The sequence below is a fragment of the Ascaphus truei genome, chromosome 5, assembly GCF_040206685.1.
Source record: "Ascaphus truei isolate aAscTru1 chromosome 5, aAscTru1.hap1, whole genome shotgun sequence".
In the NCBI taxonomy this organism is placed as follows: domain Eukaryota; kingdom Metazoa; phylum Chordata; class Amphibia; order Anura; family Ascaphidae; genus Ascaphus; species Ascaphus truei.
In genome coordinates, this window is record NC_134487.1 from 20,435,146 (window position 1) to 20,579,324 (window position 144,179).

The 144,179-nt window shown below is 45.5% G+C and overlaps 1 protein-coding gene across 1 annotated transcript; it reads left to right on the forward strand.

Moving 5' to 3' along the window:
- The first annotated feature begins 36,905 nt into the window (after window positions 1–36,905).
- Window positions 36,906–107,494, forward strand: LOC142494630 (uncharacterized). Its single transcript, XM_075599061.1, has 3 exons — window positions 36,906–37,587; window positions 105,975–106,052; window positions 106,416–107,494. The coding sequence occupies exons 1-3, from the start codon at window positions 36,906–36,908 to the stop codon at window positions 107,492–107,494; spliced, it is 1,839 nt and encodes a 612-aa protein (XP_075455176.1).
- Window positions 107,495–144,179: the final 36,685 nt, after the last annotated feature.

Below are 144,179 nucleotides of genomic sequence, written 5' to 3' on the forward strand. Positions count from 1 at the left end.
GTGATAGTGAGAAACACTGGCAGGGTTTCTGTCAGAGATAGTGAGACACACTGGCAGTGCTGCTGGCAGGGATCTTGAGACACACTGGCAGTGCGGCTGGCACGCATAGTGAGACACACTGGCAGTGCTGCTGGCATAGATAGTGAGACACACTGGCAGTGCTGCTGGCAGGGATAGAGAGACACACTGGCAGGGCTGCTGGCAGTGATAGTGAGACACACTGGCAGTGCTGCTTGTAGGGGTAGTGCAACAAATTGGCAGGCATAGGGAGACACTGGCAGTGCTGCTGGCATGGATGGGAGACACACTGCCAGTGCTGCTTGCAGGGATAGTGAGACACTGGCAGTGCTGCTGGCTGGGATAGAGAGACACACTGATAGTACTGCTGGCAGGGATAGTGAGACACTGGCAGTGCTGCTAGCAGGGATAGTGAGACACACTGGCAGTGTGCTGGCAGGGATAGTGAGACACACTGGCAGTGCTGCTGGCAGGGATAGTGAGACACACTGGCAGTGCTGCTTGTAGGGGTAGTGCAACAAACTGGCAGGCATAGGGAGACACTGGCAGTGCTGCTGGCATGGATGGGAGACACACTGCCAGTGCTGCTTGCAGGGATAGTGAGACACTGGCAGTGCTGCTGGCAGGGATAGAGAGACACACTGACAGTACTGCTGGCAGGGATAGTGAGACACTGGCAGTGCTGCTGGCAGGGATAATGAGACACACTGGCAGTGCTGCTGGCAGGGATAGTGTGACTCTGGTGAGCTGCTTGCAGTGATAGTGAGACAATGGCAGTGCTCCTGGCATGTATAATGAGACACACTGGCAGTGCTGCTTGCAGTTACTGTATATTGAGACACTGGCCATGCTGCTGGCAGGGATAGCGAGACACACTGGCAGAGCTGCTTGCAGGGATAGTGAGACACACTGGCAGGGCTGCTGGCAGGGACAGTAAGATACACTAGCAGTGCTGCTGGCATAGATAGTGAGACACACTGGCAGTGCTGCTGGCAGTGATAGAGAGACACACTGGCAGGGCTGCTGGCAGTGATAGTGAGACACACTGGCAGGGCTGCTGGCAGAGATAGTGAGACACACTGGCAGTTCTGCTGGCAGGGATCATGAGACACACTGGCAGTGCGGCTGGCACGCATAGTGAGACACACTGGCAGTGTTGCTGGCAGAGTTAGTGAGACACACTGGCAGTGCTGCTTTCAGGGATCTTGAGACACACTGGCAGTGCTGCTGGCAGGGATAGTGAGACACTGGCAGTGCTGCTGGCATGGATAGTTAAACACACAGGCAGTGCTGCTGGCAGTGATAGTGAGACACACTGGCAGTGCTGCTGGCAGGGATAGTGAGACAAACTTGCACTGCTGCTTGCATGGATAGTGAGACACACTGGCATTGCTGCTGGCATAGATAGTGAGACACACTGGCAGTGCTGCTGGCAGGGATAGAGAGACACAATAGCAGTGTTGCTGGCAGGGATAGTGAGACACACTGGCAGTGCTGCTGGCAGGGATAGTGCGACAAACTGGCAGGGATAGGGAGACACTGGCAGTGCTGCTGGCATGGATGGGAGACACACTGCCAGTGCTGCTTGCAGGGATAGTGAGACACTGGCAGTGCTGCTGGCAGGGATAGAGAGACACACTGACAGTACCGCTGGCAGGGATAGTGATACACTGGCAGTGCTGCTAGCAGGGATAGTGAGACACACTGGCAATGCTGCTGGCAGGGATAGTGAGACACCCTGGCAATGCTACTGGCAGGGATAGTGAGACACTGGCAGTGCTGCTGGCAGGGATAATGAGACACACTAGCAGTGCTGCTGGCAGGGATAGTGAGACACACTGGCATTGCTGCTGGCAGGGATAGTAAGACACACTGGCAGTCCTGCTGGCATAGATAGTGAGACACACTGGCAGTGCTGCTGGCAGGGATAGAGAGACACACTGGCAGGGCTGCTGGCAGTGATAGTGAGACACACTGGCAGGGCTGCTGGCACGCATAGTGAGACACACTGGCAGTGTTGCTGGCAGAGATAGTGAGACACACTGGCAGTGCTGCTTTCAGGGATCTTGAGACACACTGGCAGTGCTGCTGGCAGGGATAGTGAGACACTGGCAGTGCTGCTGGAATGGATAGTGAGACACACAGGCAGTGCTGCTGGCAGTGATAGTGAGACACACTGGCAGTGCTGCTGGCAGGGATAGTGAGACAAACTGGCAGTGCTGCTTGCATGGATAGTGAGACACACTGGCATTGCTGCTGGCATAGATAGTGAGACACACTGGCAGTGCTTCTGGCAGGGATAGAGAGACACAATAGCAGTGTTGCTGGCAGGGATAGTGAGACACACTGGCAGTGCTGCTGGCAGTGATAGTGAGACACACTGGCAGTGCTGCTTGTAGGGATAGTGCGACAAACTGGCAGGGATAGTGAGACACTGGCAGTGCTGCTGGCATGGATGGAGACACACTGCCAGTGCTGCTTGCAGGGATAGTGAGACACTGGCAGTGCTGCTGGCAGGGATAGAGAGACACACTGACAGTACTGCTGGCAGGGATAGTGAGACACTGGCAGTGCTGCTAGCAGGGATAGTGAGACACACTGGCAATGCTGCTGGCAGGGATAGTGTGACTCTGGCAGAGCTGCTGGCAGTGATAGTGAGACAATGGCAGTGCTGCTGGCACGTATAATGAGACACACTGGCAGTGCTGCTTGCAGTTAGAGTGAGACACTGGCCATGCTGCTGGCAGGGATAGTGAGACACACTGGCAGTGCTGCTGGCAGGGATAGTGAGACACACTGGCAGTGCTGCTGGCAGGGATAGCAAAACACACTAGCATTGATGCTGGCATAGATAGTGAGACACACTGGCAGTGCTGCTGGCAGGGATAGTGAGACAAACTTGCACTGCTGCTTGCATGGATAGTGAGACACACTGGCATTGCTGCTGGCATAGATAGTGAGACACACTGGCAGTGCTGCTGGCAGGGATAGAGAGACACAATAGCAGTGTTGCTGGCACACTGCCATTGCTGCTGGCACATATAATGAGACACACTGGCAGTGCTGCTTGCAGTTAGAGTGAGACACTGGCCATGCTGCTGGCAGGGATAGTGAGACACACTGGCAGTGCTGCTGGCAGGAATAGTGAGACACACTGGCAGTGCTGCTGGCAGGGATAGCAAAACACACTAGCATTGCTGCTTTCATAGATAGTGAGAAACACTGGCAGTGCTGCTGGCAGGGATAGAGAGACACACTGGCAGGGCTGCTGGCAGTGATAGTGAGACACATTGGCAGGGCTGCTGGCAGAGATAGTGAGACACACTGGTAGTTCTGCTGGCAGGGATCATGAGACACACTGGCAGTGTGGCTGGCACACATAGTGAGACACACTGGCAGTGTTGCTGGAAGAGATAGTGAGACACACTGGCAGGGCTGCTTTCAGGGATCTTGAGACACACTGGCAGTGCTGCTGGCAGGGATAGTGAGACACTGGCAGTGCTGATGGCATGGATAGTGAAACACACAAGCAGTGCTGCTGGCAGTGATAGTGAGACACACTGGCAGTGCTGCTGGCAGGGATAGTGAGACAAACTGGCAGTGCTGCTTGCATGGATAGTGAGACACACTGGCATTGCTGCTGGCATAGATAGTGAGACACACTGGTAGTGCGGCTGGCAGGGATAGAGAGACACAATAGCAGTGTTGCTGGCACACTGGCAGTGCTGCTGGCAGGGATAGTGAGACACACTGGCAGTGCTGTTTGTTGGGATAGTGCGACAAACTGGCAGGGATAGGGAGACACTGGCAGTGCTGCTGGCATGGATGGGAGACACACTGCCAGTGCTGTTTGCAGGTATAGTGAGACACTGGCAGTGCTGCTGGCAGGGATAGAGAGACACACTGACAGTACTGCTGGCAGGGATAATAAGACACACTGGCAGTGCTGCTGGCATAGATCGTGAGACACACTGGCAGTGCTGCTGGCAGTGATAGTGAGACACCCTGGCAGTACTGCTTGAATTTATTGTGAGACACTGGCATTGCTGCTTGCAGGGATAGTGAGACACACTGGCAGTGCTGCTGGAAGGGATAGTGAGACACACTGGCAGTGCTGCTGGCAGGGATAATAAGACACACTGGCAGTGCTGCTGGCATAGATCGTGAGACACACTGGCAGTGCTGCTGGCAGGGATAGAGAGACACACTGGCAGGGCTGCTGGCAGTGATAGTGAGAAACACTGGCAGTGCTGCTGGCATGGATCTTGAGACACACTGGCAGTGCGGCTGGCACGCATAGTGAGACACACTGGCAGTGTTGCTGGCAGAGATAGTGAGACACACTGGCAGTGCTGCTTTCAGGGATCTTGAGACACACTGGCAGTGCTGCTGGCAGGGATAGTGAGACATTGGCAGTGCTGCTGGCATGGATAGTGAGACACACAGGCAGTGCTGCTGGCAGTGATAGTGAGACATACTGGCAGTGCTGCCTGCTGGGATAGTGAGACAAACTGGCAGTGCTGCTTGCATGGATCGTGAGACACACTGGCAGTGCTGCTGGCAGGGATAGAGAGACACAATAGCAGTGCTGTTGGCAGGGATAGTGAGACACACTGGCAGTGCTGCTGGCAGGGTAGTGAGAAACACTCTCAGTGCTGCTGACACGCATAGTGAGACACACTGGCAGTGCTGCTTTTAGGGATAGTGAGACACACTGGCAGTGCTGCTTTTAGGGATAGTGAGACACACTGGCAGTGTTGCTGGAAGAGATAGTGAGACACACTGGCAGGGCTGCTTTCAGGGATCTTGAGACACACTGGCAGTGCTGCTGGCAGGGATAGTGAGACACACTGGCAGTGCTGCTGGCAGGGATAGTGAGACAAACTGGCAGTGCTGCTTGCATGGATAGTGAGACACACTGGCATTGCTGCTGGCATAGATAGTGAGACACACTGGTAGTGCTGCTGGCAGGGATAGAGAGACACAATAGCAGTGTTGCTGGCACACTGGCAGTGCTGCTGGCAGGGATAGTGAGACACACTGGCAGTGCTGTTTGTTGGGATAGTGCGACAAACTGGCAGGGATAGGGAGACACACTGCCAGTGCTGTTTGCAGGTATAGTGAGACACTGGCAGTGCTGCTGGCAGGGATAGAGAGACACACTGACAGTACTGCTGGCAGGGATAATAAGACACACTGGCAGTGCTGCTGGCATAGATCGTGAGACACACTGGCAGTTCTGCTGGCAGTGATAGTGAGACACCCTGGCAGTACTGCTTGAATTTATTGTGAGACACTGGCATTGCTGCTTGCAGGGATAGTGAGACACACTGGCAGTGCTGCTGGAAGGGATAGTGAGACACACTGGCAGTGCTGCTGGCAGGGATAATAAGACACACTGGCAGTGCTGCTGGCATAGATCGTGAGACACACTGGCAGTGCTGCTGGCAGGGATAGAGAGACACACTGGCAGGGCTGCTGGCAGTGATAGTGAGAAACACTGGCAGTGCTGCTGGCATGGATCTTGAGACACACTGGCAGTGCGGCTGGCACGCATAGTGAGACACACTGGCAGTGTTGCTGGCAGAGATAGTGAGACACACTGGCAGTGCTGCTTTCAGGGATCTTGAGACACACTGGCAGTGCTGCTGGCAGGGATAGTGAGACATTGGCAGTGCTGCTGGCATGGATAGTGAGACACACAGGCAGTGCTGCTGGCAGTGATAGTGAGACATACTGGCAGTGCTGCCTGCTGGGATAGTGAGACAAACTGGCAGTGCTGCTTGCATGGATCGTGAGACACACTGGCAGTGCTGCTGGCAGGGATAGAGAGACACAATAGCAGTGCTGTTGGCAGGGATAGTGAGACACACTGGCAGTGCTGCTGGCAGGGTAGTGAGAAACACTGGCAGTTGTGCTGGAAGGGATAGTGAAACACACAGGCAGTGCTGCTGGCAGGGATAGTGAGACACTGGCTGTGCTGCTGGCATAGATAGTGAGACACACTGGCAGTGCTGCTTTTAGGGATAGTGAGACACACTGGCAGTTGTGCTGGAAGGGATAGTGAAACACACAGGCAGTGCTGCTGGCAGGGATAGTGAGACACTGGCTGTGCTGCTGGCATAGATAGTGAGACACACTGGCAGTGCTGCTGGCAGGGATAGAGAGACACACTGGCAGGGCTGCTGGCAGTGATAGTGAGACACCCTGGCAGTGCTGCTTGCAGTTATTGTGAGACACTGGCATTGCTGCTTGCAGGGATAGTGAGACACACTGGCAGTGCTGCTGGCAGGGATAGTGAGACACACTAGCAGTGCTGCTGGCAGGGATAGTGAGACACACTGGCAGTGTTGCTGGCAGAGATAGTGAGACACACTGGCAGTTCTGCTTTCAGGGATCTTGAGACACACTGGCAGTGCTGCTGGCAGGGATAGTGAGACACTGGCAGTGCTGTTGTCATGGATAGTGTGACACACAGGCAGTGCTGCTGGCAGTGATAGTGAGACACACTGGCAGTGCTGCTGGCTGGGATAGTGAGACAAACTGGCAGTGCTGCTTGCATGGATAGTGAGACACACTGGCAGTGCTGCTGGCAGGGATAGAGAGACACAATAGCAGTGCTGCTGGCAGGGATAGTGAGACACACTGGCAGTGCTGCTGGCAGGGATAGTGAGAAACACTGTCAGTGCTGCTGGCAGGGATAGAGAGACACACTGGCAGGGCTGCTGGCAGTGATAGAGAGACACACTGGCAGGGCTGCTGGCAGTGATAGTGAGAAACACTGGCAGGGTTTCTGGCAGAGATAGTGAGACACACTGGCAGTGCTGCTGGCAGGGATCTTGAGACACACTGGCAGTGCGGCTGGCATAGATAGTGAGACACACTGGCAGTGCTGCTGGCAGGGATAGAGAGACACACTGGCAGGGCTGCTGGCAGTGATAGTGAGACACACTGGCAGTGCTGCTTGTAGGGGTAGTGCAACAAACTGGCAGGCATAGGGAGACACTGGCAGTGCTGCTGGCATGGATGGGAGACACACTGCCAGTGCTGCTTGCAGGGATAGTGAGACACTGGCAGTGCTGCTGGCTGGGATAGAGGGACACACTGACAGTACTGCTGGCAGGGATAGTGAGACACTGGCAGTGCTGCTAGCAGGGATAGTGAGACACACTGGCAGTGTGCTGGCAGGGATAGTGAGACACACTGGCAGTGCTGCTGGCAGGGATAGTGAGACACACTGGCAGTGCTGCTTGTAGGGGTAGTGCAACAAACTGGCAGGCATAGGGAGACACTGGCAGTGCTGCTGGCATGGATGGGAGACACACTGCCAGTGCTGCTTGCAGGGATAGTGAGACACTGGCAGTGCTGCTGGCAGGGATAGAGAGACACACTGACAGTACTGCTGGCAGGGATAGTGAGACACTGGCAGTGCTGCTGGCAGGGATAATGAGACACACTGGCAGTGCTGCTGGCAGGGATAGTGTGACTCTGGTGAGCTGCTTGCAGTGATAGTGAGACAATGGCAGTGCTCCTGGCATGTATAATGAGACACACTGGCAGTGCTGCTTGCAGTTACTGTATATTGAGACACTGGCCATGCTGCTGGCAGGGATAGCGAGACACACTGGCAGTACTGCTGGCAGTGATAGTGAGACACCCTGGCAGTACTGCTTGAATTTATTGTGAGACACTGGCATTGCTGCTTGCAGGGATAGTGAGACACACTGGCAGTGCTGCTGGAAGGGATAGTGAGACACACTGGCAGTGCTGCTGGCAGGGATAATAAGACACACTGGCAGTGCTGCTGGCATAGATCGTGAGACACACTGGCAGTGCTGCTGGCAGGGATAGAGAGACACACTGGCAGGGCTGCTGGCAGTGATAGTGAGAAACACTGGCAGTGCTGCTGGCATGGATCTTGAGACACACTGGCAGTGCGGCTGGCACGCATAGTGAGACACACTGGCAGTGTTGCTGGCAGAGATAGTGAGACACACTGGCAGTGCTGCTTTCAGGGATCTTGAGACACACTGGCAGTGCTGCTGGCAGGGATAGTGAGACATTGGCAGTGCTGCTGGCATGGATAGTGAGACACACAGGCAGTGCTGCTGGCAGTGATAGTGAGACATACTGGCAGTGCTGCCTGCTGGGATAGTGAGACAAACTGGCAGTGCTGCTTGCATGGATCGTGAGACACACTGGCAGTGCTGCTGGCAGGGATAGAGAGACACAATAGCAGTGCTGTTGGCAGGGATAGTGAGACACACTGGCAGTGCTGCTGGCAGGGTAGTGAGAAACACTCTCAGTGCTGCTGACACGCATAGTGAGACACACTGGCAGTGCTGCTTTTAGGGATAGTGAGACACACTGGCAGTTGTGCTGGAAGGGATAGTGAAACACACAGGCAGTGCTGCTGGCAGGGATAGTGAGACACTGGCTGTGCTGCTGGCATAGATAGTGAGACACACTGGCAGTGCTGCTGGCAGGGATAGAGAGACACACTGGCAGGGCTGCTGGCAGTGATAGTGAGACACCCTGGCAGTGCTGCTTGCAGTTATTGTGAGACACTGGCATTGCTGCTTGCAGGGATAGTGAGACACACTGGCAGTGCTGCTGGCAGGGATAGTGAGACACACTAGCAGTGCTGCTGGCAGGGATAGTGAGACACACTGGCAGTGTTGCTGGCAGAGATAGTGAGACACACTGGCAGTTCTGCTTTCAGGGATCTTGAGACACACTGGCAGTGCTGCTGGCAGGGATAGTGAGACACTGGCAGTGCTGTTGTCATGGATAGTGTGACACACAGGCAGTGCTGCTGGCAGTGATAGTGAGACACACTGGCAGTGCTGCTGGCTGGGATAGTGAGACAAACTGGCAGTGCTGCTTGCATGGATAGTGAGACACACTGGCAGTGCTGCTGGCAGGGATAGAGAGACACAATAGCAGTGCTGCTGGCAGGGATAGTGAGACACACTGGCAGTGCTGCTGGCAGGGATAGTGAGAAACACTGTCAGTGCTGCTGGCAGGGATAGAGAGACACACTGGCAGGGCTGCTGGCAGTGATAGAGAGACACACTGGCAGGGCTGCTGGCAGTGATAGTGAGAAACACTGGCAGGGTTTCTGGCAGAGATAGTGAGACACACTGGCAGTGCTGCTGGCAGGGATCTTGAGACACACTGGCAGTGCGGCTGGCACGCATAGTGAGACACACTGGCAGTGCTGCTGGCATAGATAGTGAGACACACTGGCAGTGCTGCTGGCAGGGATAGAGAGACACACTGGCAGGGCTGCTGGCAGTGATAGTGAGACACACTGGCAGTGCTGCTTGTAGGGGTAGTGCAACAAACTGGCAGGCATAGGGAGACACTGGCAGTGCTGCTGGCATGGATGGGAGACACACTGCCAGTGCTGCTTGCAGGGATAGTGAGACACTGGCAGTGCTGCTGGCTGGGATAGAGAGACACACTGACAGTACTGCTGGCAGGGATAGTGAGACACTGGCAGTGCTGCTAGCAGGGATAGTGAGACACACTGGCAGTGTGCTGGCAGGGATAGTGAGACACACTGGCAGTGCTGCTGGCAGGGATAGTGAGACACACTGGCAGTGCTGCTTGTAGGGGTAGTGCAACAAACTGGCAGGCATAGGGTGACACTGGCAGTGCTGCTGGCATGGATGGGAGACACACTGCCAGTGCTGCTTGCAGGGATAGTGAGACACTGGCAGTGCTGCTGGCAGGGATAGAGAGACACACTGACAGTACTGCTGGCAGGGATAGTGAGACACTGGCAGTGCTGCTGGCAGGGATAATGAGACACACTGGCAGTGCTGCTGGCAGGGATAGTGTGACTCTGGTGAGCTGCTTGCAGTGATAGTGAGACAATGGCAGTGCTCCTGGCATGTATAATGAGACACACTGGCAGTGCTGCTTGCAGTTACTGTATATTGAGACACTGGCCATGCTGCTGGCAGGGATAGCGAGACACACTGGCAGAGCTGCTTGCAGGGATAGTGAGACACACTGGCAGGGCTGCTGGCAGGGACAGTAAGATACACTAGCAGTGCTGCTGGCATAGATAGTGAGACAAGTGCAAAACGTGATATATCAAAAGTGGCGCTCTATTATAAGCTTTAAACACGTGTTAATCCAATATTAACATATAAACCATAAATTGAATAAATATAAGTGATACAAACAAATCCTTGAATGCTGCTGTGACCCAGTGCAGGACTGCTCTCTCAATCCCAGGTGAATATGGCGACGTGGTGATCAAAGGGAAGCGCAAACATGTGGAGATATAAAAAATAAAACTGATGGTGCAGTATTGTGACAAATAAATACGTATTCTTCTTTAAGTCTGCTGTTATTTATACTCACAAATGTGAGGATGATACTGTGTACGTAAAGGTATCTTTGGGTATATGTCTGCAGTGATGATAAGCTGGCTGGAACCTCGGTGTGGGAATATATTCCTTAAATGGTTAAACACAGAAAAGCCAACATAGCGCGATCTGTTTAAAAACTGTATTCAAGTGGTTAAAAATATAACATTACACTCACATGATGTATGCTATTTAAAAGCATTTAGATACGCAATGCATCTCGCCTCCGGTATCTTGGTGCAGTTTTTCCTTCCCTCTTCTCGGCGTGCGTCTCACTCCTGCGTTCCAGCAGGGCGGATGTGACGTCAGTGAGACTTCGGGAGTTCCGGTTTGGAGGGCTGGCTGTGAATCACCTTCACTCTTTAGAGTGAAGGTGATTCACAGCCAGCCCTCCAAACCGGAACTCCCGAAGTCTCACTGACGTCACATCCGCCCTGCTGGAACGCAGGAGTGAGACGCACGCCGAGAAGAGGGAAGGAAAAACTGCACCAAGATACCGGAGGCGAGATGCATTGCGTATCTAAATGCTTTTAAATAGCATACATCATGTGAGTGTAATGTTATATTTTTAACCACTTGAATACAGTTTTTAAACAGATCGCGCTATGTTGGCTTTTCTGTGTTTAACCATTTAAGGAATATATTCCCACACCGAGGTTCCAGCCAGCTTATCATCACTGCAGACATATACCCAAAGATACCTTTACGTACACAGTATCATCCTCACATTTGTGAGTATAAATAACAGCAGACTTAAAGAAGAATACGTATTTATTTGTCACAATACTGCACCATCAGTTTTATTTTTTATATCTCCACATGTTTGCGCTTCCCTTTGATCACCACGTCGCCATAGATAGTGAGACACACTGGCAGTGCTGCTGGCAGTAATAGAGAGACACACTGGCAGGGCTGCTGGCAGTGATAGTGAGACACACTGGCAGGGCTGCTGGCAGAGATAGTGAGACACACTGGCAGTTCTGCTGGCAGGGATCATGAGACACACTGGCAGTGCGGCTGGCACGCATAGTGAGACACACTGGCAGTGTTGCTGGCAGAGTTAGTGAGACACACTGGCAGTGCTGCTTTCAGGGATCTTGAGACACACTGGCAGTGCTGCTGGCAGGGATAGTGAGACACTGGCAGTGCTGCTGGCATGGATAGTTAAACACACAGGCAGTGCTGCTGGCAGTGATAGTGAGACACACTGGCAGTGCTGCTGGCAGGGATAGTGAGACAAACTTGCACTGCTGCTTGCATGGATAGTGAGACACACTGGCATTGCTGCTGGCATAGATAGTGAGACACACTGGCAGTGCTGCTGGCAGGGATAGAGAGACACAATAGCAGTGTTGCTGGCAGGGATAGTGAGACACACTGGCAGTGCTGCTGGCAGGGATAGTGCGACAAACTGGCAGGGATAGGGAGACACTGGCAGTGCTGCAGGCATGGATGGGAGACACACTGCCAGTGCTGCTTGCAGGGATAGTGAGACACTGGCAGTGCTGCTGGCAGGGATAGAGAGACACACTGACAGCACCGCTGGCAGGGATAGTGATACACTGGCAGTGCTGCTAGCAGGGATAGTGAGACACACTGGCAATGCTGCTGGCAGGGATAGTGAGACACCCTGGCAATGCTACTGGCAGGGATAGTGAGACACTGGCAGTGCTGCTGGCAGGGATAATGAGACACACTAGCAGTGCTGCTGGCAGGGATAGTGAGACACACTGGCATTGCTGCTGGCAGGGATAGTAAGACACACTGGCAGTCCTGCTGGCATAGATAGTGAGACACACTGGCAGTGCTGCTGGCAGGGATAGAGAGACACACTGGCAGGGCTGCTGGCAGTGATAGTGAGACACACTGGCAGGGCTGCTGGCACGCATAGTGAGACACACTGGCAGTGTTGCTGGCAGAGATAGTGAGACACACTGGCAGTGCTGCTTTCAGGGATCTTGAGACACACTGGCAGTGCTGCTGGCAGGGATAGTGAGACACTGGCAGTGCTGCTGGCAGTGATAGTGAGACACACTGGCAGTGCTGCTGGCAGGGATAGTGAGACAAACTGGCAGTGCTGCTTGCATGGATAGTGAGACACACTGGCATTGCTGCTGGCATAGATAGTGAGACACACTGGCAGTGCTTCTGGCAGGGATAGAGAGACACAATAGCAGTGTTGCTGGCAGGGATAGTGAGACACACTGGCAGTGCTGCTGGCAGTGATAGTGAGACACACTGGCAGTGCTGCTTGTAGGGATAGTGCGACAAACTGGCAGGGATAGTGAGACACTGGCAGTGCTGCTGGCATGGATGGAGACACACTGCCAGTGCTGCTTGCAGAGATAGTGAGACACTGGCAGTGCTGCTGGCAGGGATAGAGAGACACACTGACAGTACTGCTGGCAGGGATAGTGAGACACTGGCAGTGCTGCTAGCAGGGATAGTGAGACACACTGGCAATGCTGCTGGCAGGGATAGTGTGACTCTGGCAGAGCTGCTGGCAGTGATAGTGAGACACACTGGCAGTGCTGCTGGCAGGGATAGCAAAACACACTAGCATTGCTGCTGGCATAGATAGTGAGACACACTGGCAGTGCTGCTGGCAGGGATAGTGAGACAAACTTGCACTGCTGCTTGCATGGATAGTGAGACACACTGGCATTGCTGCTGGCATAGATAGTGAGACACACTGGCAGTGCTGCTGGCAGGGATAGAGAGACACAATAGCAGTGTTGCTGGCACACTGGCATTGCTGCTGGCACATATAATGAGACACACTGGCAGTGCTGCTTGCAGTTAGAGTGAGACACTGGCCATGCTGCTGGCAGGGATAGTGAGACACACTGGCAGTGCTGCTGGCAGGAATAGTGAGACACACTGGCAGTGCTGCTGGCAGGGATAGCAAAACACACTAGCATTGCTGCTGGCATAGATAGTGAGAAACACTGGCAGTGCTGCTGGCAGGGATAGAGAGACACACTGGCAGGGCTGCTGGCAGTGATAGTGAGACACACTGGCAGGGCTGCTGGCAGAGATAGTGAGACACACTGGTAGTTCTGCTGGCAGGGATCATGAGACACACTGGCAGTGTGGCTGGCACACATAGTGAGACACACTGGCAGTGTTGCTGGAAGAGATAGTGAGACACACTGGCAGGGCTGCTTTCAGGGATCTTGAGACACACTGGCAGTGCTGCTGGCAGGGATAGTGAGACACTGGCAGTGCTGATGGCATGGATAGTGAAACACACAAGCAGTGCTGCTGGCAGTGATAGTGAGACACACTGGCAGTGCTGCTGGCAGGGATAGTGAGACAAACTGGCAGTGCTGCTTGCATGGATAGTGAGACACACTGGCATTGCTGCTGGCATAGATAGTGAGACACACTGGTAGTGCGGCTGGCAGGGATAGAGAGACACAATAGCAGTGTTGCTGGCACACTGGCAGTGCTGCTGGCAGGGATAGTGAGACACACTGGCAGTGCTGTTTGTTGGGATAGTGCGACAAACTGGCAGGGATAGGGAGACACTGGCAGTGCTGCTGGCATGGATGGGAGACACACTGCCAGTGCTGTTTGCAGGTATAGTGAGACACTGGCAGTGCTGCTGGCAGGGATAGAGAGACACACTGACAGTACTGCTGGCAGGGATAATAAGACACACTGGCAGTGCTGCTGGCATAGATCGTGAGACACACTGGCAGTGCTGCTGGCAGTGATAGTGAGACACCCTGGCAGTACTGCTTGAATTTATTGTGAGACACTGGCATTGCTGCTTGCAGGGATAGTGAGACACACTGGCAGTGCTGCTGGAAGGGATAGTGAGACACACTGGCAGTGCTGCTGGCAGGGATAATAAGACACACTGGCAGTGCTGCTGGCATAGATCGTGAGACACACTGGCAGTGCTGCTGGCAGGGATAGAGAGACACACTGGCAGGGCTGCTGGCAGTGATAGTGAGAAACACTGGCAGTGCTGCTGGCATGGATCTTGAGACACACTGGCAGTGCGGCTGGCACGCATAGTGAGACACACTGGCAGTGTTGCTGGCAGAGATAGTGAGACACACTGGCAGTGCTGCTTTCAGGGATCTTGAGACACACTGGCAGTGCTGCTGGCAGGGATAGTGAGACATTGGCAGTGCTGCTGGCATGGATAGTGAGACACACAGGCAGTGCTGCTGGCAGTGATAGTGAGACATACTGGCAGTGCTGCCTGCTGGGATAGTGAGACAAACTGGCAGTGCTGCTTGCATGGATCGTGAGACACACTGGCAGTGCTGCTGGCAGGGATAGAGAGACACAATAGCAGTGCTGTTGGCAGGGATAGTGAGACACACTGGCAGTGCTGCTGGCAGGGTAGTGAGAAACACTCTCAGTGCTGCTGACACGCATAGTGAGACACACTGGCAGTGCTGCTTTTAGGGATAGTGAGACACACTGGCAGTTGTGCTGGAAGGGATAGTGAAACACACAGGCAGTGCTGCTGGCAGGGATAGTGAGACACTGGCTGTGCTGCTGGCATAGATAGTGAGACACACTGGCAGTGCTGCTGGCAGGGATAGAGAGACACACTGGCAGGGCTGCTGGCAGTGATAGTGAGACACCCTGGCAGTGCTGCTTGCAGTTATTGTGAGACACTGGCATTGCTGCTTGCAGGGATAGTGAGACACACTGGCAGTGCTGCTGGCAGGGATAGTGAGACACACTAGCAGTGCTGCTGGCAGGGATAGTGAGACACACTGGCAGTGTTGCTGGCAGAGATAGTGAGACACACTGGCAGTTCTGCTTTCAGGGATCTTGAGACACACTGGCAGTGCTGCTGGCAGGGATAGTGAGACACTGGCAGTGCTGTTGTCATGGATAGTGTGACACACAGGCAGTGCTGCTGGCAGTGATAGTGAGACACACTGGCAGTGCTGCTGGCTGGGATAGTGAGACAAACTGGCAGTGCTGCTTGCATGGATAGTGAGACACACTGGCAGTGCTGCTGGCAGGGATAGAGAGACACAATAGCAGTGCTGCTGGCAGGGATAGTGAGACACACTGGCAGTGCTGCTGGCAGGGATAGTGAGAAACACTGTCAGTGCTGCTGGCAGGGATAGAGAGACACACTGGCAGGGCTGCTGGCAGTGATAGAGAGACACACTGGCAGGGCTGCTGGCAGTGATAGTGAGAAACACTGGCAGGGTTTCTGGCAGAGATAGTGAGACACACTGGCAGTGCTGCTGGCAGGGATCTTGAGACACACTGGCAGTGCGGCTGGCACGCATAGTGAGACACACTGGCAGTGCTGCTGGCATAGATAGTGAGACACACTGGCAGTGCTGCTGGCAGGGATAGAGAGACACACTGCCGGGCTGCTGGCAGTGATAGTGAGACACACTGGCAATGCTGCTTGTAGGGGTAGTGCAACAAACTGGCAGGCATAGGGAGACACTGGCAGTGCTGCTGGCATGGATGGGAGACACACTGCCAGTGCTGCTTGCAGGGATAGTGAGACACTGGCAGTGCTGCTGGCTGGGATAGAGAGACACACTGACAGTACTGCTGGCAGGGATAGTGAGACACTGGCAGTGCTGCTGGCAGGGATAATGAGACACACTAGCAGTGCTGCTGGCAGGGATAGTGAGACACACTGGCATTGCTGCTGGCAGGGATAGTAAGACACACTGGCAGTCCTGCTGGCATAGATAGTGAGACACACTGGCAGTGCTGCTGGCAGGGATAGAGAGACACACTGGCAGGGCTGCTGGCAGTGATAGTGAGACACACTGGCAGGGCTGCTGGCACGCATAGTGAGACACACTGGCAGTGTTGCTGGCAGAGATAGTGAGACACACTGGCAGTGCTGCTTTCAGGGATCTTGAGACACACTGGCAGTGCTGCTGGCAGGGATAGTGAGACACTGGCAGTGCTGCTGGAATGGATAGTGAGACACACAGGCAGTGCTGCTGGCAGTGATAGTGAGACACACTGGCAGTGCTGCTGGCAGGGATAGTGAGACAAACTGGCAGTGCTGCTTGCATGGATAGTGAGACACACTGGCATTGCTGCTGGCATAGATAGTGAGACACACTGGCAGTGCTTCTGGCAGGGATAGAGAGACACAATAGCAGTGTTGCTGGCAGGGATAGTGAGACACACTGGCAGTGCTGCTGGCAGTGATAGTGAGACACACTGGCAGTGCTGCTTGTAGGGATAGTGCGACAAACTGGCAGGGATAGTGAGACACTGGCAGTGCTGCTGGCATGGATGGAGACACACTGCCAGTGCTGCTTGCAGGGATAGTGAGACACTGGCAGTGCTGCTGGCAGGGATAGAGAGACACACTGACAGTACTGCTGGCAGGGATAGTGAGACACTGGCAGTGCTGCTAGCAGGGATAGTGAGACACACTGGCAATGCTGCTGGCAGGGATAGTGTGACTCTGGCAGAGCTGCTGGCAGTGATAGTGAGACAATGGCAGTGCTGCTGGCACGTATAATGAGACACACTGGCAGTGCTGCTTGCAGTTAGAGTGAGACACTGGCCATGCTGCTGGCAGGGATAGTGAGACACACTGGCAGTGCTGCTGGCAGGGATAGTGAGACACACTGGCAGTGCTGCTGGCAGGGATAGTAAAACACACTAGCATTGCTGCTGGCATAGATAGTGAGACACACTGGCAGTGCTGCTGGCAGGGATAGTGAGACAAATTTGCACTGCTGCTTGCATGGATAGTGAGACACACTGGCATTGCTGCTGGCATAGATAGTGAGACACACTGGCAGTGCTGCTGGCAGGGATAGAGAGACACAATAGCAGTGTTGCTGGCACACTGGCATTGCTGCTGGCACATATAATGAGACACACTGGCAGTGCTGCTTGCAGTTAGAGTGAGACACTGGCCATGCTGCTGGCAGGGATAGTGAGAAACACTGGCAGTGCTGCTGGCAGGAATAGTGAGACACACTGGCAGTGCTGCTGGCAGGGATAGCAAAACACACTAGCATTGCTGCTGGCATAGATAGTGAGAAACACTGGCAGTGCTGCTGGCAGGGATAGAGAGACACACTGGCAGGGCTGCTGGCAGTGATAGTGAGACACACTGGCAGGGCTGCTGGCAGAGATAGTGAGACACACTGGTAGTTCTGCTGGCAGGGATCATGAGACACACTGGCAGTGTGGCTGGCACACATAGTGAGACACACTGGCAGTGTTGCTGGAAGAGATAGTGAGACACACTGGCAGGGCTGCTTTCAGGGATCTTGAGACACACTGGCAGTGCTGCTGGCAGGGATAGTGAGACACTGGCAGTGCTGATGGCATGGATAGTGAAACACACAAGCAGTGCTGCTGGCAGTGATAGTGAGACACACTGGCAGTGCTGCTGGCAGGGATAGTGAGACAAACTGGCAGTGCTGCTTGCATGGATAGTGAGACACACTGGCATTGCTGCTGGCATAGATAGTGAGACACACTGGTAGTGCGGCTGGCAGGGATAGAGAGACACAATAGCAGTGTTGCTGGCACACTGGCAGTGCTGCTGGCAGGGATAGTGAGACACACTGGCAGTGCTGTTTGTTGGGATAGTGCGACAAACTGGCAGGGATAGGGAGACACTGGCAGTGCTGCTGGCATGGATGGGAGACACACTGCCAGTGCTGTTTGCAGGTATAGTGAGACACTGGCAGTGCTGCTGGCAGGGATAGAGAGACACACTGACAGTACTGCTGGCAGGGATAATAAGACACACTGGCAGTGCTGCTGGCATAGATCGTGAGACACACTGGCAGTGCTGCTGGCAGTGATAGTGAGACACCCTGGCAGTACTGCTTGAATTTATTGTGAGACACTGGCATTGCTGCTTGCAGGGATAGTGAGACACACTGGCAGTGCTGCTGGAAGGGATAGTGAGACACACTGGCAGTGCTGCTGGCAGGGATAATAAGACACACTGGCAGTGCTGCTGGCATAGATCGTGAGACACACTGGCAGTGCTGCTGGCAGGGATAGAGAGACACACTGGCAGGGCTGCTGGCAGTGATAGTGAGAAACACTGGCAGTGCTGCTGGCATGGATCTTGAGACACACTGGCAGTGCGGCTGGCACGCATAGTGAGACACACTGGCAGTGTTGCTGGCAGAGATAGTGAGACACACTGGCAGTGCTGCTTTCAGGGATCTTGAGACACACTGGCAGTGCTGCTGGCAGGGATAGTGAGACATTGGCAGTGCTGCTGGCATGGATAGTGAGACACACAGGCAGTGCTGCTGGCAGTGATAGTGAGACATACTGGCAGTGCTGCCTGCTGGGATAGTGAGACAAACTGTCAGTGCTGCTTGCATGGATCGTGAGACACACTGGCAGTGCTGCTGGCAGGGATAGAGAGACACAATAGCAGTGCTGTTGGCAGGGATAGTGAGACACACTGGCAGTGCTGCTGGCAGGGTAGTGAGAAACACTCTCAGTGCTGCTGACACGCATAGTGAGACACACTGGCAGTGCTGCTTTTAGGGATAGTGAGACACACTGGCAGTTGTGCTGGAAGGGATAGTGAAACACACAGGCAGTGCTGCTGGCAGGGATAGTGAGACACTGGCTGTGCTGCTGGCATAGATAGTGAGACACACTGGCAGTGCTGCTGGCAGGGATAGAGAGACACACTGGCAGGGCTGCTGGCAGTGATAGTGAGACACCCTGGCAGTGCTGCTTGCAGTTATTGTGAGACACTGGCATTGCTGCTTGCAGGGATAGTGAGACACACTGGCAGTGCTGCTGGCAGGGATAGTGAGACACACTAGCAGTGCTGCTGGCAGGGATAGTGAGACACACTGGCAGTGTTGCTGGCAGAGATAGTGAGACACACTGGCAGTTCTGCTTTCAGGGATCTTGAGACACACTGGCAGTGCTGCTGGCAGGGATAGTGAGACACTGGCAGTGCTGTTGTCATGGATAGTGTGACACACAGGCAGTGCTGCTGGCAGTGATAGTGAGACACACTGGCAGTGCTGCTGGCTGGGATAGTGAGACAAACTGGCAGTTCTGCTTGCATGGATAGTGAGACACACTGGCAGTGCTGCTGGCAGGGATAGTGAGACACAATAGCAGTGCTGCTGGCAGGGATAGTGAGACACACTGGCAGTGCTGCTGGCAGGGATAGTGAGAAACACTGTCAGTGCTGCTGGCAGGGATAGAGAGACACACTGGCAGGGCTGCTGGCAGTGATAGAGAGACACACTGGCAGGGCTGCTGGCAGTGATAGTGAGAAACACTGGCAGGGTTTCTGGCAGAGATAGTGAGACACACTGGCAGTGCTGCTGGCAGGGATCTTGAGACACACTGGCAGTACGGCTGGCACGCATAGTGAGACACACTGGCAGTGCTGCTGGCATAGATAGTGAGACACACTGGCAGTGCTGCTGGCAGGGATAGAGAGACACACTGGCAGGGCTGCTGGCAGTGATAGTGAGACACACTGGCAATGCTGCTTGTAGGGGTAGTGCAACAAACTGGCAGGCATAGGGAGACACTGGCAGTGCTGCTGGCATGGATGGGAGACACACTGCCAGTGCTGCTTGCAGGGATAGTGAGACACTGGCAGTGCTGCTGGCTGGGATAGAGAGACACACTGACAGTACTGCTGGCAGGGATAGTGAGACACTGGCAGTGCTGCTAGCAGGGACAGTGAGACACACTGGCAGTGTGCTGGCAGGGATAGTGAGACACACTGGCAGTGCTGCTGGCAGGGATAGTGAGACACACTGGCAGTGCTGCTTGTAGGGGTAGTGCAACAAACTGGCAGGCATAGGGAGACACTGGCAGTGCTGCTGGCATGGATGGGAGACACACTGCCAGTGCTGCTTGCAGGGATAGTGAGACACTGGCAGTGCTGCTGGCAGGGATAGAGAGACACACTGACAGTACTGCTGGCAGGGATAGTGAGACAAACTGGCAGTGCTGCTTGCATGGATCGTGAGACACACTGGCAGTGCTGCTGGCAGGGATAGAGAGACACAATAGCAGTGCTGTTGGCAGGGATAGTGAGACACACTGGCAGTGCTGCTGGCAGGGATAGTGAGAAACACTGTCAGTGCTGCTGACAGGGATAGTGAGACACACTGGCAGTGCTGCTTTTAGGGATAGTGAGACACACTGGCAGTTGTGCTGGAAGGGATAGTGAAACACACAGGCAGTGCTGCTGGCAGGGATAGTGAGACACTGGTAGTGCTGCTGGCATAGATAGTGAGACACACTGGCAGTGCTGCTGGCAGGGATAGAGAGACACACTAGCAGGGCTGCTGGCAGTGATAGTGAGACACCCTGGCAGTGCTGCTTGCAGTTATTGTGAGACACTGGCATTGCTGCTTGCAGGGATAGTGAGACACACTAGCAGTGCTGCTGGCAGGGATAGTGAGACACACTAGCAGTGCTGCTGGCAGGGATAGTGAGACACACTGGCAGTGCTGCTGGCATAGATAGTGAGACACATTGGCAGTGCTGCTGGCAGGGATAGAGAGACACACTGGCAATGCTGTTGGCAGGGATAGTGTGACTCTGGCAGAGCTGCTGGCAGTGATAGTGAGACAATGGCAGTGCTGCTGGCACGTATAATGAGACACACTGGCAGTGCAGCTTGCAGTTAGAGTGAGACACTGGCCATGCTGCTGGCAGGGATAGTGAGACACACTGGCAGTGCTGCTGGCAAGGATAGTGAGACACACTGGCAGTGCTGCTGGCAGGGATAGCAAAACACACTAGCATTGCTGCTGGCATAGATAGTGAGACACACTGGCAGTGCTGCTGGCAGGGATAGTGAGACACACTGGCAGTGCTGTTTGTAGGGATAGTGCGACAAACTGGCAGGGATAGGGAGACACTGGCAGTCCTGCTGGCATGGATGGTAGACACACTGCCAGTGCTGTTTGCAGGTATAGTGAGACACTGGCAGTGCTGCTGGCAGGGATAGAGAGACACACTGACAGTACTGCTGGCAGGGATAATAAGACACACTGGCAGTACTGCTGGCATAGATCGTGAGACACACTGGCAGTGCTGCTGGCAGTGATAGTGAGACACCCTGGCATTACTGCTTGCATTTATTGTGAGACACTGGCATTGCTGCTTGCAGGGATACTGAGACACACTGGCAGTGCTGCTGGAAGAGATAGTGAGACACACTGGCAGTGCTGCTGGCAGGGATTGTAAGACACACTGGCAGTGCTGCTGGCATAGATCGTGAGACACACTGGCAGTGCTGCTGGCAGGGATAGAGAGACACACTGGCAGGGCTGCTGGCAGTGATAGTGAGACACACTGGCAGGGCTGCTGGCAGAGATAGTGAAACACACTGGTAGTTCTGCTGGCAGGGATCATGAGACACACTGGCAGTGCAGCTGGCACGCATAGTGAGACACACTGGCAGTGTTGCTGGAAGAGATAGTGAGACACACTGGCAGGGCTGCTTTCAGGGATCTTGAGACACACTGGCAGTGCTGCTGGCAGGGATAGTGAGACACTGGCAGTGCTGATGGCATGGATAGTGAAACACACAAGCAGTGCTGCTGGCAGTGATAGTGAGACACACTGGCAGTGCTGCTGGCAGGGATAGTGAGACAAACTGGCAGTGCTTCTTGCATGGATAGTGAGACACACTGGCATTGCTGCTGGCATAGATAGTGAGACACACTGGCAGTGCTGCTGGCAGGGATCGAGAGACACAATAGCAGTGTTGCTGGCAGGGATAATGAGACACACTGGCAGTGCTGTTTGTAGGGATAGTGCGACAAACTGGCAGGGATAGGGAGACACTGGCAGTGCTGCTGGCATGGATGGGAGACACACTGCCAGTGCTGTTTGCAGGTTTAGTGAGACACTGGCAGTGCTGCTGGCAGGGATAGAGAGACACACTGACAGTACTGCTTGCAGGGATAATAAGACACACTGGCAGTGCTGCTGGCATAGATCGTGAGACACACTGGCAGTGCTGCTGGCAGTGATAGTGAGACACCCTGGCAGTACTGCTTGCATTTATTGTGAGACACTGGCATTGCTGCTTGCAGGGATAGTGATACACACTGGCAGTGCTGCTGGAAGGGATAGTGAGACACACTGGCAGTGCTGCTGGCAGGGATAGTAAGACACACTGGCAGTGCTGCTGGCATAGATCGTGAGACACACTGGCAGTGCTGCTGGCAGGGATAGAGAGACACACTGGCAGGGCTGCTGGCAGTGATAGTGAGAAACACTGGCAGTGCTGCTGGCATGGATCTTGAGACACACTGGCAGTGCGGCTGGCACGCATAGTGAGAAACACTGGCAGTGTTGCTGGCAGAGATAGTGAGACACTCTGGCAGTGCTGCTTTCAGGGATCTTGAGACACACTGGCAGTGCTGCTGGCAGGGATAGTGAGACATTGGCAGTGCTGCTGGCATGGATAGTGAGACACACAGGCAGTTCTGCTGGCAGTGATAGTGAGACATAATGGCAGTGCTGCCTGCTGGGATAGTGAGACAAACTGTCAGTGCTGCTTGCATGGATCGTGAGACACACTGGCAGTGCTGCTGGCAGGGATAGAGAGACACAATAGCAGTGCTGTTGGCAGGGATAGTGAGACACACTGGCAGTGCTGCTGGCAGGGATAGTGAGAAACACTGTCAGTGCTGCTGACACGCATAGTGAGACACACTGGCAGTGCTGCTTTTAGGGATAGTGAGACACACTGGCAGTTGTGCTGGAAGGGATAGTGAAACACACAGGCAGTGCTGCTGGCAGGGATAGTGAGACACTGGCAGTGCTGCTGGCATAGATAGTGAGACACACTGGCAGTGCTGCTGGCAGGGATAGAGAGACACACTGGCAGGGCTGCTGGCAGTGATAGTGAGACACCCTGGCAGTGCTGCTTGCAGTTATTGTGAGACACTGGCATTGCTGCTTGCAGGGATAGTGAGACACACTAGCAGTGCTGCTGGCAGGGATAGTGAGACACACTAGCAGTGCTGCTGGCAGGGATAGTGAGACACACTGGCAGTGCTGCTGGCATAGATAGTGAGACACACTGGCAGTGCTGCTGGCAGGGATAGAGAGACACACTGGCAGTTGTGCTGGAAGGGATAGTGAAACACACAGGCAGTGCTGCTGGCAGGGATAGTGAGACACTGGCAGTGCTGCTGGCATAGATAGTGAGACACACTGGCAGTGCTGCTGGCAGGGATAGAGAGACACACTGGCAGGGCTGCTGGCAGTGATAGTGAGACACCCTGGCAGTGCTGCTTGCAGTTATTGTGAGACACTGGCATTGCTGCTTGCAGGGATAGTGAGACACACTAGCAGTGCTGCTGGCAGGGATAGTGAGACACACTAGCAGTGCTGCTGGCAGGGATAGTGAGACACACTGGCAGTGCTGCTGGCATAGATAGTGAGACACACTGGCAGTGCTGCTGGCAGGGATAGAGAGACACACTGGCAGGGCTGCTGGCAGTGATAGTGAGAAACACTGGCAGGGTTTCTGGCAGAGATAGTGAGACACACTGGCAGTGCTGCTGGCAGGGATAGAGAGACACAATAGCAGTGCTGCTGGCAGGGATAGTGAGACACACTGGCAGTGCTGCTGGCAGGGATAGTGAGAAACACTGTCAGTGCTGCTGACACGCATAGTGAGACACACTGGCAGTGCTGCTTGTAGGGATAGTGAGACAAACTGGCAGTTGTGCTGGAAGGGATAGTGAGACACACTGGCAGTGCTGCTGGCAGGGATAGTGAGACACTGGCAGTGCTGCTGGCAGGGATAGTGAGACACGCTGGCAGTGCTGCTGGCAGGGATAGTGAAACACTGTTAGTGCTGCTGGCAGGGATAGTGAGACACTGGCAGTGCTGATGGCATGGATAGTGAAACACACAAGCAGTGCTGCTGGCAGTGATAGTGAGACACACTGGCAGTGCTGCTGGCAGGGATAGTGAGACAAACTGGCAGTGCTTCTTGCATGGATAGTGAGACACACTGGCATTGCTGCTGGCATAGATAGTGAGACACACTGGCAGTGCTGCTGGCAGGGATCGAGAGACACAATAGCAGTGTTGCTGGCAGGGATAGTGAGACACACTGGCAGTGCTGCTGGCAGGGATAATGAGACACACTGGCAGTGCTGTTTGTAGGGATAGTGCGACAAACTGGCAGGGATAGGGAGACACTGGCAGTGCTGCTGGCATGGATGGGAGACACACTGCCAGTGCTGTTTGCAGGTTTAGTGAGACACTGGCAGTGCTGCTGGCAGGGATAGAGAGACACACTGACAGTACTGCTTGCAGGGATAATAAGACACACTGGCAGTGCTGCTGGCATAGATCGTGAGACACACTGGCAGTGCTGCTGGCAGTGATAGTGAGACACCCTGGCAGTACTGCTTGCATTTATTGTGAGACACTGGCATTGCTGCTTGCAGGGATAGTGATACACACTGGCAGTGCTGCTGGAAGGGATAGTGAGACACACTGGCAGTGCTGCTGGCAGGGATAGTAAGACACACTGGCAGTGCTGCTGGCATAGATCGTGAGACACACTGGCAGTGCTGCTGGCAGGGATAGAGAGACACACTGGCAGGGCTGCTGGCAGTGATAGTGAGAAACACTGGCAGTGCTGCTGGCATGGATCTTGAGACACACTGGCAGTGCGGCTGGCACACATAGTGAGAAACACTGGCAGTGTTGCTGGCAGAGATAGTGAGACACTCTGGCAGTGCTGCTTTCAGGGATCTTGAGACACACTGGCAGTGCTGCTGGCAGGGATAGTGAGACATTGGCAGTGCTGCTGGCATGGATAGTGAGACACACAGGCAGTGCTGCTGGCAGTGATAGTGAGACATAATGGCAGTGCTGCCTGCTGGGATAGTGAGACAAACTGTCAGTGCTGCTTGCATGGATCGTGAGACACACTGGCAGTGCTGCTGGCAGGGATAGAGAGACACAATAGCAGTGCTGTTGGCAGGGATAGTGAGACACACTGGCAGTGCTGCTGGCAGGGATAGTGAGAAACACTGTCAGTGCTGCTGACACGCATAGTGAGACACACTGGCAGTGCTGCTTTTAGGGATAGTGAGACACACTGGCAGTTGTGCTGGAAGGGATAGTGAAACACACAGGCAGTGCTGCTGGCAGGGATAGTGAGACACTGGCAGTGCTGCTGGCATAGATAGTGAGACACACTGGCAGTGCTGCTGGCAGGGATAGAGAGACACACTGGCAGGGCTGCTGGCAGTGATAGTGAGACACCCTGGCAGTGCTGCTTGCAGTTATTGTGAGACACTGGCATTGCTGCTTGCAGGGATAGTGAGACACACTAGCAGTGCTGCTGGCAGGGATAGTGAGACACACTGGCAGTGCTGCTGGCAGGGATAGTGAGAAACACTGTCAGTGCTGCTGACACGCATAGTGAGACACACTGGCAGTGCTGCTGGCAGGGATAGTGAGAAACACTGTCAGTGCTGCTGACACGCATAGTGAGACACAATGGCAGTGCTGCTTTTAGGGATAGTGAGACACACTGGCAGTTGTGCTGGAAGGGATAGTGAAACACACAGGCAGTGCTGCTGGCAGGGATAGTGAGACACTGGCAGTGCTGCTGGCATAGATAGTGAGACACACTGGCAGTGCTGCTGGCAGGGATAGAGAGACACACTGGCAGGGCTGCTGGCAGTGATAGTGAGACACCCTGGCAGTGCTGCTTGCAGTTATTGTGAGACACTGGCATTGCTGCTTGCAGGGATAGTGAGACACACTAGCAGTGCTGCTGGCAGGGATAGTGAGACACACTAGCAGTGCTGCTGGCAGGGATAGTGAGACACACTGGCAGTGCTGCTGGCATAGATAGTGAGACACACTGGCAGTGCTGCTGGCAGGGATAGAGAGACACACTGGCAGTTGTGCTGGAAGGGATAGTGAAACACACAGGCAGTGCTGCTGGCAGGGATAGTGAGACACTGGCAGTGCTGCTGGCATAGATAGTGAGACACACTGGCAGTGCTGCTGGCAGGGATAGAGAGACACACTGGCAGGGCTGCTGGCAGTGATAGTGAGACACCCTGGCAGTGCTGCTTGCAGTTATTGTGAGACACTGGCATTGCTGCTTGCAGGGATAGTGAGACACACTAGCAGTGCTGCTGGCAGGGATAGTGAGACACACTAGCAGTGCTGCTGGCAGGGATAGTGAGACACACTGGCAGTGCTGCTGGCATAGATAGTGAGACACACTGGCAGTGCTGCTGGCAGGGATAGAGAGACACACTGGCAGGGCTGCTGGCAGTGATAGTGAGAAACACTGGCAGGGTTTCTGGCAGAGATAGTGAGACACACTGGCAGTGCTGCTGGCAGGGATAGAGAGACACAATAGCAGTGCTGCTGGCAGGGATAGTGAGACACACTGGCAGTGCTGCTGGCAGGGATAGTGAGAAACACTGTCAGTGCTGCTGACACGCATAGTGAGACACACTGGCAGTGCTGCTTGTAGGGATAGTGAGACAAACTGGCAGTTGTGCTGGAAGGGATAGTGAGACACACTGGCAGTGCTGCTGGCAGGGATAGTGAGACACTGGCAGTGCTGCTGGCAGGGATAGTGAGACACGCTGGCAGTGCTGCTGGCAGGGATAGTGAAACACTGTTAGTGCTGCTGGCAGGGATAGTGAGACACTGGCAGTGCTGATGGCATGGATAGTGAAACACACAAGCAGTGCTGCTGGCAGTGATAGTGAGACACACTGGCAGTGCTGCTGGCAGTGATAGTGAGACAAACTGGCAGTGCTTCTTGCATGGATAGTGAGACACACTGGCATTGCTGCTGGCATAGATAGTGAGACACACTGGCAGTGCTGCTGGCAGGGATCGAGAGACACAATAGCAGTGTTGCTGGCAGGGATAGTGAGACACACTGGCAGTGCTGCTGGCAGGGATAATGAGACACACTGGCAGTGCTGTTTGTAGGGATAGTGCGACAAACTGGCAGGGATAGGGAGACACTGGCAGTGCTGCTGGCATGGATGGGAGACACACTGCCAGTGCTGTTTGCAGGTTTAGTGAGACACTGGCAGTGCTGCTGGCAGGGATAGAGAGACACACTGACAGTACTGCTTGCAGGGATAATAAGACACACTGGCAGTGCTGCTGGCATAGATCGTGAGACACACTGGCAGTGCTGCTGGCAGTGATAGTGAGACACCCTGGCAGTACTGCTTGCATTTATTGTGAGACACTGGCATTGCTGCTTGCAGGGATAGTGATACACACTGGCAGTGCTGCTGGAAGGGATAGTGAGACACACTGGCAGTGCTGCTGGCAGGGATAGTAAGACACACTGGCAGTGCTGCTGGCATAGATCGTGAGACACACTGGCAGTGCTGCTGGCAGGGATAGAGAGACACACTGGCAGTGCTGCTGGCAGTGATAGTGAGAAACACTGGCAGTGCTGCTGGCATGGATCTTGAGACACACTGGCAGTGCGGCTGGCACGCATAGTGAGAAACACTGGCAGTGTTGCTGGCAGAGATAGTGAGACACTCTGGCAGTGCTGCTTTCAGGGATCTTGAGACACACTGGCAGTGCTGCTGGCAGGGATAGTGAGACATTGGCAGTGCTGCTGGCATGGATAGTGAGACACACAGGCAGTGCTGCTGGCAGTGATAGTGAGACATAATGGCAGTGCTGCCTGCTGGGATAGTGAGACAAACTGTCAGTGCTGCTTGCATGGATCGTGAGACACACTGGCAGTGCTGCTGGCAGGGATAGAGAGACACAATAGCAGTGCTGTTGGCAGGGATAGTGAGACACACTGGCAGTGCTGCTGGCAGGGATAGTGAGAAACACTGTCAGTGCTGCTGACACGCATAGTGAGACACACTGGCAGTGCTGCTTTTAGGGATAGTGAGACACACTGGCAGTTGTGCTGGAAGGGATAGTGAAACACACAGGCAGTGCTGCTGGCAGGGATAGTGAGACACTGGCAGTGCTGCTGGCATAGATAGTGAGACACACTGGCAGTGCTGCTGGCAGGGATAGAGAGACACACTGGCAGGGCTGCTGGCAGTGATAGTGAGACACCCTGGCAGTGCTGCTTGCAGTTATTGTGAGACACTGGCATTGCTGCTTGCAGGGATAGTGAGACACACTAGCAGTGCTGCTGGCAGGGATAGTGAGACACACTAGCAGTGCTGCTGGCAGGGATAGTGAGACACACTGGCAGTGCTGCTGGCATAGATAGTGAGACACACTGGCAGTGCTGCTGGCAGGGATAGAGAGACACACTGGCAGGGCTGCTGGCAGTGATAGTGAGAAACACTGGCAGGGTTTCTGGCAGAGATAGTGAGACACACTGGCAGTGCTGCTGGCAGGGATAGAGAGACACAATAGCAGTGCTGCTGGCAGGGATAGTGAGACACACTGGCAGTGCTGCTGGCAGGGATAGTGAGAAACACTGTCAGTGCTGCTGACACGCATAGTGAGACACACTGGCAGTGCTGCTGGCAGGGATAGTGAGACACGCTGGCAGTGCTGCTGGCAGGGATAGTGAAACACTGTTAGTGCTGCTGGCAGGGATAGTGAGACACACTGGCTTTACTCCATGCAGGGATAGTGAGACACTGGCAGTGCTGCTGGCAGGTATAGTGAGACACATTGGCAGTGCAGCTGGCAGGGATAGTGAGATACACTGACAGTGCTACTGGCAGGGATACTAAGACACACTAGCAGTGCTGCTGGCAGGGATAGTGAGACACACGGGCAGTGCTGCTGGCAGGGATAGTGAGACACACTGGCAGTGCTGCTTGTATGGATAGTGAGACAAACTGGCAGTGCTTCTGGCATAGATAGTGAGACACACTGGCAGTGCTGCTGGCAGGGATAGAGAGACACAATAGCAGTGCTGCTGGCAGGTATAGTGTGACACACTGTCAGTGCTGCTGACACGCACAGTGAGACACACTAGCAGTGCTGCTTGTAGGGATAGTGAGACACACTGGCAGTTGTGCTGGCAGGGATATGAGACACACTGGCAGTGCTGCTGGCAGGGATAGTGAGACACACTGGCAGTGCTGCTGGCAGGGATAGTGAGACACACTGGCAGTGCTGCTGGCAGAGATAGTGAGACACACTGGCTTTACTCCATGCAGGGATAGTGAGACACTGGCTGTGCTGCTGGCAGGGATAGTTAGACACATTGGCAGTGCTGCTGGCAGGGATAGTGAGAAACATTGGCAGTGCTACTGGCAGGGGTACTAAGACACACAAGCAGTGCTGCTGGCAGGGATAGTGAGACACCCGGACAGTGCTTCTGGCAGGGATAGTGAGACACACTGGCAGTGCTGCTTGTAGGGATAGTGAGACACACTGGCAGTCGTGCTGGTAGGGATAGTGAGACACACTGGCAGTGCTGCTTGTAGGGATAGTGAGACACACTGGCAGTCGTGCTGGTAGGGATAGTGAGGCACTGGCAGTGCTGCTGGCAGGGATAGTGAGACACACTGGCAGTGTTGCTGGCAGGGATAGTGAGAAACACTGGCAGTGCTGCTGGCAAGGATAGTGAGACACACTGGCAATGCTGCTGGCAGGGATACTGAGACACACTGGCAGTGCTGCTGGCAGGGTTAGTGAGACACACTGGCAGTGCTGCTGGCAGGGATAGTGAAACAGTGTCAGTGCTGCTGGCAGGGATAGTGAGACACACTGACAGTGCTGCTGACAGGGATAGTGCTGCAGTGCTGCTTTCAGGGATCTTGAGACACACTGGTAGTTCTGCTGGCAGGGATCGTGAGACACACTGGCAGTGCTGCTGACATGGATAATGAGAGACACTGGTAATGCTGCTGGCATGGATAATGAGACACACTGGCAGTGCTGCTGGCAGTGATAGTGAGACACACTGGCAGTGCTGCTGTCAGGGATAGTGAGATACACAGGCAGTGCTGCTGGCAGGGATAGTGAAAGACACTGGCAGTGCTGCTGGCAGGGATAGTAAGACACACTGGCAGTGCTTCTGGCATAGATAGTGAGACACACTGGCAATGCTGCTGGCATGGATAGAGAGACAAAATAGCAGTGCTGCTGGCAGGGATAGTGAGACATACTGGCAGTGCTGCTGGCAGGGATAGTGAGACACACTGTCAGTGCTGCTGACACACATAGTGAGACACACTGGCAGTGCTGCTTGTAGGGATAGTGAGACACACTGGCAGTCGTGCTGGCAGGGATAGTGAGACACACTGGCAGTGCTGCTGGCAGGGATAGTGAGACACACTAGCAGTGCTGTTGGCAGGGATACAGAGGCTCATTAGCAATGCTGCTGCCATGGATACTGAGACACACTGGCAGTGCTGCTGGATTTGATAGTGAGACACACTGGCAGGGCTGCTGGCAGGGATCTTGAGACACACTGGCAGTGCTGCTGAAACGCATAGTGTGACACACTGGCAGTGCGGCTGGCAGAGATAGTGAGACACACTGACAGTGCTGCTGGCAGAGATAGTGAGACACACTGGCAGTGCTGCTGGCAGGGATCTTGAGACACACTGGCAGTGCTGCTGACACGCATAGTGAGACACACTGGCAGTGTTGCTGGCAGAGATAGTGAGACACACTGGCAGTGCTGCTTTCAGGGATGTTTTATTTAATCTGAGTTAATTTTAGAGGTACATTGGCAGTTTAACAAATCTTTCATGTATGGAATCTCTATTTTTCCTGCTAATATTATTTATTATTTATGTATAAAAATATTTTACCAGGAAGTAATACATTGAGAGTTACCTCTCATTTTCAAGTATGAGATCTAGGTTTAGTCTGATTAATCAAACACTGCAGCTAAAGTATTAATATTATAGAATGCTATTACAGATTTTAGATATTTATACATACAGGCATACCCGCATTAACGTACGCATTGGGACCGGAGCATGTATGTAAAGCGAAAATGTACTTAAAGTGAAGCACTGACTTTTTCCCCTCTTATCGATGCATGTACTGTACGGAAATCATCATATACGTGCATAACTGATGTAAATAAGGCATTTGTAACAGGCTTTATTGTCTCTCCGTTTGCGCACAGCTTCGGTATAGGTAGGGAGCTGGTATTGCTGTTCAGGACGTGCTGATAGGTGCATGCGCGAGCTGCCATTTGCCTATTGGGTGATATGTCCTTACTCGCTAGTGTACTTAAAGTGAGTGTCCTTAAAGCGAAGGAAAGAGAGATATTTTATATATATATATATACACACACACATATATATATATATATATATATATATATATATATATATATATATATATATATATATATATATTTATATATATATATATATATATATATATATATATATATATATATATATATATATATATATATATATATATATACTGTATATACACACACACACTGTGTATATGAAGAGAGAGAGAAAGTAGAGATCAAACAATACTGATAAAAGAGACCAGTGTGCTCCTGGGTGATGTGTGTATTCAACGTCAGGCTGATTCCTCTTATGCTAATACAGTCAATTTCCTCTTTTATTTCATTTCTGGAGCCTGAATCTGTGATCACTGATAAGGTTCCCAAGGATACCGCCTTTACTCACAAATGGGAATGCAGGGGGAGAACGGTGATGGAGATGTGTAACTTGTAGAGAGCACTGGTAGATGAATAATTTAAAACTCTGCCCGGAGATTTGAGGCTAAAATGAGAGATAAGAGACACCACAGGGTTGTTTATTCAAAGCTTCATCTTCCAATGACAGGTGACCTTCAAGGTCAAGGGCATGATGGGAAATGTAACCAACAGTGGAAAGAAGTATTGCATCCCACAAGGAAGTAATGAATCATTCTCTGTCACAGGAAAATTTGATCTTTTTTTATTTCTTCTCAGTCGTACAATTGTCACAGTTAAAAATATATATTTATACTGATATCTAAACATATTTATGTGTGTATATAAAATATTATAAAAATGTAAAGGGATAATAAAATATCACCTACTGATTCCAGATATGAGCTATGAAATGTAAAAACAGAGAGAGAGAGAAGTGTCATATATACTGTGTGTGTATATGTATATATGTATAATACTTGGATATCCAAAATTTTGGGGATCGCTTGCAAATCAGATAAAACATATGTGAAAGATAAAAAACAAAAATATAGTGTAACCAGTAACAGACAATGAATGAATTAAGTGAAAATCTGTGTAAGTCCCACTCACAAATGAGGATGTTAAATTCCCGTAGATCAGAGATACACCTCTCTATGATAAGAGCTCAATGGCAAATGCACCTCCATGTGTTGTCTGCTTATGTATTGTGTTCTTCCAATATTGTCCGTCAGTGGAAGTTTAGTCATCAATAAAAAAGAGTTATACGAACATAGGGTAGTTTGTCCAAATTTGTATTGTACAAGCAGTAATAAAAATAAGGTTCACTCACATTTTACATATGTGTAACATTCAATTGAGAGGACTCTGTGATCCCTGGCATTCTCCCGATCTCCATCGTGTCTCCCTTGCTTCCGCAGTTGTCACTTCCGGTGACGTCAGTGGTTAGGGCTGATGGAGTTTCTGCAATGATGCGGCTGCCAGTATTTGGATCTATCGGCCCTCCAGGAACACAATTCAATGCGTTTCGCCGAGGCTTTCTCAAGAACAGTTCTTGAGAAAGGCTCGGCAAAACGCGTTGAAGATATATATATATATATATACATATATATATATATATATATATATAAATATATATATATATATATATATATATATATATATATATATATATATATATATATATATATACTGTTATATATATATATATATATATATATATATATATATATATATATATATATATATATATATATATATATATATATATATATATATACACACAAACACACCATACACATAAAGACATCATTTACCACTGCCAACACACTGTAGAGGAGAGGAGCCAGCCTGGAAGAGGAGGAGCTGCGAAGTGAGCTCTGCAGCGCCACCTAATGGCCGGAGTAATTGAGATCCACAGAGATCTTTTTCCTCTCCTCTCTATGCTACCGGCTTAAATTGTTTCCTTCTGGCAAATTCCCCCTTGCCCACCTGGCCAGCCCTCCCCTTTGCTCGCCACACCTGTATACTACAGTACCACTTCTCCACGTATCCTTGCCTTTTCCATCTCTTAGAGTAACCAAATACTGTAATAGCACTTGCGCTAATACAGGTTCACCTACAGTATTTATCACACACACACACACACAAACACACAAACAGGCAATTGGAAAATACATTAGAACATGGAAACACACACAGAAATCACAAATATATAACTAAAAAAACACAAACTATCCTCTAACTCCTTGGGCACAGTCTATCTCACTATCCCTGCCAGCAGCACTGCCAGTGTGTCTCACTATCCCTGAAGAAAAAAAGAGAGATCCAGCGCTACATGGATTTCAAGATAATGAATTTATTGTGCCACAATAAATTCATTATCTTGAAATCCGTGTAGCGCTGGATCTCTCTTTTTTCCTCAGTGTACTTTGGAAATTCCTGGCAGGTACTTCCTTGAACCAGCAGCACCGGTAAACTGTATGTATTTGTTTATATATTGTGGTGTGCAGCCTTAACCCCCCTTTACATCACTATCCCTGAAAGCAGCACTGCCAGTGTGTCTCACTATGCATGCCAGCCGCACTGCCAGTGTGTCTCACTATGCGTGTCAGCAGCACTGCCAGTGTGTCTCAAGATCCCTGCCAGCAGCACTGCCAGTGTGTCTAACTATCTCTGCCAGCAGCACTGCCAGTGTGTCTCACTATCTCTGCCAGCCGCACTGCCAGTGTGTCTCACTATGCGTGTCAGCAGCACTGCCAGTGTGTCTCAAGATCCCTGCCAGCAGCACTGCCAGTGTGTCTCACTATCTCTGCCAGCAGCACTGCCAGTGTGTCTCACTATCTCTGCCAGCCGCACTGCCAGTGTGTCTCACTATGCGTGTCAGCAGCACTGCCAGTGTGTCTCAAGATCCCTGCCAGCAGCCTTGCTAGTGTGTCTCACTATCCCTGCCAGCAGCACTGCCAGTGTGTCTCACTATCCCTGCCAGCACGACTGCCAGTGTGTCTCACTATCCCTACAAGCAGCACTGCCAGTGTGTCTCACTATGTGTGTCAGCAGCACTGACAGTGTGTCTCACTATCCCTGCCAGCAGCACTGCCAGTGTGTCTCACTAACCCTGCCAGCAGCACTGCCAGTGTGTCTCAGTATCCCTGCCAGCAGCATTGCCAGTGTGTCTCACTATCCTTGCCATCAGCACTGCCAGTGTTTCTCACTATCCCTGCCAGCAGCACTGCCAGTGTGTCTCACTATCCCTGCCAGCAGCACTGCCAGTGCCTCACTATCCCTACCAGCACGACTGCCAGTGTGTCTCACTATCCCTAAAAGCAGCACTGCCAGTGTGTCTCACTATCCCTACCAGCACGACTGCCAGTGTGTCTCACTATCCCTACAAGCAGCACTGCCAGTGTGTGTCACTATCCCTGCCAGAAGCACTGTCCGGGTGTCTCACTATCCCTGCCAGCAGCACTGCTTGTGTGTCTTAGTATCCCTGCCAGTAGCAGTCACACATATCATTCTTACTGAGGAGGTGAAGGAGGAGGTGGAGGTAGCATCTTGCATGACGCCGTGTATACTGCACCGACACACTTTATTCGAGCAAATACCCAGTATGTACCTGGCAGATACCTGGAATGCGCCGCTCCTCACCTCTGACAAGCCCCGTTGCGTTTGCCTTCCCAGCCTGGGTTCATGCCTGGCTGACGGGCGGCTGATCTGTTAAATGATAATGATTAGGATTTAATAGGCTGCAATGCTTCGCGTGTCTACCAGATGGCATAAATTCATGAATTGTAATGCAGTATATATATATATACTGTGCAGTATTGCAGCCAGTGGGAATAAAATGCTTCAATCCCTGCTTGGAAAATAACCCAATGCACTCGGGCAGAAAACAGTCACAAACCTCAATACACCCGGGTATACCCGAATTCGTGGGACTAGCCGAGCTCGAATAAAGTGTGTCGCCAGTGTAGTGTCGCCTCTAGGGAGGGACACCGGTTAATATATGTACATGTGTATGAGATTGCCTGCCAGTAAAGTCATTGATTGTTTTACCTACGTGTGGAGTGATATATATATATTTCCTGCGAGGAACCACTCCCCCTCTGGTGGGAGCCATCGCAGGTGGAGGCGCTGCACCCAATATAGTATTGCGCAAGTAACCCCAGGCTCTATGTGGCAGAGACTTAGGCCCTGTGCACCTACAGGTAACACAGCACATGGTAGCCGCTTGCTAGCAATAGGAAGCAGGGTTACATTTGGAGGCGCTGCTGAGATCAGACCTGGGGTGCTCTATTTCATTTTTTTCAAATTGATCCATCATGGTTGTAAAGTCCGGACACGAGGTCCTTGCCTGGGCTTTGAGGCAATATATGGAACCCGGCCAGGTTGTGGCGGAAGGAGGCCTTCCCGCAACTATACCTGCGGTCGGGTTCGAGTATTATGTGCGTAAAATTCCTAGGTGGCCGTCTGCCTGTGTCTTAGCGGAAGAACATGACCCCACGTCCCCCTGGAAAACGATACTTTTTGTGGCAACCCACACTGAGGATATATGCTTCTCAGAAGCACCCTCCACACTGTTTTTGCCAGGGGCCCTGTCTGAGGGGTACCCCTTAGTCTACGCCGACCTAGCAAAATGGCATCTCCCGCCAAAACAGGAGAGTGCACGTGTTGCTTGTCTTCAGCAGGAACCGAAATGTGTCGCAACAACCTGTTCAGGTTTGGCGCGAAAACCCGAGCCCTGCCCCCGCAACGTGAGTGACGCAGCGCCAAGACAGAACCGCTCCTGGAAAGAGTGTGCCCCTCCTCTAGATTCCACCAGGGGGAGCAAGCACTGTGAGTTTCAACCCGACCCTGTTGCCGTAACAGATTTTTTTCCCTCTGAGGATGAGATAGACTGTCAGGGGGTACACCCCAATGTGTACGTGCCCTGGCGAGCGCCAGGAATAGGTGTCCTTACGCTACTGTGCCCGTGCCTGCAAGAAGCCTATTTCCAGGGAGCCGACCTGTCCCAGTTACCGCTAAACGTCCATATCACCGAGGTGGATGGAGAGCCGGTTGTACAGTATTTTAGCCCTACCTGTGATTTTTCTAGAGGTGCACTGGTGTGGGGACCCGAAGGTGATTGCTGTGGTGCAGGGTTCGTGAAGCCTGTTATACCCCAGCCTACGGAGCCAGCCAAGGAAGAAGAGGAGGAGGCCGACCTCGATATTACCATGAGTTATGCGGATATTCGTTTTTTTCTTATGTCAAAGGCCTCCGGGGACCCGTGTGTCCAAAACCATGTTGCAGACACGGTTCCAGACCCTCTCAAAGGGGACGTCCTAGTGGTAGGGCAGGAACCACAGAGCCCAGACTAGCAGAGTCTGGAAACCACAGAGGAAGATGCCGTTAACCTCTCTACCTCAACCATGGAGGTGGCGGAGATGAAAGACGGGGCTGCCCTAATTCCCCGTTGCAACCGAGCAGGAAGGACCAAGGCCCAGCCAGCGGCGGAGAAGAGCGCGACCACAGTGGATGTACCGGAGCACACCAGCTTCATACCTATACCCACTGGTTGTATCGCAGAAGAACCCGGTGACTCCTGTGCGGAGGAGCCGATTGTGATATCCTCAGAGGAAGGGGTTGGCGTAACATTGGTGGTGAAGCGCCTACCGGCAAACCAACCCAGCGGTGATACAGAGGAGCGGATGAGTCCGGACACCGTCCGACAGCACGTGCTGGTGCGGCTGGTGCTGCAGAAGAGTCCATTGGCCGTGGCGGCTCCCAGTTTGTCGAAGGGACATCCGGAAGAAGAAGAACACGGCGCAAGCCCGCGGAGGGGTGAGAAACCTCCTTTCTTCCCGCAGGCCCCGATGGAGGTGGCCGTAGAAAAGGCCCATGATCTGAGTGTGAGCCTGTGCGCTCCAACCCAAATGGTCCCAGGACTGGGATCCCACACTCCCGAAGCCATCACTTCAGAAGTGGCTAATGGAGTCAACAGAGACTATGCCGTGCCAGCTAGGGAAATCGTTGCCTTCTTCATGCGCAACATGGAGAGGTTTGTTCAGCATGTCATGGACAGAGGAAAAGGTCAGGACCTCCCAGTATACCGTAAGTGCAAGGTGGGTGGCTGGGTAAAGGTCTGGCCAAGAGACATTGCACTATTCCTTCCACCAGGGGGAGGAAGTATAGAGGAGCTAGTGACTGTTACCCCTGAGCACGATCATCAAGAGATTTTTCTGGGGGAGGCTCACGGACGCAAAAGTGCGGTACCCCCACCTGATCAGTTAGGGGCACCCCACAAATGGTCTCAGCTGGCCTCGGGTATTACTGGGTGTGATATGCCATGTATCAGTGATGTTATAGTCAACCTGGTAAGTGTTTTTTTATTGTGTAAACTTATGTCAAGTACTGTCGTTCCCCAAGTGGGGACGTTGGATTTTTCACCAGGGGGAGGATGTAGCCAGGTCCCCCGTGGGTGTCTGCTGTCCCGCGACCCCTCACCTGTTTCCTCCGCTGCCGCGGGTCACTCGCTGGACCCACCGGCACTTCTGGAGGATGGGGGCCAGTGCAGGGAGTGCTTTGCCGTTCCAGCGGTCCCCGGTGATTCCCGAGCAGGGCGCCGCCATCTTGATGCAGGTCGCGCATGCGCAGTAGGTCCCCGGCAGCCCTGCAGAGATCGCGCATGTGCAGGACAGCGCGAGGAGAGCCCGCGAAACCCTAGCCTACCAGGGAAGGCTCTAGGCAGGGAGTACGAGTCCCCTGAGCCTCTGCGCGCCCCACGTGATGCCAGGGAGCCAATAGGGCTTAGGATCTCCCTAGAGGGGGAGAATAGATACTTTTCACGCGCTGCAGAACGGCAGTTGGAGCTGGGAGCTAGGAGGGCGCAGGAAGGGTGTAGGGAGCAAGTGAAGCTCCTGCACATGGTAGGTTTCCCAATCTCAGATAGGCCCCAACTCACCATCAGGCTAGTGGGTAATTGATAAGGGACGGCCCTAGGTTAGGGACGCTGCCCTTAGGTTCGGAAGGTGCCTTATTGTCCGGTCACAACGGTCAGTGCTGTGAGGGCGGACAAGCGGGCATCGTGTCAGGTTGTAGTGAGTTGCTGCAGGGATTAGGAGAGGCAGGTAGCGTGAGGCAACTGGGGGGGTCATAGCGGTTATCAATCCGGGGACCATGGCCCAGGGCCCGCGTTACGAGTAGTGTGGGTGCAGGGGGTCAGGGACCTACCTGCATAGGATAGGCGACCCCGTAGGCCCTAGGAGTTTTCCCCTAAAGTCATGCAAGATTGCTGTGCTGTAGGGACGGCCTATAATACAGCGAGTGTCACGTTGGTTCACAGAGTCAGTTAAGGACTTTTTTTGGTTACGCTGTGTATCCGTGCAGAAGGTTGGGCGCCGTTCTTCATTGCAGCTGCAGAGGCTATCCTGGTGGTTTCGTCCTGGAGAGGGGTTCCGGTGTTCTTCGGCCGCCGGAGCCTTTGTGAAACCAGTTGCAGATCCGGGCACGGGAGTACTCGGCAGGTACTCTAAATCTACAAGTGCACCAACAAGGCCTATCACACTCACAAGGGACATAGTGGCTGCGCAGTCACACATATCATTCTTAGTGTGGAGGTGAAGGAGGAGGTGGAGGTAGCGCCTTGCATGACGCCGTGTATAGTGTCGCCTCTAGGGAGGGACACCGGTTAATATATGTACATGTGTATGAGATTGCCTGCCAGTAAAGTCATTGATTGTTTTACCTACGTGTGGAGTGATATATATATATTTTTCCTGCGAGGAACCACTCCCCCTCTGGTAGGAGCCATCTCAGGTGGAGGCGCTGCACCCAATATAGTATTGCGCGAGTAACCCCAGGCTCTCCGTGGCAGAGACTTAGGCCCTGTGAGCCTACAGGTAACACAGCACATGGTAGCCGCTTGCTAGCGATAGGAAGCAGGGTTACATTTATAAAAGCCTGTACATCTTGGAGTTTTAGATGCATCATTTGGCCAAAGTATTATAATCTTGATCACCACTCCAAGGCAACCGCAAATGAGGCAAGTCTTAACTTCCACTTATATTTGTTTCCATGTTCTTTGAGCTTAATATATCCTGATTTTCTCTTTAGTTCTCATGAAGGAAAACGCCCTGACTATGAAACTTATATAAAGTACAGTACTATGAACCTGGATTTGTAATTTTGGAAAAACGGTGACCACTTTCTATAGCCTTAGGCGTCCTACTGATTTATTCCCAGGAGATCTGCTAATGGCAAGGTACAGTATATAAAATACAGTATTTAAGTTTGCAAGACAGAGAGTCTTCCTCCATGAATACTAATAAGAAAAGCAGCATGAATTCAGCTCAAACAACATGGTAAAAATAATTCAATTAGAAGTTAGGAATTGCCTTATCTTGGGTTGCCTCCTCATGGTGGGCAAGCTTATAATATTTTGGTCAAATGAATTAACTAAAATCACAATTTACAGGCTATATTACAAAGTGTTAAGGATGTTCAAGACTTTATGCAGCATAGTATAAGTAAGAAGTCAGCACCCTTCTCCCCATTGACACCTTTTGAGCAGCTCTGTTTGTTGGGAACGGACACTAATGGACTAACTTCCAAAATGTATAAGGAAATAGTCTGTTCTGGACGGGAGTACTCACGCCTGCCGGGGTTTGCCACACAATGGGAAGAAGGTTTAGGAGAAACTTTAGAAGCGGCGGATTGGGAAGAGATATTCACGCTGCCGCAAAGAGCTCCATTTGTTCATCACAGAAGGAGAACGCATATAATGCAATGATGAGGTGGTACCTCACCCTCTTAAAATTAACCAAATTCATTAAAGGATACTCCCCATTGTGCCCCAAACAATGCGAAGTACAAGCAGACTTGTTGCACATGCTGTGGTCTTGCCCTCGTATTCATGAGAAGAAGAAAACAAACTTATTGTGCACGTAGCAACGGCAATGAGTTGTGAGATCGCAGCATTGTGGCAACAAAGAGACTCTCCAGAGATTGCAAAAATCAGGAATAAAATGTGGTTTATCTGCCGAAATGAGATACTCACAAGCCTGGTAAATAACACAAGCCCCAAATTCCAAAAGGAACACACCAAAAGAGAGAGACACCAGCACTCCTATAATATACAAATATGTGATTGGTGTGAACGGTGCATTAGGGAAAGGTAACAGAGGCTATACTATTAGAAACTGGTAGACCAAATTGTCCAAAAATGGGCCGGTTGGACCTGTAAAAAATACCCTACTTAACAGCACTCATTCTCACTGTCAATATATGAATGTAATCAGTGATATCTAAAGAATGAACAGATCTACAACATCCATAGTGTGATATGATAACAAATAAAAAAAACTTTTATTAGTTCAAAATTTAAAACATAGGGTGTTAAAAAAACTCCCAAATGAGAACTCAAGCTTCATGCAATAGAAGCATAGTATATAATAAAAATTACCAACCCTAAAATGGATAGTGTGATAACTTAGGCTAGATAGCCTGGCAAAAATAGGAGTTGAGCCTACTGGGAGAAAGGGAATTCCTAGACGAACTCCCCCCTCCCACGACCACGCAACAATTGAGAACTATATTAAGACAGTATGTATACTTAAAAACAATCTATAGGAACATGGTCACTATAGGTCACTGCAGATAGGTACACAGCATGTGCTATTCATGTTCAGATGAGTCCACTAGGTATAATAGGAGGAGCAGACGAGAGCTAACACTATTAGTCAGCTTTCATAACAATCTGTATACATGTAGGGCAAAGATGAACAAGGTACAGTTAACAGTAAACACCCAAAGGCAGCAATCTTGCCAATGTGTAACACCTGACTGAATAGCCAAAGAAAAAGATACATATACTGTCAGTAACGAAGTGTAATACTTGCGATACTGATGGTGTCAGAATTGAGCTCCTACATATGCTGTCACTGCAGTGCCTGTAAGGAAACACCAAAATCGGAAAGGCTCAGCCAGTAATTTAGAGCGTGCTTATTATAGCACGCTAGTGCCCATAGGAGTCCAAATAGCAGCCCCGACGCCCGTTTCGCATAGGCGTTTCTTCAAGGGAATGTCAAAAATAACAAAGGTTGATAAAAACAATGTGGATATGATGTGTTGGATATTATTGAATGGTGTCAGGGTCTCCTAGGGTCTCCTAGACCTCCTGCCTAGCCATAGTTCTTCTTTGTCCACTGGGTGTGCTGCTTCCTTCTGTTTCCTCTGGGTTCCTCTTGTTGCTCCTCTCTGCTTATTGCTCTGCTTCCTGTTTGTTTCCTTGCCTTTGTTTCAAATCAGACTCCTATGCACATGCCTCTGTCTTTGATCCTGATCTGTTCCTGTACCTTTACCTGTATTTGAGTCTGTTCGCAGTAAAGGCCCTTGCTGGTAATCTGTCTTGTCCCTGTTTGTTCCCGTTCTCAGTCCCTGCTCCCCTGTCCTGTTCCAGTCTCCTCGTTGCTGACCTCTGCTTGTTGCCCGACTTCGCAATCTGCCGCCTGCCTCGGACCCCTGCTTGTTGCCCGACTTCGCTATCTGCCACCTGCCTCGGACCTCTGATTGTGACCCCTACTACGCTTGTGCTGTTCCGGCCACCGAGATCCTACCCGCCACAGGAGTCTCCCGTGACAGAAAACAAAGGCCACTTCTGGACCTCGCTGGAACAGATTCTTTTTCTGCCTGCACCCTTTCCTGCCTGCTGCAGCAGACCACATCCGCATGGTTGAAGATAAGTACTTTTGTTTCTTTTTTGGAAATCCCAGTTGGGATCTTGAAGGTTTTTTTGTTGTTGCTGCTAAGTGTTCTGCAAGAATTATTGCGTTCATAATGAAAAAACATTTCTGCTGAGACTAGAACTGTTGTTGCAGAGACTAGTGCACCTTTCTTTGAAGTATTTTCTTTTGTGCAGTGCCTGGGTTAACCCTTGCAGTACCTGTTGCCACCTTTTTAGACTTTGACTTTTCATTCCCTGGACAAGGCTTGTCTCTGCATCCCTGGTTGGACCACTGCTGTTCACAGGGTTCCCATTTCAAAGGACAAGAGTGCTTCCATTATTTTGTTACTGCATGCTGGGATTTTTCCTGCAATCTGTAGTTCTTCCTATGATTGGTTCTAAGGTTTCAGGTTTACCTGCAAGTTCCCCTAAAGTTTGTTTCTTTGCAACCTGTGATATCCCTACGCCTGATATCAAAAGTTTCAGATTTAACTGCAGGGTTCCCTGTCTGATATCCCTACGCCTGATATCTAAAGTTTCAGATTTAACTACAGGTTTCTCTGTCTGATATTCCTATGTCTGATGTCAAAAGTTTCAGATCTAACTGCAAGTTTTCTCTTTATTAGTTTCCTGCTGTCTATGATATTTCTATGCCTGATTTCTAAAGATTCAGATTTAACTGCAGGTTTCTCTGTATGATATCCCTACGCCTGATGTCTAAAGTTTCAGATTTAACTGCAGGTTTTCTTTGTCTATATGATATCCCTACGCCTGATGTCAAGAGATTCAGATTTAACTGCAGGTTTCTCTGTTTATGTTTTTTCCTTGCATTTATGATATCTCCGTGACTGATGCTAAGGTCTCTAAAGGGTCAGCTCTCCTATCTTGTCTCTCTGTGTCTAATATTTCTGTTGTTCATTCTTATGCTTCTGCTTTAAAGACACATTTCCTTTTTACTGGTTTCTTGGGAAGTGTGGTTTCCCCATGTCTGAAATTATGGCTCCCACTCAAACAGTCTTGAGCAGTAAATGTGAACACAGTACCACTGATTCTTCAGAACTTCTCAAAGCAAGGAAGAAGAAGGAAAAGTAAGAAGTATTTAATCAAGGAAAAGATGCCCTAACTCAGACACTTCAATCTGCACAAAAAGAGATTGATTGTCTTCATGGACGTTTAGATAAAGCGCAAGAAGCCAAGGCTGCACTACAGAGCTGCCTATCCTCAGCAATTGCTAAGTGTGTTCTCCAGAAAAAAGAAAAGCACCAGTTGGAGAGTGACCTGGATGTCATTTCAGGTGAGCTGGAGAGGGCATATGCTGATGCTGCTGAGGATCAGTGCCTCGCTTCTAAAAGTAACGAATTCCTGGAAATCTCTATGAAGGAAATTGACAGGCTTAATACAGAGCTTGAAACCTCTCAAAAGGAATTTCACAAGCTAAGCACAGCATTGGAAGCCTCTAAGGAGAAGAGTTGCCACTTAAACACAGAACTATGCTCATTGAGAGAGATCTTCGAATGGTTAAATAGCAGTTTTGAAACTGTAACCCAAGAGTGCAAGAATCTCTATGTCCAAGTCAGTAAAGGAGATAAGAAACTCCATGAATTAGGAGAGGAGAAGAAACAGTTAGCCCAGGAAAAGTTAGACGTGCAGACTGCACTGCAGAATGCAGAGAGAGTGCTGCAAGAAGAACGTGTCTCGCTGGAGCAGCGCACACAAGCAGAAAATATGCTGCAGAGTCAGCTGCAAGAATTGCGTACACATCTGCAGGACACCAAGGAGAGATGGGTGAATGCTGAGAAAAAGCAGCGAGTTCTGCAGGAAGAAAGTTTACAGACTGCCTACAAAGTAAAGATGCTGCAAGAGTATTTGAGTACCCAGTGTGTCCCCAAAGAGCTGCATGACGAGCTGAAGGCCACACTGAGCATAACCAGAGCCTCGCTGGAGGAGGAGCTTAGAGCCCAGGTAACCCTTTATGATAGAGAACACAAGGCGGTCCAGAAACTGAAGCAAGACTTAGAGGAGCAGAGACACTGCTCCATCCCTAACAGCCAGTACACCCAAGAGAAAGAGACCTGGAAAAGGCAAGCTGCTGAGACCTTAGCAAAGGAATTTGCAGAGCTCCAAGACGTGATGCAGGATGCACTCAACCAGGGGTCTCTCGCTGAGGAGTGGAAATTGCAGCAACGCCTAAAAATGGAAGAGCTAAAGCTAGCAGCTGAACACACATCTCAGCAACTCACAGTGCTGCAGGCAAAGATCGCTGAGCTCAAGACACAGCTTGCCAAAAAGGAGGAGAGAGAGGAGGTGTCCATCTGTCAAGTGGCTGGCCTGACACTGCGCTATGAGGTCAAGTTGGCCGATGCCTGCAAATTATTGGACCATTTGTCACAGCCCGTGATAAGGTCTGGCTGCAGCTGGAGCTGGACAAGGTCCGGGAGGAGTACCGGCAGCTGCAGATCAGAAATGAAGAAAATGAAACACATTTAAGCTTTACTCTGAGTCAGCTCGGAGATATGGAGTCACGACTCGACTCCAAAGAAGCTGAACTGACAACTGCTTTGAGAGGGAAAAGAAGTGCAGAAGGACAGCTTCAAGAGCTGAAAACTCAAATAGCTAGTCTTAATGAGAATTTAGATGATACCACAAGATGGCAGTCACGAAAAGAGACCACGAAGACTGAGCTTAATGTCCCCATTGACTTGTATGGAGAGTCTGATGCACCCGTTCCTAAGGCCCATGTTCCTGATGTCCATGCCCCTGTGATTGAGTTGTATGTACCCATTGGGAAGTTCTAAGAAAGATATGTTGGTCACAAAAAGAGACCACGGAAAGTGAACTATATGTCCCCACTGATGCATGTGAAGAGCCTGATGTATCTGTTTCCGATGCCCCTGCTATGACTTTAGATGGATCCCTTGTGAAGTTCCTTGCTATGCCTAATGTACATGATGTTGATGCCTACGCTCCTGTGATAAGGATAAATGCACCTCTCACAGATTTCCCATCAGCACTTGACGTACACACTAAGTTGGCCTTCCATCAAGGTTTCCCTGAAGAGCCTGGAGGATCGTCCGGAGAACGCTCTCGAGAGGGGGGAGTAATGTCAGGGTCTCATAGACCTCCTGCCTAGCCATAGTTCTTCTTTGTTCACTGGGTGTGCTGCTGCCTTCTGTTTCCTCTGGGTTCCTCTGTGTGTCTGTCTGTCCTCTTGTTGCTCCTCTCTGCTTATAGCTCTGCTTCCTGTTTGTTTCCTTGCCTTTGTTTCAAGTCAGACTCCTATGCACATGCCTCTGTCTTTGTTCCTGATCTGTTCCTGTACCTGTACCTGTATTTGAGTCTGTTTGCAGTAAAGGCCCTTGCTGGTAATCTGGCTTGTCCCTGTTTGTCCCGTTCTCAGTCCCTGCTCCCCATTCTCAGTCCCTGCTCCCAGACCTGTCCCTGCTCCCCTGGCCTGTTCCAGTCTCCTTGTTGCCAACCTCTGCTTGTTGCCCAACTTCGCTATCTGCCGCCTGCCTCGGACCCCTGCTTGTTGCCCGACTTCACTATCTGCCACCTGCCTCGGACCTCTGATTGTGACCCCTACTACTCTCATGCTGTTCCGGCCACCGAGATCCTACCCGCCACAGGAGTCTCCCGTGACAAATTGACTGTACTGTTTGGAAATTACAGGGTATCGGGGGCGTAGCCTAGCGCTCTGTTGTGACTCCTGATCTCAATTTTCTTGAGAGCCGGAGTTTCTGTCAGCGCAGCGTGGCGGCCCCCCCTCGTAGCGGGCCCGGCCCAAATGTGGGGCAGCACTTGTCCCTGCAGCATCCGTCACAGCGGGCACTGCAGTAGCCAGCGGGGACCTGGCCTTATATTGCCAAGCAATGTACAGTAGGAAGCCAAAATGAATACCCTGCACAAGGCCAAAATGTACCCAAGATCTGGGTATGTATTACTAATCTAACAAAGGGGATAATAGAAATAGCCTAACTAGCCTACTTAACCTCCTTTCCCTTGGCACCTACCCTCATAACCCCAAACCCACCAACCCCAATAAACCTAGCCCCCCCCCCCTTTATAGCGATTGCGATTAGCCCTACTAGCCAAATGTGTTGAAAAAGGCCAATACACAACTTCAACAAAATATACCACACCCCAGGCAATAAATAAAAATAAACAAATACAATGACACATGTCTGTATGTATACACACACACACACACACACACACCATCCTCTAGGTGCTGGAATAGGGCAGCTATGGGACTTTGCAGTGTACATGGAGTTAATTTCCCCTGAATAAACTACCCTCAGGTGCAGCTAATCAGTCTGGTCTGAATGAACAAGGAAGTGTTTTAAGGCAGACACAGGATGCTGCCAAGCTGAGTGAGAGAGGTTGATTTGTCCCCAGAGATGTGTCCCCGTCTTATAGACGTCATAGTAGAAGAGCCAATAGTGAGGCTATATCCTGAGGACGCCTTCCCCCACAGAAGAGGGCAGTGCTGGCAGATCTAACCCACTAATGCAAGAAGGTGTCCTCAGGATATAGCCTCACTATTGGTTCTTCTACTATGACGTCTATAAGACTCACACAGTAAGTTTACTATGCATACACCTGCTTGCCCTTTGCATATCGTGTTATTGATAGACTTTACCAGGTGATGATACTCATTGGCCCAATTAGATTCCCTTTTTAAGCAAGCATGTCACCCTGCCTACATCACCACTCCCAGTAGAAGGCTCTTGGCCGAAACGCGTAGGAGCAGGTGTAGTAGGCAAGACCCCCTGGTTTGTCCCCCCTTAGGGACACGTAATTATGCTCTGAGCGGTTGCTCCTTGTCTCCTCCATGATTTTGCAGTGTGCCTGACATTAGGTGATGTATGACAATTAGCATATGTGGTTTTAAGGTGTGCTTTTCTTAGCTTTACATTGTGTGTCTCTATCATACATTTTACACACTGTGTCACTTTAGACATATCCTAGAGACTTATGGGAATAAGAGTGTGTTGTTACTATGTGATTTGACCACCTTGCCATAGCCACTATAGTTTGGCTTGTTGTCTGTATTACTATGTCAACCTTGTCAGGCACTTTAGAGTATTATTCTTGTCAATTTTGATATTGGTTTTGCTCCCATAGGGATTTAACTGCTGGAGGATTTATGTCAAGTTTTGTTACGTACAGGGGATCCATGCCTCTTTTTAAATATTTTCTGTGCTTTTTTTAACTTCTGTTCTGTGACATTAAATTAATATTATGTGATATTAAATAAAGATTATGTGAATTTGTACTTTATAGGTATACTAGAGTGCTTTTGTTTGGGGCTTTTCCTTCTCTTACTATATATATATATATATATATATATATATATATATATATATATATATATATATATATATATATACATACAGATAAAAATAAACTTTAAATGGCTCAAATTTACTAATTGAGTGTCACTGGGGAACCTAGGCTCTCTCAAGGAGTCTAAGTAGCCACAATGGCACTTAATGAGTAGCTAAAATAAATATTTTACTTACCTCATTCTACTTGCCTCCCAGGTCAGGGCAATGAGGCCTCTGCTAGCAGTCCGACCTAAATGGCCAATACCCAACCATCAATAAAACATTCCAAAGGCCTGACGGCAAAAAAAACATAAAAATATAAACAATCACAAAACCAGACCAAAAAACAAAAATCCACTATTATGATTGCAAAAATAAACCAAAAAAATAATTTGTTCTGATTTTTCATCTGTAAGAATGTGATATATAACCACTTAAAGCAGCAATGCGCATTAACTTTTATACAAAATAATAAATATTTATTTTTTACTATAGGTTTGAAGCAGGGGTCTCTGGCACTTAACCCTGTTAATTTCAGCTCCGGTCCCCCTGCTTCCAGAGAAACTTACCTCCATAGTGGTGCCGGTATCTCTGCAGGCAGAGAAACTGTGATCTTCAAATCTAATGGCAGCATTAGGACAATAGAAAGCCATGACATCATCCGGCGCAGCTTCCTATTGGCCCGCGTGATCAGACCCTTTAAACTCTGCAGAGATGCCAGAACCCCATACGGAGGTAAGTATCTCTGGAAGCAGAGGGTCCCGGAGCTTAAATTCATGGGGTTCAGCTCCAGAGACACCCTTCCTGAAACCTGTATTTAAAATATATATATATTTTTAAAGTAAACCCATATTGCTGCTTTAACCAAAACTGGTTCAATTCTGGGGCAATATAAATGCACCAGATGTACCAAAGAGAAACATTTATTGATATATTCATCTCTATCGAACTGTTTTCTTTCATTCCTCTGATTCCTCCGTTCTACTGTACTGTATGTTGCTTACAGTGGTAGGACTGCACATTTTACCTATATCAAACTTCAGACGAGCAGGATGTCTGTATATTGTTAGACATCATAGTATACTTACAAATCAACCTTCCATACTATATTTATATATATATATGCTATATTTATATCTCCAAATAGTGTATCCATTTCCCTTGTGTTATCTCAAATGATGCATCTGATTATTGTCATGTTACACCCTGCAAAATCAATTTATTAATCAATGATCTTCCTATTTTTTTTGAATAAGCAAAGTAAGTAGTTATCTGTATATATATATATATATATATATATATATATATATATATATATATATATATATATACACAGTGGTTGACAAATCACCAAAAAATCTACTCGCCACACAATAAAATCTACTCGCCACCTAGTACCAAACGTGTGCTGCTTGGGCCAATATTTACTAGCCCGGGGGTTAAATCCACTCGCCCGGGGCGAGCAAATGTATAGGTTTGTCGAACACTGTATATATATATATACATACACACGCACACACGTTTTAAGTTATGGTGGTTGAAAAAGGCAACAAGAAATCTCTACTGTATTGCATATAGCAAATTAAAAGATCACTTGTGAGCACATTCACATGTCTTAGGCAGGTCTGCAACCCTGCCTTTCACCATTATCACCTAGCATACAGTGTTTCCACTGCAGCAAGGAATTCTGGGAAATGAGATACAAATGAGCACACCGTGTCACATTTTGCCTGAAAAACCAATGTTACATGGAGCCCATACTGTATAAGCTAATGCTCGCTGTTAATACAGCTTTAAAGCACAGCATCGGAATCAGATGCAAAGCCAGAGAAACCATTCACAGACATGTTTCAACCTTAATGGGTATCAGTGTGAAGTTGGTTGCACTGCTGGCTTTGCAATTTTCCAGATTGTAGGGTTTACCATCATGTTTTAAGTTATGGTGGGTGAAAAAAGCAACAAGAAACCTCCACTGTATTGCATATAGCAAATAAAAAGGTCACTTGTGAGCACATTCACATGGCTAATGCCCCGGTCACGCCGCTGTAACGCGCGCCCGCGATATTGGCGGCACGTTCAGCCGATTCCCCGGTCTGCAGCTCACTGCAGGAGGAGAGACTGGGGGGGGGCGTGGCGGGGGAGGGATGGGGGCGTGGCCATGATGTCACCCGGCAGGTTCGCCCTCATTGGCTGAATCGCCGGGGGGCGTGCCTAATCGCTCGACGCGAGTCCTGCTCTCAATTCTATTGAGAGCAGGAGCAGCTCTCGCCCGAGCGCTGCGGCCCCCCCTCGCAGCGGGCCCGGCGCCATTGAGGGGAGGGCTCTCGTCCGTGCAGCGTCCGCCACAGCGGACGCTGTAGTAGGCAGCGGGGGCAAAGCCCTAGGCAGGTCAACAACCCTGCATTTCACCATTATCACCCAGCATACAGTGTTTCCACTGCAGCAAGGGATTCTGGGAAATGACATGCACCTTTGCCTGATTTTATACATATATACATATATACATATATATATATACATACACACACAGTATTTATAACCAATAAAGAATTGTGAGCACAATTCACACACAGTACAGTATAGGACCTTTTTTGGTGTGTGAACACTTAAAAAAAGCATCAGACAATGTGTGTGATCAAAGAGCTTCAAGATCACTGAAATGTACATCATGATATAATGGGTGTACCAGCTACTGAGCGCTTTAACTATTGACAAAAAAAAAAAGCATGAGTCTGAAGATAAGAAGCAGACCACCCAGAATAAATACACTGAAAACTGTGCTTTGGAACTAGTACAAAGGGAAAAGAAAGGGAAGCATATTTCTTTGCCCCCGCAATGTTGAAGTCAGAGGTTGTTGTAGCTTTCACACCAGTACATAATGCCTGCAAATGCTTATCATAATAGCTCTCTTGGCATTTGAATATTGTTACTGCACCAGCTTTGGAGTTTGAACAAAGGAAGATAGAAAGTTTCCCACCCACAAAATTAAACTTTTCCTATTCACAGACACCAGACCATGTACTGATATTCAAACAAGTCTAAGCACTTGGGAACAATTTATTTGACCCGAGAGAGAGAGGATGAAACAATACATAACACTACAATCTCTGCACTCTCTAATTTGTTCAACATTGTAACATTTCTATCAAAAGCAAACAAAGCTACATAATCTTTACCCTTGGGTACAATTCAAGTTACAAATGTGTTTTCCCTTTCTCTATTGTGTAATGACATCAGACTTTGGGAACAAGAGAAGAAATCATGCAGGAAAAACATTTATTTCCTGTACAACTGCTCAGTGAGGCGGAATATGTTAAAACATATGAGAGAAACACATGCATAGTATACAGTGGAAGCATATACAGTAGTTTTAAACGACAATGGAATTTAGTCAAATAAATGTACACATATTGTATGAATAATGCTAAGTAATTTTTGATCAAATGAGGAGAATGCCGAGTGCTTAGGCAAGTGATCATATCCACTAAGCAGTTTTTTGCCATAAGACACCTCTCAGTGCAGGAAGGTGTGTTATGACAGAATACAGCTTTGTAAATATGGGCCTGAATCTTCTTCAAACTAAGCAAATATTCTTTTCAGTGGAGGCTCTGCTATTTGTTGTAAGCTCTTCAGGCACAGACTACGTTTCCTAATGTTACTTTTATCTCTGAAGCGCTTATTCTCATTATGTGTTATATTATTATGTCACGTGAATTACTGCTGTGAAGTGCTATATCAATAAATAATAACTTTATTTATATAGCACTATCTCCCAATGAGACTCAAAGCACAGTTACATAAAGGAAAAAGAAGAAAACATTTAGGGCCTTATGCAGAGAGCAGCGCTAACAGGGAAAGCGGCATGTTTTGGCGAATTCTGCCTTGAGAAAGGCAGATAATGGCAAGTTTTTAAAAAAAGCACCATTTTTTTTTTTTCCTTGAAACTCGCCGCACGGCTGGAGAGATCCTAATCTCTCCAGTGTTTAAAACGGCCGTATGCAGAGAGCCGCAAACGCAATCTAGTGGCTGTTCGTGCCAAAAAAATGGCGCGATTTTCAACATTTTTCCTCTCCACCATGAAGCTGGCGCTCCGCGGCCGGTGGAGGAGAAAAAAAAAAAAACGATTTCTTTCCCACTAGTTTCAACAGCGCTCATAGCGCTGGTTGAAACTCTCCATATGCAGAAAGGATTGTAAATGCAGTTTTATGCCCTTTCTGCATATGGAGAAAAAAACTCTCCAATAAAGCTACATTTTATTCCCCTCTCCAATTCTAAATAGCGCTGCTCTCTGCATGAGGCCCTGAATATTATTAAAGAGACCAAACAAGAAAATAATTAATCAGGATGGGATGGTACTCACTGTAGTTTTTAAATGCCGGACAGGCATAGGGCTGGGATATTGGATTCACCTTGTCACAGGGACTTAAAGCGCACAGTTACAAAAAGGTAAAAGGAAGAAAACTTTTAGGGTTATAAAAGAGACCAAACACAAATAAAGGTACAATACAGGATGGGACAGTATTATAATTATTAAATGCTGGACAGAAAGTGGTTCATTAATTAAAATCCTGGGTAAACAGGTAGGTGTTGCTCCTGTTTAGAGATTTCCAGAGAGGGGGCTTCTCGAACTGTACGAGGCAGACTGTTACAAAGAGTGGGAGCAGCATGGCTAAAAGTTTGGCCCCTAAAGCCAGTCAAGGAGATTCTGTGAACTGTTAGGAGTCCTTCATCTGCAGATCGAAGTGAGCGAATGGGAGTGGAGGCTACTAGAATCTCTTTCAGATTAGCTGGGACTCTGGTCATTTAGAGTTTTGAATGTCAACAAACCAAACATGAAATAAATTTGCCATTTTACAGACAGTCAGTGCAGAGAACAAAGAACAGGTTTCATGTGGCAAGAGCGGGTCTGGTTAGTTAACAACCTGGCCACAGCATTCTGTACCAGTTGCAGGCGGTGCAGCTCTTTTTTTGAAAAACCCATGTAGAGTGCATTGCAGTAGTTCAGGCGTGAGAACACAATGGCATGAACAAGTATAGTAAGATTAATTGGGGTGATCAAGTGCTTAATCCTGGCTATGTTTTTTAGGTTATAATAGTGTGGAGAACAGTGACTGGGTGTTAAAACGACTTACAAAACACACAGTGGATCCAATGCTGAGGTAAGTATGTACTCAGGATCCTAGCAATAATAGTGGGTGACTATTGTAATTATGATCAGCCACTCATAGCGGTCCCTAAATATGCAGAAGGCGCTGTGCGTTTGAATGTCGTTTTAACACCCAGTATTTTATTATGTTGTATCTAATAAAATGTATTTTAATACTATAACTTATCAATCAGAGGGTGAGCCTGAGTGCTACATTTGGGTCACTGTTCTCCACATTATTTTAACCATTACTCACCCAAAGCACCGCCCACATATTCATATTAGCAGTAGTGGGGGCTCCCCTTAAATTTCGATGCTCTTTAGGTTGAAGAATGAACATTTGATCATGGCTGACATCTGATGTTTAAGGGTAAATTCACAGTTAAGGATAACACCAAGATTTCTCACATGGACAGAGTTTAGCAACTGGGAACCATCAAGTTTAAGGCCAGTTGGTTGACCTACAGTAGGTGCAGTCTTGGGGTCTTCCGTGTAATGTTGCTGACTGCAGGACAGGATATGGACCCGCAGTACATAGGTAGGGAGTAGTACACCAACCTTGGCCTAGGATCAGAGGCCTGGGATGCAGGGGTAGTCGGGTTCAGTTCCGGGGTCGAGGCAGGCAAAGGGAGGGCAGGTCCTGTTCCCAGGTCGAGGCAGGCAAAGGGTAGTCATGTCTGGTTCCGAGGTCGCGGCAAGCAAGGGGTAGTCAGGTCCAGTTCCGAGGTCAAGGCAGGCAAGGGGTAGTCAGGTCCAGTTCTGAGGTCAAGGCAGGCATCAGGCAAGGGTTAGTCAGATCCAAATGAGATCCAAGCACCGACAGGCAAAACAAAGGCAAAGGCAGAGCTCAGACATAACAAGGTACCAACTACTTTGCACGAGCAAAGTTGGATAGCAACTGCTACTTAGAGGCCAGATGCAGTTGCTGGCAAAGATGTCCAAAGCAAGGCTTACGTCCTGTGAGGGCTGGGATTGCAGGACGCAAGATGGCCGTGGTAGCTTCGGAGAAGATGATGTCACTTCCTGTCAGCAGTCATCCTGGATGTTTGGACAGATCTCTTATATTCCGATGGTGAGAAACCACCAGAAGCACTTTGGTCTTATCAGGATTCAACCTCAATCAACTGGCACTCATCCATTCTAGGAGCTCAGATAAATATATATTGATGACTGATAATGGGGCCTTAGTACCTGGTACAAAGGACAAGTAGAGTTGAGTGTATAGCAGTGATAACCCAGGCAATGCCGTATGATTATGTCACCTAGTTGCAGCATGTACACTGCGTACAACATAGGAGATAGGATAGAACTCTGTGGCACTCTACATGACAGGGGCAGGGGTGCAGTGGAGTACACTCCTGAAGATACTCTTTGTGACCTGCCAGTGAGAAAATAACTAAATCAGCTGAAAACTGTGCCAATGAGTAAAGATATACATACAAACATTCCGTTTATTGTACCATAATGGTTACATGTGAATTTTTGTTGAACAAATCTGTACTATAATTCTAAGTTGAATTCCGCTTTATATATCAGAAGCATCATAATCTCACAAACGGCACCACGTAGCACCACGAAACTTTCACTGCACGTTCTGCGGGGGATTTATAGGTCAACACAACTATTTTGAGCTTCACATGTCACTCACCTGCCAAGTTATGGACATTTTAAGTTTCACTCGGCTGGACAGCAGTAAAAGCAAGGGGCGGGCAGCGTGGCTACCAAGGGAGGAGGCGTGGCTACCAAGGGAGGGGCGTGTCCTCTCTAGGAACGGAGCTCTGTTTCATGTGCAGTTATTTTCAACCGAGGCTCCGCAGTCCCATGGCCGCCCACACTCACTGCTCCCCCCCCCACCGCTCTCCCCCTTGGAGCCACTCTAGCAGCCCTGCACTTTGGGGGAGGAGGCTGCTGCTTCTCCTTACATGTGAGCTAAGGGAGGGAGGGACAGAGGTGCTTTTGCTGCAAAGTGTGTGTGTGTGTGTGTACCTGTGTGTACCTGTGTGTGTGTCCCTGTGTGTGTGTGTCCCTGTGTCTGTGTGTGTGTGTACCTGTTTGTGTGTGTGTGTCCCTGTGTGTGTGTCCCTGTGTGTACCTGTGTGTGTGTCCGTGTGTGTGTGTCCCTGTGTGTATCTGTGTGTGTGTCCCTGTGTGTCCCTGTGTGTGTGTGTGTCCCTGTGTGTCCATGTGTGTGTGTCCCTGGCTCTCCCCCCTCCGCTCTCCTCCTCCCTCCTGATCTAGCAGCCCGGCACTTGGGGGGGGGGGAGGTTGCTGCTGCTTCTGCTTGTCATGTGAGCTACGGGAGTGAGTGAGAGAGAGGCTTTCTTTGCTGCAAACTTTGCTTCTGTGTGAGTGTGACTGTGTGAGGGTGTGACTGTGTGTGAGTGTGACTGTGTGTGACAGTGTGTGAGTGTGACAGTGTGACAGTGTGTGAGTGTATGAGTGTGAGTGTATGAGTGTGACTGTGTGTTTAAGTGTGACTTTGTGTGTGTGTGAGTGTGACTGTGTGTGAGTGTGACAGTGTGTGACTGTGAGTGTGACACTGTGTGACTGTGTGTGTGTGACTGTGTGTGAGTGACGGTGTGTGTGTGTGTGTGTGTGTGTGTGTGTGTGTGTGTGTGTGTGTGTGTGTGTGTGTGTGTGTGTGTGTGTGTGTGTGTGTGTGTCTGACTGACTGTGACACTGTGTGTGTGAGAGAGAGGAGAGAAGGAGGGAGAGAAGAGGAGGGAGGGGAGAGAGAAGGAGGGAGTGGAGAGGGAAAGAGGAGAGGGCGATAGAGATCGATCGATCCATGGGGGGTGATGTGAGATGTAGGGGAGGTGATGTTTAAACAAAAATCATTACAAAATATATACGCATTGTTTATTCAAAAGTATGAGTTAATTATTATTTATTACCCTACTGCTTTACACGTCTATTTTGTGATTTACCCCTGTCAAACATGTGTCATCCAGATAGGGTTTCCCCAAAATGTTACTAAATGCTTTAAGGGTTCCTCCAAACAAAAAAGGTTGGGGATCACTGGTCAGGTGAGATGTGCGGGGGAGATGTGGCAGGGGGGGGGAGGGGAGAGGTGCCAGTGGGGGGAGGGGGGAGTGATGTGCCAACTGGCGGGGGGAGATGTTCCAATGGGGAAGGAGGCAGGAAAATGTGCCGCCAGTGGGTTGAGATGTACCAAAGGGGGGAGGGGGAGCAAGAAAAGATGGAGAGGAAAAAGCACAGGACTGGGATACACGCCGGAGCAGCAGCCGCCACCGGTCTGACCTACCCTCGAGTATCTGCTTTGTTAGAGCAGAAGCCGCCACCATGAGCGACGTGTATGAGAAGCAGTTCCAGGGCAGAGTGAGTATACAGAGCAAGGACCCTCCTGTACAGCAGCACGTATTTCATGTGTATATGTTCGCTTTGGCCAGTCCCCGGGGCGGTGACTGGCGCAGCCCTGTCCCAGTAATAAATATGACTGGAAAGTAGTGCGAATCCGGATTAAACATTCTTTAACAGGTGGCAGGGGTGTTTGCTTTGAGGCGATGGTCGGTGGCGATGAGGTGATGGCGTGTGTGTCTGTCACAAGATGGCTCCTGTCTGCCACACAGAGGAGTGGAGGCTCAGATATATATCCTTATACACCCGATAAATATACCGCAAAACAAACCACCACATGTCGAACATAATTCGTTTAGTGCTATCACTATTGTGTATATATTCATCTCTACAAATAAACTTTCCCTATAAATGCTGCCAACAGGTCCTCTATCCCAGAAATATATATATCCCTGAGTGTTTGATTTATATACACACACATGTACACGAGACTTGCTTCCCCTGGAAAAGTGTGTATGTGCCAGCTAGCGGCATATATATATATATATATATATATATATATATATATATATATATACAGGCATACCCCGGTTTAAGGACACTCACTTTAAGTACACTCGCGAGTAAGTACATATCACTCAATAGGCAAACGGCAGCTCGCGCATGCGCCTGTCAGCACGTCCTGAACAGCAATACCGGCTCCCTACCTGTACCGAAGCTGTGCGCAAGCGGGGAGACTATAAAGCCTGATACAAATGCGTTATTTACATCAGTTATGCACGTATATAACGATTGCAGTACAGTACATGCATCGATAAGTGGGATAAAGGGAGTGCTTCACTTTAAGTACATTTTCGCTTTACATACATGCTCCGGTCCCATTGCGTACGTTAATGCGGGGTATGCCTATACTGAGGTATGCCTGTATGTATGTATATATATATATATATATGTGTGTATATGTATATATATATATATATATATATATATATATTATTTATATATATATAAATATATATACTATAATTCTACGTTGGATTCCGTCTGTTTGCATCGAAATCTTAGAACCGGCACCACGGAACACAACTTTCACTGTACATTTTGCTGTGGATTTGGCAGTGAGGTGACATGCCGCAGCAGTGCGGGGAGATGTTCCGCCAGTGGGGGGGAGGAGGGGGACATGTACCGGCAGCCGGGGGAAACACAGACTGAGACAGAGACAAATCTCACCACTACATCCAGCAGCATGGGGGAGGGGAGGGGTAGGGAGATGTGCCGCGAGGGGGGGGGGCAGGGTGATATGCCTCTAGCGGTGGGGGGGAGGGTGGAGAGTGGGGGCCGGGACATCTATTCAATATTACATTCCCCGGGCAAAGCCAGGTACAGAAGCTAGTACTTTATAAAAGTATGGTTGTCAATAACAAGAAGGAAACATCAAACATCATAGGGAGGCCATAAGTATGCATGTCACTCAGATTTTTGTACTAAGGGACAGATGCTTTATTTAAGAGAGAATAAAACATGGGGTGTTCTATACTCTACAAAGTAGCATCCCATGATTTAGAGATTGTAAGTAAAATAAGCTGAGTGATTAGAACAGGTGTGGACAACTCCAGTCCTCAAGGGCCACCAACAGGTAAGGTTTTCAGGATATCCCTGCTTCAGCACCAGTGACTCAATCAGTGTCTCATTTGTAGGCTATGAGCCACTGATTGAGCCACCTGTGCTGAAGCATGGATATCCTGAAAACCTGACCTGTTGGTGGCCCTTGAGGACTGGAATTGCCCACCCTTAGATAAAATTGTATGTACGTTAGTTAGATAAATGCAAGGAAATGTATGTACTGTATATCATTGTATTTATATAGTGCAAACAGTGTGCACAGAGCTTTACAATATAGCATAATCAATGCGTATAACAGCAGTAAGTAAATAATTACATAAGCAAAGAGGAACCTTGCCCCAAGAAGCTTACAATCTAAATGGTATAATGGGGAACATACAGACACATTTGAAGTAAAAGTGCATTAATTGAAGTTGCAAGTCATGTTCTTAAAGTGCATCTGGAGTCCGTTTTGTACGGGTAAATAATTTAAAGAGAGGTGATTTTTTTAGCTGGGCTTTAAAAATGAAACAAGATACTTGACAAATATTGAATTGAAGAGAGTTACATAGGTAGCGAGAGATTATTAGTATCAATATTATTACAATTTATTTGTAAAGCGTCAACATTTTGCGCAGCGCGGTATAATGGGTTACAGAGTTATGTAAAGGACATACAGAATGACAAACAAAATAAGGACAAACAAGCATAAAGAGACACAAAAGGTAATGAGGGCCCCGCTCGTGAGAATTTACAATCTAGAGAGAATAAGCGGCAATGTTAAAAAAAAAGGTAAAGTCGCTGCTCATTGTGGGGCGAAAGAATGCCTCTGTAGAGTATAGTCTAGCTGCACGGCTGATCCCATTGAAGTTTGGAGGTGTGGGTGTTAGCGTGTGTTAGCGTGGAGTTTGATCCAACCACACACCTGTTCTGAATAGAGTTGGATGTTAGGAGCATGCCAGTTAGGCTTCTTTTAAAAGGTGAGTTTTCATGAAGTTTTTAAATGTCCCAGGGAGAGTCTGGTGGTGCGTGATTGGGAATTCCAGAGAGGTGGGGCAGCACCGGAGAAGTCTTGTAGGTGGGAGTGAGAAGAGATAATACGGCAGAAGAAAATAGATGAGTGAAAAAGTTGTAAGACATGAGTGGGCTGTACAAGTAAAACGTGTAAAGATAAGACATCTTTAGGTTGAGCGTAAAAGGCAAGAAGGGGTGCAGCGAGATATCAAAGCAGAAATATATGGCGGAGCAAAGAAATGTAGAGCCTAAAAGGAAAGAAGAAGTTTGTCATTTATACAGCGATTAATAGGAAGCAAGCAAAGAGAATGCAGGTGGTTAGAAGAGCAGAAGAGGTTTCTATTCTGAATACTATAGATTGTAAGGGAGAAAAGTGTTCTGCAGGGAGGCCAGATAAGAGAATGTTGCAAAAATAAAAGAGAGAGAATAAGGTCATGCATTAGTGATTAAGTAATCAAAAGACAGAGGAAGCAGTGTATCATTGCAATGCAGTGATAGAAGAAACAGCGAGCTTTAATAATAGCATTTACATGAAGGGAGGAGTAAAAATTTAAGCTCTAGGCAAAGTACTTGGAAGACGTGGTGTTATTTACTCTAATGCAACATTTAATGATGGGGCCTGGTTTGGGAGGGAGTGTAAGGAGCTCCATTTTAGACCTAATAAGTTTGAGGTGACAAATTTTTAGATTGCTGATCAGTGATTTCTGAATGGACTGAAGGTGTAAAGTCAGTTGCAGATAAATATAATTGTGTCATGAGCATAGAGACGATAGTCAGAGGCGTTAATGAGGTCACCCAGCGAGAGTGTAGACATAGAGCAGAAGACCTAAAACAGAACCTTGAGGAACACCAGCAGAGAGATGCAAAGATGTAGAGGAGGAGCTAGCAAAATAGTCACTGAATGAGCCACGTGAGAGGTAGGAGGAAAACTAGGAGAGGGTAATGTCAAGAATGCCAAAAGAGGGAAGAATATGCAGAAGAAGAGGGTGATCCATAGTACTGAAAGCAAACGAGAGGTAAAGAAAAAACACAATGGAGTCGTTTCCATGAGATTTGGTAATGTGTGGAGGTCATTAGCTATAGTACTTTGGTGAGTGCTGTTTCAGTTGAGTGTGCTGTGCGCATGTCCAATTGGAGAACGTCTAGTAGTTTATCAGAGATGAAAAATGTAAGTATGTGTAAAACAAACAATGTGCTCCATAAATTTGGAGACAAAGGTCATGAGGGACAGGGTGATAGAAGTGCAGCTATGGTCAACGTTGTTATTCCATAGAATAGGTCTGACAATAGCATGCTTAAAGAAACTGGACAACGGAAATAAAAGGTAATAGGAGGATTAAAGGAGAGGCGGGAAAGACACAGAAGGAAACTCTATGCAAATAGCTTCCACCTTGCACTTGGAATAATGGGCATAGTGTTGTTGTGTAGTACAAGGCGCAGAGCATGTTGTAGAGTTAGGCTGTAGATGATTGTCAATGATATAGAATAAGAGGCATGGATTAGATTTGGCACATTTATTAGGGAGGTAAATTAGCTCTGTTTGACAAGAAATGAGCAGGGATTAAGCAGGATAGGTGATATTTGTAGTGGTGGAAAAGTTCTAGAAAGTGAGAAGACCTCCAGAAGCGTGGGGGTTGAAGCAGCGTAAGTGTCAAAGTACAGGAGGAGCATAATGGCCTAGTAAGGCAAGATCTGAGTTCTTATTTGTGACAGGGCTGCTTTGGTCAGAAGAGGGTGATAATAAAGAACGTTTATATTTAAAATGGAATCCAAAGACTGAAAGTCAATGGAGCACAGGTTGCGAGCACAGCGAGGAGAGATCAGAGGCTCAGTGTGAGGAATGTCAAAAAAGCAAAATGAGATGAGGCTATGGTTCAAGAGTGTGAAAGGAGAGATTAACCTAAAATTGCACAATTATCACCTAAAAATGTGCTTTATTGTTACCGTGTACACTACAGTAATACATCAACATGGGGCCGTCAAATATATTGCAGTGTTTTTTGGTCGCATCAAAAATATCGATTTCGGAAAAATCAGTCATAATACCGCACTTTTTAGTAAAATTATGGTATACATCAAATTTCGATATTTTTAGAAATGGTGTTAATGCTTGAAATTACTCAATTGTTTATCACTTATTCCAGGCTGGTGCTAGGCATGTCTTTCCTATGTACTATATATAATGGAGAATCAATTTGAAGATGTATACATAGGCAATATAAGTAAAAGCAACATAGAGTAGGTGGCAAATTAAATATTTTGACACATTTCAATATACTGTATATTAATCCCTTTACATCTCAAGTGGTCAACTAATCATAATTATTATTAATAATAATAACAATAATATGTTCTTGTATGGTGCTGCTAGTTTTACATACAGTAGCGCTTTACAGAGACATTTTGCAGGCTCAGGTCCCTGCCACATGGAGCTTGCAATCTATGTTTTTGGTGCCTGAGGCACAGTGAGATAAAGTGACTTGTCCAAGGTCACAAGGAGCCAACACCAGGAATTGAACCAGCTTCCCCTGCTTCACACTCAGTGCCGGTCAGTGTCTTTACTCACTGAACAACTTATTAACTCCCTAATAAGAACCATGTAGTGTTTTAAATGTGTCTACAGTACTTAAATGGACTTTGAGATGCTGTTGTTTAATCACATGTACTGTAAGGAATGCTTTATATCTCAATGTCCATGTAGCAATTCTGTAAGCATTAGAAAAACATGCATTCCTGAAATGTATCATGTAGTATAACCAAACATTTTGTTTGCTAAAAACACAAATGCTTCTGGGGAGGGCATCTTCTGTTACTTATACTGCTGCAGTTTGAGCTCGTACAAATTGATACAAAAAAAAAACAGTTTTTGAATTAGTGTGTTAAGCATTAAAATGTATAAATGTATCATAAATACTATTAACATTACACACTAACCTATTCTATTCCAAACAGTTGCTTGAACATTATGTAAATCAGTTGACAATAGTGAATAGTGTACAAAAGTTTGACTATGTCATGAACATTTAATTACCCAATTCTTCATCAGGTGTTGCTCGGCCTATATCGCTGAGCTCTGCGATTCTCACTATTATGTCGGGGGTGCATGAATGCCTTGAGGGCATTTTCTCAGGGTGTGTAGATGATGTTGACAGCAGCTCCTTCACTGGTTGTTCTGGCATGTTTGCTTCCCAGTGCCACTTTTTCTTTTAATTTGTGCTTAATGTCTGCGTAATGTTTTTTGCACTTCTGAACGAAACGCGGGAAGCTGCCAACGCTGTGAACTGCAGCTGTTATGTGCTTCCATTTGGTATTTTTCAATGGACATGGATTTTTAGAGGCCATTTTTCCAAAAATGACATCATTGCACTCAACAATGTTTTCTATTACGACCAAATTCCGTACTGGGGCTTGTATCTCAGGAAGCAGGGGGTCTCCCGACCTGAAATTAATGTGATTCAGCTCTGGACATCCCCTGTTTCAATACTATGTAATTAAAATAATAATAAAATTACCTTCATTATCTTAGGGGCTAGCCGCTTAGGTAATGAAGGGGTTAAACAGAATTACTCAGTTTGTTGGGGTAGAGAGGGTGAGTGAAGGTTGTAGTCACGCCAGGGTGGGTGGTTAGGCATCCCAGGGGGGTTGTGGGAGGGGTTAATCACATAATTAATTTAGCGGCAACTATCCCCTTCACTAGCTATTTAATCCATTTAACCCCCCTCAATACAATCAAATACAAGACAATAAAAGAAAACACTAGCCATTTAATCCATTGATTGCCACTGTGGTTATCTATGCCCTCAATGGGGGCACAGAGGGCTACATTGGCAATCAATCGGCACCCTACTATCCACCCTAAAATCTCCGGGAAACTAATTTGGACTGTTCCACCCATCTCTAGTTTTTGGCATAGACTTATCAAACTCCAATATGCCAAAAAATGCGGTATTGTAAGCCAAAAAAAGGGTTAGTTTTATGCTGAAATTGATCAATGTTATAAATTTGAAGCCAGTTATTAAGACCCGATATTTATCGGAACCTGGCTAATGACAAAAAATACAGCATTTTTTATCACCTACACAATGCTGGCCTTAGTCCTATCTTTCCTATGTATATAATGACCCTTTTAATGCCCACTATATACAGAGGCAAGATAAGTTAAACCAACATGGAATAGGTGATCAAATATAACATATAACATATTTAACTACATATTAACCCTTTTGTAACCAAAGAAATGACACTATCTACCCCACTTGGCTACCTATGTTATATAAAATGCCATATTAAATGCAAACAAGGGGTCAACTCCAAACACCCCCCTCCTCCTAAGGGTCCTAACCACCCTCCTCGTGGCAACTACCCACAAACACCCAACACCCTCGCCCTCACCCGCGAGATTAAATAGCACATTACCCTTCCCTATTTGATCACGATGACATAATTAACTTAATATTGGATCTATTAATTTGCATTTACCAAATGGGAAATATAAAGAACACATAAGTGCATGTATAAATCTATAACACGTCTACACAACCTGCTTTACCACCATTGTAAAATGTTAAACAGTAGTTAAGCTGCTGAAAAGGATTCTGGCTGGGTAAGGATAGTTATTTACAGTATGTGATAGTGATGTACAGTATGTATTCCTATTCTCCACCTTTTTTTGCATTGTGCGCTTCGTCTATAATATATGGGGCAACATTTAAAAACATTTATATTATATTAATGGGGTATTAGGTTATGCTTGTGTAGAGGTCCCCAACTCCAGTCCTAAAGGGCCATCAACAGGTCAGGTTTTAAGGATATCCCTTCTTCAGCACAGGTGGCTCTATCAGTGGATCAGTCATTCTGACTGAGCCACCTATGCTGAAGCAAGGATATCACTTATACCTAGCCGGTTGGTGGCCCTTGAAGACTGGAGTTGACCACCCCTGCAGTAGTGCTTTGACGTGAGCCTATAGTACATCTCCTTACTTATTTAGCTTGTTAAATGTACAGTACTACTTTTTAAAGAACAGTACAGGGCTCTAATGCTCAGTTAGCATCATTACAAAGCAATAGTTTAAACAAATCTCCTTTACATGTTTACTAAGCATGTGGCTAAGAGGAAGTTACATTTTATGCCATTTCTGATGAGAAAAAAAAATAAGTATCTTTTTGGGAGGTCTGATCAAACATAAGTTTTTTTTTTGCTTTTTACATCATTATTTCTGCGGGTCCCATAAGAAAAATACTAGATAGAAACTGTCTCTCTCACACCTACACAGTGTCCTTGGAGAGAAATTCTTACTCATTATATTCCCCTTTGTGCTTCTGGCTACTATGCTGTTCACAATTGAAACCCATTTTTCATTACAGCTTTCTTTTAATCCCAGGGAATTTAGGGACTCAGTCAACTTCTCCATGAGATCAAACAAGTATTCAATATATAGAGATAAGATAGGACTCCCATACATTTTACTAAAATTATTACAAATGTCCACACAGCAATTTATTGCAAGTATTTAACATTCATGAAGGATACTGAACTGTTACATTAATACATTCCTACTGTATATAATATACAAATTAAATATGTCTAAAATGGAGTGAAAACCACAAAATTCAGTACAGCAGGGCCTCGTTCATACGGCGGGTTCCGTTCCAGGCCGCCGCCGCCGCTGTAAAGCGGAAATCGCCGTAATGCGGGGCCCTACTGTATTGTACCTTTTGAAAACAGAGATGCAGAGCTGTAAACCGACTGTTTCACTGACAAATGGCATCTGATGAGGAGTTGTGCAGGCACTAAAACTGTTGTTTAGTGACAGCCGGATATTTTGCTGTTGTGCACGACATGCCGAAAATCGCCGGAAAAACAGAACAGGCGCCAAACCTAATGATCATGAGTACACTGGCGACACACTTTATTCGAGCTTGGCTAGTCCCACGAATTCGGGTATACCCGGGTGTATTGAGGTTTGTGACTGTTTTCTGCCCGAGTGCATTGAGTTATTTTCCAAGCAGGGATTGAAGCATTTTATTCCCGCTGGCTGCAATACTGCACAGTATATATATATATACTGCATTACAATTCATGAATTTATGCCATCTGGTAGACACGCGAAGCATTGCAGCCTATTAAATCCTAATCATTATCATTTAACAGATCAGCCGCCCATCAGCCAGGCATGAACCCAGGCTGGGAAGGCAAATGCAACGGGGCTTGTCAGAGGTGAGGAGTGGCGCATTCCAGGTATCTGCCAGGTACATACCGGGTATTTGCTCAAATAAAGTGTGTCGGTGCAGTATGACTTGGGAAATGCTGTATGAGCGGAATGCTGTAAAGCGGAGCACCGCAAAGCGGGGCCCTACTGAATGTAAAGAAACACTTATTTTAAAATATTTCGTTTTGAGAGCAAAGTTACACTGATTCATATTAAAATGTGGGAGTTTATGGTCTTCACAAAACGAAATTGGAATCAAAATAATTTGACTAGTGAATTCTGGATTACGAAAGACCCCCAATCCTCCAGCAAGTAATTTGTGAAATGCACTGTATTTTTTTATTTTCATCGGCATGAGAACATCAGTTGATACAATATCTTCCTGTGAGCTCCCTTCTCCATCACTGGTAGGACTTTGAAAACCTTATTTCTCATTAATTCTCTTTAGAATCTCACACACATCTTATTTTCTTTTTCCTGATGACCACCCTCTCTTCACCTACCTTTCTTTCTTCTTGCTGCTGCATCTATCCTCTTAAACTTTCCCTTCCTTTAACCTACCTCACAGCCCTCTCTACTATATATACCCGTATGCTTATTTCTCTCATCTTTCCTCTCCCTTTTTTACACTCATGAACTCCACTGCTTCCTGCATTCACTTATGCCCTCTACATTCGCTCTCACATGTCTTCCTTTCACCTCCTTTTGGTTGCACAAGACATTTCTAAAAACCTACCATTTCCCTGCTTGCTATCACCCTTGACTACCATCTCTTGCCTCTCTCATTTCCAAAAGCTCTAGCCCTTTCAACCTAATAGCCACCCTCTACTTACTCCCAGGTCTTCTGACTTTTTCACATGCTCCCTTGGAATGCTCACGGGTTTGAACAAAATACTGCCTGTGCTGACCTATTTTTCTCTCACTCTCTTCCCCTCTTTGCCCTAACTGAAACTTGGCTCTAATTCTCAGCTCTGCCCCAGTGGCAGCTCCATCCTATGTCAACCTCTCTTGCTCATACACACTTTGCAACATGAGATGCGGTGGTGAAGTGGGAATTCTTGATTCTTCTAACTGCAAGTTTCAGCTTCTGCCTTCACCTACATCCCTGAAATTGTCAACCTTTGAGGTCCGCACTGTTCGCCTTTTCTCTCCACTCCCTCTGCACTTTGCTAACATTTATAGGCCACCTCACTCTATATCCTCCAGCTCAATTTTAATTTCTGACTTTTAAGCCTAATTATGCTTCTTTCTGTTTTCAGACTCATCCACTCTAATCTCTGATGACCCCTCTTTTTCCTGGGCATCTTGCCGTCTTTCTCTCACTTCCTCCTTTGGTTACCCAATGGATTGCTTGCAGCACCCACAAGGATGGTTACTTTCTTGACTTCGTCTTTACTAAAACCAATATTGTTCTTTGTCTGATTTCTCAATCTCTTCTTTTTCACTCTCAGACCATAAACTCATATCATTTGGAATCCAGCTTAAACTTTCTCTACTACTACCTTCCTCTGACCTAAATAGCCTTGGCACACTTTACAACTTAGTCCATCCCTCCTCACTAGATTAGTATACTCCTCCAGTATGCCGATACGCATGGCACCCGAACTACAAGCCTGGCTAAAAACGCATACACATTTTATGATCCTTCACTCTTTACCCTGAACACAGGAAGAAGAGACATTCTCTTCCAGATTTCTTTCACTACAAATTTCTCCTGTCCTGTTTTAACTCTCTTCAGCTTTTTTTTCTTGACAAATATTCTTGTTATGCGGTATATAAACATGCACACCCCATGCAACCTCCTCTCCGTCTTTGACTCCCTTCTCAGGCCTCCCTCTACAACATGTTCAACTATTTTTCATGCACAACAATTGTTGCTGATTATTTTAAGGGCAAAGGTATCTGCAGAAAAGTCTGCTTTGTCCATTCCACACTTTTCTCCATTTACAGAGGAAGACGTCTGTCATCTGCTCTTCTTCTCCACTTCACCACATGCAGCCTTGAGCCCTTTCCCTCCCATCTCAATAAACCTATAATTTCAAACCCTGGTCCCTACTCATTTCTTTAACTCATCCCTTTGCTATTGACCAACCTATTATCAAGAATCATATCCCTGACCCTATCTCCACTACTAATTATTGTTCAGTCTCTCTGCTGCCTTTTGCCTCTAAACGTCTGTAATGCATTGTTTCCTATGACTTACTTGTACCTCCCCAATTGGGTTTGAGCACTGCATACTGAAGTCGAATTTTTCACGACCTTTCCTCTGCTTTCGGTACTGTTGACCACCCTTATCTCCTGATCATTCTTCACTCTCTTGGCATACTTGTCGGTTTAGATGAGATCATTACTTTCTCCTATTTAATTTCATATATGAGAGCAATGCAGGTTAGAGGCTTCTGAAGCATATCTGCCAACTAACCTGTGGAATCAGAATCCAGGCCTGTCTTTCTTCATATCCACTTTAGTTATCCTAAATTACCACTACATCACCAACTGGAAATGTAAAAATGGAGACTGTATCACTACCACTTCAACCACCTGGACCTTTCTTAAAGAATCAATGAATAGTTATAAGGATATAGGTAAATCCTTCCTTATGCTAGATCACTCCGTCACACTGGAGCAATTTGTTTTTAGTCTATAATGAATGTAATTTGGTAAATGTATGACAAAGAAAATTCCTTTATGTAACATTGATTTAATATCCAAAGGACCATATTTTCTTTTCTGTGAATTCATTTTTTTTCCTGTCTTTCTTCTTATGTTTCCCACGTTTTGTATTTCGTCAAGATACAAGATTCAAGATCTTGTTTAGATTTGGACTGAATGAACTGTTTCCAATGTTTTAATCATAGCGAAGGAATTATATTTCCATCAATAGATAACAATCACTTCTTGCCATGTCATGATGCTGGCTTGTTATCTTTTGTCAGCATTTTATTCCCATATAAAGTTAAAAAAAACATGACAGTCAGCGAGAAGCCAATAACTAAAAGTGTGTGCTGCAGTCTAAAAACTAAATGTTGCATCGTATCCGGTAGTACATGGAAAATGTGAAACTTTCCCGGGAAAAAGTGTTTGCAAAAGGGTGTATATTGAAGGCACAGTCTTTGTTACTTTGCAAAAATAATAAAAAATTTGCAAACAACTTTACAAAATAATTATCTCTGTTGAACAATTGTACATGTTTGAAGTCAATATTTGATTGTTTTGGTTTCTTTGGAAATTAAGAAGTATTGTATTTTCTTTGTGGCCTCTGAAAGGCGGAGTGCAAATACCTTGAGAGTAGAGCTCATTGAACCCAGTCCCCTATAGAGTCCAATAAAGGTGAAGGGACAGAGGGAGAAACTCCTATTCAGCACTTTAGAAGTTATTCATTAAACTGTAACTTTGCCAACTGAGGCACTATCACATGAAAACTCCCATTGAAGTCAACAAGAGTTTCCATGCGATTCTACACCATTCCTGATCGTCATTAAATGATTAACTCCAATGGCACGACATTTACTAATACCTCTGAGATGGGCTATTGTATCGAAATCCTGCATTGTCTGCCATCCTGTCAATGGCAGATAATGCAGGAAAGAATAACCCATATTGGAGTTTAGTAAGTCCCGGGATAGTAAGATTATACAAAAAGGAGTAACTAGAGGAAATTAAAGCCCTAACTTTACGGCGCTTAAGTACTAAAACACAAGGGTATCTGTTTTTTATTTTTTATAAAATATGTCAATTGCTTAGATTTTACATTAAACATGCCACTGCTATTGTTTCAATATGGACTGCACGTTTAAAGAAATCTTTGAATATCTCTTATAAATGATCTTGCACACAGCTGCAAATAATTGCTAATGCATAATGTTTACCATTCTGGTTACATACTGTATGAAGAAATAAATGCAGAAGCATAATGCTTCTCAAATGTCACATGTGCTATAACTTCATAGTTCTTTTGAGTGATTCAGTAGGCATTAAAGAGGAAGATGCCATAAGACACCAGCACCACGTTCAAACAAGATTAAGGTGGAGAGCATTGGGAAGACTACAGTCCTTCTACTAATGCTTATGTCTGGAAACCATTACAACATTCAGAGTGTTCTCTTCTTCTGGGGAGAAATCTGTAGATGAAATTGTACAACATGTGTCATAAAAGGATGGTATAAGTGTAACGCATCAAGTGTAATTTAGAAATAACACTAGATCCCTATCACAACTGCACTCAGGGTGTATGATAATTAATATCTTCAGATTTAATGAGTCATAGAATCCGAATATTCTTAATGTAGCAACTTTATATATAGTTATAGCAGTTTTACAGGATATGCCAACAGACATAAGTACCAAAACATCTATAACGTGCTATGAAAATAATACAATTTTATTAATGATGCTATTAAACAACAATGTATGTGATATTAATATACAGTGAATCATAAAAAGCCCCAGGATAAGCGACACAATACAGGACACTATTGGATAACCTGAACTTAGGTAAGTGTAATGACAATAGATGTCTCTGGATATTATCACTGATGAAGTAATCAGAGGTATCCACACAAAAGCTGAATTAGTGGTTTGATGCAATCAGTTAGTTTCATAAGGCTGTTAGTATAATCAAATAGCCAGCCACAAAAATTGCACCTTTGTCGCAGAGAGATAATACATCAACATTTGTCTGACAATGTCATTGCTGCAGAATATTATTATAGCTATCTCTGTTGGAAATGCATCCACATACAAAGTAAATGTTTAAAAAGGCTAGCTAAGGCTACAATGTATCAGTCAAGGTGAAGGAATAGGAGCCAGTGCTCCTATGCAATGCTCACAGGAAACGTCCATGCAATATAAACAATGAAATTATTCCAAAACACACAGCTTTGTATTGTTATGTCCTTATCACTAATAACCCTTAAAGCCACTCTTTGTGGACTCCCACTAACCTCTATATAGGGTATATTTTGTATGGGTGTCACAGGCCATGGGTACAGTGAAAACATGAAAAGAGGAAACTCACAAGTCTCTTGAGATCCAGGTGCTGTGGGGCGTGCTCTTACCGGGTTGGTATTCAATGCAAACGTTTCTTGGGTGGCGGTGCAGCTGCCACCGCCACCCAAGAAAATTTTGCATACAATGTATCAGTGATAGTGTAGTAAAGTAGCTTGCTTAGCTATAATGTGCAGCAAATGAATTATAAGAAATAACCTGGTAAGTTGACCACATGGATATATACATTTAATACTATAGACACTCGTGTGGCTAGATACAATAAATATATACAGCGTAGGCACAACAGTACAGTAGCACTGAGTGCTTTATGAGGAACTATGTCATTTCTGCCATAAATCATCGCCATACAACCGTATCGGTGTCTGCTGCAGTATACTCAAAACCGCTTCCATGTATGCGTCGCCTTCCACGCTGACACCACCGTAGTGGCTTCTATGACTTATTAAGTTTGAAGATATTAATTATTATAGGCTAAAGCAGTAAAATTCAGGGCATTATTGAAAACCCTGCTCTCTGATTGGTTAAAATTCCGGGCTTTATCCACAGTAATGCCCTGAATTTCAGCAGCTTGCAAAATGCAGTTTTCAATCTGTTTATTTCCAGCCAATCAGCTTTCAGAACAGCTGAGACAGGGTAGGGGATTGGTTTGAATTAAGTAAAAGCTCTGAGACATGGCAGGGGATTGGTCAAAAAGTATCAGCCACGCTTTGACTCCTCCCCCTCCCGAGCTGACTCAGATTTTCTGAGCAGATTCAGTTGAATTGGGGGGGGGGGGAGAGTCTGCATAGAAGTAAGTGTGTTGTGTATAGAGGTGTAGTGTTGTGTGTTTGTGGGGGGGGGGGCGTTGGGAGGGGGATTGTAGAGATGCTGTGTTGTGTGTAGAGCGGGGAGGGAGAGTGCAAAGTTTAGTAAGTGGCTGCATTTTTGATTGTGGCTGCAATGTATGTGTGTGGTGTGCTGTTGTATGTCTAGCAGCAGTTAGTGTGAGTGAAGAGCTGATGTTTGTGTGTGTGTGTGTATGTGTGTGTCAGTAGCAGTGTTTATGGGTGTAGCATGTGTGTGTAGCAGCAGAGTTTGTGTGTGTGTGTAGAGCTGCTGTTGTGTAGTGAGTGTAGAGGAGGTGCTGTGTTGTGTGTCTAGAGCTCCAGTGTGTGTGTGTGTGTGTGTAGAGGCACTGTGTTGTGTGTGGTGTGCTGTTTTGTGTGTGTGTGTGTAGCAGCAGTTTGTGTGTGTTGAGCTGCTGTGTGTGTGTGTGTGTGTGTGTGTGTGTGTGTGTGTGTGTGTGTGTGTGTGTGTGTGTGTGTGTGTGTGTGTGTGTGTGTGTGTGTGTGTGTGTGTGTGTGTGTGTGTGTGTACACAGAGGGGGCGGCAGTGTGTGGATATAGATATCTGCAGTGTAAGAGTATATAGAGGTGGTTTCATGTATTTACCATTTTATTTGAATAAAAAAATCTATTTAACTATCCAAAAGTGTCTATTTATGAAATAAGCCTACATTTAGCCTATAATAGTAATAATCCCCTCAGAACAGGGCATTACTGGCCAATAATGCCCTGGCTGTGTTAAAGTCCCTTGGCTTCGCCTCCGGCCTTCAACTCTTCCAGCCAGGGGATTATTGGCCAGTAATGCCCTGTTCTTCGGGGATTATTACTTAATTATACACCCTGAATGCAGTTTGATAGGGATCTAGTGTTATTTCTAAATTACACTTGATGCTTTACAGGTATATTGATTAGTTGTTCTATTAGGCTGAGCGGTTTGTCATCTATAGTGCTACTATAGGAACCCCTGAAGAAGTGCGCATGCGCATGAAACGCGTTGGGCCGTTTGTCAGAAGTTTTATTGTGCAGTGTGGCAGAGGACTTGCTGAACGTTTGTCACAGAAATAGCTTGGAGAGGAGATTCGCGGTGCTTCCACCCGCCCCCAGTGAGGTGTTTCCGGTGGGAGGTAGATTGGCAGCCCCTGGAGAGCTCCAGAGTTGCTTGGAGTGACGAACTTCCGGTCACAGAGTGAGAGAGATCCTGGGAGGTCACGTGCTCGGACGGAGCTGCAACCGGACAACATACATCCTATCCTCTGCCTATGATCTGTGGCAGTCCTGTAAGTAGGATTCTGGTTTTAAAACACCGGATCCCACATCTGCCTCATCTATATTTGTGTAATAAACTACCATTTTAATATAGTCAGCCTTACTTGTTTTATGTAGTGTTTGTCTTGTTTTGTTTGTCCTGCATGTTAACATCTATATTGTTGCACTATGATGTGTTTTCTTTGTCTCTTTTTCTGAATATGTACATGGAGTAACGTCTTGAAGAAGGCTGGAATATCCCATCATATCAACAGATACCCATCACTTGAGACATTTACACCATTGGACTATATTGTTCCCTTTGGACTATTGCGGCGCCGGTCTGTATTGTTTATTTTTTGTTTTTTTCACTAACTGTGTCTTGGAGTTAGTATTACCTGGCAGCCTATGTTTATATATATATTGTAGTGTAGAATCACTCTATATCACCACACTATATGGTTAATTGCATTCACTTTTAGCGCTATATACACCGTATTTTTTTCCTATAGTGGTTACTGGTATAAGTGAAGCCATGCCATCTGTGGCTACTAGTTTGCTCCCCTCCTGGCAGTAAGTCCTGGTATAAGCAGGCCTTGCCAGTAGTTGTTATGGGGTTTTCCTCCTTCCCTTTGGTATTACACTTGAGTGACAGCAGGGGGTGGTACATCCTGTTGTAGCTGGGACAACGGGGTGCCCGCCTTCTGGCTGTACTTAAGGGCAAGACCGCCCTAAAGTTAGAGTGTTCTTTCCCTCTGAGGAAAGCAGGTCACACAAATGGGAAGATCGGGGCATTCTCATGTTCTCTTCCATCTGGGGGAGAGTGAGTGTGTACCTTACCTGAGTGTGTACCTTACCTCTGCCTCCGCTAGGGAGGTGGGGAAGAGCTAGGATGGCTGCGGGTGACCTTGGCCTGTAGTGACGGTCCAGGGACCATCTTCAGTGATAGCTGACCTCTCAGACTGTATCCGGCAGAAGACTGCTGTGTAACTGTTACTACAGAGTGTAGTAATAAGCCTGTTCCTGTTTTGCAATATACTTCCTGCCTGGTGCGTGACCTTACAGGGGGGAGAGGTAATAAGTTCTAGCGTGGAAGATCACCTTCAGTTCCTGGAGCCTACGGCAGATGGAGGCGCTGCACTGCTAAGGAGATATGTGGGGTATGAACCCCAGAAGCCTGTTCCTGTGTCCCTACTACAACTGGCAGATGACTCAGCCCTGCTGTTGCCAGCAGGTATATGCACCACACACCCTTTAATTGCCCCTATCTGCGATCAGGTGCGGGAAACACTGCTACATAAATGAAACCACTTTTATATCATGGTGTACATATATACTTTGCACTATTTCATTGGCACACAAGTGCTAGCTGTGTTTAATTGGTACCGCATTGTATAACATGGTGGTTGTGCACATTTGTTTCTTTTAATACGGTTTACTTTGCCCATTCAAGGGACCATTATATTACCTGACTTAAACAAACCTCAAACTGAGATTCTATGTCACTTGATCATGAAGAAAGTATGTCTTTTGTGAATTTTTGTACCACATGTTTTAATCTAGAAGACCTTGTCTTCTTCTGCATGAGCATCATAGAAAAGTCTGATGAGAGGATATATACAGTACTGTAAATCACATACTGTACAATGTTTACTTGAGAAAGTGACCAAAAGATCACAAATAGTCATTAGACATACAGTAGGGATAATAAATCAGAAATGAGATGTGAATATCCCAATAAGATGCCAATATCCCTATTGATCAACATGTGTGGTAGTTATCCCACAGAGTAATAACTGAGGGGAGCTGATCAACATACTCCAAATCACTGATAAAACAAAATAATACAATTTTATTAAATAACAAGAATGACGAACGTGATCTTTTGGTCACTGTCTCAAGTTACATACAGTACTGTATGAAGAAAAACATGACAGTTACTATCCTATTTACTTCTCTAGGCTAAAGTATTTTACTGTAACAAATTACACTTAGAAAACAAAGGGTGGATTGGGGAGTGATCACAGGGCCACACTAATTGAGTAAAGTGAAAAAGTATATTATAATAATGGTAATTGTAAATGTGGGTGCAAACTGTGAACTGATAAGTGAATCAGGCAAAAAGAGGGGGAAGGGGAACACAAAATGAATGAGTCCCCTAAAGAATTCACTAACTGCAAACCTACATAATGTAAAATCTAACTTTTAATAAATTTACTTAAAACATATATTACCAAACGTAGTGTACTATGTGTTTAAAAAATGAATTAAATGTACAATAACGTGCAACCCTGTCAATAAATGTATGATTGTACAAACCCAAATGCAATATTTCTTGGGTTTGACAGGACAGTGGATGCTGAAAGTCAGGGTATTAACCCCTCTGGAGTTTATATGCAGACTGTAGGTAACCGTATCCTACACAGTGAGCCTTTAACTGGTCAAAGACACAGCAATCCTGCAATGATATATATAGCAGCGAACACCTATGATTGTATTAAATGCATATGCTTGAGAAGTGACGCTGACACAGGCGCAATCAATCGACAATAACCCTCAGTATAGTTGAGCTGGGACTCACAGTACCATTGACATAGGGTTACCCAGCAGAGAGGCTCAGATTGTGCATATATCATGCATTGTATGTAGCAGGGAAGCAGACTCACTGCCTGTTTTTATCCAGCTATTGCCGTCTGCATAAATAAAGCCATGAGACTTAAAGGCACTACATTAAAACAGCTCCAAGTAGGAGACTGACACAACTGCGCGTCCAACACGCGTTTCCCTCCAGCACTGTCCTGTCAAACCCAAGAAATATTGCATTTGGGTTTGTACAATCATACATTTATTGACAGGGTTGCACGTTATTGTACATTTAATTCATTTTTTAAACACATAGTACACTACGTTTGGTAATATATGTTTTAAGTAAATTAATTAAAAGTTAGATTTTACATTATGTAGGTGTGCAGTTAGTGAATTCTTTAGGGGACTCATTCATTTTGTGTTCCCCTTCCCCCTCTTTTTGCCTGAACAAATTACACTTGCTTATTCTTTACTGTGAGTCTCTAAGAATGACAGAGAAAATATTGTTAAGCCTATTTTCAAAAAAATTCAAAACACTTCAAACACTTCTGACTATGGGCTGCAATCACAATGAGAAAGTCAACCGTGCCTGATCTTACCCATAGAAATGTTGGTACAAGCAGAGCTCTGCGGTCCAACAGTTAAGGATCCTAGAAATAGTCCACTAATACTGTTGCGGCAGACTTTATTCTAACAAATCACCGGTTTGTCCCTGGCTTGTTCCTGGAATACGACGCTGTTCACCCGAAGCATGCTGAGTTCCCAGCCAGGGGTCATGCCCGGCTGACGAGCGGTTGATGTGTTAATTGATAATGGTTCAGGATTTAATAGGCTGCAACGCTTCGCGTGTCCGCCAGATGGCATAAATTCATGAATTGTAATGCAGTATATATATATATATCCCTCTGCATTTAAAGGTCCCGATCACGTGACCGCGGGATGTAAACCAAGCAGAGGGATACCGGCACCCCATAAAGGGGCCTGTATCTCAGGAAGCAGGGGATCCCCGGACCTAAAACCACAGCGGTTCAGCTCCGGATACCCCCTGCACATCTACAGTATGAATAAAACACATATATAAATAAACACTCATTCCTTACCTTTGCAGCTATGTGCTATGGTAACGAAGCAGCATGACTGTATTTTTAATAATATTGTACAGTGAGCAGGGGGTTCCCTGAGCCACAAATCAAAGCTCCTGCACAATATTATTAAAATACAGAAATGCTGCTTCATTACCATAGCTGATAGCCGCTAAGGCAATGAAGGGGTTAACCCACCGTGCCCACTTTATTGTGGGTAGCGGGGGTGGGTGAAGGGGGTATTTAGCCCTTGGTGTGAGTTTAGGACTTGCGGGGGGTTGCGGGTGCACTTAACCCCTTCACGACCGTAGCAGTTAATACAGCTACTGTCATGAAGGGGTTTACCCCTCCCGCTACCCCCCCACAAACCCTAAACAACCATCGTTGGGGCTAATACCCCTTCACCCACCCCCGCTACCCACAATAAAAAAAATTCACACACAGCAGCCGCCCAAAAAATAAATAAATAAATCTAAATAAATAAATAAATACATGAATATAAATAAATAAATTTAAAATACATTTTTCCCGAGATACAGGCCCCTTTATGAGGTGCCGGTATCCCTCTGCATTTCAAGGTCCCGATCACATGACCGCGGAATGTAAACAAAGCAGAGGGATACCGGCACCCCATAAAGGGGCCTGTATCTCGGGAAGCAGGGGGTCCCCAGACCTAAAACCAAAGCGGTTCAGCTCCGGAGACCCCCTGCACATCTACACTATGAATAAAAATGTATTTTAAATTTATTATTTATATTCATGTATTTATTTATTTATTTAGATTTATTTATTAATTGTGCTGCTGCTGTGTGTGAATTTTTTTTATTGTGGGTAGCGGGGGTGGGTGAAGGGGGTATTAGCCCCAACGGTGGTTGTTTAGGGCTTGCGGGGGGGTAGCGGGTGCACTTAACCCCTTCACGACCGTAGCGGTATTAACTGCTACGGTCGTGAAGGGGTTAAGTGCACCCGCAACCCCCCCGTAAGACCTAAACTCACACCAAGGGCCAAATACCCCCTTCACCCACCCCAGCTACCCACAATAAAAAAAATTCACGCACAGCAGCCCCACAATTAATAAATAAATCTAAATAAATAAATAAATACATGAATATAAATAAATATATATATATGTATATATATATATATATATATATATATATATATATATATATATATATATATATATATATATATACATATATATATATTTATTTATATTCATGTATTTATTTATTTATTTAGATTTATATCACAGTACAGTACACAGTATATACACACACATGATGAACCAATATACAAATAAATGTAGAAGGGTTATCAAAACCATACTGTACTACAAATAACACTTCTCCATACAGACACACTACATTACAACGAATTTCCTTTAATAATCCTAACTGATCTTACAATCTACAGTAAATCATCAAATGGCAATGAAAAACCTCACATTCCAATCAATACATTGCATTTACATTGTATAAATGATGCATAAAATCTATGCACCATATACATTCTGCAAATGAATGTTAACAATATCATTGCAAGCAAAATATAAATACCTCCAAACAAGTAAACTATTTTAACCAATCAAGTAAACAAAAATCAATTAGCAATCATTATTTACATCCCTAAACAATTGACAGTCAATCCGAACAATGAAACAATTAACTAATTCACGCCTGGAGCAGAACAATTTAGCATGCGAAAAAATATAAGTACCAACCAGAATACAAACGTTAAAACCAAGGCTAACCCTGAACACAAGCACACAATACAATATCGACAATTACATCTATCTAATTTTAAAATACTTTAAACACACAATAAAGCATAGCAGCATAGACAAATTATTTTAAAACACATGAAAGAAAGCTTTTAAAACAACATAATTTCTTACCCTGTATGTATATATCTCTCTAGACATATATACATACATACATACAGTTGCAAGAAATGATATACCACAAAAAAAAATACACATGTTAAAAAAGCTTTTAAAAAAATTAACAAGTTAAATAAAATACATCTCTTACCATTACTTGGCCCCACCGACTCCCATTGCGCACCTTACTCACGAACCAATCCACCAGGCACAGGAACCAATAAAATAATAAACCATAAAAAAATAAACATTACACTAAAAATCCAAATCAATCCACGGGTCTTCTACTTGTAATCCATCTTCATCTGTATTCTTCTTTCTTCTATCTTCTTCCGGGCGGGGTCTTCTTCCCGTCTTCGGCCACGCCCTGGCCTTCTTCTTCTGTGGGAGGTCCTTCCTCCTCGGGGTCTGACTTCAAAATGAGACGACATAGACTTTTAAAGGCCTATGACGTCACATTTTCGTCATATGGTTCCCACGGCCCTGATTGGGCCGTGAAAACCATGTGTTTTGGCCGATAAAAATAAAAATGATGACGTCACTTAAAGGCAATGAAAGCACAGCCAATCAGAATGGCTTTGCTTCAATTGCCTTTAAGATGACGTCATTAAAAGAAACATGGCCAGCCTCACATGGTATGGTAGCCAATCAGAGCATGGGAACTCCATCCCTACTCTGATTGGCTCTAGTATACCATGTGACAGAGGCTTGGGGGGAGAAAGGATGACCGTCACTAGGATTGTGAACAGTTTAGAGACTTCAGCAATTAATAAATCTTTTTTTAAATAATAATAGAAAAACACTGTACCTATTGCCTATTCATGCTCCATAGCTTATGTAACCCTTGTTTCCCCCCCCCCCCAGACTCATCTGTGGTGTCTAGGGTGCGTGAGGGCAGATTACATGCGTTTTGGTAGTGCATACATGCGTGGAACAGGAGGGCCTGAGCTTCCCGCGTTGTTATTGGGGAGACAGGACCAGGCTTCTGGGGTAGTAGCCTCCATGCTTTCTTAGTGGTGCAGCGCCTCCATCTTCTATACTCCCAGGGATATGGGATAGGACCCGTACAGAAGAGTGAACCCTGGTCCCAGGGTGAATGCTCCAGACTCACACAACAGTCTTTGTATAAAAGTATTGTCTCTTTATTTGTCAGATCAGCAACTCCAAATGTAGTGGCGACCAGCAGCCACAACAACAACAGCAAAGTCCGTTATTCACTCTCCTCCTCTCCTTCCCTCCAAGTCTCTCCTCCGACAGGATGGTCTGGGCTGGGGCATCAATACCCCGCAGCCCACCTCCGAGGTTATCCTCGGGGTGGGGAATGGATTCTCCCCATCACCCCAACCTGGGAGTGAGGTACAAGGTCCACCGGGTCTAAGATACTATCAGTTCTACTCAAAGTGGCTAAGTCTCGCCTCTCCTCTCTCTGCTCCTGTACGACTGCACAGGTGTGACCAAACTGTCTCCTCCAACTCCTCGGACAGAACAGGAACTCTTACTTACGGGAGCTGGCTGCTAAATATAGCAGTCAGCCCCACCCCTCATGATGTCAGCAGAACCTCCCCTCTGTCTCGTGCCTGCAGCAGAGTCAGGGGCCTGCATATACCACTCAGGGCAGGGCTAGGAAGGGGGAAAACCCATGATGACTACTGGTGCCTGCCCTTAACAGGACTTACCACAGTAGGAGGAAGATAGGTATAGCCTGTGCTGTTTAGTTTGCTGCTCCAACATTTTAGACACAAGCAAAGACTGGCATCACTAGGTCTTCAAATGAATGGCTGTGAGTGTGAGCCTTACTGCTTAGCACCACATTTATTTATTTATAAAAAAAAATACCAGGAAGTAATACATTGAGAGTTACCGCTCGTTTTCAAGTATGTCCTGGGCATAGAGTTAAGATGACATGGTTACAAATACAGTTACATAAGTGAACAGGGTATACATTATATACAAGATATTGCATGCACATGTAGCCCTGGTAAGATTAGGGGCTATATTTCTATCCACCTCCTGTGTTTAATCCCTGCTAAGGGCAGGTTGCCAGGAGTAATCATGGATTTTCCCTACTTCTGACACTGTGCTGAGTAAGTGAAGGTAGGTCACGTGACCCTGTGTCCAAACAAGAGACACAGGGGCGGTGCCTACTGGAAGCTACAAAGAGCAGTGTTACTTCCAATTTAGTGAGACAGTTGGACAGAGTGTCTAGTCTAGTGATTAGTGAGGAGAGAAGAGTGAGTTAGGTTCCTGATGAGTGGAGCTGATAGTGAGCTATAGGTGGACCAAATACCTCTTACCCTGCTTAGGGGGCAAGGGAAGATCTAGCCCCACTCTGGATGGCCCTGGGTCCAGAGTGGAGACAGGGACCATTCTAACGGAGAACAGCTAGTGTGCTGTGTATTTTAAATGTACCTTGCTGCTGCTGATGCTGATGCTGGAGACTGAATAAAGAGTCTGCTGTTAAAAAGGATCTATTGTGTGAGACTGGAATCTCTCATCCCTGGGAGAGGATTTCTGTGGTAGGGATTCCACCCCGTATCCCTGGGGCTTACTACAGATGGGGGCGCTGTACCATTGAAGAAGAATGAAGGCATCCACCCCAGAAACCTGTCCTGTTGTTCCCCCATGTCAGCGCGGGAGACTCAGGCCAGCAGTTGCCAGCAGGTATGCACCACACTAAGACATGTAGCCAGACCACAGAACACCTTAGGGTGCCCGATCTGCAATTGGATGGGGGTCGATGGGTTACACACAGTTAAAGATAATATATATTCTAGACATGTGTAGCAGCTACAGACCAGATTAAAATATGAGACAGCTTTAGTTTTGAAAGAACTTAGACTGGTTGTGGCTGTGAGAGTCTCCGGTAGACTGTTCCAGTTTTGGGGTGCACGGTTAGAGAATGAGGAGCGGTTGGATACTTTTTGTGCCTTGGGACCATGAACAGTCTTTTGGAGTCAGATCTCAGATGATAAGTGCTGCATGTGGTAGGGGTGAGGAGCTTGTTCAGATAGATGGGTAGCTTGACCAGAAAGTATTTGAGGGCAAGACAGGAAAGATGAACTTTGCGCCTAGACTCAAGTGATGATCAATCTAACTTTGAGCATTTCACAGTGATGCATGTTGCATTGGAGAATAACACTGTATATTGAATTGCACAGGATGTCAAGTTTGCTAAGGTGGGTTTGGGGTGCCGAGTCGTATACTATGTCCCCATAGTAGATAATTGGCATTAGCATCTGCTGTGCAATACGCTTTCTGGCCAGCAGACTTATGGAGGATTTGTTCCTATAAAGTACACCTAGTTTTGCATAGGTTTTGGATGTCAGGGTATAAATGTGAATCCCGAATGTTAAGTGGGAGTCAAACCATAGGCCCAAGTATTTAAAACTAGTAACAGGAGTTAGGGTGCTGTTAGCGTTGGTTCTGATCTGGAGCTCAGTCATTGGAAGCTTTAAAAATTTAGTCTTGGTTCCAAATACCATTGTTACAGTCTTGTCATTGTTAAAAACAGTTTGCTTTGGGAAATCCAGTTTTTGAATCTCAAAAAGTCAGATTTAAATATTGGTTCAAGGTCGGAGAGGCTATGTCTGTGTGCATATAGGATTGTGTTATCTGCATACATGTTTATTGAAGCTCCCTTACAAGCTGTGGAAAGATCATTGATGAACACTGAGAAGAGTAGGGGCCCCAGAACAGAGCCTTGCGGGACACCACAGGAGATATCCAAGGGGATAGAGTTAGAGCTTGAGATGGATGCATGTTGGGATCTACCTGATGGGTAGGAATGAAACCAGTTTAAAGCATGTTTCCTTATTTCAGAGCACTGGAGATTGTTAAGCAGGATAGCATGATCAACAGTATCAAAAGCCTTTGCAAAATCTAGGAATATTGCACCATGAGTTGTCCCCATTCCATTCCACACTGGATTTCATTGCAAACTTTTAGCAGGGTAGTTATGGTGGAGTGTTTGTGGCAAGAGCCAGATTAGAATTGGCTAGGGAAATTTGTCTTGGTTTACTGTAGTAATCGCTTAATTGGGAGTGAACACATTTTTCCATGACTTTGTATAGTATTGGGAGAAGAGAGATTGGCCTGTAGTATGAGACATTGTTTTTGTCCCCACTTTTGAACATTGGGACAACTCTGGCAGTTTTCCAGGTCTTAGGGATGTGGCCTGCATACAGAATATAGTTGACTATGGAATCAATTGGTTTGGCAATGGAGGGGGCACCAAGTCTTAGGAACTTAGATTGTAGTAAGTCAGGTCCACATTGGCTGCTTAGTTTTAATTTGAGGAGCGCTTGTGTAAACTCCTCTTCGGATACTGGGACAAATTGAAAATTGTGGGCAGTGTTGGGAGGAGGTGGGGCTATAGGGATACTCCCAGGATGAGATTCATGTTTTTGGTTTGTGTTGCGTTTTGCTAATAAGTTAGTGGCACACCCCACAGAGTAATCATTGAATGCATTTGCAATGTCAGTGGGGTTTGTCAGAGTAATATCCTCCTTAGTGATATTACTTGGTTATTTATGGTTAGAAGGCTAAAATATATTGTTGATAACCTTCCAGAAGTTAGCTGGGTTTGATGTATTCTGGGGAAGATTGTGGATGATAGTGAATATCACCCTAATAAACTAATATCAGGAGAATCTTTGTAATCAATTTCACTAATTGTGTTTACAGTTTTCAAATCATCCACAAGCTTAGCTATCATAGGACAATCATACTTCTGATAACTATGGAACTTGTGCAATTGTTTTATTTCTCTCAATTACATTTAATGGGTATAGTACAGTTGTAACACAATGTAGTGTCTTCGGGGCCGCTGCCATGTGCTGTCACGTGACCACAGTGGTTGCGTCACAGAAGGATTTATGCTGTGGGGGTTCCATTCAGATACATGGATCCCCTGCAGCACCATCACGGCAGATACTGTCCCCGAGACGGTGGACTTCTGTTTGTATAACGCGTGCCGGGGACAATAAGTCTTGCTGCATCTTGTATATCATCGTAAAAGAAAAAAACTGCAGCCTTTTTACTACCACACAAAAGACATGTATATTTACTGGTCTCAAACCATCTTTAATCCACTACTTGCTTGCATGTTCTAGGGTCAGTTTTTCGGTTCTAACTAAGTTTTAATGTGTAGCTTAGTGTACAGAGTGTCAGAACTGTTTGATATATACAGTAAATGAGGAGGGTAATTTATTCTGCTGAACTAGAAATGCAGTTGACAGAAATACTATTTTTTGGTGTGGAATTATTTGCAGTGATTTTATAGCAAATGTGGGACATTAATCTTAATCACCAATCGTCATGAGCCTATACCCAAAGCACCTATTATTTTCAGAATGTATATTCTGTGTAAAAGATTTTGTTGCACTGAAGGTATCAAAATATCATAATCTTTTTTACGGAGGTTGATATTCATGGAGATACAATTAAGCCTTCACGTCATGAACCTGCTTTTGTCAAGTTGGACTTTTCTGATTGGCTGGTGGTAGGTGACGATAAAATGGCATTAAATTGAATAAGATTTTAAAAACATTTCACTATGAATGTTTTTTTTAGTGGGTTCAGTGCCTCATGTATGAAGTCTTCTGACATCTACCAGCACTGGAAGACACCTTATAGCACATTCAAGGTGTCTTCCCGCACTGTAAGTTGTCTTGTGGCAGAAAATACACCTTTTGTGTATTTTTCAACATGATAATTGTCATTATTATTTATATTTTATTTATATTCTATTGTCCTGATAATATGCTCAATGACTTCTAATATAAGTATACCAATAATCACAACTGTGGTAATATTAAATAGCAATATAGTAGCTACTGTAACTGTAGCGTGAAAAAAAGATTAATGGTCATAATAGAAAGCAATATTTGCCATAAGGTACTTTCCAAAGATGGGATACATCTTCAAGCCCATTCAAGTCAATTGACTATAAGGTGTCTTCCGGAGCTGGAAAGTGTCTCCTGGCAGAAGACTCCTTAAGAAATATGGGCCTATACAGTATGTCTATTGAGTAAAACCTTTTTTAAATTCTAACTGGATGAGATATAGTACTCCTGCAGAACAAAAGGGGTAGTGCAGTAGTGCATAGTGCAGTATTTGTCAGTTACTGTATATTCAGAGGGTGGGGATAGTTGCCCAGGGGTGGGTGGTTTTGCTGGCTGGGTGGGAAGAGGGTGGTTTCCTTAATTACTTTAGCGGTTACTAAACACTAAGGTGATTAAGTGGTTAGGGGCCATTAGATTGTATTCTTTATTGTTGTGTTCCTACCAACAGAGGACATGAACGCGGAGGATGGTGAGGAGGATGGCCTTCACCCAGGCAGGGCTAACTAGAAATTGTATGTACTTTATGCTGGCTGGATAAAGTTTTATTTTGAATGGGCAAATTCACAATCATCCAGATCTGGATAATAGTAATTTTGCCAATGATTGTACTGTAATGGTTATTGGGGTTAGAGGGGTACCCATTCCTTGCCATTGGGATTATCTTTGCTCTCATTGACGGCATAGGTAACCACACTGGCAATGAATGGGTGTACTGTTTAGTATTGTGTTTGTATTTTGTTGTAATGTCTATTGTGGGTAGCGGGGATGGGTGAAGATGGTATTTTGCCTGTGGTGGGTGTTTATATCTGCCGGTCGGCTAGTGAGGGGTTAGCCCCTTCATTTCATTAGCGATATTAACCGCTAAGGTAATGAAGGGTTAACTCCTCCAACAAACCCCCAGCAAGGCCTAAAAACCCACCATAGGCAAAATACCACCTTCACCCACCCCCGCCACCCACAAAAAACATTGCACTGGTAGTTAACCCCTGCATTGCCTTACTGGTTAGCTGCTAAGGTAATGAAGCTGAGTTGAAAATATAGCAAATTACCTTGATAAAGTGAAATACTTACGAAACGCGTAGGAGGTCTGTTATACCTCAGTTTTATACCAATTTTTGACCCACTCTCCTGGCTGTGCGCTATAATTTCAAATCTGCTGATTTGTACTGTTACATTAGCAGCATGCTTCACCAAGGGCACAGGAAGGAGGTACTTTGAGATATGTGAGTACATTTATATCTTAACAACTCATGTGGTTTAATAGCGGTGCTGGGACTATCCCAATGAGGTTTTGATGAGTGGGCTCATACCCAACTACTCTTTTCCTTCAGGGTCACATTGTCTCTTTTAAGGACTTCATATCACCTGGGAGTTGGTTTTCATTTGCGTTCATTACTAGCAGTCTCATATCCTGTGCTTTTGATTATGCATTAATTCTGAATATATATATATATATATATATATATATATATACTATATGAATCCGGCGCTAAAGCGCATATACCACTCAAGCTTTTTTCTATAAGGTAATGAAGCTGCCTGTTAATGTATTTTTATTGCATCGGATTGATGCCGAGGGTCTTCGGAGCTGATATTAATGTATAGCCAGAAATCGCGAGAAAATGCCTTCCCCGCACAATTTAACCAACTCATCGAGGCTTTCTGAATAGCTACCTTGCAAAATTTTGTTGGACTACAGTACTTCTGTGTACCGGACCTCTTATACTGTATAAATGTAAATGCAGGTACAGATGCGTCAATCAATTTCGACCTGCGCTTTCTAAACATTCGTTTTGTTTTCCGCATTTTAAATGTTAAACCCTAAATGTTACTGTTAGTAAAAATAAATTGACTTTTATTTTTTACAATGATTCTTGGTGGTTAAAATGCTTTTTTAATGACATAATTTTCTATAATAGTCAATTTAACACTGCCTCAGTCACATGGAACATATACTGTATTAAAAGGCTGATATAACACAACAAATTAGGAATACAGTGATGTTGAATCTGTTCTCTTTTTAACAAATGTCCAGGAGGATTAATATTCATTTGATTTTTTTTTTCCTGCTGGTAATCTTAGATGTGGAGTAAAAAGAGTGAAGTCTGTTATCAATCCACAACATCTGCTGCAGTGTCAAGTGATGAAATGGGTGACTCTAGGGCTCAGGACAGCTGGGATGGCTTTCTTAATGCAGTGGGGTATTGTGCAAACAAACAGCCACTGATACGGTCTATGGTTGTCACAATTATTCAGTCTGGTGATACATCTTCCTGTATTAGGCGCTTAAGCAGCCCTATTTCTTTTCAAAGTGAACAGCTGAAATGCCCATCAGAGGCATATGCATACAAGCAAAAACACCTACTGCCTTCCTGATTAAAATATATATTAAAAAATAACTGAATTCAAAATGAAACCACACAACAATAAAATATTAACAATACATTTCCATTTGAAAGGCAACAATAGGAAACATACTCCACTAAAAAAATAACAATAATAATTGTAATAGAAATGTTGGAAGAAGCAAATAAAAATTCAATTGTTAAGTGCTGCTCAACATATGCATGTAATATTCAGCATCTTGTAATCCCTTGTTTCTAACAGTATAATTTACTGTACAGTACATGTACTTCTTACACTGTTGGTAAATGTTGCCACCATCATATGCAGATGAATAGAAATTGATGCTAAATTGACCCACTTACTCTGTCCATTTATGTTAATCTGTTATGAAACTTCACAGCAAATTGGATCCTTGCCTTTCCTTATATTTAGAATAGCTTGGTGTCTACAGCAAGCACTTCCTCCACTGGGCGGCTATTCCAGAAATACTGTACTTCCTATTTTTGTCTCTGCTTAGTCTCCAACTTCCCAGTCTTCTCACTGCAAGTCATAGTCTTAGTCTAGTACACTTAAAACACACCTAAAATAAAGTACCAAGAATTATAACACAGATTCAAACCTTACGTTGACTCTTATAAGTGTAAGAAGTACATGTACAGTAAATTATACTGGTAGGCTACAAAAATGTCCCACATTATGATGAGTAAAAATGTACATTTGTTTAAAAATAATAATGTCAATTTATTAATATATAATACTGAAAGTTGCAATAATATAAAATAATAGAATAGACTAAAATAGGAACTATAGAATATGATAATATTAGAGTACCATGTTCAGTAGAAATAACCCCATCTTAAAAAAAAAAAATCAGATTGCAACTAATAGCCATCCACCCTTTAATAAATAAAAGTAATGTTTACCCCTGCCAGAATGAAGGTCGTCCTCGTCCATGTCTTCATTAGCTACCAATATTTAAATGTAAATACTAGCTACTGTACTAGCCAGTAACCCTTAATTACTACACTGCTATGGTAATTAAGGGGCTAAACCCTTCTACTACCCACCTAGGAGGCCTAACCACCCTGCCCGGGAAGCTACCCCAATCACCTCTACCACCATCACCACATACAAATGGGCAATAGCTCTATTAGCAAAATATGGTTATTAGCTTTTTTTCCCCACTTATGTAGCAAAATAAGATAGACACAATAAAAAAAATATGCATTGTAATACAATAAAAACAAATACTAGGCAATAAATCTATTGATTGTCACTGTGGTTACCGATGCCCTCAACGGGACACAAATAACCACATTGGCAATAAATGGGCACCCTATAGTGAATCAATGTGTTTCTTACCCTTGCCGGTATGAAGGCTCATCCTCCTCATCCAACTGCGGCACCAACAACTCTTGACCCACAAAGCAATGATCCTCAGCTTGAAGAACAGCATGATGTGAAGAAATCCACAATCCTCCATTCTGATTGGCTGGCATCATTCCCTTTAAGTGACGTCATGTAAAAAAAAAAATTCAAGTCGGAACATGGTTTGAACAGCCAATCAGGTGGCTGTTAACCATTGTGAGGCTACATGTGACGTCACAAGCCCTATTTAAGGCAGTGATGCCTCATTTGAGCCCAAGAAGATGACGAGACAACATCGGTTGGATTTACCATGGGGTTTTTTGGATTGACAGATGAAGATAGACGATAAGAAGATCAAGAAATGGTGACAGATGAAGAAAGAAGAAGGTGATTAAAGAAAGAAAAAAGAAGATTTGGGTACCTGATCCGGATCTTCATGGCGGATGCATCGGATGCTGTTGGAGGCCTTCAAGGTACATGAGCTTCCTCTTACCCCGGGAGTTGGAGGGCCACCGCTTCTAATGGTAAGTAATATATTGAATGTTTGTAAATGTCTCTTTTTACAGGTTTCTTCATTGGATGTGTTTTTTGATTTTTTTGGGGGAGGCACATTGACTGATAATATATTAATCTGTACCACTTTAGGGTACAGATTAATACATTATTATGACAATATTTGAGGGGCATGTGTGGCTAGTTTTTGCTGTTGGTTTTTGTAATTTCAATTTCTTATGTGGATGTGATTGTTTGTTTTTTTCCTGCTTAATGGTAGTAACATGTTTGCGATTGGTGTTCGTTTGTAGTTAATGTTGTATTATGTTAGCTAATGTATTTTATGGTTATTTCAGATATTGTTTGAATTTATTTCTTTGTCTTTTAATGTTTACATTCATTAATGTTGTAGTAATTCATTGGTTTGATTGGTTAGTGTTACTATTCATTTTGAGTTGGTTTAGGAATTAATTGGTTTCATTAATTCATTGTTGATGTTGTTACTGCTTGTATTCATTGGATTAGCTGGCTACTGTTTTTATTTACTTTATTTAGGTATGCTAATGCAGTGTTTAATAATGGGCAAATAATCTATTATCCATGCCTGGATAATAGTTATTTTGCACATTATTGTACTGTATGTGTTAGGGGGGTGTATTTAGTTAGACATAATGTTTAGTGTTTTTGTAGGCACACCATTGGTACCGCAGGCCCGCGGGGACCCCGGGTCTGCCGCAGGGTCAGCTGGGGACACCCGCGCGACCCCCGGCCTCCCTCGGGGACCCCCGCGGGGTCAGCCGGGGATACCCGCCGGCCTGATGTATGGGTTTTGCGCCTGCAAAAAAGTAAACAAATAATTTTTTATAAGTCCTGCTTTTTTTATCACCTGCCTTTAGCTGGTGAGCTTTATTCAGCGCAACTTTCACGTACGATAAGTTTGCGTTGCTAAGTGAATCCCGCAGAAGGGCAGGATTCAGCGCAAACAGCTCATCGTACGAGCAAAGTTGGACTTTGAAAAATTTCCAGGAAAAAGTCAGTTTTAGAGCGCAAAGTGCCTGTTTGTGCGGCTTAGTGAATAGCACTCGGCGGAACTTAACGTTCTAAGAGCACTTTGTGCTCTTAAAACGACTTATCACTGCTTAGTGCATAGCCCCCATAGACTTTTCCACACAGCTCCAATCATGAACTTTGATGTCCAATCAGCTGGGAATAGACCAATAAAAAAGGAAATAAAGTTTGAGGGAGGAATAACATCCCCGTTCATGTAATGAGTATACATCAACTCAGCCACTAGGAGGACATGAATATATTTATAAAATAAGACTGGAGTCCCCCATCTCAGTGTGAGTTTAAATTTAGCTTTGATAAGAAAGGTAATAAATACATACATTCCTAATATAACCCCCCATCTTATTTGCCCTAGACTAACATCTACCACTGAGGTGGAGACCTGAGTCAATATTCTTATATTATTCCATATCTGGCCTTTGGTCAGACAAAGGGAGGCAAACTACATTAATGCTTATACAGTAGTACAACAGTATTTCTAAAGTTATTAGCAAGGGATAGTCAGGTACTCTATGATCCTTAACAAAAGGATTATTACATGTATTCACATTACATAGGAATATAACACACCCCACTAAACGCTGCGCAGGTGTATGCCAGTTTTTTTTCTCTATGGCCACCCAACCCTGGGTATCAAGACCTGTGTAATGGTGCCGGAACATCATTGAAGCTCTTACCTACGTATTAGTGTAGCAGCCCTGTACTTCGCAAAACGCTTCGGTACCCCTTTATCTGGCTCCAGCCAGCGTCCGTTGGGCGGAACATAGACTGGCTGTTCACTCAGTCTGATGTAGCTCTGCCCTCTTCTGCTCTGTCCGGTCCCTCTTAAAAGTTCCTCTCTTCTTAGTAATTGGCTGCTGCCCTGTCCATCACGAATCACATGCTCAGTGCACACTGGAGAGGAGTTTGACAGGGGGCAGTTTGTGTGTGTTGCATACATCTTACCAAAGGTTACCCTTATTAATGTACATCTATTTACATGTGATTAAGTTTGATCAGGCCTACAACTAATAAAAATGTGCTTTACAGTACATAATGGGAAATCTACATTGTGATTCTATATGAGAACAGAAATGAGTTCTCATTTTGTGCAGTCTTCAAAACAGTGTCAGATAAGCACACTTATCACTGAATACCCTTGGGTAAGAAATATAAAAGAAACAAATCAAAACAAATGTGGCTAAATAAACAGGTAGGGGGGGAATGGAAAGGAAAAGGCAAGCATTTAGATTCTTAAAGTCAGAAGGGACAGAGGCATCATGAGGATATGTAACAAAAGTTGTAAAAGGGCAATCAGATAAGCAAACATTGAAAATGAAAAAGGATTGCGATAGAAAGTAAGATCACACATATAAAATTCCTCAAGTACCTTAACAAAAATATTAGAATCAAAATAGGACTCTTTAAGTGTGAGGTGGGCATGCAAATTATTGAGGAAAAGCAAAAGGTGATGATACATTATTTACTATTTAGTTACGAAGGAGGAGTCATTTGCAGAGATATTGCAACAGGAGGAAGCCACAACCTCTATAGCAATGAACAATTGGTTAATTGAGGATGAAGTACATAGGCGGCTTGATAAAATGAAAGTACATAAAGCACCAGGCCCTAATAGCGTGCACCCACGGGTTGTTAAGAAGCTAAGTTCAGTAATAGCCAAACCGTTATATTTAATATTCAAGGACTCCATTTCAACAGGCTCAGTGGTTGGTGCACAGCAGAAGTTGTGCTTATATTTATAAATGGAGCTTGATCGCAACCAGGGAATTACAGACTTGTAAGCCCGACTTCAATAGTAGGGAAGCTACTTGAAGGTTTAGTATGGGATAATATTCAGGAATATTTAATGTATAAGAAAATGATTAGTAATAGTCAGCATGTATTTATGAAGGATGCTGTAGCTCGTGCCAAACTAACCATATTCATATCTTTGAGGAGGTAAGTAGGAATTTAGACCATTTTTTATTATTATTATTACTATTATTATTATTATTATTACATTTTGCAAAGGCTTTTGATATGTTGCCACACAAGAGGTTAGTGCACAAAAATAAGGAAAGTGGTCTATGTAAAAATATTGGTACCTGGATTGAAAACTGGTTGAAGAAAACACAACAGAGGGTTGTCATAAATGGAATCTTTTCAGGTTGGACTAAAGTTATAAGTGGAGTTCCTCAAGGTTTGGTACCGGACAACATAATTTTAAAGTCTCCAACTTTGCTGATGACACTAAATTGTGTAAGGTAGTAAAATCAGAACAGGATGTAACTTCTCTAAAGTAGGATTGACTGGACACTTGTGCAGGTAAATAGCCGATGAGGTTTAATTCAGATAAATGTAAGGTTATACATTTGGGAAACCAGAATAAACAGGCTTCTAACAAAATTAATTGGGTAAATTTAGGTCAATCCTTGATGGAGAAGGATTTAAGAGTGCTTGTAGACACCAGGTATGCCAACAGTGCACAATGTCATGCAGTAGCTACAAAGACAAATAAGATCTTATCTTGCATTAAACGGGGTATGGCGACGTGATGATCAAAGGGAAGCGCAAACATATGGAAATAAAAAATAAATCTGATGGTACAATATTGTCTTATAACTGGTGCATATTCTTCTATAGGTGTAAGAATATTATACTCACAAATGTGAGGATAGGTAAATGTACATAAAGGTATCTTTAAATGGTTCTCTTCGGTGAGGATGGATAAGCTTGGACCGTGATGTAGGGGTAAGTGCCTTAAATGGTTAAACACAGAGAAGCCAACATAGTGCGATCTGAATAAAACTGTATTGAAGAGGTAAAGTATTACAATACACTCACATGATATATGCTAGTTAAAAGCATTTAGATACGCAATCGATCTCGCCTCCGGTGTCTTTGGGTTTGTTACTTCCCTTCTCCTCGGCGTGCGTCTCACGGCTGCGTTCCAGCAAGGCGGAAGTGACATCAGCGGTGTTGGGGAGTTCCGGTTTGGCGAGTTGACTGAGAATCACCTTCACTCTATGCGTTTCACCCTTCTTGGTTTCCTCAGGAGTGTGTGTTTATATGGCGCGGTCTGTGAAATCCGTTTTTTTCACTCATTAATCTTTCCCTAGGATTTTCTCAATCAACGGTGCTCCCTTCCTCCGTTAACAAACGAGAACACTTATCTGCTGCTGGGATCACAGACCTAGGTGTTGGTCACGCATGCGCAAAAGCCTGCATGGTGCTACCAATGCCATGTCCAGTCCTATGGTTTTATTTGTTAATATTTATATTGTTAATATTTAACACGTGTTTAGAATTAGAATTAGAGCGCCACTATTGTTATATCACATTTTTGCGCCTATTAAACGGGGTATGGATGGATGGAAGTAAGCATAACTATGCGACTGTACAGTATAAAGTATTAGTAAACCACACCTTGAATATTGAGTACAGTTTTGGCCATGACTCTATAAAAAATGAAGTATGGAACTAGAAAAGGTACTGAGAAGAGCCACCAAATTAATAAAGGGGATGGGATATATGGTAAAGGCAGTTAAAATGTGGAATTCATTACCCACTGTGATGGCAGATACAATAGATACCATATCTTCAAAAAAAGTTGGACTTCTTTTTAAAAAGGAAAGTGTGACAGGGCCTTAACCTCTGTCTTAAAGGGCTCCAGATAGAAAGCCTGTATCAGACTGAGTCCAACAGGGAGCTGATTCATTGCCGCTACAGACAATTAGCCAGTCTCCATCTGACTCATCAGTCAAATAGAAAAGCCTCCTGTTTTTAAACTACAGGTGATCGCTCAAGCTCTAAGGAGGTGGGTGCTGATCAGGGAGAGATTCCAAGGAACCAGAACTTCTATTCCAGGACAGAGCAGTCCCTGGAACCTGCCAGAGGGTGAACCCACAGACACCAACCCTGACGTAGACTGATGTAAAGAGCCCCTGATAACAGGTACTTTGGGTCAGAGAATGGTAAGAGGCCCTGTAGATAGTGACTGGGAAGCGTGAGTCAGTCCGTACAAAGGATAAGTCTATTTTGTTTATTTTGTATTCTGCCTTAAATCTGTGTTATTTTGAAGCTACAGCTAAATAAAAGCCAATGTTTATTTCCCCCAAATCTATGTGTCCTTGGTTATACTTCTGCACTCATCTCCTATAGAAATGTATACAGGTGTAGCCCCCTGTAAACAGCACAGGCTATACATATCTTTCTCCTACTGAGGTAAGTCCTGTTAAGGGAAGGCACCAGTAGTAATCATGAGTTTTCCCCCCTCCAAGCCCTGCCCTGAGTGATAGATGCAGGCCCCTGACTCTTCTGCAAGCATGAGACAGAGGGGAGGTCCTGCTGACATCATGAGGGGTGGGGCTAAGACTATTTAGCAGCCCATTCCTGTAAGTGACAGTTAGTCTACTCTGGAGTCTAGTTCTGGATGTTTGTCCTGGGAGATGGAAAATAGCGGAGTGAGCCGAGCTCTCTCCTGGGAACAGGAGAGAGATTAATAGGACTCTGGTCTATGATAGTTGTGAGGAGCAGAGCTCTGGTGGAACTAATGCCCCTCACTCTGATGAGCGGGTGAGGGGGTGGATCTACCCCCGCCTCAGAGGGACCCCACTGGGGTATTGAGGCCCCTCACAGACCATCTTGAGGAGTACCATTTGGAGGAAAGGGGAGGAGAGGTGAAAGGCTGTACACCTTGGGATTACTGCTGTGTGCTGCTACTACTGCTGTTGTTGTTGTGGCTGTATGCTGCAAGGCTGCTGTGTACAATAAAGAGAGACATTGCTGTTTTACAAAATACTGTTGTGTGTGTTCTGGAGCACCCACCCTGGGACCAGGGGTCACTTCTTCTGTACGGGTCCTACCCCATACTCCTCGGAAGGTATAGAAGATGGAGGCGCTGCACCACCACTAAGACAATGAGGCAACTACCCCAGAAGCCTGGTCCTGTCTTCCCAACAACACCGCAGGAAGCTCAGGCCCTCCTGTTCTACGCAGGTATGCACCATTCAAGCGCATGTAACCAGCCCTCACACACCCTAGATATAGCACATGTATCTGGGGGGGGGGGGGAACAAGGGTTACACAGGTATATACCAATTAAGTAAACATGGGAAGGGTGTTCATCCGGGGAGACATCTGACTGCCATTATTGGATAATATTTCATTGTTTGTTTTTTTACCTTTCTCTGGATCAAAATAATGTAAATACAAATGTAGAATCTGTAGTATAAATTTCACATAGGTTGAACACGATGACATATTTTCTCAACCTCATATACCAATAAACAAATATAGTGAAGTGGGTTGCAAATCCTGTCGGATTTTTCTAACTTCGCAGCAGTTTTGGAGGAAAGAGAGACATTGAGATATGCTCATTTATATATTTTAATCTGCTTCTTTCCAAGGTATCTAAGGTGTGTTAACGAGTAGCTCACTACCGATGAGTGTTTTATAGGTACATCTATCAATGGGCCCTGTACTAAATAGGTCTAACTCGCTCAATCTACTTAGTGTACATCTCCCCTCATATTTCAGGGTACATTATTCTCTGCTGAAATTCGTCAATTTAGAACGTTGTTCTGACTTGTCCATTTCCCACTGAACTTTGTGGGCAACGTTTTAAACTTTTTCTAGCGTCCTAGCGTGTTATAGGCAAAGCAAATTTGGGCAAGTTTGCACATCTCTACTAAATATTTTAACTGTCAGAAAGTACAGCCTGAAAATATAAAATTATTACAGTAATTGTAGGAAGCTAAAAGTGACACACCCACCGTGTTCTCACTTTCATGCCACGACACAGAATGTTTGTCTACAGCTTAATAGCGATGTTCAATTTTCTTCACATATGTTCACGAACTCTGTTAAATCTGCTGATGTTTTTTTATCCCAAATCATTTTGCGAAGCCCATTTGAAGATATTCACACAACTGGAGCCTTGTGACCTGAGGTCACATGGTCCTTGTATAATGCCATTTAAGCAAAATTGTGACAAAAAAATGGCAACGTTTTGTGGTAATCTGGTGAAAAAGTTGACTTTTTACGCATCTCCGAACAGTGTGAACTTTTGCAAACATTGTAAAGCAAATTTCAAGACATAAGCACAATGTAACCGCTGTGTGATGCGTCAACTGGTTGAATGAAGCAGATTTGTGGACATGTGGAAGACATAAAAAAAAACCTTAATGGTATTGTATCTTTATTAAAGTTAAACTATTAACTAAGTTTGAATCAAACATTACTACAGAGTTAAACAGTATCCCAAAAATATGGACCTAAAAACAAAAACTGTTATTGTTAATCTGAAAGCTGGAAAGAAGTAAAGATATTTTTAGTCATGCCATCTGTGGCTACTAGTTGCTTCCCTCCTGGCAGTAAGCCCTGGTACAAGCAGGCCTTGACAGTAGTTGTTATGAGGGTTTCCCTTCCTTGGTACTGCACTAGAGTGACAGCAAGGGGCGGTGACATCAGGCCTGGGCATGACCAATCATGAGATAGACTTGGTGCTCTCATCCTGGATGTACTTAAGGGCAGGTACCCAGGGCCGCCAACAGAAATCATGGGGCCCGGGACAAATGAACCCATAGCGCAACCCCCCCCCCCCGAACCCATAAGGCACCTACCACGAAAAAATATCTTTTAGCGCGCAACTTATACTTAACTGTTTTCTTATTGTGATACAGAATAAAACATATTACAATGCAACCCTTTTATTTTTATATTTTCAAAAAAAGACAGGTGACTGCCTGCCTGGGTGGGTGGGTGAGTGAGTGGGTGAATGACAGTGACTGGGTGGGTGAATGACAGTAGAATGACAAGTGGGTGGGTGAATGACAGTGGGTGGGTGGGTGAATGACAGTTGAATGACAGTGGGTTGGTTGAATGATGGTGGGTTGGTGGGTGGATGAATGACAGTGGATGGGTGCATGAATGACAGTGGGTGGGTTGGATGGATGAATGACTTTGAATGACAGTCGGTGGGTGGGTGGGTGGGTGGGTGGATGAATGACAGTGGGTGGGTGTGTGGATGAATGACAGTGGGTGGATGAATGACAGTGGGTGGGTGGATGAATGACAGTGGGTGGGTGGATGAATGACAGTGGGTTTGGATGAATGACAGTGGGTTGGGTGGATGAATGACGGTGGGTGGATGGGTGGGTGAATGTTGAATGTGGGTGGGTGGGAGACAGTGATTGGGAGACAGTGACTGGGTGGGTGGGAAACAGTGACTGGGTGGGTGGGAGACAGTGACTGGGTGGGTGGGAGACACTGATTTTGGGTGAGTGGATGGGTGAATGACAGTGACTGGGTGGGTGAATGACAGTAGAATGACAAGTGGGTGGGTGAATGACAGTGGGTGGGTAGGTGAATGACAGTTGAATGACAGTTGAATGACAGTTGAATGACAGTGGGTGGTGGGTGGGTGGGTGGGTGGTTGAATGATGGTGGGTTGGTGGGTGGATGAATGACAGTGGATGGGTGGATGAATGACAGTGGGTGGGTTGGATGGATGAATGAAGCTGGGTGGGTGGGTGGATGAATGACAGTCGGTGGGTGGGTGGATGAATGACAGTGGGTGGGTGTGTGGATGAATGACAGTGGGTGGATGAATGACAGTGGGTGGGTGGATGAATGACAGTGGGTGGATGAATGACAGTGGGTGGGTGGGTGGGTGGGTTGGTGGATGAATGACAGTGGGTGGGTGGATGAATGACAGTGGGTGGGTGGGTGGTTGAATGACGGTGGGTGAATGGGTGGGTGAATGTTGAATGTGGGTGGGTGGGAGACAGTGATTGGGAGACAGTGACTGGGTGGGTGGGAGACAGTGACTGGGTGGGTGGGAGACAGTGACTAGGTGGGTGGAAGACACTGATTGGGTGGGTGGGAGACAGTGACTGGGTGAGTGGGAGACAGTGACTGGGTGGATGGGAGACAGTGACTGGGTGGGTGGGAGACAGTGACTGGGTGGGAGACAGTGACTGGGTGGGTGGGAAACAGTGACTGGGTGACAGTGAGACAGTGACTGGGTGACAGTGACAGTGACTGGGTGACAGTGACAGTCAGTGACTGGGTGACAGTGACAGTCAGTGACTGGGTGACAGTGATAGTCAGTGACTGGGGGTGACAGTGACAGTCAGTGACTGTGGGTGACAGTGACTGTGGGTGACAGTGACTGTGTGTGGCTTTGGGTGACACTGGGGGTGGGGTTACTTACCTTGACCGGGTGGGTGCAGCTTGCCGCCAGACGCTTCCCCCTCCTTCCCCCATATATCCCCGCGGCAGCTGCCCGGGATGGGAGGTGGGCTTGGGGAGGGGGCGCGGGAGGTGGGCTCGGGGCAGGGGTGCAGGAGGTGGACATGGGAAGTGGGCTCGGTGGGGGGAAGGGTTGCGCAGGAGATGGGCTTGGGGGGCACGCGGGAGGTGGGCGCGCGGGAAGCGGGCCGAAGGAGGAGCTACTACTTCCCCCTCTGTCCCACGTTGGGAGCGGGAGGGGGAACGCGCCGCAGAGGAGTTTGGACTTCCCCCTCCGACCCACGTTGGGAGCGGGGGAACGAGCCCTGCTTGCCCTGCGAATGCGCGCCGGGAATCGTCGCCATTTTTTTTTAACTTTTTTATTATTATTATTTATTTAATTAACTGGCACCCGGCCCGTGCAGGGGGCCCGGGACACCAGTGCCCTTTGTCCCCCACTGTTGGCGGCTCTGCCCATATTTAGGTGTGCCTTTTCCCACTTGAGGAAGGTAGGTCACACATTGGAGAGGCTGAGAATTGGGCCTTCTCCAGTCTTCTTCCGGGGGAGAGTGAGTGTGGACCATACCTTTGCCTCTGGTAGGGAGGTGGAGAAGAACTAGGATGGCTGCGGGTGCCCTTGGCCTGTTGTGACGGTCCAGGTACCATCCTTCAGTGGTAGCTGAGAGAGACTGCATTGGACAAAACCCTGCCTTTTTACTGTGCTGTACAGAAGAGATAATAAATTGTTCCTGTTGTTATACCTCCTACCTGGTGTGTGACCTTACTGAGGGGGAGAGGTAATAGTTCTACTGTGGGAGATCATCTTCAGTTCCTGGAGCCTACAGCAAATGGAGGTGCTGCACTGCTATAGAGATATGTAGGTATGAACCCCAGAAGCCTAGTCCTGTGTCCCCACTACCATCGGCAGACCACTCAGCCCTCCTGTTACCAGCAGGTATCTTGCACCACACGATCCGTAATGGCCACATCACCCACCGGGTGGGGGAAACACAGTTACATATTCTTGAAAAAAGAAGATATTAATCATAAACTGACACCTTAAAAAATTATGAAAGAAGAAATATGTAACATGTGAATGCTATAATTGGAATACAATAAAATAAAATAAAAACTTTTAAAATTAAATTAACTACATTTAAAAACCACTCGAATTTGGCTCCATGATAACAGTGTTTGGCATGTAAAAGTGGCCCATGTCCACGAAAGGTACATACAGTCTGCACTTACTGTATGACAAACTGTACAACAAAAATGAAATTACTAACTCAAGCATTGTAAACACAATGAAATGTAATTGTCTACAATAATAAATTGTAAACTGCAGCACAACCTGGTGGATTTATTTAGTATAGTATTGGATACTGGTTGTAAGGTATTTTCTACTCTATTGTAACTGAACCCCCACAAAAGGACTACATTCTACTGTATGACCTTTGACACACTGAAGCAATGACTCAGAAAAAACGTTAAAGTTAAAGGTTGTCATCTTAGAATGAACCATATTCTGATATTCCTATTTCCCACCAGCATTTAAAAAAAAAAGATATATATATATACATATATATATAGTCTTACACACCTGTCTATTAGCAAATTTATTAATGCCAAATAATGTATTTATCAGTTTCATACCTCTATTTCTCTGTGTTACAAATATTTGATAGTTCTTTAGTCATGGGCTCATGGTATTTCTATAATCATTTTTCATAAAGGAAAAGTGTTAAGAATGTAAAACATGGTTAAAGCAACATGATTTTAGTTAACATGAATAGTCATTTGATAGCACAGGTTTAGTTACGATACTAGATTATCCAAATAAATAGAATGGTTATACAAATAATTTGAATAAATTCCATGCACTGATGTAAGCATCTTGTTCTCTTCTGTACTCCATCAATTTGTTATAGATTTTAATAGAGCAACAGTGACATCCAGTGGCCTCTTTAATGGTTTCAGTTTTGGATGCCAGTTTTGGGTACCAAACAGGATTGTATTGTATGTCTTTATTTATATAGCGCCATTAATGTACATAGCGCTTCACAGCAGTAATACACGTGGTAATCATATAAATAACAAATAATATAAATAACAGATCATGAGAATAAGCGCTTCAGACATAGAAGTAACATTAAGGAAGAGGAGTCCCTGCTCCAAGGAGCTTACAATCGAATTGGTAGGTAGGGAGAACGTACAGAGACAGTAGGAGGGAATTCTGGTAAGTGCGTCTGCAGGGGGCCAAGCTTTATGTATCATGTGTCCAGTATTATCCACAGTAAGCCAAGTATATGCCATGTCAGCAGTTGATTTATTATGCACAGCTCATTAAAACACTTTGCTGAGTTCTGTTTTCGTACTCTCTATGATTTCTAGTTTTTAATTATTTAGCTATATCTGGAGCATAGCACAAACCTGCAATTGTTGTAGGGCAGTGTACCCCCATTGGTCTTACTGGTTTAGTGTGGATATCACTATTGATACAACAACTAAAGCATGCACAGATGCAGCAAGACTTACTACTTCCAGGAGACGTGGCCACAAAAGAGACATTACGCAGCTGTGGAGACAGTGTCTGCTGCGGTCGCGCTGCTGTGGGGGAGTGTCCATGCTTCTGGACTGGACCCCGGGCAGTGTTATTTCTCCTGCGCCAGGGCCATCACGGTCACATGACGCCCCCCAGTGCTGAAAAAAATAAGCTTGTCTACATCTGTAACTTAGCTGGAAAAAACTAATGTAGTATTATTGTTTTCTATGGAGATGATTTTACTGAAAGAAAAACTGTATTCATGTGATGGTTACTAAAGATTGGTAAAGCATATGCCAACACTTGTGAATATGACACATTTTTTCAAGTTGCCTTTGCCAAATGTGTCAGTTCCTTCCAGAAATTGTACATCATAATGTACATGTAACGTGTGCTCACCACAAACAAGGCGGGACCGCGAGGCTGAGGTGGGGATGTTAGCCACCGACCTACAATCGAGTAGCCACGTCCGGAGTGCAGAGTGGTAGTCATGTAGCTCGGTCAGGCTAGGATAAGTCAGATTGGTCGAGGTACTTGCCGTGATCTAGGATTAGAGAGATCGGATTGTTGTTTTTCGGTGCCAGGATCCAGGGGTATAGAATGTAAAAAAGTTGTGTCCGTAGCAGTGGTCTCGGGGTCAGAGAAGGCAGGAGTACGGGTGCAAGCTGAGGTCAATACACAGGGAGCAAGACAAGGCAAAGGCAGGACAGCAAAAGCTTGAGGCAAGCACAAGCCACAAAAACAGAGTTTATGCACAGCCAGTTTGCAAGAGGACTGGCTGAGCCTATAAGGAACAAGCAGCCAATGGAGAAGCAGCAGGAGGCTGTGAGCAATACGTAATCACAGGTATACTGTGTACTGATAGGCAGGGGCAGAGTGAGTAGCAGCTGGGAATAGTTGAATGAATAAACCCCTTGCTTGTCCGTGGACGGGTGGCACTTGCGCGCTGTTGGCGTGTGGCATGCGCTGCCCGTCTCGTCACTGGAGCGGGGCCTGGAGCCAGTCCCAGATGTGTCTCCCCTCCAGGTTGTGTGGCACTTGACGCAACACGGGACCTAAGCCCGATCCTGACAGTACATTAAAAAGAACTATGACGGAATATAGCATATTTAGCAATATAGCAAATTTGAACAAAAGTAATTCTCACAAACGTTGCAAATCTCCTGTAAATGGCCACACGGAAACCCCACACATACCCTGTAACTTTGAATGCCAACTGTAGGAGACATGTGCAGAGGAACAACCAGGGAGACATGTTTGGGAAAAATAAACCATAGCTTTTATTAAACCCATAGCTTTAAACAATACAGTTTTAAGGACGCAACCAAATAAACAAACAAACAAACAGTCTATCCCTTTGTAAGGGCTAACTCACTATCCCAGTCCCTATCTTTAGGGCTGAGAGGATAGGCCTCTATGACCCCAAATTCCAAAGAGGTGCCTGTAAGCAGGGGGTTCTTTATGTCAGTCTCTGGGTTGTGTCCATTGATAGTCGGGTCACCCTCTGGCGGATTCCAAGGTCCGCTGCGCCCTGGATGTAGAGGGCCTGGTTTCTGGGGATCTTGCTGGCAGCACAGCCCTTCTGTGCTCAAGACATCTCTTCCTGTGAGTCTGATCTGGCAACACAGTCCTCTGTGCTCAAGATCTCCTGCAGTTCAAGTAGGAGGCTTTTCTACATGTCTTTAACTGCAATTGACTAGCTCCCTGCTGGACTACATATACAGTGGTGAGGAAAAGTTATTGAACCCATTAAGATTTTCACATATTAAGTAATGAGTACTTAGCACATATTCACATATTTCACATATTTCAAACCTAAAATGTTATTAATGATAGATCACAATAACCTGATGTGTGAAAAAGTATGTGAACCTTTAGATTCAGTACCTGGTGGAACCCCTTTGAGCAGCAATGACTTCAACTAAGCATTTCCTGTAACTGCTGGTCAGTCTCTCAAATCAGTTTTGAGAAATGTTGTCCCATTGCTTCTTACAGAACTGCTTCCACTCAGGTCACGGATGGATGGCCTGACATTCTCCTCTGTAGTCGTCTGATACAATGCAGAATTCATGGTTTTGTCAGTGATGGTAAGCTGGACGACGGGTGATGTGAACGTTCATAATTACCGCCATTGAAGATGACGTAGCCCTGTTGTTAAATGTGTCCCTCGGATCCCAGATGTGTACTTTAACTAAAAATGAACACCATTAACATGATCAATATAAAAATAACTGATTGTCTGTTACACAATAGTGAATAATATAACTTATCGTACCTACATGATACAATGTGCTAATTCTGAAGATTAGCAAAGACCCAGGAAAAGTCTTGACCTGTCATAAACCCAATATCTTGTATTTTTAAAATCAAACTGTATCTACATTAACCCCTGAAGCAACAAATTGATAAAAAGGCTTAATATTTCATGATGTTATAATGACACACCCCACACTCTGGCGGAAACCATCATCAAAATGACAATCCGCTAGCAAATTCTGGAATCCGCAATCATCCCACCATGCAAATTTCACCCAAATGCTCTACCCTGCCCATAAACCCACCCCAAAGAAATCCGCAAGCCCAAAAACCACACGATCCACGGTGGTTTGAAAATAACACAAAATAAAATTCCCCTTTTTCTACCTTCCATTGTCCACCTCTGCTGCTACCTCTCCACCCATCATTTCCTACGGCCAAAATCCTGGCACATGAGGCAGCAGCAACTCAGGACCACTCCGCCTCCTCCTGCAGCTGCCTTATTCACGAGTCTCTGCCCATGACCACGACCACCATCATCTCTACAGGGCCCTTAAACCATGTTTTTCTTCCTCTTCCCTCCTTCTTCCAAGCAGCCATCCCTCAGGACCAGGATACCAGGAATCATGAACCAGGAAAATCTGACTTCACTCCAATAGATCCTAGAATAAAGAGGACGCTAGGATCCCTCACCCTTGACTTAAGTACTCATTACTTAACCCCTCCCCCTGGCCTGACACTACAGCTCCTTAGGGGAGGAGCCTTTTGACCTTAAGTTATGCCGCCCCTGCTTTCCAATCCAGGGCTTTCTGGAATGTTGTATGGCCCAACAGGACTAGAATCTGCAACCTTTGCTTTTCTGAGCAGCAGCTCTAGCAGGTCACTTTATTATATTACGTTCTCTCTTCCACTGCTATATTTTCTGTGCTTAACTATGTTTTTACTTGTGTGTATTAGAAAATCTGTGTTTTATTGAATCTCACCTGGCCTTAGTAACTCATAGACCTCAGAACATATTACTTTGTGCTTGAAGTCCTTTCAAGGTTGCAATCCTTATCAAAGGATAATAGAGATCCCTTAGAGATATGCTATACAGTGACAGTGTATGCAAGACAGTGACAGCTGTTCTACCCATTAGCTGGTTTAGCTCACACTGCTAGAGCTGCTGATCAGAAAATGAGTGATTGTGGTTCTAACACTAATCCAGTCACTATGGGCCTCATGCAGTAAGCGACGATTATGTGAAATCGGCAAGCTTATCGATTAGTCATGTTATTGGCGTTTTTCCCTCTCCGTATGCAGTAAGTGCCGAATACATTCAAAATCAACCAGAAAACAAATCCGCCCACTCTCACGATGATGAGCCGATCACACACAGGTGTATCGGCGTGCGTGGCGGGGTGCTGTTAGGTTGCACAATCACAAATCTTGCTGAATCAGGCGAAACAAGCATGTTTTTGATTGCGCGCCATATTTAAAGGCAACGTGTACTGCTAATCATTCTCTGTGTTGTTGGGAGTGAGAGAGAGAGAGAGACGCACAGAGCTGGACGATTGAAGATTTGCATATTGACTGAGAGACTTGTTGTGTATTGGGTGAGCTTTGTCCTTTGTTGTTTTGTTTACATCTTTGTCTTGTTTTATATGTGGAAGTGGGTCGTGTGATTGCCTGTACATTTCTTGTCTGTTTTTTGTGAGTGCTGGAAGTATGCCCGCAAAGCGTGGGAAGAGTGATGCTGGTGGGAGTGGGAGTGCTACTCGTGCGAGTACGCGTCGGAGTGAACGTTCTGTTCAGGGGAGTGATGTTGCTGGTGCACCGAGTGGTGTTGCTGGGACTGGGAGTGCTGTTGTTGGGAGTGGGAGTGCTGGTGCTGCGAGTGGTGTTGCTGGGAGTGGGAGTGCTGTTGTTGGGAGTGGGAGTGCTGTTGTTGGGAGTGGGAGTGCTGTTGCTGTGAGTGGGAGTGCTGGTGCTGGGAGTGGGAGTGCTGTTGCTGTGAGTGGGAGTGCTGGTGCTGGGAGTGCTGGTGCTAGGAGTGTGAGTGCTGGTGCTAGGAGTGTGAGTGCTGGTGCTAGGAGTGGGAGTGCTGGTGCTAGGAGTGGGAGTGCTGGTGCTGGGAGTGCTGCTGGTGGCGCAGTTGCTGATGGGGTGTCTGGTGGTGGCGTGCTTGCTGGTGGCCAGCTTTTGGAGGCTCTTCCATTGGAAGGAGAGTCCAGTCAGCACCAGCCAAGCTCTGACCCTAAACCTGCTCGGAAAAAACGTGTGGAGAAGCCACGTAATCCTCGCTTCAATGACCAGGAAAATAGGGCTCTTGTCACTGGCATTCTGGAGCACTATGACAGTCTCTATGGACATTTAGTAGGTAAGTGTAACTTTACATTTATTATTCAAATACATGTGATCCTAGGTCATCTGAGTTTTGTTCATATGCAAATATGGGTACACAATATCTTTCTATGTTCATTAGTGTGGAAACACAGCTTTTTATCATGCCTTACAAGGACAAATAAACACAGGCGGTCAATTTGCCAGAACTGCATACAATATGAATGCAACCTTGCTTACATGTATAGGTTTAGTAGTGAATGCTCATGTGCTGCACATATTACACATAAAACAGCATGTTTGCTATCTCTTGGAACAGCTAGCAGTGTAGGAAACTGGTGCTTATATTATTATTAATTTACCTCATATCTTTTATATGTTTTTCAAGGGCGGACAAGTGCAGCAAGCAAAAAAGAAATGTGGGACACAATAGTCATTGGTGTCAATGCCTGTGGGAATAGTGTCAGGGACAAGTATCATTGTCGGAAAAGATTTGATGATATTAGGTCCAAATTGAAAAAGAAAATACAAGACCAACGCGTGCATGCTACTGGCACTGGAGGTGGGCCCACACCACAACGTCTCATATTGACTCCATTGGAGGAGCTGCTTCGGCCAAAATTACTTACCGTCGTCGTGGAAGGCTTGGCTGGTGACCGTGACATTGGAATTTATCCGTCACAATTTCCAGCAGGTGATAAATATTACTGTACTAGGCGTGTCGTTGCTTACAGTTATTTTGCATATTTACACTGCTTTTTATACTGTCTTCACAATATAAGCATACCTGCATCTATATATGTATATGTCTGATTCTGTATATATATATCTCAAAATAGACATATATGTAGTAGTCCTACTAAAAGCAGTAACTAATATAGCACGTGCCATTGCGTGCTCATTTACATGTGAATTCCCAAAATGCATAGCTGCAGTGGAAGCAATTGATGGTGGGCGAAGATGGGGAACAACAGGGTAGTACACATGTGTAACACATGTTCATGAGAAATTATTAGTAGCTACAGGTACAGAACAGAAATATGTATCATATTATTGTGTATTTTATTGATTTTACTCCGACAAACATGACATTACTGCCTATTTTAAGCATGCATCAAAGAAATTGCATGTAACGGCCTACAAACATCACTGGCACTAACACATCTATAGTTGCTTATGAAAAGGTCCATTTTTGCTTTATGTCATATACAGACAGCATAATGAGGCACACGTATCATATGTTATGTCATTGTTTTCATAACTTAAACACTGCAGATGACTACTTAGCTCATCTACCATTGTGTTAAAGCAGCTGCAATTAATATCTCATCACAGCATACACTTCAACAGAGGGGGTGGGGTTCAGCACACACACTAATTACAGCCTCATTTCACGGTCAACTTAGTTCACACCATTTGCACCTGTTTCAAGTCATTGAAAGGTGTGGCTGATTAGGCTTTTTGGGGAAGGGAATACCTTTCTTACAACCTGAATAGCACAACTGAAGTTAATCACACTCATTTGAAAGCTTAACTCTAGCTACTAAATGCCCCAACAACTCATTACTTATCAAAGCGTACGTCACACATTAGTTCACTCATATCTATAGTTGAACTACTATGAAAGACACATTATCACACACTGCATGTGTTGTCTTGTTGAGTCACAGCCACATTCAGGTGTGCCACATCTTCGATTAATGTACCACACATATCCTCTACCAAAAACAACACTTTTTGCAATATGACCACCTTCATGATAACCATTGTGAATGGTCATCTCATGATAGTTATGTACATTATGATACTGATATCACTACACAACATATGATTTTTATGTACTCATTTAATCTATTTATCCTCACGCATTACTGCAGAAACATAGTATGTTGTATGTTAGGGAACTCAAAAATTCTAAGTACACAGGCATGTACAGTGTTATTACAACTATTTATGTTCACTTTCACACACATTTTCGGTTAAGGAACTGATGTTGTTAGTTAATCATAAATACAGAACATACAATAAGTGTTTGTTCAATATTTACACATGTAAATGTAAAACTTATGTTATTGTTATATATAGTTGCCCCTGGAGGACATGTGTCACCTGAGATGGAACAAGTGTCTTCACCTGGGTCAGCCAGCTCAACACTACTAGAAGGTGAGTGTATCATTTGCTGGCCATATAATATGTGCTCTTCTATATGTTATGTTGTCATGTGCATTATTTGTTTTGCACATCTTCTTTAAATAGGATTACTTAGTGTCAGTGAAAATTAAGTGTAAGGCAACATGTATTGTGTTAGTGATGTTAATTATCATGTAGGACTTCTGAGTTTAGAGCAACTTTTCATTCATTCATATTTCATACTGAGTCCAAACATTATTCGTAAGTCAAGGTAGTTTTTAATGAGGTTATAAAACGTATGCTAACATGTTAGGTGTTACTTAGGACACAGTACAATTACATAGTAACACAGCATACATTAACATGCCATTTAATAATGTGTACATTTCTTTTTAGAACATCATGGTGATGAGGATGATGAGTATGATGAGGATGACGCCACAGAAGAGACTGAAATACAATCATGTGACCATGAAGAGGTGCCAATAGAAACTGTTGTACCGCCAAATCGTCCATCAACTTCCACATACGATGCAATTGTAGCTTCAGAGGGAAAAATAGTGGACGCAGAAAATCGTCGCCATTCAGACATGATGACAGTGCTGGAAAGGATGATTGGACTGCAGGAAGAAACAGTATCACAATTGGCACATCTCCACAGAGTCTTCATTGAAGTGCCTAAACAGTTGCAAAAAATCAACACCTCATTCGAAGCATTAGTTGTTCAGCAAACACAAGCTAATTACTGGAGAATGACTAATGTACCACAATTCAACACCTCCCAGCCAGGATCTGTTCATGCAGGTCAGTTTTCACCACATTCATCTGATATTCATTCACCAGGCCCAAATGTTACCGGTCAAGTAGCAGACATTGCTGTGCAGGTTCCTGATGACATCCTACCGCTGCCATCTGTACAAATTCAGCAGCAGACACCTACAAAGGAGGCGACAAAAACAAAACAAGACACACATGAAACAGACCAACCATCACTTGTGCAGTGTCTACCAACTTGCTCACATGTGTCACTGGGCACAAGCCCTGTCCGTGAACAGTCACTACCCAAAAGCCCTGTAGGTGAGTCGCTGCCCAAAAGCACTGTAGGTGAATCGCTGCCCAAAAGCCCTGTAGGTGAGTCGCTGCCCAAAAGCCCTGTAGGTGAATCGCTGCCCAAAAGCCCTGTAGGTGAATCGCTGCCCAAAAGCCCTGTAGGTGAATCGCTGCCCAAAAGCCCTGTAGGTGAATCACTGCCCAAAAGCCCTGTAGGTGAGTCACTGGCCACAAGCCCTGTAGGTGAGTCACTGGCCACAAGCCCCGTAGGTGAACAGTCACTGGCCACAAGCCCTGCCCGTGAAGTGCCAGAGGCCACTCAAAGTGGCTCTGTTGTGCCTAAAGTTGGTGGCAAAAGAAAAAGGAAAATTCAAGAGACAACAAGCAGGCCTGTTACTCGCTCGCAAAAGGAACAAAAAAAATAAATGTTATAATTCAGAAAATATGTGTTTGGCCTTGTTTTGTTGACTTCAGATTATCTAATTACTATTGTATGTATGCTGAAGACTGTGTTGTTTCCAAACTTTCAACTATGTTCTTGTACACGTGAAGTTTTGGAAATGTTAACACTCATAATTAATTGTGTTATAAATATTTATGTTGTAATCGTCTGTTCAGTAATGGTCCACCAGGAGCCAGTTGCTAAGTTTAGAGAAGCTGCCATTGACTTTGCAGCAAAACATTGCATTTGGGTGTGTTAATTGATGTAAGAATTGCATATGCATATTAGTCACATGCAATTATTAAAACACCTAAGTAAGTGCAAACATCTTTCTTGTACGTGTACAGCAGGATTATGTGTAAATTATTACTTACCTTTGCCTTGCTTGGCCATTGTAATTTTGTCCTTTAATCAGTTGTGTGTTCGTTTCTATAACATCTCAGAATGTATAATAATATATATACACACACACACACACACACACTGAGTGAGTGTGAGTGTGAGTGTGTGAGTGTGTGAATATATATGTATATGTGTATATATATATATATATATATATATATATATATATATATATATATAATATATATATAGTACTATATAAACTGGTATACACAAACTAATACACTTCATGCTTCCTTGTAAAAACACTATTTTAATAATACAGGCCTAATGTTTGAGAAATATCCTAAGTATGAGACTCTAACAGTATTGTGCTTAAACAAATGTTTATTACTTAATTCAATCATGTTTCTCACCATTTAAATAGGTTTCATACAAGGTATACTTAATGCCATCAATGTTGTGTGTACTCCTGCAATATAAAAAAAAATAAAATATTATATATAAATATATATATATTTTTATAAGAGATATATTTATATATATATATATATATATATATATATATATACACACGTATTTAAACTCATGCAGACAGGGAGTTAACCAGACTTTCACATACACACAGAAATGTAAGCGGGGAAAAAACATTTCTTTTTGCAGGTGTGTTTTTACTGATATGCCTGGCTAAGAAATATTTTCACACACTGGTCTTTGTTAGTTTTCAAAAAAACACTATGTGAACGCATTCACAGTCTAGGGATGTTTTTCACAAACGAGATAAAAGAAGGAGAAATGTTTCTCCCACAGTCCCATATCACGAACCACAACTGTTAACCCAATTAGACAAACAAATCCAATTGGCGTTTGAAATAAGGAGTCAAAGTAGTTACTTTTGTTGACCTTGACAAGGAAAAACAGGAGTTTGTTAGCCATTCAGCACATTCATTTTGATGAGCAAATAACACAGACCTGCACACAGCTTTTGTGCTACTCAGACATGGCTGATGAATTCGTTAACAATATTAATCCCCTTTTAGGGTATAAGTACATGATCTGTGAAGCCATCTTGAACAGTCGCGGACAGAAAGCAAGCACACGCCAAATCGATGATTTCATTCGAGCAAAATATCCTTATTACCAAGACCGTAAGCATGCACGGAATTTTAATTCCTCAATAAGATTCACTTTATCAAGTAATGACTTTTTTGAACGTGACCAGGATAAGCTACAACACACCTATGGTTTCTGGAAGATTGCCCCGGAAAAACAATTTATCCTGAAAGACGGCACTTATATTGTCGTGAAAGGCATATTTATTCCTAATGGCAATAGCAATGTATCCGCTACTACTGATCCGTTTGAATCGATACGTGCTGCAATATCTGCAGCCTCCATTCCTGAAACCCACATTGTACAAGAACAAAAGTACTATGATTATGTACCAAGCCTTTCAGCTGAAAATGCATTGGAATGGGAACCGGAAGAAATGAACCTACCTCCCGACCAATTATTTGAAGAAAGCAGTGGCGATTCCTATGAGCGCATCCTGGAGGAGATATGTGCCATACTGGATTCAGCGGTTGGGTTAAGCGTGGATGAAAATGGCTTGCATTTCTGGAGCGACCAGTTGCAGCCAGGCGAAGAGTTAATTCTAGAAGAATGGTAAATATAACAATCGTTATGCGTTGACTCTGCGTTTAAATTTTTTTTTTTTTTGTAACCACCATTTTCACTTTCAATGCGTGGATACAGCGTAACATTGCAGACTGCATAACATGTAGCGATCACAAACAAATTGTTTCCTAATACAATATAGTAGGACCTGAAAGAGTAGTACACATTGCTGACGGAATAAATATACGTACTTTCCTATCCCTTTAAACATATTAGCAACATTTTACCATTACTCTAACACATACCTGTTTTGTTATCATGCAACATCTACAACATTGAAAACCGGGTCCACCACGTATGACGTGGGACCCTTGTCATGGGCCAAGGCGTCCTTAAAAAGGATTAGTGATGTAAGTCCCGCCCCCAAGCGACGTGCGCGCCTCAAAGCCTATTGGCTGTCATGTTTTGTTATAGTAACGGTAACTGCAGTGTGTGATGCGTGCGGCTCAGTGTTTGTAGGCGTACCCTGGGCGTTAGCCGAATGTTAATTGAGTGGGAGGAGTGTTAGCGTGCGTTTCACGCTGGCTTAACATGACGTCACACGTATTGCATTTGCGCATTGTGTTATCGGCCGTGCTTTCTGTTCAAACACGTCTGTTTAAAAAGAATACAGATGTACTCGTTTAGAACGAATGTAGTTTCGTCTTCATTGTATTTGAAATAAAGATGTTATGTTTACTGGTATTTTCAACATGTATTGAACGCACAACGTACGCTTTGTTTTGCGCATGCGCTAACAGTTAGTGGAGCCAACCGTGAAGTGCGTGCGCACACAAAGATGTGCGCGCACATCTTTCAGTATACAGGCAACGTTCACTTCTTATACATAGTTATGCCTGCTACAAATTTAAAGAAACATTACATACTGATGAACAGTTTTACTTCTAACATATAAGTGAGTGACGTGTGTATCTACACAATCATATAGAGCTGCGTAACGCGTTGTCACGGATGCATATCTAGTAAGGTGCCATCTTTGACCATCATGTGTTTGCTGTATTTCAGAGATGTCGGGGAAGATACAATCGGATCAATGTATGATTTCAGAAGAGTCTACCTTTATATGAGATGATTGTGAGGAGGAGCCACCGACTACTATACTACATATGGAACTAATTTTATATTGCTTGCAGCGCTTATTAACAAACAATTAAAAATGTGATACCCTTATGCCTATATTGCATAAGCACTTAATTAACATAATGATGTTGCAAAAGAGTGCCTCATGAATTTTTATTGAGTGTTCTTTAATGACTACTAACATTTTATGACATGGTGTGTTTTATATATAACAACCATTCCCACTCTGCTAACACATTTGTGTATTCTAATATGTAATGGAACGTATGACTGTCGAAACTATGTAACAATAATAATAATAATATGAGCATGTTCATGTATAGGGCTGCTAGTTGTACGCAGCGATTTACAGACACATGTTTCAGCCTGAGGTCCCTGGCCCGTGGAACGTACAAATGTTTTTTTGCCGCATGAGGCACAGGGAGATAAAGTGACTTGGCCAAGGTCACAAGGAGCCCACACCGGGAATTGAACCAGACTCCCCTGCTTCAAACTATCAGTGCCAGTGTGTGTCTTTACTCAGTGAGCCACTCCTTCTCCCAATGTAAAGGACACTTACAACCAAGTAGCCATTTATTTTTAAAATCTCTTGTTACATGGGTATGTAGATAAAATGGTTTGGGACTGTAGCAAATAATGTTACTGGCCAGATGTTATGGTCCCCTCCAATGCATGATGTTCTGAATATGACATCACCATCATGTTATGAAGTACGTTTCTGTGTATATTTCATTAACCTAACTAACTATAGTTTACTGTGTTTATTAATCGTTTAGAAATACATAGTATAGTCAATATGATGATATAAGCTACCATAATAAAGCTGGTGTTATCATTTGTCGGTGTTATACATGGATCCTACACCAATTGATAGAGACACAAACAGTTGTCTTAAAAAGTGTGTCTATGCTAGTGATGAATGTGCTCCCGTAAGTAAACAAATAAGTACAGTTATCCCCTTTTCTCCAACCACCTCTATATTACATTAATGGAAATTATAAGGAAACATACATAAAATGTGATGAAATGTGAGTAATCATTTTGTAATACAATGCACATGAAAGCTCAAGAGTAGCTAAATGCATATACATGATACAGAAAGTACATATATGTAACATTTGTGTTTAAACCAATATGTTGGGTTTTTAGTTCCAATAATTATAGGAAGATAGAGGTAGCCACATCTTATGAGAGATGTCAGCAAATATACATACCATGATCAGTCATACTGGAGATATACCTATAATGCAAAGGAACAATATATAAATTGCAAACATTGACATGCCATCTTCAGTACCGTAAACAACACAGCAAAGTGTGTATTTGGTGTTAAATGTACAACACCATGTATATTTCATGACATTCAAAATGTAAATCAGCCTGGTGTACACATCATATGGATGTACATGTTACACTGCACCAATAACATTGTATGTAAGCATACTAGAAGCATGAATGATTATGGGCATAATATGTGTTTTGTCTTAGCATAAGGAATAACACAATGCTAAAATAGTATTGCTTTGTTACCCAAGTTGTATTCACATACACACAACTAAAGTACAATTGAAGAGGGATTATATAACCTGTGCAACAATAACATACCGGTGCCACATCCCTTTGTGCACACAGCAGAGAAAAGAAAGGTGTGCAACCCATATTCATCTGTGTCCTAACAGAAGGTTATATAAAGAAACATTATTGTTAATATAACATAATTAAACTATAAAAGTAGTACTAGGAACATATGAGTTTGTACTTACAAGAAAAAAATGAATTGATGAGATTCTGTCGTGTCTGGCCACCACTGGCTGTTTGTTCATTTTCAGCAGCTACATGGGTGGGATGCTCGTCTACCAAAGCCTCAGCTAGGTCTGACTGTACATTGTGCCTGAGTGCAACATTGTGCAAAATGCAACAGGCAAGGATAATATCAGACACTTTTTGAGGCTTGTATAGAAGAGCCCCACCAGTTCTGTCCAGACACCTAAACCTGGTCTTGAGTAGGCCAAATGTCCTCTCTATAACAGATCTTGTAGATATATGGGCTGCATTGTACCTGTCCTCTGCTTCAGTTTGAGGGTTTAGCACCGGAGTCAAGAGCCACGGCCTAATTCCGTATCCTGAGTCACCTATAATGAATGGAGCACACATAAGCTGACATTAGTGATCAAATTGTACAATGCCAACATTCCTAAATCAACATGTGTTTTGTTTTAGAACATGTAAATATGTACTCACCCAGCAGCCAACCAGGTTCAAAATGTCCCTCTTCGAACGCATGGAAGACTGAAGAGTTCCTCAGGATAGAGGAATCGTGACTGGAACCAGGGAACTTGGGTACCACATGCATTATCCTCATCGTGGCATCACATACCACCTGTACATTGAGTGAATGGTAGTGCTTCCGATTGCGGTACACATGCTCACTCTGACTAGGTGCAATCAAAGCAACATGTGTGCAATCGATTGCACCCAGCACAGATGGTATCCCTGCTATATTATAAAAGCCAGTCCTGACTTCCAGCCACTCTGTTGCCTCTGTAGGAAAATGAATATAATTCCTAGCGCGTCTATTGAGTGCATAGAGAAACTGGGTCAAGGCCCGCGAGAATGTAGATTGCGAGACCCCGCCCACTATGCCCACAGTTGTCTGGTATGACGCGGAAGCAAGATAATGTAATGAGCACAGCATTTTAACAAGCCCAGGGACTGCACGACCTCTGGCTGTGAAAAAATCTAAATCCCCCCTTATCTCCTCATAAAGAGCTAAGATTGCTGCTGAACTCAAACTATAGCGACTTACAATCTCCTCCTCACTCATCCCATCTAACAGGGTTCTCTCCCTGTACAGACGCGGACGAGGCACAAGTTGTCTCCTCTGTCTTCTCCTCTGATCTCCTGTCCCTCTACCTGTCCCTCGGCCTGTCCCTCTCCCTGTCCCTGTCGTATCCGCGTCACTGTCACTGTCCCTCGGTGTGTCCCTACCTTGCCCTATATCATTCTCTTGATCAGCAAGCATGTCATAGAAAAGAATGTTCCTGCGTCTCCTAAACATTCGCAACATTTTGAAATGAGTAGCTGTGAATGAGCAGGTAATGTGCGTCCTTTAAATAGGTATGTGATGATGTCAGGTGACATAGTAAAATGCAAGGTGTTACATTAACATAATAAAGTACTTCTGTGGCAAGCTGTGTGCACTTGTTGTTCTAAGTATTTGTTGTGTGTATTCTGCAGGGAATGATGATATTTGGCAATGATGTGACGTGAAGCTTTGTACAAAGATTGCTTGCAAATAAATAGTTGCATGTGCAATGCATGTAACACTTGTGAACGCAAGAGTCAGTCATGTAATGAGACAAAAAGGCTGAGATTGACGTGGGAAAAGTTTTGTGTAACATGTGTAATTATCCATGTTATTGTGACATGTTGGCAACAATGAATAGTCGTGTGCATATGCATGCATTTGTGTAAGGAGGATAGTTGGTATAGAATGAGTTTACAAGGTGTCCCAATGATGAATTACTGTACATGTGTGTATAAGTTAGGTTGAAGTGCTTGTAATGCAACGGTTACAATGTAAACATGCAATGTGATTGAGCGTCCAATAAGTGACGTCATGAAAATAGGGAGGACCCAAAAGTATATGTAAACATGAGAAGACAGATGTACATGAACGTTTAAAGATGCGTGTCACATTACAAGCATTGTGTAATGTAAAGGAAGATGAATATACTGTGTATGTGTGACATGTGTGAAATGTGTAACATCATGTAAATAATTGTCGCTGAGTTGAGTAAAATGTGTGATATGATGTGAGGTTCTCCTTTAAGAGTGTAGTATAGTATTTTCCCTTGCCACATCATCACATGATGAGTAATGTGACCCGCAAATGCTGAAAACATGTAAAAGTCGAATGTTATGCAAATAAGACACATCAGCTGTGACACAATGCAGGGAATGCCCCCACACTGTAATGCAAATCCCCCTTGTATTGTGAGCAATGAAACGTAAACAGTACTATACTGTTATACGTCCCCGCTCCATTGACTTCCATTGATGTACAGAAGATTTTTTTTTTCTAAGTGCCGTTCCGGCAGCCTTAGCGATCGTTCTCCCGTCCAAAATGCCAACTTTAGTTGGCGGGAGAAATCGGCCATAACATCTCAATTTCGTAGTGCCGATCAGCCCCGATAAGCTGTTTTTTTTTGTTGAATCCAGCCGATTTAAAAAAGTGGCGATCAGTGTCGAAAACAGGCTTATCGGCAGGCGACTGGCCATAACCAAATTATCGGCTCCGAAACCTGGCGATATGAAGCACTTATCGGCGCTTACTGAATCTCAAACCCAATTTTGGCTATAACATGGCCATATTTCCCTTATCAACGCTTACTGCATGAGGCCCAATGTGTCTTAGACATGCCAACTCAATATAGTTGTTAGGGACAGCCTTTTAAAATGTGTGGGATGTGACTAATTTAAAAATACATTACAAAATCATTAGCATATCTCCCATGGTACCTTATGTGTGCTCTTTCGTGAGCACAAGTGTATCTCCCGAAGTTATTTGGAGGGAGTTTCATGCAAAATATATTCCTCTTCTTATTTGAACTGTGAATCCGTTCTATGGATAGGTTGAATTCGTAGAACGGATTTGCACTGTTAGAAATAAAAACGAGTCTGCCTTTTTTCCATTGTTCCAGGGATGAAAGGAACTGGCTAATCCGCATAGAAGTCTGTCGAAAATGTCACCCATCTCTAATTGCAATATACTGTATACTGTCACTTAGGAAAGAGAAGGAGAAACGATCAACATACATTAACCTCTTATTAGCCGCTATGGTTATTAAGGCATCTGCCTTCAGACAGGCCTGGTGCAACCACAAGGTGACCCAAATTGTCACTTAGGGCAGCACATTATGGAGGTTGGTGAGAAATAAAGGGGGGGGAGAGGGTGGTTAGATAGAGAGGGGTGAGAGAGGGATGGGGATGAGAGAGGGATGGGGGTGAGAGAGAGAGAGGGGGTGAGAGAGACATGTTAAGAGAGAAGGGTGTGAGAGAGCAGTGAGATAGAAAGAGGGGTGGGAGAGAAAGCGGGATGAGTGAGAGGGTGCGAGAGAAATAGGGAGGTGAAACAGAGGGGTGAAAGAAAGAGAAGGGTGAGAGAAAGAGAGAGGGGGTTGTGAGAGATGGTGGGGGGAGTGAGAGAGAGCTGGAGGAGAGGAGGAAAGAATGTGGGGGAGAAGTTGGAGAGATTGTGTCGGGCCGGGGCAAGTACAACCAAAACACAAAAGATTCAAACATTTTGGTGATTTTTATTTTATTTTTGGGTGGAGAGGGGGTGTTGGCAAGGCTGAAGGTTCGCCTAGGGCGCCAAATACCCTTGCACTAGCCCTGCTTTTACAACTCCCTTTACTACTAAGGGCATTATCCTATGTACGCTGAAACAACCACTTCAGCATATATAGAATGACCTCATAAGGGATACGTAACATGTTATTCAAATCACCACTACTGTGCCTTAACTACATGCCCCTTGCATTCCAAGTCAGATAATAAGGCATTACAAATCAATGCCTTATTAACCATTAATGGATACAATGTCTTAGAAACCCTCATATCCCCCACCGCCCGCACCTGCCCCTTTGGTTATCCGGAATGAATTCAGTTAATTTAATTAAACAGCAGAACTCACAGGAAGATCGAAGCTCTGTACATGAAAAACGAATGCTAATCAACACTACAGTATGTAAAAGCAAAATACCATTGTATACAACATAATGTATAAAGAAATAAAAAGTCTGCTTATTCTAATATATTTTATAATTTTAATATGTACTTTTGGATTTTTCTACACACTCAACGAATAAATATTTGTTTTTCACATTTACTGTCCTTCTGTGGTATGCAAAACAAATTATTTTCATTCTGTACTGACTTCTTTATTAAAGGAGGCGGCACAAGTACAATATGGCCATACAGTAGCAAGTCATTTTGCAATTCTTGGTATGAAAAACAACTGGTAATGTTATTAATATTGTCCCCTCAAAAGCAAAAGAAAAACATAATATTGCTAAAAACAGAATAATGCAATCTCTCCTTCGCCATATTTATTTAAAGTGACTCCAATTTAAGCAAGAATGTGTAATAAAGTTTGCGTCTTGAAGTATTATTGTCTTTTTGTAGCGCACCGGCTAGGTGCCAATAAACAGAAATTAATTTGATCTGTAAACAACTTCTAAGAATGTTTTTTTTTTTTTTTAATAAGCAGCAGATTCTAACTCCAACTTCTCATTAACATGCACACTTGGAATCCAATATCAGCATGTTTAATTGATGAGTATGTTTTAGGTAAAGGAAATGGAAATTCTTACAGAGTTCTTTGAAGATGTGCTAATGCAGGGCACCCTTTAGCAGACCAACATTTGTGTTATGCATAGTTGAAATGATAGTGTACAGTATAGAGCTTCAAAGCAAGTGTATACAGGACAGCTTCCAGCTACAGTACTTTGTCTTGAAGACATCTTGAGGCTACAGAAAGATGTGGTCCAGCTCTGGAAGATGTGAATTGAAAGAGTCCATGTGTGCGGTTCGGGCAGATCTCTCGAGAAAACAAAAGCTCCATTTGTGCAGTAATGTAGGCAATGGAAGTTTTCAGCTGATAATGGCCCCAAAACAACCGCTTCATACTACAGTATATTAAATTACTATGAGACCCTGGGGGACCTACAGTAAAGTATTGTTATTGCTAGAAGGTTGTGTTAATAAAATAGAGCTTATTTAAATTAATGAAAATGTATGCCTAGTAATTAATATATGAGCCGGTGATATTTGAACATGCTAGAGCGTATTTACATATATAAGATAATAAAACAAATATTGTACTTTTATTGTACTGTATATCACATGTAAATTACAAGTATACAAAAATAAACACTAACAGTACAATACTGTAGTTTGATTTAACTTATTATTTAAAATGAACACATGTTTAAATATCATATAAATCATCACAGACTTGTTTGTAATATATTATACATACAATTATCCTTATTTACATTAATTCAATGGTATTAATGAAGCTTTAAGTCAATCTATGTCTTCTTCCAGAATGCCGTTCTAGAAAGCATCATGCTGACGCAGTATGGTTATTTTCATGCTGCCACCAGCTTCTATGGGGCTCGAAGCACTAATTTAACCCAGAGCCCCGAGTGAATGGGTGGAAGGGGGGGGGAAGTACTGGAAGCTTGTGCAGTAGGGGGGAGGGGGTCTTTAAGATTGTGCAGTGTGGGGTGGGGGTGCTTTAAATTTATACAATGGGGTGGCTTTTAACCGGGGGATGATACACAGTTACATAACAGATGAGGTTGAAAAAAGACACGTGTCCATCAAATTCAACCTGTGCTAAATTTAAACAACAGATACTTTATCCTATATCTATATTTACAGTATATTGATCCAGAGGAAGGCAAACAAAAACCCTGTTTACATATCATCCAATGATATCTCATAAGGGGGAAAATAAATAACTCCAATACTCCAATAATTGTCAATTGGATTATTTCCTGGATCAACATTCTTCCCATGTTTACTTATTTGGTATATCCCTGTATACCTTTCCTTTATAAAAATATGTCAAACCTTTTTTGAACAAATCTATTGTATCTGCCATCACAGTCTGACAGGGTGATGAATTATACATTTTAACTGCCCTTACTGTAAAGAACCCTTTCCTTTGTTGCTGGTGAAATCTCCTTTCCTCCAACATAAGGGATGACCCAGAGTCCTTTGTACTGCCCTTGGGATGAATAGTTCTTTTGAAAGCTCTTTGTACTGTCCCCGAAAATATTTGTATATAGTTATCATATCCCCTCTTAGACACATCTTTTCTAATATAAATAAATCTAATTTAGCTAGCTGCTCCTCATAAGTTAGATTGTCTATCCCCTTTATTAATTTGGTGGCTCTTATCTGCACTCCCTCTAATTCCATAATGTCTTTTCTAAGGAGTGGTGCCCAAAATTGTACTTCATATTCAAGTTGTGGTCTTACTAATGTTTGTTAAGGGGCATAATTATGCTTACTTCCCTTCCATCCATTGCCCGTATAATGCAAGATAAGATCTTGTTTGCCTTTGCAGCTACTGCATGACTTTGGGCACTATTGCTTAGCCTGCTGTCTACCAGCACCGCTAAATCCTTCTCCATCAAAGTTTTCCCTAATTTATCCCATTTAATTTGTAAGTCGCCTGTATATTCTTGCTTCCCAAACGCATAACAGTCACGGGAGACCAGGACTTTTAACACTTTAATATTTTTCTGGGATCATTCACTAGGCAAAACAAGATGGTGGAATAAAATAAGGTTTATTCCGGTAAACCCACATACACACAATGAAATACAAAATACAGACAGAATACATACTTACTGGGGGTCTGGGGTTGAAAACAAGCCTCAACGAGGTGCAGGGCGCCTGTTTCAGCAAAGACATACCCTGTTTGCTCCACGTCACTGGAAAAAACCTGGAACACATAACATTACACTGGCGACACACTTTATTCGAGCTCGGCTAGTCCCACGAATTCGGGTATACCCGGGTGTATTGAGGTTTGTGACTGTTTTCTGCCCGAGTGCATTGGGTTATTTTCAAGGCAGGGATTGAAGCATTTTATTCCCGCTGGCTGCAATACTGCACAGTATATATATATATACTGCATTACAATTCATGAATTTATGCCATCTGGTAGACATGCGAAGCATTGCAGCCTAATAAATCCTAATCATTATCATTTAACAGATCAGCCGCCCGTCAGCCAGGCATGAACCCAGGCTGGGAAGGCAAACGCAACGGGGCTTGTCAGAGATGAGGAGCGGCGCATTCCAGGTATCTGCCAGGTACATACTGGGTATTTGCTCGAATAAAGTGTGTCGGTGCAGTATGCCTCAGAACTTGTCCTCAGCTAGGCTAAGCTTCCCTGGCACCTCAATGCCTAGTGTGAGAAAAACACCTGGGAGAACCTGCCGGCACATCACTGGACCCATTCCCAAGATTACCTGTAAGTCTGGAAGACTGAGAAAGAGACCTCTGATTGGGTCAGATCCTTATATAGACTTTGGTGTCCTATGTCTAACATGGAACAGGGACAAGCGGCCAATAGAGTGTGGGAACATTTCTCACCAGCCAATCAGAGCGGGGGCTTATCTGGCTGTTGATGTCAGAGGATGGGGCATGTCAAGCCGGCTTGAAAAACTGTGTGGGCGGGAAATATGAATTAGCCAATGGGAAACACGCGCACAAGCAGCAACTACCCCCAGCTAATACATATACCATCCACTGGGCAGGTCTCACCAGGTGTGGCAGTTACCAAGGTGGACCCAGTGGGGTGCCCCCTGTTCTCTGGACCACCTTCCTCTATTGAACTTCAATGCAGACATCCGGCACCTATGTAAAAACCCAGGCTGACAGCATAGAAATGTATATATTCAGTATAAAACATAATTTAATAAAGTCTAGACCTTGGAGAACCTTATACCTGTGAGGGAAATGGGTCTGGGATATCTGGGTTCAAAAATCAGGATTCTGGGGGACACTGGAGAGCCCCGGTGTAATTCACCTTGCGTACTCGCAAATCATGCCTGCACATCGTGGAGAATTACTGGACTTCCGGTAACTTTGTCCCCCGAACTCCTGTAAACAAAAAGAATACATTTTGACCCAAATATCCCACCTGAAACTTACACTTTCGAAGTTTAATGTTTCTGGAACAAGCGGAACAGGTAAAGCCCACAAACAGGTCAGCTTTTTGCTATACTTTACATGGAACTTCCATAGACCACCCCATCCTTATGTATAGACGGGTACCCGCAAATTATACACTAATTGCGGGTAACATAACAGTACTACCGGCTACCCTAATCAGGAACACTTAATCCACATTTTAACCCTAGTTGCTCCCTGGAACAGGGATTTATCACTGTTGGAGAGAAACTGCCTCTAAATTAAGCAGTGTGCTGGTTAATTGCACACAAGCAATCAACCAGACTCCACCTGGCTGATTAGGACTGGTAGAAAAAGCCTGCTCTGAGAAACAAGAAAGGGATTCCTTAGCTCACAAGGGAGCTGACATAAGGAAAAGGAGGGCTGTGTTCTGAGAGCAAGACAAAAGAGGGCCTCTAAGCCTGGACCCTCAAGCAAACACCTACCCGAACACCACTGACCTGAAGGGCCACCTGCGTTAAGATACTGCTGAGACTTTGGGGTGATAAGTGTAGGGTTGCCAGGTGTTCAGTATTGAACCGGACTGTCCTGTATTTGGACACTCTGTCCAGTAAAAAAATTGAGGTAATACTGGACGTTACTGTATTACCTCTGTGAACATAGTGACCTGACCAGCTTTAGGGGAACCAGGATTTCCTTGAGCAGGGCTTTTGCTAGGGGGCTGGGCAGCTTCCTCCATTCTGTTGCTGGGTAATGCAACCTATCAGTTGGAAGTGTCAGGAGCCTGTGGGTGGGGCCAAGGAGAGGAGGAAACAGCATGGACCGGTGAGAGGGTGTGTGCGCGTGTGTGTGTTTCGAGCATGTCGCACCTTTCACCATTGTGTCCAATATTTTTGGAGACGCCACCTGGCAATCCTATATAAGTGGGTGAGGGGCTTCCCCCCAGACTTGCAGAGTGGGACTGGGGAAGTAAGTTAGCACTTAAACAGGTATAGGTGTTTATTGTTTTATGTATATTTTTGTTTGCGGTTTTGTTTAAAGGACCAGGCAATAAAGCTGTATATTAATCAAACCTTTAAAACGTTCTCCATTGCATACCTCTGCACAAATCTTACACTCCCTAATATCCACCCTTAATCTCCTGCTCCCAATGTCTCTGTCTTGAAGCTATTTCCTAACAGAGATAGAAACTATACCTGGCATCCCTAGCTAACATTCCTGCAGGGGACCGTAAAATAGGAACAGAAATACAAGAGATTACATTAGGGCGCACCACTAGACCCAAGAGCTGACACTTCAGCCCTTGACATACGATTTCTAGAGGTAGCTAGCCGGGCGTGACCTTTATTACTGCAGACTGGAAACCCCGTACCGTCACAATAATCTTACATTTACCTGTATTAAACCTCATCTGCCATTTACCTGCCCAAGTTTCCAGTCTCTCCAAGTCCTTCTGGAGAGAAATTACATCCTGCTCTGATTATACTACCTTACACAATTTAGGGGCCTATGCAGAAAGGGCCAAAAAATGGCATTCGCCAGGGTTTCAATTCGCCAGCTTTTTGGCGTGTTAACCTCATGTAAGGAATCCACTACTGGCTTTGACTATTGCCGTGCAGACCTGTGCAGTTGCAAGCTTCCTCTGGCAATCTATGGCACAGGTGCTGCCTCTCATTGCAGCTTCTGCCCTGTGCTACTTCATTGGAGGAATTCTCACACACCCTCCTCCTGTGATTGGATCTCCGCCCTTTATATTCTAGGCGTTGGCTCTGAACCAGCGCCGAGCATAACTATTCCTACCTCTATGTTACTGTCTCTGCCACAAACCACCCCAGGCCTCTCTCCTAGCGTTCTTACCTTCCAAGTTCCTGAGTATCCAGAGGCCTGGTCCTGGACGTCTGTGCTGAAGCGTTGTTGCCAGCACTGGCCTGCTGCTATCTCCTTGCAGTGGCCTACCCCGGATGTCTGTGCTGAAGCGTTGATGCCAGCACTGGTAACTGCTGCATTCCCTCCTAGCAGTAGCTACCCTTCCTGTCCTGTGGCCTGCCGCTATTCTCCTGTAGTGGCCTATCCTGGACGTCTGTGCTGAAGCGTTGATGCCAGCACTGGTACTGCTGCATTCCCTCCTAGCAGTAGCTACCCTTCCTTTCCTGCGGTCTGCTGCTATCTCCTTGCAGTGGCCTGCCCTGGACGTCTGTGCTGAAGCGTTGATGCCAGCACTGGCCTGCTGCTATTCTCCTGCAGTGGCCTACCCGGGACGTCTGTGCTGAAGCGTGTTGCCAGCACCGGTACCTGCTGCATTCCCTCCTAGCAGTGGCTACCCTTCCTTTCCTGCGGCTTGCTGCGATCCTCTTGCAGTGACCTGCCTTGGACTTCTGCGCTGAAGCGTTGGTTCTTCCCGACGCTGCCCTGCGGTGAACTTCGGCCAGCCTGCTGTCTCCTCCTGCTGAGATCGGCGTCATGGGCCGAGGCCGCTCCTCGCGCAGAAGCCACCCCCGCGCTCACGCTCCTAAGCTGAAGCGGGGCACTCCTGATTTCCTGTTGCCGAACTCCTGCTTCATTAACGACGATGCTGCCTTCTCCAATCCTGACCCTGCGATGTACGACTATGAACTGCGCACTCCGGATCAGTCTGCGTGGACTCAGGTCGGTGATTATATAACCCCACCTCAGCCCCGCGGTCCGGTCCCGGTTTGTGGCGAGCATCGGCGTAACAGTATGCTCGGCCCGTTAAAACCGGACCGCGCCGTGGCGGGGGATGGCAATTTTCCAACTGAAGTTATGTCCCGTCCTGCGTATCAGTCCCACTATGAAGGCCAGTATTTGTGTGAAGTAATACCCCTGATGGATGAAATGTTTACCTATGAAGGTTTAACCCCTTTGCAAAGACAATGCCGTTGTGATCTCTTTATTAAGGCTTACTGTATCCTGAGCTTAAAACAGTCTCTAGCCGAATGTATTCGCTCCCCTGATTCCCCTTTAACCTGGGATAATGTGAACCCTATGGAACTGGCCGACGCCCAAGAGGCAATCTATGCCCTGGCCTCATCACTGGACATTCATCTAGTAGAACAGAGCGCCCTCCTCATGTTGGCTCAGTCTCAAGATACACTCCATGTATTTTCCTCAACACTAGACACTCACATAATAGAACAGGATCCCCTCCTTGCCAGCTATGCTGCTGCTTGGCAGATTCTCTGTGCTACCAGTCCTGTTACTAAACCTGTGGGGTTACCTCTCTCTCCTAAGAATGGTCAAACCATTTCTCTGTCGCTGCCCGCTAAGGAAGAAGCTGCCACGCTCCCTAATCCTGAGTTAACCTCCCTAAATTCTGTCCCTGAGGTTATTTCGGTCTTAACCCCTGCTAGTCAGGCTTATGCGTTCCCCACTGTAAATCCCTGCAGTACCCAGGTCAGTGTGTCTTCCCTAGCACCAGAGAATGAATCCTGTTTGCCCTCTTTTCCTAAACCAAATATTCTAAGATCTGTTTCCGAGGTTTTTTCTGTATTAACCCCTGCTAGTCTGCTCTGTGAGGTTCCTACTGCTAACCCTAGTATTCCGCAGTCTAATGATAGGTTCCTAGGGCAAGAGGCAGAACCCCCTATGACCCCACTCTCGGAGACTAGCTTCTATTTCTCTGATTCTCAGGTACAGAGTAATTTAACCCTTGGGGTTTTTCCTATGTTAACCCCTGCAGGTCAGCCCTGTGAACCTTCCTTGGTAGATCCCTTTAGTTCGTCAGTCAGGGACACCTCCTTAGCCTCAGAGGATCAACCCCTTTTGTCCTCTGACTCGGCTAAAATTCTCGGGGCTATGCTCCCTGAACTTTCGGCAATAATACTGGCTCCAGTAAAAAGTATTCTGGAGCCGTTTGTTTCTCTAAACCTGTTCGCATAATCCCTACTCCTAGGTATTTCACTCACCCCGTCTGCCACTCAGAGAGCTGAGACCCCTGCTTCTGAGCATAGACCCCTTTTCGTGGAATCTGTTGTCGTTTCTGAAGTCCCAGACACTCTTTCCCAAATACCCACTTCAGAGGCCAGCACAGTCGTGGTTGCCCCACTTGCACTGTCTGAGTTCTCCTTTTCCCAAATCCTAGGGTTTAAAGCGAACAGTACATATTATTCTCCTTTACAAGTGACCCCTTCTGAGATCAGCGTATCTGCTGTTGCTCCCTCAGTACCATTAAAGTTAGGGCCCTTCTTTTTGAATGATCAGGCTTTCAAGTTTGAGACTCCCTTTATCCCTGACTTTGTAAAACTGCAGTCCCTTCTCATTGTAGTTAAAAGTTCTCCAGCAGCCGCTGAGTTAAGCTTTGCCGCTGCCAAATCTTCTGTTATAGAAGCAACCTTGCCTAGCTTACTTCTGTCTGCCCTATCTGTGATGCCTATCACCTTTACTAAAATTTCTGTTTTGCAAGGTATTTCTCCTAGTAAATCTGTGATACCTGCCATTCCTTTAATCAGTTCCAAAACCCCTGTCACTAAGTCTCCCATGGAGTCTGATGCCCTCACTAGGGATTCTCAGGGACCCAATTCTGTAACAAGCAAGATGTCCCTTGTGTCTGTTGGAGAGTTTACCCCAGTTTCTCTCACGGATCATGCCACAGCCTCCGGGATGATTAAAAATGACTTTAAGTCTGGGATGCCCATTCCTGTAATAATACTGTTTCACGCTGATTCGCCCACAGTATTCGGGGTATCCACTACTGACTGTATGTCTACTACCACGAACTCAGGGGTATCGCATTTGGAACGTTCCCTTTTTTCAGAAGATCCCGTCTTTAAAATGGACTTATTTTTCTCTGTGTCTTCCACAATACTTGGGGTACTTGCTATTGACTGTCCTGTCCCAAAACTAGGGTTACCTCTCAAAAAGGTGCCTGGAGCTACCGATGTTAAAGACCCTATGTTTAAAACAGTAACAATTTGCATTGCTTCTCCCACAGTATCATGTGAGACCTGGGTACCTGGGACCTCCACTCCGAAGCCAAGCTCTAGTTCTCTGTCTTCTTTCTCTGTGTTGGAGGCACCCAGCTTTAACCCCAAGACTTTTTTCCCTAAGGTTGATGCACCGCTTAACCGCCTGCCTTGTTTTTTGGATAAAATCTGTTTTCTCACCTTTCAAACAGACTCCTTACTCGCAGGTCTCTGTGCGGTGCCCAAAGTGCCCAATCTGTATGGCAATTGGCCTCTCTCTAAGACGAAGACACCCTTACTGGACCTCGTCGCTTTACCTGAAGCGTCCGTTCCTGTTCTCTATGGGTCCACTATGGGTATAGACATGCTTATTATGTCCTTCGCCAAGGCCACAATTTCGGATTTGATTCTCTCTAAAGATCACAAACCAAAGGAAGCGGATCCTTCTTCAACTGCCAGTACCATGAGTTGCATACACACTGCTACAGACTCTCGCAAATTGCTTGGGATAGCAACCCTGCTTGGTATCAAAAGTACCGCTGCAATAGTGTGTAGTGAACCCTCCCGCCCCATTCCCTTGCTGACAACCACCCGGAATTCCTTGGAAGCTAAAGACTCTCGCAACTTCCTCCGTGCTGATTTCACCAAAGACATTGCCTTCTCTGAAGGTCCCTCTGCCATTTTTGTCCAACAATCTGTGTCCTGTGTCCCATACTCTTGGACTATTACTATGCACCGGACACCTGGCTACTGTCCTTCCGATGTTCCCATTCCGGAGCCCTCAGGTCCCATTGTCCATGTACCAAGAACTGCAGTACCACCGCTGTCTTTCATGGCACTCGCCAATGTACATCTGGATTGTGGACCTAATTCTCGCCGGAGACACTTCAGGAACAACTCAATGTCTCCCAGACCTATGAATGGTCCTGTTCACCCAGGCTTCTCACCCAGTGGTGGGGGTACTGTAAGGAATCCCAACAAACTATGGGCTTTCAACGCCACCTCTCGCCTAAGGAGGTTTAGGAACAATTCCATGTCCCCCAAATCTGTGATGGATCTTGTTCGTCCGGAGGTCTCACCTGAAGGGGGGGGTACTGTAAGGAATCCACTACTGGCTTTGACTATTGCCGTGCAGACCTGTGCAGTTGCAAGCTTCCTCTGGCAATCTATGGCACAGGTGCTGCCTCTCATTGCAGCTTCTGCCCTGTGCTACTTCATTGGAGGAATTCTCACACACCCTCCTCCTGTGATTGGATCTCCGCCCTTTATATTCTAGGCGTTGGCTCTGAACCAGCGCCGAGCATAACTATTCCTACCTCTATGTTACTGTCTCTGCCACAAACCACCCCAGGCCTCTCTCCTAGCGTTCTTACCTTCCAAGTTCCTGAGTATCCAGAGGCCTGGTCCTGGACGTCTGTGCTGAAGCGTTGTTGCCAGCACTGGCCTGCTGCTATCTCCTTGCAGTGGCCTACCCCGGATGTCTGTGCTGAAGCGTTGATGCCAGCACTGGTAACTGCTGCATTCCCTCCTAGCAGTAGCTACCCTTCCTGTCCTGTGGCCTGCCGCTATTCTCCTGTAGTGGCCTATCCTGGACGTCTGTGCTGAAGCGTTGATGCCAGCACTGGTACTGCTGCATTCCCTCCTAGCAGTAGCTACCCTTCCTTTCCTGCGGTCTGCTGCTATCTCCTTGCAGTGGCCTGCCCTGGACGTCTGTGCTGAAGCGTTGATGCCAGCACTGGCCTGCTGCTATTCTCCTGCAGTTGCCTACCCGGGACGTCTGTGCTGAAGCGTGTTGCCAGCACCGGTACCTGCTGCATTCCCTCCTAGCAGTGGCTACCCTTCCTTTCCTGCGGCTTGCTGCGATCCTCTTGCAGTGACCTGCCTTGGACTTCTGCGCTGAAGCGTTGGTTCTTCCCGACGCTGCCCTGCGGTGAACTTCGGCCAGCCTGCTGTCTCCTCCTGCTGAGATCGGCGTCATGGGCCGAGGCCGCTCCTCGCGCAGAAGCCACCCCCGCGCTCACGCTCCTAAGCTGAAGCGGGGCACTCCTGATTTCCTGTTGCCGAACTCCTGGTTCATTAACGACGATGCTGCCTTCTCCAATCCTGACCCTGCGATGTACGACTATGAACTGCGCACTCCGGATCAGTCTGCGTGGACTCAGGTCGGTGATTATATAACCCCACCTCAGCCCCGCGGTCCGGTCCCGGTTTGTGGCGAGCATCGGCGTAACACCTCACTGTATGCAGGGAGGGCCAAATCCCTGGCGAATGAATGCGCCACCACCATTTGATAAAATGGCTAGTAATCGGTGGCGAGACGGTTGCCTGGCGAGAAACTGCCGAGAAGCCGTCCCCTGGCGAGATGTGTTTGCAGCAGAGAGAGATCCGCTGCTCTCTCTGCGCAAACATCGGCACATTAAAAATTATTTAAAAACCATTTTTATTCATAGTGTACATGTGCAGGGGGTCTCAGGAGCTGAACCGCATTGGTTTCAGGTCCGGGGACCCCCTGCATCCCGAGATACAGCCCCCTTTATGAGGTGCCGGTATCCCTCTGTATTTAAGGGTCCCGATCACGTGGCCGCGGAATGTAAAGAAAGCAGAGGAATACCGGCACCCCCTAAAGGGGCCTGTATCTCGGGAAGCAGGGGGTCCCCGGACCTAAAAACAAAGCGGTTCAGCTCCGGAGACCTTCTGCACATCTACAGTATAAATAAAACACACATATCAATACACAATCACTCCTTACCTTAGCGGCTATTTGCTATGGTAACGAAGCAACATTGATGTATTTTTAATAATAGTGTACTGTGAGCAGGGGGTCTCTGAGCCACAAATCAATGCGGTTCAGCTTAGGGGACCCCCTGCTCCCGCACAATATTATTAAAATACAGAAATGCTGCTTCATTACCATAGCGTATAGCCTCTAAGGCAATGAAGGGATAAGGCAGAATAGCATGTTTATTGGGGACAATTGCCCCCAAGAAACATTGCAAAAAACAACATACAGCCCCTGTGTATTTAAATTACATAAACAAGAAAAAATACATTAAATACATATAGCACTTACCCATTACCGGTTGCCACGATGAAGGCCATCCTCATCTTCATCCTGCCCGTGCCCCCTCCGCTGCTGCCAAAAAGACACAAGAATGAAAACATCCAATGTAATGTCCCCTAACCCCTTAATCACCATAGCGGTTATTAACTGCTACAGTCATTAAGGGGTTAACCCACCCTTACCCACCACTCGGGATGCCTACATACACTCCCACACTAACCCCCCACCCCGTGAGGCCTAACCACCCTCATCCACTACCCACAAGGGAGGCGTACCCACATGCCATTGGGGAACCCCACCCCCAGTACCCACAATTAAAACAATACAGTGACCCACAATAAAAATCATTATATTTATTAAATACATTACCCACCCCCTGTGCCCCCCCATAAATACAAGATTTATCCTTTTACAAACAGGGTTCATAACACAGCCCCACGAGAGTCCCCGGTGGGCTGGCGGGGCACCTGACAGACCTACAGGGTACCAGCAGCCCTTTTCAAACAGGTTCTGGAGGCCAGCTGGTGGGTCCCGGCAAGCGCTATGGCCCCCAGGTGGTCTCCTTGGGTCACCGTGGGCCATAATTGGGTCCCCACGGTAGGCCCAAGGATGTCTGCGGAGCCTCGGGTTGTTCCCACGGGGGTCTGGGGAACTCACGAGTGCTAACTACGGGTCCGCAGTGCCCCCATGGAAGTGGGACCACCGCTTCATCCCTGCACCTACGGGTCACCGGTGCCCCCACAGATATGGGACCACCGCTTCATCCCCGCCGACTACAGGTCCGCGGTGCCCCCACAGATGTGAGGCCACCGCTTCATCCCCGCATGTGTCACCCATGGAACCACCAGCCTGATACCCATGAGATACCCGAGGAGACCCGCAGGTGGTCTCCAGAGGTCTCACGCGGAACCACGGAACAAACCCTGAATGTTAAAAAAATAAACCTGGCATATACATTCAATACATACCCCCCCCCCCCAACACCTATGGTACAATAATGCGCAAAATAACTATTATCCAGATAGGGATAATAGATTATTTGCCTATTATTAAAAACATTAACTATTATATTCAAATAAATTAAGTACTACTGACCTTATCAATAAGAAGTCTCAGTCGCCAGCAACATCCTTATCTTGCCCACAAAACACATAGCCAATACAAAGCCAATACATTGCAATTACATTCAGATATCAATTAACCCCTTAAATACCATATCGGATAATAACCGCAAAGGTAATTAAGGGGTTAAGCCACACTGGCCCAATACCCACCCTTCACCCATGAATTTGTACATTGGCTTCATCATGCAAATATATATATATATATATATATATATATATATATATATATATATATATATATATATATATATATATATATATATATATATATATATATATATATATATATATATATATACAGAGAGAGAGATATATATACATGTTTTTGATAACCGTTCTACATTTATTTGTATATTGGTTCATCATGTGAGTGTATATATATACACACACATGATGAACCAATATACAAATAAATGTAGAACTGTTATCAAAAACATGGTGTACTCAAAATAACAGTTCTCCATAAATACACACTACAATACAATTAATTTCCTTTCATAATCCTATCTAATATTACAGTCAAAAAGATCAAATGCCAATCAAAAACCTCAAATCACAATCAACACATTGCATTTACATTGTATATATGATGCATACAATCTAAGCACCATATACATTCTGCAAATGAATGTTAACAATAACATTGCAAGCAAAATACAGATAACTCCAAACAAATATACTATTGTAACCAATCCGGTAAACATAAATCAATTACCATTAATTAATGACATCCCTAAACAATTTACATTCCATCCCTAACAATTAAATAATTAACTAATTCAAACCTGCAACTGAACAATGTAGCCTGTGAAAATATATAAGTACCAACAAGCATAAAAAATTGACAACCAAGGCTAACCCTGACCTCTAATACAACATACAATAGCAACGATTACATCTATCTAATTTTAAAATACTTTAAACACACATTTAAGCATACATGCATAGTCAAATTAACTAAAAACACATCAAATCAAGCTTTAAAAACACTATCATTTCTTACCCTGTATGTATATATCTCTCTAGACATTCATACATACATACAGTGACAAGAAATGATATACCACAGAAAATTAAATAAACATGTAAAGAAAAGAATTTAAAAAAATTAACAAGTTGAATTATATACATTTCTTTAGATCACTTACCATTACTTGACCCCACCGACTCCCGTTGAACAGCTAACTCACGATCAAAACCACCTGGCACAGGAACCCATAAAATAAAAAACCATAAAAAAATAAACATTAAACTAAAAATCCAAATCAATCCACGGGTCTTCTAATTGTAATCCTTCTTCATCTGTATTCTTCTTTCTTCTATCTTCTTCCGGGGTCTTCTTCCCGTCTTCGGCCACGCCCTGGCCTTCTTCTTCTGTAGGAGGTCCTTCCTCCTCGGTGGCTGGTTTCAAAATGAGACGACATAGGCTTTTAAAGGCCTAAGACGTCACATTTTCATCATATGGTTCCCACGGCCCTGATTGGGCCGTGAAAACCATGTGTTTTGGCCGATAAAAAAAAAAATGATGACGTCACTTAAAGGCAATGAAAGCACAGCCAATCAGAATGGCTTTTCTTCAATTGCCTTTAAGATGATGTCATTAAAAGAAACATGGCCATCCACACATGGTACGGTAGCCAATCAGAGCATGGGAACTCCATCCCTACTCTGATTGGCTCTAGTATACCATGTGACAGAGGCTTGGGGGAGAAAGGATGTGACGTCATTGAAAGCCTGTCACATGGTACTAGAGCTAATCAGAGTAGGGATGGAGTTCCCACGCTCTGATTGGCTACCGTACCATGTGTGGACGGCCATGTTTCTTTTAATGACGTCATCTTAAAGGCAATTGAAGCAAAGCCATTCTGATTGGCTGTGCTTTCATTGCCTTTAAGTGACGTCATCATTTTTATTTTTATCGGCCAAAACACATGGTTTTCACGGCCCAATCAGGGCCGTGGGAACCATATGACGAAAATGTGACGTCATAGGCCTTTAAAAGCCTATGTCGTCTCATTTTGAAGCCAGCCGCCGAGGAGGAAGGACCTCCTACAGAAGAAGAAGGCCAGGGCGTGGCCGAAGACGGGAAGAAGACCCCTGAAGAAGATAGAAGAAAGAAGAATACAGATGAAGAAGGATTACAATTAGAAGACCCGTGGATTGATTTGGATTTTTAGTTTAATGTTTATTTTTTTATGTTTTTTTATTTTATGGGTTCCTGTGCCTGGTGGTTTTGATCGTTAGTTAGCTGTTCAACGGAAGTCGTGGGGTCAAGTAATGGTAAGTGATCTAAAGAAATGTATATAATTCAACGTGTTAATTTTTTAAAATTCTTTTCTTGACATGTTTATTTAATTTTCTATGGTATATCATTTCTTGCCACTGTATGTATATATGTATGTCTAGATAGATATATACATACAGGGTAAGAAATGATAGTGTTTTAAAAGCTTTATTTGATGTGTTTTTAAATTAATTTGACTATGCATGTATGCTTAAATGTGTGTTTAAAGTATTTTAAAATTAGATAGATGTAATCGTTGCTATTGTATGTTGTATTAGAGGTCAGGGTTAGACTTGGTAGTCAATTTTTTATGCTTGTTGGTACTTATATATTTTCACAGGCTACATTGTTCAGGTGCAGGTTTGAATTAGTTAATTGTTTAATTGTTAGGGATGGAATGTAAATTGTTTAGGGATGGAATGTAAATTGTTTAGGGATGTCATTAATGAATGGTAATTGATTTATGTTTACCGGATTGGTTACAATAGTATATTTGTTTGGAGTTATCTGTATTTTGCTTGCAATGTTATTGTTAACATTCATTTGCAGTATGTATATGGTGCTTAGATTGTATGCATCATATATACAATGTAAATGCAATGTGTTGATTGTGATTTGAGGTTTTTGATTGGCATTTGATCTTTTTGATTGTAATATCAGTTAGGATTATGAAAGGTAGTGTGTATTTATGGAGAACTGTTATTTTGAGTACAGCATGTTTTTTATAACCCTTCTACATTTATTTGTATATTGGTTCATCATGTGTGTGTATATATATATATATATATATATATATATATATATATATATATATATATATATGCAAATACAACTGTATGCTCATCTGCATATCTTAGGCAGGTCTGCAACCCCGCCTTTCCCCATTATCACCCAGCATACAGCACTTCCACTGCAGCAAGGGATTCTGGGAAATGACATGCAAATGAGCACACAGTGTCACTTTTTGCCTCAATAACCATTTTTAACATGGTTCCCTATAGGCTTAAGCTTGCTGCATGGTCACAGCTTTGAGCACAGCCAGGGTTAAGGTGCATACCCAGAAAACTACCCACAGACAGCTGTTTCGACTTTGATGGGTCTCATCAGTGTGGGGTTGATTTTAATATATATATATATATATATATATATATATATATATATTTGCATGATGAAGCCAATGTACAAATTCATGGGTGAAGGGTGGGTATCGGGCCATTGTGACTTAACCCCTTAATTACCTTTGCGGTTATTATCCGATATGGTATTTAAGGGGTTAATTGATATCTGAATGTAATTGCAATGTATTGGCTTTGTATTGGCTATGTGTTTTGTGGGCAAGACAAGGATGTTGCTGGCGACTGAGACTTCTTATTGATAAGGTCAGTAGTACTTAATTTATTTGAATATAATAGTTAATGTTTTTAATAATAGGCAAATAATCTATTATCCCTATCTGGATAATAGTTATTTTGCGCATTATTGTACCATAGGTGTTGGGGGGGGGGGGTGTATGTATTGAATGTATAGGCCAGGTTTTTTTTTTTACATTCAGGGTTTTTTCCGTGGTTCCACGTGAGACCTCTGGAGACCACCTGCGGGTCTCCTCGGGTATCTCACGGGTATCAGGCTGGTGGTTCCACGGGTGACACATGCGGGGATGAAGTGGTGGCCTCACATCTGTGGGGGCACCGCCGACCCATAGGTGCGGGGATGAAGCGGTGGTTCCACATCCGTGGGGGCACCGCGGACCCGTAGTGAGCACTCGTGAGTTCCCCAGACCCCCGTGGGAACCACCCGAGGCCCCGCAGACACCTGTGGTTCTGACCCGGGGCTCCCAGACATCCTTGGGCCTACCGTGGGGACCCAATTGTGGCCCACGGTGACCCAAGGAGACCACCTGGGGGCCATGGTGCTTTGCGGGACCCACCAGCAGGCCTCCAGAACCTGTTTGAAAAGGGCTGCTGGTACCCTGTAGGTCTGTCAGGTGCCCCACCAGCCCACCGGGGACTCGCGTGGGGCTGGAGTATGAACCCTGTATGTAAAAGGATAAATCTTGTATTTATGGGGGGGCACAGGGGGTGGGTAATATATTTAATAAATAGAATGATGTTTATTGTGGGTCACTGTATTGTTTTTATTGTTGGTACTGGGGGTGGGGGGGGGTTCCGCAACGGAATGTGGGTAGCCCTCCCTTGTGGGTAGTGGGTGAAGGTGGTTAGGCTTCATGGGGTGAGGGGTTAGTGTGGGATGGTATGTAGGCGTCCCGAGTGGTGGGTAAGGGTGGGTTTACCCCTTAATGACTGTAGTGGTTAATAACCGCTATGGTGATTAAGGGGTTAGGGGACATTACATTGGATGTTTTCATTCTTGTTTCTGTTTTGCAGCAGCGGAGGGGGCATGGGCAGGATGAATATGAGGATGGCCTTCATCGTGGCAACCGGTAATGGGTAAGTGCTATATGTATTTAATGTATTTATTGCTGTTTTTATATATTTAAAATGGGCACATTCACTATTATCCCTTTGTAGATAATAGTAATTGTGGCCATAAATATACTGTATGTGTTAGGGGTGGGTTATTTCTTTAAAAGTATGTATGTGTTTATTCATTAATTTGGGGGGGGCACATAATTGGTACTGCAGGCCTGCGGGTAACACCCGAGGGCCCCCGCCGGCCTATAGTATCATTGATGTGCATATATGTGTATGTTAGGGGTTATAGGGATTGTTGTTATATATATATGTATATTTATATTCATTTATTTATTTATTTAGAGTTATTTATTTATTGTGGGGCTGCTATGTGTGTTTTTTTTTATTGTGGTTAGCGGGTGTGGGTGAAGGGGGTATTAGCCCCAACAGTGGTTTGTTTAGGGCTTGCAGGGGGGGGGTAGCGGGAGGGGTTAACCCCTTCATGACCGTTGCGGTATTAACTGCTACGGACGTGAAGGGGTTAACTGCACCCGCAAACCCCCCGCAAACCCTAAACTCACACCAAGGGCCAAATACCCCCTTCACCCACCCCCGCTACCCACAATAAAGCTGGCACGGTGGGTTAACCCCTTCATTGCCTTAGCGGTTAGCCGCTACGGTAATGAAGTGGGCTGTACATGCATTTTTCCTGCTTCGGATGCATGCCGGGGGGCTCCGGTGCTGGTATTCCTGGTATCAGCTCTGGAGCCCCCCGGCATCAATCCGAGCCAGGAAAAGGGCCTGTTTCTTTTTTTATGTCCCCTCTCGCCGCTCAGCTCCAGCTTCTTGCCAACTTTTGTTGGCGGAGCTATTTGGAGAACATCTAATTTTATTGGCACGATCAGCGGCGAGATGCTGATCGGGGCTACCTGCATACGGCGGGTTTTAAAACTGGCGAGATATTGCTTCTCGCCACCCGCGCGGCGAGTTTTAAAACAAAAAAAAAACTGGTGGATTTTACTCATCTCGCCAGTTTCTCGCCATTACCTAATTTGCTATAGGCATATTTGGTGAAAACCTGTCGAGATTGCGCTTCTCGCTGCTCTCTGCATAGGCCCCTAAGTACACTGGCGACACACTTTATTCGAGCTCGGCTAGTCCCACGAATTCGGGTATACCCGGGTGTGTTGAGGTTTGTGACTGTTTTCTGCCCGAGTGCATTGAGTTATTTTCAAGGCAGGGATTGAAGCATTTTATTCCCGCTGGCTGCAATACTGCACAGTATATATATATATACTGCATTACAATTCATGAATTTATGCCATCTGGTAGACACGCGAAGCATTGCAGCCTATTAAATCCTAATCATTATCATTTAACAGATCAGCCGCCCATCAGCCAGGCATGAACCCAGGCTGGGAAGGCAAATGCAACGGGGCTTGTCAGAGGTGAGGAGTGGCGCATTCCAGGTATCTGCCAGGTACATACCGGGTATTTGCTCGAATAAAGTGTGTCGGTGCAGTATCATCAGCAAAGATGGAGACATTGCTCATGATGCCAACCTCAAGGTCATTAATAAACAAGTTAAAAAGCAGGGGTCCCAGTACCGATCCTTGAAGTACTGTACTCCACTCACAGCCTTAGCCCAACCTGAAAAAGTTTACATTTATGACAACCCTCAGTTGTCTATCCTTTAACCAACCTCTTGTGTGGAACCGTATCAAAAGCCTTTGCATAATCTAAGCAGACCACATTAACCCACATTAACTGCATTACCCTGGTCTTAATTCCAACTTATCTCCTCAAAGAAACAACAGGTTAGTTTGGTATGATCTATCCTTCATAAATACAGGCTGACTATTACTAATAATTATGTTTTCCATTAGGTATTCCTGAATATTATCCCATATTAACCCTTCAAGTAGCTTCCCCACTATTGAAGTCAGACTTTCAGGTCTGTAATTCCCCGGTTGTGATCTAGCTCCCTTTTTAAATATAGGCACCACATCTGCTTTACACCAATCTTGTGGTTCTGAGCCTGTGTAAATGGAGTAATTGAATATTAAATGTAATGGTTTGGCTATTACTGAACTTAACTCCTTGAGAACTCTTTGATATATGCCATCGGGGACAGGTGCCTTATTTACTTTAGATTTATCAAGCCACTTATAAACTATGATAGGGCCCACCTGCTTGCATTTGGAAGAGGAAAGGACCCAGCGCTCAACCTATCCTGGAGGTTGCATCGACTTAAATTGCAAAAGAAATTGGTGTTTTGATTTTCATTCTTTAGCTGTTTATTAAATTGCTACATTTATTTTACTTATCCTTCAAGAAATAAATGACATATTACACACTTATTTTTTAAATGTTATTTATACATTTTGTAATACTTTGGGGCATATTCTAGTAGCTTCGATAACTTTGCTGCTATCTAGAACGATGTGGCATGTTCCCGCCGAATGGTTCGTCATTTGGGTTATCACGGTATTCAGAAAGAATCTTAAACCCTCTCAAACCGTGAGGCAGGAATATGCCAAAACCATTCGGCGTAGCAGCAAAGTGATCTCAGCTTTTTCTAAGTTCTCCCCCGTACGATCTGGCCACAGTTTGAGCTACAGAGAGAGAGCCGCCTCTCCCTGCAGAGCTCTCACAGGTGATCACATTGTTTTTATTAAAATTGTAATACTAGTGTGCAGGAGCAGGGGATCTCCAGGAGCACAACTGTTTTCATTTCAGGTCCAGGACCCCCTGCTTCCAGTGATAAAGGCCCTGTTATGGGGTGCCGGTATCTTCTATGCATTTAAATGTCCCGTTCACCTGAAATCAACACGGTTCTGCTCTGGAGACCCCCTGCTCCCGTGCACTGGTATTAAAATTTTAATAAAAACAGCTTCCTTACCTTAGCGGCTAGCCGCTAAGGCAATGAAGGGGTTAAACCCGAATAGTCTCTTTATTGGGGGAAGAGGGGGTGGATGAACGTGGTAGTTGCCCCAGGGTGGGTGGTTAGGCCTGCTGGAAAGGTTGTGGGAGTGGTTAAAACCTTCACTACCATAGCAGAGCCATTATAGTAATGAAGGGGTTAACCCCCCCTGCTGTCCACCCGATACGCCCAACAACCCATCCTTGCTTTAACTACCCCAATAAACATTTAAAAAAACACAACAGCCCTACTACCCACCTCCTCTACCCCCAACAACCCCCCACCCCCCCAACACATACAGTACAGTAATGGGCAAAATTACTATTATCCAGATATGGATAATAGCTCATTTGCCCATTCAAAAAAAAACATTATCCAGCCAGCATAAAGTAAATAAAACTTCTACTTACTCCTGTCAGGATGAAGGCTATTCTCATCTTCCTCCCCATCCTTGTCTTCCATTGGCAGGAACACAACAATAAAAATACAATCTAATTGTCCCTAACTCCTTAATCACCTTAGCGGTTATTAACAGCTAAAGTAATTAAGGAGTTAACCCCTCTCCCCCGCTTCCCACCCGGAAGGCCTTATCACCCACCCCATGGCAAATACACCCACCCTCTACCAATTAATTGGCACAGTTTTACATCATGCCCATATAATATTGGCATGATAAAACACTATAGCAGTCAATAGGCAACCTAAAAAAAAACAACAGCATCAAAAAACACAACAATAAAAATACCCAAGCACTTAAACACTAGAAGAATAAAATAAATCACACACCTTACCAGCACAATAAAAGAAATCAAACACCTAAACACCAGAACAATAAAATAAATCAAAACCTTAAACAATCCATAAATTAAATAAAAACAAGCCCTACAAATACATAACAATTAACTTAAAACAATAATACAAAACATAACAATTACAATAATTAAAAACAACCATATGCCAAAAAATGTATTGCCTGTTACACTTGTGCTCCTTCACACAAGCCGAGGGAAAGGGAAGGGACCCGATAGCGAGGTGGGGAATCCGCAGGAGAGAATAATGGGAGTGAGTGCCGCGCATCTGGGGATCGGCGCACATAGTCACGTGACAGCGCCGCGCAGGAGAATGTGCGACGCGTCTGGAGGTGCGGAGCCAAGCTCAGAGACACAACTGGTCCAGCTGCATGTGTGCGCATGCACTGACAGCAGAGCGGGAGTGCGCGCGTTCTCAGGCACCAACTCGGGGGTGTGGATAAGCCAAAAGTGAGGAGCAGGGGAGGATAGAGTCCAGAGCACAAGGTCACATCCACAAGGGAAAAGCTTCTTGGAGGACGTCCAGTCTCCTTATGGCATAATGCCAGAAACAGCAGAGTGCAGCAAAACTAAATACAACGTAAGGGTTCTTAGTTTAATACTTTGGCCAAAGGACTATATGCCTGCTGCCACATAAAGGTAAACCCTACTCATCAGGTCCTACACTACCCGCACGGTGAACTAGCCTCAGTGGTAAAATGAGTGACTGTCCCAGTCTTCCGGAATCCAAAAGCAGATGAGAAGTGTCCCAGAGGAAATCCAGGCAGGAACAGCATGTGAGGGCAGGCACGCGAAGCATAGAGTACTGACAGTATTTAAAGGTAGCAGAAGCAGCTTTAAGGAATGAGGAAGTCAGAGAGGCTTACTTCCTGTCAGGAGGAAAAGGGCAGGATTTGCCAGGAAGCAAGATGGCGTTGTTTGCTTCAGAATACTTAAAGACACAGGATCTTGACTCGCAGCTAGAGGGCCGCGATCAGAAGATAAACAGGTAAGGAAGGAACACGCCACAGGGGGCGTGTTCTGCGCATCATTACAGTACCCCCCTCTTCAGGATCGAACTCCGAGCGATCCAACAAACTAAGGGGCAGAGATGCATAGGAAGATAGACTCGCAGCTTGAGGGCAGCGCCCGCCACACAGAGAATCAACAGGGAATATTGACTCGCAGCTAGAGGGCGACGCATGCCATACAGAGAAACCTCAGAGAATCTAGGCACACAGGTAGAGAATACGCCACAAGGGGGCGTGAAACTTGACTCGCAGCTGGAGGGCGACGCACGCCGTCACGTGTACGCACCACGTGTGAGAGAATGCACGACGCGAACGGGGGTGGCCAGGCTCCGTGGTACGAGTAGGGAATCGCGGGTGCATGCATGCTCTATAAGGAGAGCGGGAACTGAGATGCGGCAAGTAAGGAGGGAGCACGCCGCAGGGGGCATGTTCCCCGATTCCTTACAGTACCCCCCTCTTTAGGATCGAACTCCGAGCGATCATTACTAGACTAGGGGGAAATTTTGGATCTCCCAACGTTAAAGGGGTATAGGAACAGGAGAGAAGGCGGGGCCACCTCTGGGTGTCCGTTTGTTGGGCCGAGCATAATGTTACGCTTGTGCTCCTACACACAAGCCGAGGGAAAGGGAAGGGACCCGATAGCGAGGTGGGGAATCCGCAGGAGAGAATAATGGGAGTGAGTTGCCACGCAGCTGGGGATCGGCGCACGTAGTTACGTGACCACGCTGTGCGCAGGTGAATGCGCGATGCATCTGGAGGTGCGGAGCCAAGCTCAGAGACACGACTGGTTCAGCTGCATGTGTGTGAATGCTCTGGCAGCAGAGCGGGAGTGCGTGTGTTTTCAGGCACCAATGCGGGGGGTGTGTGTAAGCCACAAATGAGGAGCAAGGGAGGATAGAGTCCAGAGCAGAAAGTCACATCCACAAGGGAAAAGCTTCTTTGAGGACGTCCAGCCACCTTAAAGGCATAGTGCCAGAAACAGCAGAGTGCAGCAAAACTAAATACAACGTAAGGGTTCTTAGTTTAATCCTTTGGCCAAAGGTCTATACGCCTGCTACCATGTCAAGGTAAACCCTACTAAGCAGGTCCTACACTACCCACACGGTGAACTAACCTCAGTGGTAAAATGAGTGACTGTCCCAGTCTTCCGGAATCCAAAAGGAGATGAGAAGTGTCCCAGAGGAGATCCAGGCAGGAACAGCATGTGAGGGCAGGCACGTGAAGCATAAAGTACTGACAGTATTTAAAGATAGCATCTGTAAGGAATGAGGAAGTCAGAGAGAGGCTTACTTCCTGTCAGGAGGAAGAGGGCAGGATTTGCCAGGAAGCAAGATGGCGTCGGTTGCTTCAGAATACTTAAAGACACAGGATCTTGACTCGCAGTTAGAGGGCAGCGATCAGAAGTTAAACAGGTAAGGAAGGAACACGCCGCAGGGGGCATGTTCCGTGCATCGTTACACTGTCACTGCATTTATTTATACTCCAAAGGGGCACAGGTAAATACAATGGCAGTCAATGGGCAAGCAAAAAAATAAAGATGAAAAAATACAATCAAATTACATGACAAATTAAAATTACATACATTCAATGTTTTTCTTACCATTAGAAGTCTTCACTCCCCGATTCCAGATGTATTAGGAAACTCTCGATCCACGACGCCATCCTCAGCATCAAGTAAAATCTTCTTTCTTCAATGTTCTTTACTTATAATCCATAGAAATCCACAGGTACTGCTGCGGCACAGTTTATTCGAGCATTTGCCCGTTCTGTGCCGCAGCAGTAGCCTGGCGCGCGCCCGAGTGTGACGGGCGCGCGCCGAAGCAGCGGAAGAGCGCCCTCCGATCGGGGCGCTCTCCCTACCGCTGCCGGGTCCGCCGGGTCCCCCGGAACCCCCTGCCGCTGTCCCGCGATCGCGGGACACCAGGGCTCCCTCGGGGAGCCCTGGACGCGCGTGCAGGGGGCGCAGGCTCCCGAAGACGCGTGACCGCGCGTCTATGACGCGCGGCACGCCGAGGGGCGGCCACTAGCAAGCCGGGAAATCTCCCGGCTTGCGGATCTGGCCGCACTGCGATAAAGTGTGTCGCCAGTGTAGATGTTGTCTCGTCGTCTTCTTAAGCTAAAATGAGACAGAACAGGACTTATATAAGGCATGTAACATCACATTTTAGGGTCAGATGGTACAGCTCCAATCCGATTGGGTGCTGTATCATGTTGACATGCTTTTTTAAAGAATGTGACGGCATCTGCAAGGGAGGTACGTCACATCCTTAAACCAAAATGGTGGCCATCACATGGTACTACAGCCAATTGGATTGTCCCCAATCGGATTGGTTGAAGTACCATGTGCCATGTTCACATGCTTTAAATGGTCTACAACAACAATTCAGATTGGGGATATAGTTCCCACGTTCTGATTGGCTCAAGTACCATGTTGCTTTTGATGATGTCATGTTAAAGGGAAAGGAAGCACAGCCATTCTGATTGGCTGGCTTCATTTCCTTTACATGACGTCACCAAAAAAAATGCACATGGTTTTCACTGGCCAATCAGAGCCGTGGGAACAATTTGCCGAAAATGTGACGTTATAGGCCTATAAAAGACTATGCAGCCTCATTTTACGGCAAGAAGCCGAAGAGGAAGGACCTCCTCCTCCTATAGGAGGACAATGGCGTGCCTGCAAATGAAGAAGAAGATATAGGTGAAGACCCCAGAAAACTCCAGAAGAACCAGAAAGTGACGAAAATGGATTACAAATTACAGAAGAAAATAATGAAAGGAGAAAAGAATTTTGGATTTTTTTTTACCTGTGGTCGTTGGTGCTCCAGATCGTGGATTGGTTTGAGAGCTTGCGGTACCCATGGAAATCGGAGGGTGAAGACATATAAAGGTAAGGAAAAATATTGAATGTATGTTATTTCTATTTTACAGGTTTTTTTAATTTTATTTTTATTGTGATTGTATTTTTTTTGATGACCATTTATTGCCACTGTACGTATGTCTCTTTATGGATATACATACATACTGTATATACAGGGACAAGCAATGGTTGTTTTGACAAATGCTTGCTTTTATGTATTTTACATGTATATTTGGTAAAAAAAAAAAATTATGCTTTTTATTTAGTATGCTGGCATTTTTGGTGGTGTTTTAAATTGTTTATTTCTGGCTTTTGATTGGTGTTTGCTTTTTAATTTGGATGATTTTGTTTTAGAATGATGTAGTTTATTTGGATACTAGCTGATATACCCGGCGTTGCCCGTGATGTAATGTTCTGCCTCCCCCATCCTCCCTCTCAACTCCCTTCCCCCCTCTTCACAGCTGTTCAGTCTTCCCCCCCTTCTCTCCTAACTCCCTCCCCCCCCTCTCTCTCCTGACTCCCTCTCTCCCCCCTCTCTCCCCCCCCCCTCTCTCCTAACTCCCCCCCTCTCTCCTGACTAACTCCCCCCCCTCTCTCCTGACTGAATACCACCCCCCGCCTGTCCGCTGTGCACTGCCATCTTACCGGGGGCATCTGCAGGAGGAAGGTGGTCCTTCCTGAGGCTGCCTGCCCACTGCCTGTCCCCCCGCCGGGGAGGGAGGAAAGTGAGCGTTGGCGGCTGGGGCAGGAGGGCCGCGCTTCCCCTCTGTCCGGGAGCCGGTGGGGGGGAGGGAGAGAGAGAGAGTTGGGTGACGTCATAGAGCCGGGTGACGTCATAAAGCCACCAATCTGATTGGCCAGAGGCTGAGGACCAATCAGATTCACCACAGCTAGTACCAACCTTTCGATTTTATATATTAAGATTTATTTTATTTATTCATGGTTTTGTATTGTTGTTTTAATTGTTTATTTTGGACTTTATTTTGGATTAGATTAATTTATTATTTTTTTGTTTTTACTTCTTAATTTGTTTTTATTTTGTGATTGTTTGGAATGCATAAGATTGTTTGTAATTGTTTGGAATGCATAGGAGATTGTTTGTAATTGTTTTTTTAAAGTTGATCATTGACTGGCATAGTGTTACATCATGCTCCTATTATATGTACATGATGTATCCACTGTGCAATTCAATTGTTTTATTGCCATTTATTATGTATTTAGATGGCTATGTGCTGTGTTTTATTTGGCAATGTTATGTGTTTTATTTGGGGCGTTTTTTTTTATTCCTTCACCATTTCTTGCTATAGTGGGAAATCATGCCCATATTATATGAGGATGATGTACCCACTGTCGAAATGAATTGGTGAAGGGTGGGTATAGTGGGTCCGGGTGGATCGGTAGCGGGGCGGTGTGGTTAACCCCTTAATAACTATAGCTGTTATTAACCACTAAGGTGATTAAGGGGCTAGGGGCCATTAGATTGTATTTATTATGTATTCTTGCTGACATCAGAGGACATGGCCCTGCAATAAGCTGACGAGGATGCCCTTCACATTGCCAGGGGTAAGCACTGTAGAACGGTTTTTATTTACTTTATTTATGCTGCATGGCTAATGTTGTGTTTAATAATGGGCAAATAATCTATTATCCATATCTGGATAATAGTTATTTTGACCATTACTGTACTGTATGTGTTGGGGGGGGGGGGTTGGAGGGAGGGGAGCTGTATTGATTTAAATGTAGGCCATGTTGTTGTTTTTTTTTTAAATACAGGATTGGTACCGCAGGCCAGCAGGGACCCATGGGGACCACTCGAGGGCCTCCGGATGCCCACGGGGACCACCTGAGGATCTCAGGATGCCCACGGGCACCACCTGAGGACCCACGGGGGATATCTGCGGGGAAGAACAAGGGGACCCATGGGGACCACCCGAGGGCACCTCAGACACCTGTGGGAAACACCCGAGGGCCCCCAGACACCCATGGGAACAACATGAGGGGCCCCAGTAACCCATGGGGATGACCCAGGGACCCAGGGACCACCAGACACCCACAGGGACCACTCGTGAACCCCATTGTGGCCAATGGACACCCACTGGGAACACCTGGAGGCCCACAGAGCCTAGCGAGGAAAACCCAAAGGCCCCCAGACACCCATGGGTAACCCCCAGGTTGCACTGTGGGGCCTGCAGACACCTGTCAGGACCACCGGGTACCCCCGCCAGCCTGGGGTATTAATTATGTGTGTAAAAAAATAAATAGTGGTTTTACTGTATGTGGGGGCACAGGGGGTGGGTTGTGTATTGGTGTTTATTAGATATTGTAATGGTTTATTGGGGGCCAAGGAGGTTGGTAGTGGGGTTGTTGTGTGTGTGTGTATTTTTAATTGTGGGAAGCGAGGGTGCGTGAAGGGGGTAGTAGCCCCAAGGATGGGTGTTTAGAACTACCGGGTGG

What these genes read in the sequence shown, in the direction of transcription:
- LOC142494630 (XM_075599061.1), top strand. Translation starts at nt 36,906, where the DNA reads ATGGAGGTGGCGGAGATGAAAGACGGGGCTGCCCTAATTCCCCGTTGC. An exon ending in TCAGGACCTCCCAGTATACC is followed by an intron (nt 37,588 to 105,974) that starts GTAAGTGCAAGG and finishes TGTTATATATAG; the next exon opens with TTGCCCCTGGAGGACATGTG. An exon ending in CAGCTCAACACTACTAGAAG is followed by an intron (nt 106,053 to 106,415) that starts GTGAGTGTATCA and finishes ATTTCTTTTTAG; the next exon opens with AACATCATGGTGATGAGGAT.